General features: G+C 53.1%; 4 protein-coding genes and 1 long non-coding RNA gene across 13 annotated transcripts; 1 reads left to right on the top strand and 4 right to left on the bottom strand.

Annotated features, from left to right (window-relative positions):
* Positions 1–3,240: 3,240 nt before the first annotated feature.
* LOC121044411 (fumarylacetoacetate hydrolase domain-containing protein 2A) lies at positions 3,241–12,044 on the top strand. Of its 5 annotated transcripts, none has more exons than XM_040496663.1 (8): positions 3,241–3,440; positions 5,819–5,989; positions 7,777–7,993; positions 10,115–10,174; positions 10,367–10,529; positions 11,405–11,513; positions 11,624–11,711; positions 11,824–12,044. In XM_040496663.1, exons 2-8 carry the CDS (start codon positions 5,823–5,825, stop codon positions 11,884–11,886), a joined length of 867 nt encoding a protein of 288 aa, XP_040352597.1. In that variant the 5' UTR covers positions 3,241–3,440; positions 5,819–5,822; the 3' UTR covers positions 11,887–12,044. The 5 variants fall into 5 exon arrangements, with proteins under 5 accessions (XP_040352597.1, XP_040352596.1, XP_040352594.1 ...); XM_040496662.1 differs by having other exon boundaries at positions 5,765–5,989; XM_040496660.1 differs by having other exon boundaries at positions 5,742–5,989.
* Positions 12,045–12,217: 173 nt separating this feature from the next.
* LOC121044410 (glycerol-3-phosphate acyltransferase 2, mitochondrial) lies at positions 12,218–26,403 on the bottom strand. Of its 5 annotated transcripts, none has more exons than XM_040496656.1 (22): positions 26,280–26,403; positions 22,561–22,691; positions 22,312–22,425; positions 21,562–21,635; positions 21,028–21,132; positions 20,655–20,783; positions 18,289–18,388; positions 17,771–17,904; positions 17,364–17,463; positions 17,055–17,267; positions 16,364–16,483; positions 16,112–16,194; positions 15,672–15,790; positions 14,869–14,939; positions 14,519–14,777; positions 14,282–14,430; positions 14,026–14,103; positions 13,401–13,532; positions 13,199–13,319; positions 13,034–13,099; positions 12,742–12,797; positions 12,347–12,463 (listed from the first exon to the last, which is right to left on the bottom strand). In XM_040496656.1, the coding sequence occupies exons 1-22, from the start codon at positions 26,296–26,298 to the stop codon at positions 12,347–12,349; spliced, it is 2,490 nt and encodes an 829-aa protein (XP_040352590.1). In that variant the 5' UTR covers positions 26,299–26,403. The 5 variants fall into 5 exon arrangements, with proteins under 5 accessions (XP_040352587.1, XP_040352588.1, XP_040352590.1 ...); XM_040496657.1 differs by lacking the exon at positions 26,280–26,403 and adding an exon at positions 25,211–25,363; XM_040496658.1 differs by lacking the exon at positions 26,280–26,403 and adding an exon at positions 25,009–25,197.
* Positions 26,404–37,728: 11,325 nt separating this feature from the next.
* Positions 37,729–65,115, bottom strand: LOC121044412 (uncharacterized). Its single transcript, XR_005797292.1, has 5 exons — positions 64,286–65,115; positions 60,936–61,115; positions 42,949–43,073; positions 38,064–38,149; positions 37,729–37,893 (listed from the first exon to the last, which is right to left on the bottom strand). It is a non-coding gene; the product is annotated as an uncharacterized LOC121044412 (long non-coding RNA).
* A 17,969-nt stretch (positions 65,116–83,084) lies between these two features.
* Positions 83,085–94,403, bottom strand: ADRA2B (adrenoceptor alpha 2B). Its single transcript, XM_040496652.1, has 2 exons — positions 92,601–94,403; positions 83,085–84,796 (listed from the first exon to the last, which is right to left on the bottom strand). Coding segments are annotated over exons 1-2 (1,326 nt in total). The 5' UTR covers positions 93,926–94,403; the 3' UTR covers positions 83,085–84,795.
* Positions 94,404–100,193: 5,790 nt separating this feature from the next.
* ASTL (astacin like metalloendopeptidase) lies at positions 100,194–116,913 on the bottom strand. Its single transcript, XM_040496651.1, has 9 exons — positions 116,868–116,913; positions 116,097–116,222; positions 113,910–113,971; positions 112,436–112,526; positions 111,382–111,499; positions 110,432–110,613; positions 106,230–106,311; positions 105,977–106,131; positions 100,194–101,768 (listed from the first exon to the last, which is right to left on the bottom strand). Exons 1-9 carry the CDS (start codon positions 116,911–116,913, stop codon positions 101,368–101,370), a joined length of 1,263 nt encoding a protein of 420 aa, XP_040352585.1. The 3' UTR covers positions 100,194–101,367.
* Between the last annotated feature and the right edge of the window lie 4,983 nt (positions 116,914–121,896).

Here is a 121,896-nt window from a genome sequence, read left to right as displayed (position 1 = left end):
AAAAGTTAGCTATTTGTTTTAGCTATTCTAGTTCCTTTGCCTTTCAGTGTAAATTTTAGAATAGTCTTGTCTTTATGTAGAAAAAATTGTGATTGGATTTTGGTAGGAATTGTGTTACATTTGTATATCAGTTTGTGGAGAATTAACATCTTTACTGTGTTGGGTCTTCCAATCTGTGGACAGGATATATCTCATTACTTATGCTGATCTTTGATTTCTTTTGTCAGTGTTTTATAGTTTTCAGCATATAAGTCCTGTACGTGTTTAGTTAGATTTGCACCTAAGTATTTATTTTTATTTGAGCAAATAGTGTTATATTTTTAATTTCAGGATACACATTTTCATTGATAGTGTACCGAAATACAGTTGATTTTTGTATGTTGATCTTGTGCTCTGTAAACTTGCTGGATTCACTTATTATTTCCAGGAGGGTTTTTTTCCCCCACTGTGGATTTTCTATGAAGACAACAATACTATCTGCAAAAAGAGATCATTTTATTTCTTCCCTTCCAATCTATACGTTTTTTATTTCCTTTCAATCGCCTTATTGTACTAGCTAGAATTTGCGGTACTATGATTAATAAGAGGGGTAGGAACCGGCATTCTTTCCTTGTTCTCAGTCTTGAGGGGAAAGCATTCAATTTTTCACCATTAACCATATTAACTGTAGGCTTTTCGGTAAATGTTCTTTATCAAGTTGAAGAAGTTCCCTTCTCAGTTTTGAGAGTATGTTTCATGAATGGGTGTTGGATTTTGTTGGATTTTTCTACATTAATTGATATGACTTGGTGATTTTTTTTCTTTAGCTTATTAACCTGGTGAATTATATTTAGTGTTTGGATATTGAATGTGCCTTGTATTCCTGCAATAAACCATTTGGTCATGGTAGAAAATTATCTTCATATATTGCTGACTTAGATTTGCTAATATTTGGTTAAGGACTTTTACATCTGTATTCATGAGATATATTGCTTTGTGGTTTCCTTTTTTTTTTTTTTTAATTTTTTTTAACGTTTATTTATTTTTGAGACAGAGAGAGACAGAGCATGAACGGGGGAGGGTCAGAGAGAGAGGGAGACACAGAATCGGAAACAGGCTCCAGGCTCTGAGCTGTCAGCACAGAGCCCGACGCCGGGGCTCGAACTCACGGACCGTGAGATCATGACCTGAGCCGAAGTCGGCCGCTTAACCGACTGAGCCACCCAGGCGCCCCTGTGGTTTCCTTTTTTGTACTGTCTTTGTTTTCTGGTATCAGGGTAATACTACCTTCATAAAATGAATTGAGACATGTTCCTTCCTATTCAATTTTCTGAAATAGATTATGTGGAATTGCTGTTCACTCTTTAAACATTTGGTAGAATTCTCCAATGAAACCATCTGGGACTAGATCTTTCTTTTTTAGGAGTTTTGTTGTTGTTTATTTTGAGAGAGAGTGAGCATGCGTAGAGAAAGGGAAGGAGAGAGAGAATCCGAGAGAGGCTTTGTGCTCCCAGGATCCCAGAGCAGAACCCAATATGGGGCTTGAACTCAGGAACAGTGAGATCATGACCTGAGTCCAAATCAAGAGTCAGCCGCTTAACCAACTGAGCCACCCAGGTGCCCCTCAGGACTTTTTAAGTTACAAATTCAATTTCCTTAATAGATACAGTGCTATCCAAATTATCTATTTCATTTTGGGTGAATTGTGACAGGCTGTTTTAAGGAATTGCTCCATTTCATCAAGGTTGTAAAATTTATGTGTGTAGCTGTGTTCATAGTATTCTCTCATCTTTTTGATCATGCATGGTCTTTAATAACATCACCTATTTCATCTTGTCCAGAAGCAGAAGTCATCTCCTTGGCATTTCGAAGGTGCAGTCCCCAAATTTTGCCTAAGTTGTATGTTCCCGTCTCCCTGTTTCCCTTCAGTCTTTCTGGCTGATCCTTACCTGATGGGTCTTCTGACTGGGGGTTATATCAGACTCTCTTTACCACATTCCTCCTGATCACACTTACCCTCACAAGTCCCATTTCTCTCTGTATGCTGACCTCTACCTTCAAGCTAGACTAGAACCCCAAGTTCTAAGACCCGTGTCTCCATGTCCACCCTGCATTGCCTCCTTGAACGTGTCACAGGCACATTAAATACAACCCATCCAAACACTGAGCTCATCATCCTCTCCCTAGACCTGCTGCCCCTCCAGAATGGAGGACCCCTGTCGCCATAATGGCACTGCCACTTACCAGCCAGAAACCTAGGAGTTGGCCTGAGACCTTCTTCCGCCTTCACTTCCACTTCGTGTCATCATCAAGAGCTGTCTGTTCTACCTTCTAAACATGTCTGGATTCTCACGGTCTCTGCCACACACCAAGCCACCTGCCCCACTGCACTCATTTGCCTTGGAGGAGTGGCCAGAGCAAAAGTTCCCAAATGCAAGTCTAACCCTGTGTGTGACATGTCCTGTATGCTTAGATAAGGCTCAGACTCCTTCGTGGGACGAGTAAAGCCCTTGATGATCTGGTCCTTGATTAAGTCTTGGGCATCTTGCCCAGACCACTTAATATGTCTTCATATGCCAGAGGCCTACAGAGCCGGATTGTAACTGCCTGTGTAATTAAAACAGCTCTACACGAGAATGCCTGTTCTCTGATGCTGGAGGTTATGCCTCCCGCTATCCTGCCCTAGGCCGAGCACAATGCGTGTGAAGACAGGGCTGCTTGAGAATGGCAGTAAAGGACTGCACTTGGGGTCAAAAATGCTGGTTCCACTACTCACACTCCTGTGTCACCTTGAGCAAAACACTTCCGCCTCGGGTTTCCTATATGTAAAATGGGTGCAATCATCCCTCCTCTTCTCTGTGATATGTCAGAATCAGAAGACAAAAATATTCGTTGTTGTGAACCAGCACGCCATCACTTGGTCTCCTCCACCACACTTTGCGCAACAATCAGAACGGTGCCTGGCCTAGAAGCAGGGCCCGACGCAGGTGAGGCCAGCGAGGCGCCTAGGGCACAAAATTTCAGGAAACCCTCCGTTGTCGTTTTCGTGCAGTTGCAGGGCGCGCTGACGAGGAGTGTCCGCCCGGGGTGGGGGGAGGGGGAGCGGAACGGAGGCGGTCGGCCTCACCTGCGTCGTCGGGATCTGCCCAGACGCCTGAAGGAACCCGTGAAAGACAACCTGCCCTCTAGCGCTAGGCCTGCCCCCTCCGTGGCTTGGCTTCCGGGTCGGAATGAGGCGCCCTTCTATTGGCTGTTGTTCTCTGGCGTCACTAGGCAGCGCCCGCTTGTGCAAAAGTCTTACTTAGTGAAGCAGCCTGGCGTGTTGTCCCCGCGGTTCCCCGCCGGTCGCTGTTTCCGAAACGCGCTGCAGGTGTCTAGGCGCCCGCTGACCTCGGCCCCCAGCTCGGTGAGCCCTAGCCCGACAGCTCAGGGAGCCCGGCAAGACCCGCCGCCGCGGCCAGGTAGGTTGGGATGGGGGGCGGGCCGGTCTCAGCCTCCCTCCAGGTCTCCCGCTGGGGTCAGGACTGGACCGCCCCCCCCCCCCCCAATCCCTCTGACCACACGGGTGGGGTGGGCTGTCGTGAGTGCCCGCTGAGTACCAGGGACCAAGCTGGGGGACTGGTTCAGGGTGCCGAGCGAGTGGGTGGCGGGACGGGGCCCGCGTCTCTCAGGCTGTGATGCGTGTTTTTTTCTGCCTCGAATCTCTGCCTCTTTGCTTAAGGACACTTTTCCAGAGTTGAACTGAGCTCGTGCCCTGTTGCACCGTGATTACCGCAGAAGCACGGGGGCCACTTTCTAACTGGTACTTTGGCAGATGATTTCTTTACGCCTCAGTGTCCCCTTTTGTAAAATGGGACCTTGTGCCTGAGGGGATTGCTGTAGGGTGGAATGAGAGCCTGAATATGCCTGTCATGTGGGAAGGTCATAGTCAGTGGGGCCTGGGGTTGTCTTGGAGAGCAGATGACCAGCCTTATTCCTGAAGCAGCAGCCAGAATGTGACCCAAGTTTTCCCTGGCTGATAGCAGACAGGGTGTCCATGGGGCTCTAGGAGATCTGTTGGCGATCTAACCCCCACCCATCTCTAGGACACTTTAGCCCAAGCCAAGAATTTCAATGTCACCTGGACTTGGATTCAAGTCCCAGCTATTTTCTCTCCCTGGGAACTTGGGAAAACCCCTTCATCTTACTAAGCCTTCGTTTTTTTCATTTGTAAAATGGGGCTAACAGTACCTATCTTCCATAACTGTCAAGAGAATTAAATCAGATATTATAGGTAAAGCACTTAACACCTGGCATTCAGTGGGAGCGGTTACTGTTTTTTCAGTGTGTGGAGATCTGAGTGCATGCATTTTGGCTTGAACACATTTTTGACAGTAGCATGGTTGTATAAGACAGGAGGGCAGAAGTTTCAAAGCTCCTTGTTTTCTGGTCAAACTTATTGGCCATGACAGTAGTCAGATCAGTGACCTGGGTCTAATGAATCTTTAACTGAAGGTGGCAAATTGAGTCATCAGGGTGAGGACCAGGAGTCCGGGTCCACCTCCACATGACTGAGCATAAAGGGCTACTTTTTAAAGCAAGGGCCCATGCAGGGCAGAGACTGTTTGGAATGAAGGCCAGACTTAGATTAAAAATAAAACAGGAGAATGGGGTTTGCCTCTGAGTAAAGCCTGGACCTCAAAACAGGACCTGAGCCCTGTTGATACCTTCTAAGTGATTTGAGAAAGGAAGACATAGCCATATTGACAATCACCAAGCTTTCCCAAGTAGTGAAAAGTCAAGCCCCTGCTTCTGGCATTTGTTCATTCAACAAATTCAGTTGTTGATTCATTCAACTGTTCATTCAACAGAGAGCAGTGTAGAGCCTTCTGTGTGCCAGTCACAATGCTATGAAAAAGCAGTGAAAAGGACAGATGTAGTCTTAGAGCCCAGAGAGGAGACAGCCCAATGATGCCTGTCAGGCTTTGACCCTGCCCTTTGTCTGCAGTCTCTTCCCTCAGGTAGCCTGTACTTCAGCAGGAGAAACTAAATAATTACTGTCTGGAGAGGCTCATGGGAGTTGCTTCTAGAAGGCTGGGATAGCCTGGTAGGGGATTTAGCTTGGTAATGTGAGCAGTGGAAAGCATTTTCACTAGGAGGCTAATAGGATCAAACTGGCATTTAAAAATTTGCCTATGACAGCTGTGAAGCCAGTTTTACCAGTGGTCACTTGCCCATGCTGTGCCCCACTCTTAACTAATTTCTAGTCCTGCTTATTTTAAGGCGGGCCCAGCTCAGCTCAGTATCACTTCAAGAAACCAGACAAAGGCAGGACCCTTGGTCTTTACAACAGTGGTCCCAATTGCTGGATCTTACTTACAACGTCATTGTTAATATCCGTCTCCCCTGACAGCAGGACAGCAGGACTGAATGTGTCTGATCTATACTGTTTGTCCAGTGCCTCAGAGATGTGCCAGGTACAGTGTAAACCTCTAGAAAGCACTGGTTGAAGGAACACTGGAATCCCTCCTATCTAGATTAGTGCCTGGCATGAAGTAGGCACTCTTCTAGAAATGCTTCATTACATGCATTGAATTGAGAAAAAAAAAAAAAAACAAACAGTCACCTTATAAAATGTAACAGTGAAATAACTAATAAATGCAGACTACTTCTAGGAATGGCTGGTGGGCAAAAGGGCTTGGGCTGCAGCTCAGGGAACTTTGTGGATCTTGATGGTGGTTTTAGCTCCCTCTGTCCCCTAGGACCTAATTTTTTCTTCACAGGTTCTGATGCTGGTCTCTTGTAGAAGGTTGCTCACAGCTTTGCTGCAGGCTCAGAAGTGGCCCTTTCAGCCCTCCAGAAATATGAGACTGGTGCAGTTCCAGGCACCCCACCTGATGGGGCCTCACCTGGGCCTGGAATCAGGGAATGGCGGGGGGGTCATTAACCTCAACGCCTTTGACCCCACACTGCCCAAGACAATGATGGAGTTCCTGGAGCAGGGAGAGGCCACTCTCTCGGTGGCAAGAAGGTAAATCAACAGGCAGCATAGCCCTACAGTGGCTGTCCTGCTACCCTCTTTCTCGTTCCACCCATTCCTGCCCTGGGAAACAACCAGCTAGTAACTTTTTTGCAAGTGAGCAGGGTAACTCTACCTTTCCTTTCTCACCTGTTCTCTTAGTGAAGAGTCTTAGAAATCTTGTATGACAACATCCTCAGGCCCAGGGATGGTGATTAACTATCCCAAAGCCACACATTTGGTGGTGGAGCCAGAACTGCTTCATCACACTTGCCTTCCCCAGGGTATTAAGTTCCTGGCTGCCTGAGGAGTCTGGGACCTGGGAGTGGAGGAGGGAGGGGAGAGAAGGTCTGGACTCTTGGCTCCTTGAAGGAGAGAGGACTGCAAAGAGGTGTTCTTAAAGATAGTTCTTGGGTTTGGGCTAGATTAGGTAGGGACTTCCCCAAAGCCAGGATCCGTGTGGAATCTGATGAAATTAATTGAGAACCACTTTGAGTTATTATTTATTTTTACATATTAAACCGGCAAAAATACAGACGTTTGGCAGCACACAACGTTGGTGACGGTATGCTTCCTATACTGTCATAGTCTTGCAAGATTAGAAACTACAGGGGCGCCTGGGTGGCTCAGTCGGTTAAGCGTCCAACTTCGGCTGAGGTCGTGATCTCACAGTTTGTGAGTTGGAGCCCCACGTCGGGCTCTGTGCTGACAGCTCAGAGCCTGGAGCTTGCTTTGGATTCTGTGTCTCCCTCTCCGTCTGCCCCTCCCCTGCTTACACTCTGTCTCTCTTTCTCTCTCCCTCTCAAAAAATAGATAATAAAACATTTAAAAAAATTTAAAAAAGAAAGAAACTACTTCTGTATCCCTCATCAGGTAATTGGGTGTATCTGTATTGTGCAGGTATATACAGCCATATGAAAAAAGAGGGGAAAGTATATACTGTTATGGAGAGATCTCCAAAAATTTATTTATTTGTTTTTGAGTTTGAGAGAGAGTGCACAAGCATGCATGCATGCAAATAGTAGAGGGGCGGGGGGGGGGGGGGGAGAGGGAGAGAGAGAGAATGAGAATATCCCAAGCAGGCTCTTCACTCTCAGTACAGAGCCCAACGTGGGGCTTGAACTCATGAACCGTGAGATCATGACCTAAGCTGAAATCAAGAGTTGTACGCTTAACTGAGCGACCCAGGTGCCCCTAAAAAATATATGTATTTTTTAAAAATGTATTTGGTGTCATTTGCCTTAAAAAAGGACAGGAGGAGCAGAGTATACATAGAGCAGCCATGAAGAGCTACACAGGACACAGTAGCTGTGTCCAAGGTTGGAGCGGGGTGACTAGGAGGCCTTTCCATTCTTCCCATTTGCACCTTTTGAATTCCTTACATGACATGTATTACCTAATAGGGGAAAGGAAATCAACATAGATAAAAATAAAGTGTTCTGATACCAAGGGACAGTAGCTGGGTTTGATTTCTACATTGATTGTGATGGTTTATAGATCTAGAAGTATATATTGGTAAGGTTGTTTATTTGAGAGATTGTGCCCAAGAGCAGGGGAGGGGCAGAGAGAGAAACTCAAGCAGGCTCCAGTTGTGAGCATGGAGCCCATTGCAGGGCTCGAACTCGAGAACCATGAGGTCATGACCTGAGCTGAAAAAGAGTTGGACGCATGACCAACTGAGCCACCCAGGCGCCCCTTTAAAGAGCAAAACTTGTGGCTGCTGCAGTACCTGCCCAGCGTGCCCAAGGGTTGCTGGCCTGCTCCCAATCAGTCCCTCTCTCCTGCTCTTGTCTCTGCAGAGCTCTGGCTGCCCAGTTGCCAGTCCTACCACGGTCAGAGGTGACCTTTCTGGCCCCTGTCACACGGCCAGACAAGGTGGTGTGTGTGGGAATGAATTATGTGGACCACTGCAAAGAGCAGAACGTTCCTGTGCCCAAGGAGCCCATCATCTTCAGCAAGTTTGCCAGTTCCATCGTGGGGCCCTACGACGAGGTCATCCTCCCACCCTTGAGCCAGGTCAGTGCTTCCTTCCTCACTGTCCTCCCGAGTCACCGGGGCCCAGCGCATGGGTGCTCAGCACTCAGGATGCCTAAAGAAGCCGCCTGTTGCTTAGTGTATTAAGCAGATACTACTGGGGACTATACAGTGGAAGGCTGGTCTCAGGAGAAAAAGGAATTAACATATCTTTTACTGATTACAAAAATAGTGCACCTTAATTGTAGAAAAATAATAAAATTTAGCATGCATCTTCTAAGAGTAAGCAGTGTCCTGCATGACCATAATAGCCACTATCACCACTAAGAAAATTAACATAATACCCATTATATGGTCCAATTGGGAATATTCCCAATTGCCTCCAAAGAGGATTTCTAATTTGGGTACGGTTTTATTTTTTGTTGAACCAGGGTTAGTCAAGGCCACACACTGTACTTGGCTATGTCTCTTCAGGGCTTTTAATCTAAACAGGGATCCACAGACTTTCTCAGAGGGTCAGTTAGCAAATAATAGACTCTGAATGCTATAGAGTGTCTGTTGCAACAACTCAGCTTTGCCACTGTCATGGAAAAGCAGCCGTGGCTGATACATAAATGAGTGAATATGGCTGTGTTCCAGGAAAACTTTATAAAAGCAGGCAGGGAACTGGGTCCGGCCTGTGGGCCATAGTTTGGTGATTTCTGATAGCAAACAGTCCCCCTGCCATTTTCTAGCTTTCGTGACACTGATTTTTTGAAGAATCCTGACAAGTTCTCTTAGCATATCCCGCACTCTGGATTTGTCGGTTTCCTCATGATTAGATTTAAATGTTTTTGTCAAGGATTTTACATAGTTCATTTGGACTGCTGTAACAGAATATCACAGACTGGGTGGCTTATAAACAACGAATTTCTCACAGTTCTGGAGGCTGGGAAGTCCAGGATCAAGGTGCTGATACATTTGGTGCTTGGTTCATGGACTACTGTCTTTTTGCAGTTTCCTCACATGGTAGAAGGGCAAGAATCTCTTTTATAAGGGCACTAACCCTGTTCATGATATGAATGCAGTCTGTACCAACAGATGTACATCACACCCCATTGAGAGGCTGTTTGATCACTTGGGTTACTTGATGTTCACGATCTCTTCGTTGGAAAGGTGCATTTCACTGTGGTAATTAAGCAGTCTATAGGGTAGTAATTTGAGAACCTGTGACTATTCTTATTGCCACATAGCTTTTCATTCAGGGATCCTCACCTGAATCCATTATTGTATGTATTAGGGGTTAGAAAAAGGTGATTTTTCTGTCATGCCGCCTTCTACTCTTATTAGCTGGCATCCTGTGAAGAAAAGCTGCCTCCCTTTTTATACTCCTGTCCCTAGCAGGGTGTATTTCTGATTTTTATTTTTACCCAGTATGTTGTAATCTATCACTTACATTCTTTTTGATATTCAAATGCTCTCAATTTGGCCAGTGGGGGGCTCCAAGTTGGCCCCATCCCTGTCACTTTTTGAGTACTTCCCTTGCTTTCTGGCCAAGATATTCCAGGCTTATCTTGTATTCTGTCTCAGACCTGGAATTTGCCATTTCCCCTAAGAAACCTAGTTCTGTCTAGTGGGAAGCAATCCTAGAGACCAAGATCAGGTGTCGGGGTGCTCAGATCAACTGGTTGTTACCATTAGAACCAGCAACCAGTTTGAAAGGCTAAGTTGTATCTGTTTTATAGTTGTACTTTGCAGATTATGGGAAAGGCTGAGCATGTTTTCCTTTTCCTGTGGCCATGCCCATTTCTTTTCATTTAAATGAGTTAATACCTGAAAGCGTATAGAATGCTATTGGCGTGTAGGGCTAGCTGTTATTACTTGGTATTCACCCTTTTTTGAAGGCATCAAGTCACTTGTAAATTCAGTGCCCAGACTCCTCTTGCCTTCTGCAGTCACAGTGGAGAGCTGTGCCTGCATGGAGTGGTATTACCTGCCAGTGCTCGAGGATTATGGGTCTACAAGCCACACTTCCCCCTCCTTCACTACATTTGGCTCATGGTGAACACCTATGTGGGCCCACAGCCACTCCCCACTGTTAGAGACCCAGGGCCTGAGGCAGGGTGGTGCATACCCCTCAGCATGGGAATGGAGCCAGGCAGCCCACTGCTTCTTTCTTTACAGGAGGTGGACTGGGAGGTGGAGCTGGCTGTGATCATTGGAAGGAAAGGCAAGCACATCAAGGTACGGTGGAAGAGGAGTTGCCAGTGGTCTGTGGCATTGGGAAATGGTTGACAACGACCTGCTCCCAGCCTTATTCCTTGCCCATCTTTGGCTAGTTCTGGCTACTAACATGGGATAAAGGCTTGGTCATGGGGGTTGGTGTTACTGTGATGATCTAACTTCCAATCTGGCCAAATCCCCTGTCCCCTAAAGGCCACAGATGCCATGGCTCACGTAGCCGGCTTCACTGTGGCTCATGATGTAAGTGCTCGTGACTGGCAAATGAGACGCAATGGAAAGCAGTGGCTGCTGGGAAAAACCTTTGACACCTTCTGCCCCCTGGGCCCTGCCTTGGTGACCAAGGACAGTATAGCAGGTAGGTCTTGAGATAACCCATGTGGTGACTCTTCCTGCTCTTGCATGGATGCATCAGAGTAAATGAAAAGCAGTACTCAGGAAGTTGGGAGGATGGAGTTGCCTTTTGCTGACTCCTTAGAGAGCAAGTCAGCCTAGGCCACGAGTTTCACAGGCGTCCTTCATGTCCCTCACTGCAGAGGTATGACTTCCTCTAGCTGCCACTATCCAGGAGCATCTTTAAGTTGGAAAGAACCAAAAGTTAGGTATTGAGCATCAGAAAGTGGCTGTCAAAAGCCTGTACACCTTTTCCACAGTAAGGAAGATCAGGACCTCTGCAGCCAGTGTTAACAGGGCAGCACCGGTTATAAGCAGCAAGGGCAGAGTGAACAAGAGGAAAGCCCGTGATTAGGAGGGCAGACAGCCATCTAGGTGGGGGTGTGTCCATGCGGTCCAGCTTTACACCACCTGATGTAGCCAGCCATCAGTGAAGTGAAACTGTTCCAGCTGCTCTAAGGAGCATGAGTGTATATGGCAAAAAATAAAAGTGATTAGGGCACTAGTACAGGTAAGTTGTCCCCTGCCGTCAGATGCAGGAGACTTCAGTGCCCCTGCCTATACAGATACCAAGTCACTTCCGTATCTGCAGCTGTCAGCCTCTGCTGTGGACAGATGGCCGTTTAAGGCAAAAACAGCCATTTTTTCTCTCCCAACTGGGTCTGGGACAGGCCCTCCTAAACTCACCCAGGCAGATACTCTGCTAGGTGGTAGACGCAAGACCAGCAGACAGGCCTTTCATTTGGGAAGTCATAAAGCCTCCCTCTGTATTTGCTTTGAGTAAAGGAAGGGGTTTGAGAGAAAACAAGAACCCCAACATGGTGCTTTTGCATTTTTCAGATCCACACAACTTAAAGATCTGCTGCCGAGTGAACGGGGAAGTGGTCCAGAGCAGCAACACCAACCAGATGGTGTTTAAGACAGAAGAGCTGATAGCCTGGGTCTCCCAGTAAGTGGGATGGGGCCCTACCTCACACACCCACCTGAGGTTGAGCTGAGCCTTCCAGTCTTGGCAGTGGCCATCTCAGCCCCTGGTCTCACCTGTCCCATTTGCCCCAGGTTCGTGACTCTTTACCCAGGGGATGTCATCCTGACTGGGACGCCCCCAGGTGTTGGTGTATTCAGGAAACCTCCAGTCTTTCTCAAGGTAGGTTGACTGAAAGGAGGAAAGAGCACACACACCCAGAATCCCTGGCAGCCTTGAGAAATCCAGGCCTCGGAGACCAAAGGACTGATGTCCTCATGGCCTGCTGTTGCAGAAGGGTGATGAAGTTCAGTGTGAAATCGAAGAACTAGGCGTCATCATCAACAAGGTGGTGTGATGGGTCTTACCACAAGCCCTGGACTTAAGAGGTGGGAGCATCCACTGCCGTCCATCACAGGGAGCAGCCCAGTGCCAGCTGTTTCAAGCTACCTCTTCTGGGTGGAGGGAGAGGGATGGAGCCCTCCTCGTCAATAAAATTCTCAGCCCAAAGCAGCAGCTTGGCCTCTGCTACAGTTTATCGTTTTTTAGGGCTTCAGGGAACAAGATAGAGCATTCTTACAGGGAAGGAGAAGATACCCCAAAAAAGACACTCGCCTTGGGAAAAGTCCAGTCCCCTCACTTAACACACCACACCAAAGGATGGAGAATGCAAGAGAGTCGACAAGGGACAATGAAACAGGAAAAGGTTTTATATACAGTTCGGGTAAGGGTGTATAGCCTCCCTTCCAGTCTTCTGGCTCCAGCGCATGGCTATGATCTGGGGCTGAGAATCTCGGCAGGCACTCCATCCCACAGTTCTAGCTACAAATGAACTGCCGGATGAACTGTTCCAGCTTCTCCTGATTTTCCCAGCTGGTGAACGCAGGGGACAGGTAGAGCATGGGGCCTGCAGGGCTGGGCGTCTGCTGCAGCACCTGGACCATAGAGAAGGGCTGTGAGCGCCCACCCGGGAGGCTGTGCCCATCCCTCGGCAAACTGCCGTGAGACCTGGGGACCACTGGGCCTTAGTGTTTGAGTGCAAGTGCTGCCTCTTAAGCCCCCCAGGGGTAGGAGAGTGGTTTAGGAGACCAAGAAGGCCAGGAAAACTATCCTACCTTCTCCAACTACTGTCACCATACCTATTCTTCCCAGAGCAACTCTCTCAGGGTGTAGGGGTGGGAGGCAGAAGGATGGTAAAACTGGCCCCTCTTACCCCCAGGTCTCTGAAGGTCCAAATAGCACTGATGGCAAGATTTGGGTCTGCGCACTCTGGAAGGAAGAGAGAAGTGAAGGCTATAGGGAGTGGCAGGGAACCACTGGGAATAGGCTTGTGTTAAGAAGGAACTAACCAAAAAGATAGGGCTCAGACTAGATGTGAAGACCCTCTCTGTACCCTGCAGCCCTCCTTCCTGGAGTTGGGGTTGTCACTGACCAGCAGGGGGCAGCAGCCACCTGCAAACCCTCCCCTGCCTTCAGGGAGTCTGGGCTGGCCGCTGCAGACTCACCAAAGAACCCTTCCTCCTGGGCAGTGGCCTGCAAGAACTGGAACAGCTGCTCAGCGTAGCCCGACTCTGTGGGAGAGAAAAACCTAGGCCTGGGGCCCCTGCACAGCCTCTGCCCTGAGCTCTCCCCCCTCCCTCTGTGGAGAGCCAGGGAAGCGTGGGCCTCACCTGTATCAGGCAGCTGTCCCTGGTGGAGGAAGGTGGCAGCCTGTGCAAAGGCCTTGAGCAGCGGGCTAAGCAGGCGGCACAGGAAGAGGAAGAAGTCAGGGCAGCGTGACTGCTGACTGAGCTGGAAGGGGACAGACCAGAATGAGGGCAGCTCCCACTGCCTGCCTGCCCCCTCCTTCCACTGTGGTTTCTCCCAACTTACTCTGAAGAACCGGCCCTCAGCCTCCTCGAAGTCATCACTGTCACTATCAGTAAAGTCTCCACTTGGCTTCCACAGCAGCTTTGCGCTTAAACGCTGCCGCCCTGTGTCACAGGCTGGCCTGGAGCCTGGGGTCTGGGGGCCATGGGAGTTATTGGTCCCTAACAGGTTCAGCCTTGAGCCTCCCACTTCCCCAGACCAAGTACATAGTAGACCAGGCACATGGAGGTGAAACCAGAAAAGGAGACCCAAGGAGCCCAAGAGGACACCCAGGACCACACTAGACCGTGACACCTGCTGAGCCAACTTGCAGGGTGAAAGGAAGTGAGCACTGACTCAAGAACCATAGTTCTGTGGACAAGAAATGGGGGGGGGGGGGTGTGTGGCAAACAGGAGGTATGCACAGAACCTCAGAGGTACAGCTGTCCAGTCCTGTCATGATAGGGAAGATGTGGCAAATCCAGGGCAAAGAAGAGCAGAGGCGGGACCCAGGCTTCCCTGTCTGCCAGGCCAGGGACATGTCCACCCCCATAGCACACTAGGGCAGAGGAAGAGCCTGGGGCAGCTGTCACTCTGGGTGGGAGTAGGCAGCCAGGCCTCAGTCGGACTCTGTCTCCGCTCCGCCTACCTCCTCGGCAACCAGGAGCCCACACTGGATGAGACGGTCCAGCACTTCCTGACAGTAGCAGTAGGAAGACTGACAGGGCTGAGGAGAAAAAGCACCCGTATGGCCTCAAGAGAACCAGGAAATGGGCAGGAGCCCGGCCAAAGCAGGGCCAGAGACCTCCTGCCGTAGGAGGATTAAAGGGGTTGGACTGGGCAGGCATGGGCCCTGGACCTCTTCCGACAACCACGTGGGGGGAGGCTGACGGGACAGGGCTGACCTGTAACAGCAGCAGGTCCTGTGGTAGCAAGTGCAGCAGCAGCAGGATCTGGTGGTACAGCTCGTTCTGGCTCAGCAGCTCGATGCCCTGTAGCTCCCAGGGTCCCTCAGGCGGCACCCTGCCTGCCAACAGTCCCCGGACAGCACAGGCTTGGAGAGGAGAGGGCCGCGAATGAAGAAGGAAGCCACTCCCTCACCCCTACACCCGTCCCACCCAGCCCAGGCCCCGGGGACGCACCACCCACAGCCTCACTCAGGAAGGCAGGCAGCAGCTCAGCACTCAGATGTGCCAGGTGGGTGAGGCCGGGACCCAGCCGAGGAACTACGAGCAAGTCCCCCTGATGGACGCGGAGGAGGGTCACATGTGCCTGTAGCAGGCTCAGCGTGTGCTGCACAAGGCACCGCAACTGCCCTGAGAAGCCCACGTCAAAGCCACGCAGTAGCGTCTCCTCGGTCAGCCAGGAGAACTCCCCCAGGAGCTGTGACAGGAACACACCCTGCGGTGGGGTGGGGGGGGGGGGAAACGGTACAGGAGCTGAGCAGGAGGGCCACACCCCCTCCCCCAGCCCCTACTACTCTGTCCCCTACCTTCTGGTGCTTGAAGAGCAGCAGTGTCGCCATGATGGCCGTGCTCATCACTGCCGAGCTCATCACGCTGGCTGGGGCCGCGGTGGGAGAGGAGTGGGAATGCTGATCGGGGCGCCTGAGGCCCAGCAGCCCACTCCTTCCATCACCCAGCGAGTCTTCCTAGTCAAGAACCCTCCTCCCCCAACCCGTAGCAGCAGCCACACACCCCCCACACAACTCCACCACAGGCAAGGGGAGAGAAGGCCTGGTCCCTGAGTGCCACCCTTTCCTGTGGAGAACCAACATTTATCAAATACATGCTGAGAGCTCAGGGACCATCCCTGCCTCACAAGCCTACTCAACCCATAGTCTTCACCACAGAGAAGGCACTCAAGAAAGGTAGTAAAGAGAATTCGGTTAACCTAGTATCTGCTTTAGAGGGTGCTCTTAAGTCCCTTATATGTGTAACTCTGTGCAGCTGACATCACCCTCATTTACAGCTAATGTAAAGTGAGGAGCCCAAGGCAGGGCCAGGTATGGCCTTGGGAACGTGGCTCATCCAGGCATCTGCCCCCTGCACAGTGCATCCTCCATGGCTTAGCCGGCCTGTGTGCACTCCTTTAGTGGCTCCCTCCTGTTCTCCCTGGCTGCCCTGGCTCCCCAGAGCCAAGAAAGCTTCCACTCCTCTTCACACGTCCCAAGTGGGCCACACAGGAGTGGGCATCAGGTGCAGAAACCCGTTTGGAATGGAGGGTCCCAATGACTGGCTGAACCAGTAGACACACTACTCAGGAGCCTCCCCTGAAAGGCCCGGATCCCCTCACCATTCAGGACATGACAGCTCAGCCTCCTGACCAGGAGCTGGTCCTCTTCCTTGAGCGCCAGAAGGGGCCCAGTTGCTGGAGTCCACTCCTGCTCCTTCTCCGTGTCTGGGACAGTAGTGCTGGGATAGAGACACAGATCACAGGATAAAGGGACCAACCTTCCTCAAAGGTAAGGATATTTCCCCATCCCCACTCCCAAGGCAAGAGGTGGCCCATGTAACTCTAGCCCCTTCCAGGCCTATCTGCCATGTCCCGCAGTCAGGTTATAGGCAAGGAGGGAGGCCTGGGACTGTTCTAGATGACCCATGGATAAATGGCGAGGGAAGGCTGGAGGAAACGGTGATGTGTTTGTGGGTATGGGGGAAAGGGGTGCCAGCTTACAAGCTGGACTGACAGGGCTACCAGCCTTACCCGAGACCCACACATGCCCATGCCCCTACCATTGGCCCAGCACGATGGGCTGCAGCAGCTGCTCCAGGGTCTGCCTGCTGCCCCAGCAGCTTCTAGCGTTGATGGTGTATTCCTGCCCAGGACAAGGCTCTTAGGTGGCCTACCCTGGCCCACCAGGAAACCTGCACATAGCCCACCTGAGGCAGGCAAGGCTATCCCTGCAGAGGGCTTTGAGGGCCAGGCTGCCAGAAGCCACGGGACAGACCCCAGGTACTCCCAGCCTTACCCAACAGGCTGCATACCTGTAGGGAGAAGGGCTGGGCCAGGTGAACACGGACACAGACTGGGCGGCTGCGGCCCCAGCCTCGCAGGATCCGCAGGACAGCCAGAGCTCCTGTCCACAACCCCAGTGGGGCCGAGGCCTGCAGGGAGGGAGGGGTTGAGTGAACAAATTTCCTGGGGTCACTGTTTTCTGCTCTGCTTTATCTTGGGCCCAAACTGGTACATGACCATGACCTCTTCAAGCTTATTTTCTCAACCATGAAACAGGAGAAATCCCTCTAACTGGGTCTTGTGAGGATGCAATGACTCAGTAACTATAAGGGCCTTGGCAAGTGCCACAGGATGATGATTGAAGAAGTCCTTTGAATTCTCCCCTTAACCCTAGCCCTAAAGGGAACTGGCCACAGGACACAATAATGTGTATCTTCTCATGGGGTACCTGGGTGGCTTGGTCGGTTAAGTATTCGACTTCGGTTCAGGTCATGATCCCATAGCTCATGGGCTCGAGCCCTGCATCAGGCTCTGTGCTGACCGCTCAGAGTCTGGAGCCTGCTTTCAATTCCATTGTGTCCCTCTCTCTCTGACCCTCCCCTGCTGCTTGCACTATCTGTCTCTCGAAAATAAATTTTAAAAATTTTAAAAAACCAAAACAATGTGTATCTTCTCTAGAGATGGTACCCATCTGGGGTCCCCAGGGCAGGAGGGTCTCACGTGGTATGCATCACAGGGTGCATCTGGAACCAGATCATAGGTGATGGCCACTGGCACCAGCATAGCATCTGGGACAACCCCCACCTGGACAGCCTCCACCACCAGTCCCAGCCAGGTTTGGCCCAGGGCTGACAGCCGAGGCCCCAGGACCCCAGGAGGCTCTTCCAGGAATATAAGCAAGGGCTGCTTGCTGACCAACAGCTGCTCTATAGCCTGGAAGAGAATTAGGGGAGGCAGATATCAAGGCCAGAGCAGCAACAAGTCCCTGTACTCTGGGCTGGCCCCACTGGAACCACTGGGGGCACTTACGGCATGGACCACAGCCTTTGTAAGGACTCCCTCAGAGCTGTCCAAGGTGAGGTTGGCCTCTGGGGGCAGGAAAAGCCCCCCAAGCTTCTTTAGCAGAGCTCTGTGGGGCACAAGGCAAAACTTGATGAGAGAAGGGGCTCCGGAGATGGGACCAAGGCAGGATAAGCTAGTGAGAGCTTTGGCCCACCACGGCCAGCCTGGATCCTGCCTGAATATCCTGAATCCAGGCATGGCCTTAGGGCTAAACCCTCCATCTGAGCCCCACTGGCGGAGATGGCAGACTTGGGAACAGAGAGACAATGAAGAAGGCTTCTGGGCAGCTGCAACATCCCCATACACATCCCCACACACACCTGCCCTGGGCTGGGGACTTCTGCCTTGTATGTCTAGGGGCGCAAAGCTTTTACCTGAGGGTGGGAGAGCAGGTGCGGGGGTCCCAAGCCACACGGAGCACACCCAGGCCTTGGGAGAGCAGCACAAAGGGCAGCAGGATCCCATCCAGGAGGGACTTGTGGGTAGAGAGGAGGACAAGCGGCAAGCCCTGCTTGGGGACAGCCAGAGGGAAGTGCCAATCCGCCCCCACCCTGAAGATGCAGGAAGCTGAAACCCAGCACCTCCGGACCCAGGGCAGCCCCAGAGGGAGGGAGGGTTCAGCTGAGCAGTTCTTCCTCTGAGCACATTTCCCAAAAGTAGAGGAGCTCTGTCAACAACTTTTAAGGTAATGCACTGACATAATGGTTAAGACCATGATGAAAAGACGTTAGAGGAAGCCCCATGGGAGCAAGACCGTGAGACACGAAGAGAAGGTCATCAAAGAGCAGTGGATTTTTCCCACCAGCTGATGGGGCTGGTCCCAACTTGGGGCTTGGCTAGCCTCTGCTCCTCTGTTCCCGCCATCCCCATCCCAATGGAGGGCGGGCCTTACCGCCTGGGCGGCCTGGTGGACCATCTTCATCTGGCCCTTGTGGAGCTGCACGTTCAGGAAGACACATTTCAGGAACCGCAGCAGCGCCCAGCTGAATAGCCTGGAGAGGGACAGCCAGTCTGAGGTTGTGTCTGGGCCCCACAGGCCCTCAGAACGCTGCCCAGCACTCCTCTAAGGCAAGTACTATTACTGTCCCTACTTTATGGAAGAAGGAAGTGAGCCTTGAGGAGGTTACAGAAGCTGAACAGTAGAGAAAGCTAAGTGGTGGTGCAGAGGCTGGAAGGCAGGCCTGACACCAAACTCCACGCCTGTGAGGTGCTGTTACTTTCCCAAGACTTCATGGTGCAACTGCCTCAAATCAGCTTCAGGGCATCTCCTGCCTCCATTTACCCCAAAGGAAATTAGAGTACCAAGACCCTCTCTAGGCATAACCTAGCCTGGTCTTTGAAAACTGCTGGGAAAAGTGAAATATAAAGGAAGGAGTTAGTGATACAAAAAGGGGAGAACTGAAAGGGCCAAGTCCCTGAGGCAGCATCCCCCAGAGGCCCAGTGGGGGGACTGGTGGGGAACGAGGACAGAAGCGTAGACGCAAGCACCACAGAGACGTGGTGGACAGGCAGCATGCCCTCGTCCAGTGGCTTCTATTTCTCTATGAAGCAGAAGATGGGGGCATCAGCTGACAGTGGGTAAACCTGAGGAGCAGTCTGGATCAGTCTGGGCGAATGCTATGTGCCTCTTTGAGAATCTCATAAAGGAAACAGAAAAGGCAGGTACAGAAAAGGCAGGTAGCTGAGTCCAAACAGAACCAAGTGACTCCTTCACCAGGACATTATCATCATGAATTCCAATGCTCTGGAACTGAAGCAAGTCTAGGAGGGAAGAAAAGACAAGAGACGGGCTGATGACCGGTATAAAGATGGTCAGGTCAAGGGACTAGAAGTCTCAGCAAAGTCAAACAACTGTCACATGGAAGGCTGGTCAAAGTTACTGACAACCTCTACTTCCTGTCCTAACCAAGCAGTTGACCACTGAGCACTTTCAAGACAGCTAAGCACCACGCACAGCCCTGTGCCTTCTTTCCCTCAGTGACTCATTCATCTCTCAGCTTTAAACATCATCCGTATGCTAAAGCTTTGCAAAGCTATGCTCCTGGCCCCAATCTCTTCTGAGCTCCAGACTAAGCAACTACCTCTTCAGTGTCTCCAACAAGTCAGGTATCTGAAACTCTTTATGTCCAAAACATCCTTTGTGGGCCAAACTCACTCCTCCCCAAGCCTGCCTCCTCCATCCACAACACCAGGTGCTCTGCCAAAAACCTGGCTCTCCCGTGATTGAGATCTCTTCCCCTCATTGCCCCCACCCTCAATCCATCAGGGAGACCTGTTAATTTCACACTGGTCTCTCAATCCATTTTTCCAACCCCTATTGTCACCACCCCATGCCCCATGGATGGCACCTCACCTGGACTAACAAAGCTTACCAAATAGTCTTCTGTTCTCTACTCTTGATTCCAATTAGTCTTGTCAGTTCCTGCCTAAAACCTTTCCATTGGTTTTCACTGCACTTAAAAATCAAATTCAAACAACTTGAATGGCCCTGCATATCTTGTCCCTTCTCTCAATTTCGTCTCCAACAGCTCTCTCTCTCCCTCACTCACCAGCTTCCAACCCCATCAGCTTCTTGAGCAAACCTGGCCCTTTCCTATGGCCACAGCTCATGCTATTCCCTCCAGGACTGTTCCCTCCATCCTTGCCCCCTCGACGTTGACTCTTTTCCCCTTTGTGTCCCTGGCTTACAAGTCTCTTTCTCCCCTGCAGGTATTCTCAATCCTAGCCCTTGTTCTGTCCTTGCAGCCATGTGTTACTCTGTCCCAAGCGTCCCTCCACTCTCCAGGAACAGTGCCCTGCATCTCAGAAGAGCTCAGACCTGTGTTACAGGAGTGTGGGAGAGAGCATGGGAGCCTGTAAGATGGAGGAAACCAGCCACCTCACCTCCTCCACAGGAACCTGATCTGGGGAGAGAAAGAAGAACAGAAAAGGAGCTGAAGTCTGGACCACAACCAAGGCTTCCTGGGGTGACCCCCAACCCCCTATCCTCAGGACAGAGAGACAACGCCAGGCCAGCAATGGTAAGAACCTGGGCTGGAAGCTGACTCAGGTCAAAGCCTCATCCCATACCTGACTGGCCCCACCAAGGAGCCAGCTGTCCTCAAAAGGTCTCACAGCATCTTCAGGCATTCCCTCGGGCTCTCTGGTAAACACACCATCCAACTTCCCGGGAGGGGAGTCTAGTCTTTCACCAACACTCACTTTCCAGAAGGGCAGAGGCCCCAGCCCAGAAAAGAATGCCCCTCAGCACAGAGTTACCTGAGTAGGAAGGGGCAGGGTGGAGCCTGGATATGGCCCAGGATGCGCTGTACGTCTTTCTTCACAAGGCCTGACACCTGGCCTTCTCCAGCCCCTCCTGGGTCCCTCCCTGAGATGACATTCTGCACCCTGTGGTGTGAGGAGGAGTGGTGTTAGGCTGGGGCAGGACTAAGATCTCTCAGGTAACTTCCCTCAGCACCACAGCATCCCGACGAGCACAGATTCCAGTATTTATCCTACATCTTTAAGGAAGGGCACCAGGCAAAGCTAATGCTCTAGAAGCCAGCCCTCTCAACCACCCCTACCTAGAGCATTTGTCATCCCTTCAAGGGTCTGAGAAGTGCCATCCAGACCCCAGTCCATGCCTCCTCACCCAGTTCTTTCCATGATCTTCTCTGGGGCGTCCCGACAAGGTGGTATGTGCTGCTCCAGTGACCACAGAAAACAGCAGAGCCTCCGAACCAGCCAGCCCCGAAACCTGAGCACAGCCCCCAGAGCAGGGGGAAGATGTTTCAGAGGGCCCACGCTTCACTAGGGTCTACAGAGCATGCTCCATCAGAAAGGGATCACACCCGAGTCCCACGGCCTGAGAACACCTGAGCTTGGCTTATCATGGAGCAGAAAGAAGCAGCACCTGCCCCTCTGTGCCCCCATCCCTCCCCTCTCCCTGCTGAGTGGGGTACGGGTTTGGGGCCTGACACACTGTGGGCAATCCATAAATGCTCACAGAACAATCTGCAGGAGAGTTCCAAGCTGCCTCTCCCCACCTGCGGGTATGGAACAGAGGACGGGGGCCCTTCTTTTTCCACCAAAGGGAAAAATAATGACACCACAAAGCAGGGCCCCAGCAGCCCTGCACCCAAGGGCCCTGCCCACCACCCTCCACCCATCCCCCAGCTCTGACTACCTGGTGTTCTCCTCCTTCACCAGAATCACGTTGCAGAAGCCTAGATCCATTATGCTTCTGTGAAAGAGGGACTCCTGCACGAGAGGGGCCAGGGACAGCATGTCCTTGGGGGGGGGCCTTCACAAACCAACAAAGGAAAGCTCCTGCTCTATCTTCTGTAGTCTCTGCCTGATGAACTATTGAGTATACCAGGAGACAATTACACCACAGCATTTCATTTCTCATCTGGAGACTTCCTCAGGAAGAAGAGTTCCATGGTCAAAACAGAAGTGTTGCACTCTCTACAGAATCAGCCTCTTGGAGCGTAGCATATAAAGTCTCTGAGAAGTTCTCTTATCAACATCAGAGAACATGTAGCCTGGATCTCTGCCAGGACCCTGGGGCTCATCAGCACCAGCACATGGCATGGACACAAGGTCTTCAAGCATGTGTTGCATGTTATGTGACTTTAGTGTCCCCAGAACAGAACAGTAAGACTCACGCAGGCATGGCCAGACCCCAGCCCTCTGGCCACACCCTAGCTCCTCTCTCTGCACTTCTCCACCCAACTCTCCCAGGCCTGGAAGCCAGCCCCAGGCTAACAATACAACCAACACGGGTGCATCCATCCCCTGGAGAGAAGAGCAGAGGCATGGGCAGGAGAGGGCTGAACTCAGAAAGACATAAAGGAAGCTGCTTCCCAAAGCCATGGCTCTCATAGTCAAGTTTCCCCAAGCTTCCTGGATGGGGCCCAGCCCCAACATCACTCACCCAGCTCTTAGGAGTGCAGGTCTGGCAGCAGCGACCCACAAAGGGGCGATATTTCCCCAGGAATGGGGTAACAGCCTCCAGTTTCATCCCAAAGCCTGAGGACCACAAGCTGGTCTGGAAAAGGGCCACAGGAAGAAATGAGAGGTCTCAAAGTCCTTAGCAAGGGGAAGGAAGTTCCAGAAGTGAGGGGACATGGGAGGGGAGGGGAGAGGACAGAGGGTACTGGGGGAATGGGAAGGGCCACACTACCTCCCGGCTGTTCTGGGTGTTCCTCTGCTTGGTCTGGAGTCTGGCTTCCAACATGGTATCCATTGGGGGCCTATAAAATCTGGGAACTAGCCACTTCTGCGCCTCTCTCCCGCCCCCCACAGGAACCTTACCTGGGGAGAGGAAGAAGGATGGAGGGGAAACTGTAGTTTGGGCCACAACCAGAAGTTCCTGGAGTGACTCTTCCTCAGCCCCCACCTCCAGAACGGACGGACAATACCTGGGCCAGGAGGAGTGAGAAGCCAGGATGGAAGATGGAGGGAGACTGGCTGAGATCAAAGCCCCACCCTATACCTGACAAGTCCTACAAAGGAAGCCAGCTGGCCTCAAAAGATATCACAACGTCCAGATCAGGGGCTCCCTCAGGCTAACATGAAAGGGATCAGCTGTCTTGCCATCAACAGGCACGCTGCCATCTCATAGTACAGACGGGGGTGACAATGGAAACTGAGACCCCTTCTGTGCACAGGGAAAGAAGGCTGGATTGGCAGGAAGGAGGCATCCGACTGCTAAAGAGGAACAGGACCATCATCACAAGGCTACCAGGTCCTGCTCAGCTGCTCTTCCCTTTGCACCAGAAGACAGAAATGTATCCATCCAATCATGGGTACTAGGTGGGGGACAGTTGGGGGCCAGAACACAGACCTGTTCCCAAAGAATGCTCATCTGGTTGGGAGCAAGACAGACTTTTCCATAGTGGATCCCCTCGTAATAGTACTCTCCACAAACGCTCCCACCTGGTATCTCCTCAGCACCCTCTTTCCCACCATAATACTCCCCTGAACTAACAAACAGCTTTCCTCCCCAAAATGACTCTGAACTCCTCCGGGCCTAGAAACTGGACGCTAAAAACCCCTCTGACCAGATTTCTCACAATGTCGCTGATGGGTAGGCTGATCCAATTATTTATGTTACCCCACCACACAATGAACAAAATAACCATGTGGAAGCGCCTTCTCCCTTCCCCGTCATCCCACCAAATTCTGTCCATGGCTCTCCATCCTTGATGCCTCTGGATCACCCTCTAATTTTTGCCTCTGTTCATTGATTCCCCCAGCCCAAGCTTGCTGGGCAAGAAGCCTCCTGCAGGGCCAAGGTTTCATTTCCCCACATCATCTGAAAGTCTCCTGGGGGCAACAGCTGCACAGAGGAGGGACCCAGGAAGTGCTGGATGGCAGACTGGAACTTCCTCTCCCAGAATTCCCCTGGGTCTCTCCTCTTCCCAGTTAGCACAGTTTAGAACCATGAAGCCAAGATGCAGGAGGATGGAAATTCCTTCAGTGCACAAGCTCTGGTAGACTCATTCCAAATGTACTTCCTACTTTGAAAAACATTCTCACAGCCCCATTCACAGACACTTGGCACAGGGAGCTCCCAAGCCAAGGCTGCAATGTGAGGAGTTCTGCCTACTCTGCAAGGAGGATGTTTTCTCCCCAGCCTCAGACCACCCCCACTCTTAAAATCTAGCCCCATTAGAGCCGTGCCAACCCTAAAGGGGCAGCGTAAAACACGGGCAAGGGGTAACTCCCATTCACCCCGAGTCAACTACTCAGCTCATAAGATCCAGAGGTCAGTTCTGGGGTAGATCTTTCTAGTGCTCAAGTCCCCAAAATAGGGGCTTCTGTCACTCTGTAGCTCCTGCCTGGACATCTATAGCAGAGGTGGCAAACTGGCATCCCAAGGGCCAAATGTAGTTCATATACGTATTTTACTTGGCCACATAACGTTCTAAAACTTGATTAATTAACTTCGACATTTAAAGCTAGTGAGCTTGCTCTATTAAAAACAACAGGTTTCCGGGGCGCCTGGGTGGCGCAGTCGGTTAAGCGTCCGACTTCAGCCAGGTCACGATCTCGTGGTCCGTGAGTTCGAGCCCCGTGTCAGGCTCTGGGCTGATGGCTCAGAGCCTGGAGCCTGCTTCCGATTCTGTGTCTCCCTCTCTCTCTGCCCCTCCCCCGTTCATGCTCTGTCTCTCTCTGTCCCAAAAATAAATAAACGTTGAAAAAAAAAATTAAAAAAAAAAAAACAGGTTTCCAACTACTGCTGTTATACTAAAAAAAAAAAAAAAAAAAAAAAAAAAAAAAAAACACCCCCCAACCTGAGGGGGGGCGTGTCTGGCTTGGCCTGGGCTGGCTGAAGCCCGGAAGCACTGCCTTACCATTTGCCACATCAATCACACCTGATACCCAGCCCGTGTGCACAGCTGTGTTTGCAGCCCCTGGTCAAGGGGATAACATCCAAACCCGCTCTCCTGTGTGGAATGTCTGTTCCCCGCAAAGAACCGCAGCCTGAACATGGCGTGCCCAGGGAACGGAGGGAGGAGCGGGCTCGGAACTCGGGCCTCTCACCAGACCCCTCGCAAAGCGTTCCCCAAGCTGTCTCAAGATAAAGAAAAAGCCACTGCGCCAGTGGCGGGGTCGAACGTCTGACCTGGACGCGTCTAGGCTGCCGGGAAGCCACAGTAGGACTCATCTGGGCGGCAGGCCCTGCAAAGTCCGCACTCCGTCCAACCCTCGCCAACCCCCCACAAAAGTCGCCCGAGCCGAGCTGGCTCCCAAGATGGGAAGGCCCCGGAACTATCCTAGACCTGGTCTGACCTGCCCCAGCGCGGGAGCAAACCCACGGTTCTCACCTCACACCCGCCGCGAACTCCCGCCAAAACAGCAGCCCGTGAAGACGCCGGAAGGCAAGGGCTGGCGGCCTCTGCGTAGCCGGCTAAAAGGGAGCCCCGTTCACCAATTGGAACGCGCACCAGGCTCGGAGGCCCGCCCCCGCGGCGCCCCGCCCCGCCACGCCACGCCTACGTCACGCCGCGCCACGCCACGCCACGCCCCACGCCACGCCACGCCACGCCACGCGTGCGCTGCTCGGCCACGTGATCCTTCCTGGGGGCGGGGGCCGAGCTGACTGTAGGCGGGGCGGCTGCATTCTGATGGCATGGAAGTCGCGTGCAGGGCACAGGCTCCTGGGGGCATCCCTGTTTTTGTGCTGCGCCCGGTTCGCCCTTCCAGGCAGGTCCTGTGGGGACGTGGAGACCCCTGGAGACGTCCTTGAGACTCGAGGATACCCGAAGGTTGAACAAGGACTCCAGGGCAGCCAGTTTCTAATAAATGAGTTTCTCTCCCGGGGTATATATGGCCTCCCAAGCTGGAGTTCAGCATCTAGCAAAATTCCAAGTTGGGAACGTTTAGAAAAGAGAATCACCAGAAGCCAGTTATGGATCATGGAAAAACAAGTCAGTCCTCCCCAGTGTCATTTCCCTCCTTGGTTAGAACTCTAGACCATAGTCAGGGACGAGCTGCAGTCACCAGGTACCTGGGTTTCAGGTGGTCCTGTGACCCGTTTATTTATTCGTGTGGTTATTGGATTGATACCCAACTCATGTCTCGGCCCTAAGCTTCAGGTGAATGAAGACTGCATTAACCCATTCATCTTTTGACTGTTCCCAACACACATCAGGGGACCCGCAAGTAGCAGGCAAACCATATAGAATAAATGAGGGAAGGAACAATGACGGCTGTGTTCCCCCACTGCTCCCCTGTAATGAACGCACTTGATGCACAAGAGAAACCCAGTTTCAGAATATTGTTGTCACAGCATGAGCAAAGCCACATGGAGGCCTGGCTGTGAGAGAGAGAAAAGGTGGTTCACATCCCTTCCTCCTCGACTCACTGCCCTTGATGTGACTGCCCCCAACCTACCCCTCCAGGGTGTAGCCATCTCTCTGCCTCCTTTGTGCCACTTTGCGTAATATCTACCCAGGCTGTATGTTTGTGTCCGTTGACTTTAACCCGGGTTTGCGGTGCCCTTTTGGCACTTGCAAAATCCATGTTTTCCATGATACCTTTCTTTTCTGGGTGCACTGGCCACAACTAGATCCTGCGATCCTGAGGCTGAAACAAAACAAAAACAAAACCACCTTTATTTAGAAGTGGTGGGTTGACTCCTAAGAGAACAGATTTGAGTTTACCTGACACCCCCTTTGTTCTGGGAACACTATCTGTATAGGCCGTTGAATTTCACAGTTATCTGAGGTAGGTTCCCACCTCTCCTCCTGAGGGAGATTCAATGTTGAGACGTAGCCCCAAGCATTCCCAAGATGCCTCAGACTGGAGAGTTGCCCGGATTGTGACAGCAGAAACCAAGCCTGTCAGTGAGCAGAGTTATGTTCTCAGTCATGTTGCTACTTTGGAAAAAAAAAAAAAATGTGTTTTGTTTTTGTTGTTTGCTGTAATTTGGACATTTGAAAAGAAACCTCGCCTCTCAGACGTGGATCTGAGTTGGGGAATTGAAGATTCAAGAAGGTGCAGAAAATGTGGAGCTGCCATGCAGCCAGACCTGCAGGCCAGCTGCTGCGGAGAATGACTGTGACTGACCTGACCTTGGGAGAAACAGAGCAGCTCATTTGGGCTTGGACCCACCCAACCTGGACGGCAACTCAGGAGCCCCAGACAGAGAAAGACACTCACCAGGGGGTGTCAGAGAAAGAGTCCCTTTCTCAGATTACCACCTCCCTTTCCGGGTCTAGGGGCTCAGCCCAGTTACCTTTGGAGGTAACCATTGGGTTGTGCTCTGTGTTGCACTTCCCTTCCACTGTTCCAGAACCTTCCATAAAGTCTTGTTAAATTTTGCAGTAAACTGCACAGTTGAGAATGGAGGAGTGGCATCCGGGTGCTGGAGGCTGGAAAGTGGGAAAGCTGCAAAGAGATGCTCACCATCTCACTCCCTGGCCGAGGTTGGCAGATCTGTGGAAGAACACTTGAGCCAAGAAGCTGGGGTGGGGGATGGGGAATGAGGAGTGGGAATATGAAGTCCTTGTATAATAATTGGAATTCGGGGTTCTAGGAATGTCAGAAACAGTGTGAAAAGTTAAAGGCTGGATGGCCTGAGGAAGGAGGGTGTTTTGTGTTACAGGGCTCAGTCCTTCACCCCAACATCTTTATCCACAACTTGAATATTGACCCAGAAGGTGGGTTTAGCATTCTAGAAGATGCCATGAAACCATTAGGAATAAAAGGTATTTGCTGGCAGAATTAGGGTTCAAAGAGATTCTGTGAAATGGGAAATTAGAACCAAAACCAGCCTCGACCTAAAAGTGGTGATCCTGAGGAATGACAGTCGAGCGGAGTGGGCATAAAGCTGGACTTGTTGTTGTGGTCTCTGTCCAGGGGCACTCTTTTCTTCTCCACCGATCATAACTCAAATAAACCCAAGCCAAAAGATAATGGGTTGGCTCACATAACTAGAAAGTGTAGGTGTGCTAACTTCAGGCATAACTGGATCCAGGGATCAAACGATGTTGTCAGTCTCTGATTCTCTCTTGTGTGTCTACACTACTTGTCTCTAATTGGTTTTATTCTTCTTGACACTTCTCTCCTATACCAAGATGATTGCCAGCAACCTAAGACCCATCTGCTTTAGCAACCTTAGAAAGAAATGTCTGTCCCCCAACATCCATATGAAAACCCCGGGGAAGACTCTGATTGGTCCTGCTAGGATCGTCTGCCCACCCTCTGCCCAATCACTGTGTCTAGGGAGTATGGTGCCATATTGGTTCCGCCCAGACCACTGCCCTTTCTCCCTAACTATGCAAAATGAGAGGGGAACACCTTGATTGACCACCACAACAGGAATGGGATGTGGAGAGGTTGATTCCCTCACGGAAGCGGTGCTGGCTGAAAAAGCAACATGCCCGTCATGGTTTCTGCTGCTGACTTATTACCAACGCTAGGCTGGGACCATTTGTTTGGTCTCTGCTACGTCCCAGGGCCAGCACTGTGGACTCTTGATAAATATTTGTTGAGTGATGAGTGAACTTCCTTCTCTGTGGACCTTAGTTCTCTTCTTCTATTGAATAAAGATAATAATCTGTCTACTTACTTCGCATGGTTAGAATGTGGCTCAGGAAGACTGTGGAGGGGATGGGTTTGGAAAAGCATGATCAATCCTCCAAACAACCTTGATGATGGTGAACCAGCCAGTGCCACCATGTGATGCTGGCCAGGAGGGTTGGACAACCCTGGGGAAAGCCAGGAATCGTTCTGTTGTTCTGTGATCCCCTTGCCCCTTGCTCTCACTTCAAGGGAACCCAACCCTTCTGGGTGGGAAGCTCAACTTCCCACTATATGCTTTTTATCCATCATACTTGGATTTCGTCTACCCAGAAAACATAGGTTCTGTAACAGGATGTTTCCCTTCCTATTGCCCAACTTGCCTGGGATCGGAGGAAGTGGTGCTGAGTAACATTCTAGAGCCACTCTTTCTTCCTGTTTGGAGATCAACTCCTAGCATTGATTTAGCAAACTCCATCCATTGCCTGCTAATTGTTAGGTGGGAGCAAAGTGTGGGTGTAGACACTCCCCAAGTAGAGTCATCTCATGCTCTTGGGAGGGGTGGCCTAATATACGACGATGTTACCTCTCCCTAAATTAATCTGTAACATCGCTGTAATCCCAATAAAAATTCCAGCTATGAAAGCTTACTCCAAAATGTGTGAGGAGGAATAAATTTCTACGGATGCCTAAGTAAAAGGGGAATGGACAGGAATCTCTCTCTCCCAAATATTTAGGCATACTACAATGACGTTGTTTAAAAACAAACAAAAGAACAGTCTGATGTTAGTGAAAGAACAGACAACCCATGGGGACATGGTGGAGAGTTTAGAAATGGATCCCTAGGGGCGCCTGGGTGGCTCAGTCCGTTAAGCGTCCGACTTCAACTCAGGTCACAATCTCGCAGTCCGTGAGTTCGAGCCCCACGTCGGGCTCTGGGCTGACAGCTCAGAGCCTGGAGTCTGCTTCTGATTCTGTGTCTCCCTCTCTCTCTGCCCCTCCCCCGTTCATGCTCTGTCTCTCTCTCTCTGTCTCAAAGGTAAATAAACGTTAAAAAAAAAGAAATGGATCCCTAGTTCTAAGGAAGCTTAATATACGATAAAAGGTGCATCAAAGTCTGCTGGTCTTACTGGGAAAATTCTGACTCGCTTTATAGGGAAAAATGATGTTATCCCATTAAAAGGAGAGTGCTCAGATGGTCAAAGAGTCCATGTGAATGGCCGAATGATAAAATTGATAGGAAAAAAAAAAAAACACATGGAGGGGAATATCTATGAAACCCAGAGCGAGGAAAGGATTTAATAGACAAAATTTCAAAGCACAATCCATAAAGCAAAAAAAAAAAAAGGGGGGGGGAGGAGAGGGGTACTTTACTATATCATAATGAAAGATATCTGTCCCAAGTGACACATGACAAAACGAGAGAAGATATGTGCAAAGTCTAGAATTTACAAGATTAGTACAGCCTTAGTGTACAAGGAACTCCTGCAAATCAGCAAGAAAAATAAATGAACAAAGGATATGAGCAGGCACTTGTTGGAAGAGGAAACCCCCCCAAAATCTAAGAAACCTATGTGGATATGGTCAAAATCACTAGCAGTGAAATTCAGATGATAACAATAAGACATCCAAACAGACTTTTCCCTAAAGAAGACATACAAATGGCCAAGAAGCACATGAAAAGATGCTCAACATTGCTAATCATTAGGGAAATGCAAATCAAAACAATGAGATACCACCTTGCACCCATTAGGATGGCTACTAAGAAAACAGAAAACAACAGGTGTTGGTGAGGATATGAAGAAATTGGAACCCTTTGCAGCTGTTGGTAGGAGTATAAAATGGAAACATGGGTAAACAATGTAAAATAGGAAAAACGATGCGGTAGTTCCTCAAGAAATTAAGACTAGAACTTCCACGTGATCCAACAATCCTTTTTTTTTTTTTTTTAACGTTTGTTTATTTTGAGAGAGAGAGAGAGCAGAGGAGGGGCAGAGAGAGAGGGAGAGAGAGAATCCCAAGCAGGCACAATGCTCTCAATGCAGAGCCTGGCACGGGGCTCGATCCCACAAACTGGGAGATCACGACCTGAGCCAAAAACCGAGAGTTGGAAGCTTGACCATCTGAGCTACCTAGGAGCTCCAAGATATGGCAATTCTAATTCTGGGTACATACCCTAGAGAATTGAAAGCAGAATCTCCAAGAGATATTTGTGCACACATGTTCATAAGCAGCATTATTCACAGTAGCCAAACAAATGGAAGCAACCCAAGTGTCCATCAACAGATGAATAAACAAGCTGTGATACATACATACGATGGAATATTATTCAGCCTTAAGAAGGAAGGAATTTCTGACACGTGCTACAACACGGATGAACCTCGAGGCTGAGAGAAATAAGCCAGGCAGAAAGAGACTGGTGTAAGTGTATGATTCCACTTATATGAGGTACCTAGAGCATTCAAATGCATAGAGATAGAAAGCAGAATGGTGGTTGCCAGGAGCAGAGGCAAGAAGGAAATGGTAACTCAGTGTTTAATGGGTACGGAGTTTCTGTTTTACAAGATGAAAAGCATTCCTGAGATGGGCGGTGGTGACAGCTACACAGCGGTGTGAATGCAATTAACAACGCTGAGCTGTATACGTAAAGTGGTTAAGATGGAAAGATTAATGATGTGGATTCTTCACCATAATTTAAAAACCACCACCACCCAAAATATCATGCTACACCTACGTGGTAGGCAGAATTCTAAGATGAGCCCCACTGCCCAAGCGCTGTATAATTCTCTGCCCTTGACTACGGGCAGAACTTATAAGCTTGCCTCTAACCAGTGAAATATAACAAAGGGGATGGGATGTCAACCCCTGATTAGGTTATGCATTATGGAAAAGGTGAAGAGAATTTGCTGATGTAATGAAAGCCCCTGGTCAGTTGACTTTAATTTACTCAGAAGGGAGATTATCCTAGGAGAGTCAAACCTAATCATGCGAGTTGTTTTTTAAAAAGGACGTGGAGGGGTGCTGGGTGGCTCAGTTGGTTAAGCATCTGACTCTTTTTTTTTTTAACGTTTATTTCTTTTTGAGACAGAGAGAGACAGAGCATGAATGGGGGAAGGTCAGAGAGAGAGGGAGACACAGAATCTGAAACAGGCTCCAGGCTCTGAGCAGTCAGCACAGAGCCCAACGTGGGGCTTGAACCCACAGACCAGGAGATCATGACCTGAGCCAAAGTCGGACGCTTAACCGACTGAGCCACCCAGGCGCCCCAGCATCTGACTCTTGATATCAGCTCAGGTTGTGATCTCGAGGTCATAGGATCGAGCCCCCAGGTGGGCTTTGGTGTTGTGGAGCCTGCTTGGGATTCTCTCTCTCTCTCTCTCTCTCTCTCTCTCTGCCCTCCCCCCACTCTCCCTCATTCTCTTTCTCTTTCTCAAAATAAATAAACATTTTTTTTTAAAAAGGATATAGAGATCAGAGACTCTCCTGCTGACCCCGAAAAAAGCAAGCCACCTTGAGTTCTACAACCACAAGGAGATGAATTCTGCCAACAGCCTGAGGCAGCTTGGAGACAGTTCTCTGTCTCTTTGAGCCACCGATGAGAATGCAGCCTGCCCAATACCTTGATTGCGGGCCGAGCAGGACACCCGGCTGAGCCAGACCCAGACTCCTGGTCCACAGAAAATAGGAGGTAAAAAAATGCATATTATTCCAAGCCACGCCGTTTGTGGTAACTTGCTGCACAGCAGCAGAGAACTAAGGCAATCTTGCAGACAGGCCAGACTTAGCTGAATAAAGCCCAATGTCAGTGTCAGGTGGAAATGTGGGGATGTCGGCGAGGGTGTTGCGGTGGAGGACAGACCAGAGCAGCCGTGGTGGAGATATTGCTGTGAAGAGCACACAGCCCTACAACCCCGTGACTCCATTCCCAGGTAGAGATGCAAAAGAAGTGGGCGCAGGTCCGTAGGACGTGTATAGCATGATGTTCTGGGGACAAGGGTTGTCAGAGAGAACCTAGGTGTCCATCCCGGGGAGAGTGGGAAGAAGCATGGGAATGGCTCACGCCGTGAATTATGCAGCAGGCAGGAGAGATTAAATGCACACATAGCAACGTGGATGGGCCTTAATGCTGAGTGTAAAATGTGAGAAATGACACCAGAACCAAAACACTACCATTTGCAGAAAAAAGGAAAAAAAAAAAAAAACCCATAAAGACAATATCCATCTTGCAAAAGCACCTACAAGGGGGTGGAGGAACGAGTTCCATTAGCATGTTGCCTCTGCGGAGGAAGGGAATGGAAGTGGGGTAGAGATAAAAGAGAATAAGGAAAACAAGAGAGGCGTTTTATATTGACCAAAGATGATAATGCACCGGGGAACTTAACTCCCCTTGAGAGTACAATGAACTGTACCTGAGGCCCCGCAGCAGCTGAGGCGACAGTAAGGTCCACTCCCGCAGAAGGAGACAGCTGGGCAGGGAGCCAAAGGACAGGGGATGCTAATGAAGTGAGACATTAATTCTGCCCCAGAGGGAGTCCTGCCTTTATATACGTAACGACTTGTAATGGGAATGACAGAGAGCCTAAAATTGTTCAATTTTGTTTATTTATTTTTAATAAAGGGAATTTATCGGCTCAAATGACCTAGAGGTAGGTTTCAGGTATAGACGGATTCAGGAACTGAGATAATGTCATCAGGATGTCCCCGGGTGCTCTTCCAATCGGCTTGCCTCTGGGTTGTCTTCCTTCTTAGGCTGACCCCATTGGATGACAAAGATGGTCCCTAGCAATGCCAGCTGTACACTCTCCAGCCAACGAACCCAGAAGTGTGGGCGTCCCTCGTCCAGAGGTTCCCACAAAAGTCCCACAACTAACCCTGAGTCACGGAGTCACATGCCCACACCTGAACCAATCCCCAGGGCTCTGATGGCCACGCCGGGGTGGCATAATCACCTGGGACCGTTTGGGAATCCTGATAGAGAGAATGGCCCAAGCAAGAGCTTAGCAACATGAAGACAGAACAGCAGAATATGAGGTTGCTTGCTGCCTGGCTCAGGCCTGGCCGTCCCAGGGAGGCAGGCACCATTAGAGTCTCTGAGCAGAAGGATCAGATCTGCAATTTGCAGACCACTTGGCAGCTAGCGGTGGGTGGCCTGGGGGCCTCTCGCATTTCCTCTGACAAAGAAAATGCCTCCAGAAGGGCCCCCCTCTAAGCCATTCTCCCTGCCAGAGTCTCTTTCCCAGAAAGCAAAGAGGCTAGCAGGCTCAGAGTGTTTTCAACCTAAATGGTTGGGGGAGGGCCCTCTTGGGGTCCTGGGTCATTGCAAGAGAGCTCATAAGGAAGCAAATCTATATAATCAGTTGCCAGAAAAGTACTTAACTGGCCTGTATTCATCCTGCACCAGGAGAGCTGCAGAGACAGAATGGTCCCAATCCCTCAACAGCCCCAGGGTCTGGGGATTCTCCAGCACTTAACCACCAGCCTTTCTGCCCCACCCGGCCCACGAGCACCTGGTGGGTGGCTGCTGCATTGTCTCTTGAGGGCACTGGGGGCAATGCTGGGCCGCGCTGGGCAGGGCAATGGAGGGGGGAGGCATGGGGATCTGAAGACCTTTCTTTATGTGGCCCCCACGACACCTCCCCTCAAGCCACATCTCCCGCTGCCTGGGGTTTTGAACGCAGTTCTCAGGCTTTTTCATGGCCGTAGTGGGCAGCATGTCGCCTAATGAACAGCCAGCTACAAGAGGCTGAGCTCCAACTGTGGGCAAAGAACAGGTAGCGCTGCTTTCCCCCCAGAATGGGGAGGCTTGGTGCGGGTCTGCACCTGCCTCTGGAGCAGGAAATGCAGCAGAGAGAGATGTACGGATTGATTAGAGTGCTTTCAGCTGAAAGAAATAGAAGGCCCAACTCAAAGGGGCTTCAACAATAAAAGAGAGGTCGCCTGCACGAGGAAGCCCCGAGGGAGGACGGCTCAGGGCTGGTTAGTTCAGTGCTACAGTGACATCAGTAGAGACCCAGGGCTTTGGATGCGGAGCATCAGAAGCTCCAGGAGGAATGAGATCAGCTGGAAAAAAAAAAAAAATGGGTTTGATCTTATAGACAGCTTCCCGTGCTGTCCTCAATGGGCCAGCTCTGCTCTTGGGGCAGCTTCTCTCATGATCACAGCACGGCTGCCACAGCTCCAGGCATCGCATCCAGACATGACTGCACACAGCAGAGGAGACCACCTCTTCCTGGTTTACTCTTCTTCTTCTTCTTCTTCTTCTTCTTTTTTTTTTTTTTTTCTTCTCCTGGTTACATCTTGTTAAGAGTAAGGGAACTTTTCCCAGAATCCCCCTAGCAGCTTCTGTGTCTTATCTCACTGGCCAGAATTCCATCACACACTCATTCTTGGCCAGTCTCCAGCAGAGGGCACTGGCTTACAGGGTGTGGACTACCCCAACAGTACCGGATTCTGACCCTCCAGCAGCATCTGTGACACCGAGACGCAGAGGTTCTTCCCTTCACAAGTCAGTGGAGAGGGGTTTGGGGTTCTAGCCCTGTTTTCTTCACCAATCAATGTCTGATCCTGGACAAGTCGGATCCCCTTGTCAGTCACCCACGTGGCAGGCATTCACAACTTGCAAACACACCCCTGATTCGGCTTGGTGGCAATGCGCCCAGCCACAGGAGAGATCACGACTGTGTAAGCAGTTGTGACAGTACCTCTGCCCTTTGTTAAATACGTGCCTGGGCAGCCTCCACTGCAACGAGGTGTAACCATGTGACCCATTCCCAGGCGATGACACAGAAGGGGGACCCGGCTGCGGTATTTCTGGAAAAGATGGGGAAGGCCCTCACCTCTTTTCTTTCCCCTGCCTTTCTCCCTTCTTTCCAGTTTTGTTCACCGGTAAGCGAGGACGTGACTTTTGGAGCCGTGGCAGCCATTTTGCAATGAGGGAAATGCCAAGAAAATCTCAGACCTGCTAACCTCACATTGTCACGTTACTGGGCTGTGAGACGATCCTAAAACCACATGGATTTGTTACGTGGGTAAAATAAACTCCCATTCAACTAGGCCTCCATTGGTTGAGCCCTCTTTACCGGTAGCCAAAATACCTTAACTGACACGGAGCTCAGTTTCTTTACTAATAAAATGAAATGACTGACTCCCGTGGTGGCCATCTTCCTTTGGGTTCTCCTCTTTGATGAAGGAGTCCTCCTAGAATTTCCCCTATTAGACCACCAAGGAACGCCAAGTTCCTGCCGATCTTCCGTCTGTCGTTGCAAACCTGATAGTGCCAAATGATGACAATAGAGAGTCCCTGAAGCCCTTTCCTTTCCTGCCGGGAAACTCCATCCATGACCAAAAGGACACGGGTGAGAATCAGTCACAGGCTCATAAAACCACAGAAGCCTGACAATAGCATCTTAAGCAAATAAGCTTTGGGGTTTTTTTTTTTTACCTCAAGTAAGAAGAAGTCCAGAGGCCAGGAGGCCACTGGGGTTTGGGTGAGGTTATCAGGGACCGGGGTCCTTTCAGCTTCCTACCTTGTCATCCTCGGCAAGTGCCTTTGTCTTCATGGTCACAAGACGCCCGTTGCCTTTTCAGGCAGAGCTTCATGGTCCAGAGAGGAATAAGGGGAAAGGGAAAGGCCAAAGGGAAGAGTCACCGAGTCTCACAAGAAATCCCTACTCAGAGGCCACCTGTCATTGGTCATTTGGGTTGTGTAACCATCCCTGGCTTTGAGGGAGAAGAAGGGGAGAATGGCTGTTGGGTAGACAACTAACCACACGGGCCACCAGGTTTGGGGTCAGAAGAGCTGGGGTACAGTCCCACTACTTGCTGCTGCCTCTGTGACCCTGGCAGTTGGGTGAAAGTCTTGAGTCTCAGGAGCCTCATCTGTCTGGCATCCGCACGAGGGTCCCCAAAAGGCTGGGGTGCTAGTTTGGGGACCCGGGGTTGGTGTGGGAATGGGAAGGGTGGCTTACTCGGGCTCTTTTGATTTCAAGTGATAGAAACTCACTCAACTTCTCTACAGAGAAAAAAAGAGGTGGGTGGGGATTTATTCTGAGGATGAGTGGCACATCTCAGACCCGCTGGGCCAGGGGAGCGGTCAGACCTCAGGCGGGACTGGACCACAAGCTGGAGAGCCCTTAGAGACAGGAGCCGCCGCCCTCTCTGGCTCTCCTGGCCTCGGGCTTGCCTCCAAGCCCGCCTTGGCTTTTTCGCCCATGCTGTCTGCACCTTCTATCCCTCTGGACCAAGAGAGGCTTCCTCAGCCTACAGCTCCCACGTTCCCCTGGACAATGGACTGCCGGCGTGTCTGCATTCTTACTGCGGATTTGTGGGGAAGAGGGTCTGATGGTGCAGCTCATACTTGCGTCCACCTCTTATCCCATCGGTCCAGCCGTAGGATTAGCTGAGGCTGACTAGCACACCCGAGACAAAGCACTGCCCATCAGGGGAGGGGTGACGCAGAGGCAGGAGAGTCCTCCTTGGGGTTACGGGAGGCAGGGTCCCGTGGGAAGGATGGCTGGTTGAAGGCCGACTTTATGCATTTTTTTTTTTTTTTTTTTGAGAGCGTGCAGGGGAGAGGGGAAAAAAGAGAGAGAGACAGAGAGAGGATTCAAAGCAGGCTCCGCCCTGACAGCGGAGAGCCCAACGCGGGGCTCCGTCTCAGGAACTGGAGCACAAGATCGTGACCTGAGCTGAAGTCGCTTAACCACTTGAGCCACCCAGGTGCCCCCGGACTTCACGTGTTCTTCTATGTCCAAAGTTTCATTCACTTCAGTCAAGTCGGATGCTCCCTCGCCCCTCACCCCCTCTTCAAGATGGAATCCGTTTCCTTGGGACCATATGATCCCAAAACAGCTCCCAGGAGACCGTGGGGGAGGGAAACGGGGGAAATGAAACATGTCCCCACATCAGTCACCTCCAAGATCTTGCCAGTTTGAGCAGGACAAGAAAGCAGATGGGAGGCGGAAGAATGAACCTGGATGAATGCACGTCCTGATCCCTGGAAACAGTTATGCGACACAGGTTATACGGTAAGGCAGAATTCTGGCTGCAGAGGGAATGAAGAATACCGGGCAGCTGCCCTTAAAATAAGGAGATGATGGGGCGCCTGGGTGGCGCAGTCGGTTGAGCGTCCGACTTCAGCCAGGTCACGATCTCGCGGTCCGTGGGTTCGAGCCCCGCGTCGGGCTCTGGGCTGATGGCTCGGAGCCTGGAGCCTGTTTCCGATTCTGTGTCTCCCTCTCTCTCTCTGCCCCTCCCCCGTTCATGCTCTGTCTCTCTCTGTCCCAAAAATAAATAAACGTTGAAAAAAAAAAATTTAAAATAAGGAGATGATCCTGATTATCCAGGCGGGCCCAATGGCATCACAAGAGTCCTTTAAACATGGAGAGGGAGGCAGAAGAGACGTGATCTGAGACTCGAGCAGCAGTTGCTGGCTTTGGAGATGGAAAGGGGCCACATGCCAAAGAGTGCGGGCAGCTCACAGAAGCTGGAAGAGGCAGAAAATAAATTGTCCTATAGAGCCTGGAGAAAGGAACACAGCCCTGGAGCCATCCTGATTTTAACCCAGCGATGCCTGGGTCAGGGTTCTGACTTCCAGAATTATAAGATAGTAAATTTGTATTGTGTTAAGCCACTGAGTTGGTGGTAAGTGCTTACCCTGCAGCAATGGGAAGTTAATACACAGCATTTCAAGAGCAGCCTTCCACATGGTGGGAGTGATGGAGAGGCATCCGGGGCGGGCGCTGCAAAACAGAAATAAAATATTAAAAATGTCTGCATTTCTACATTTCTAGCAGCCACATATGACACATAAGAACAACAGGGGCACCTGGGTGGCTCAATGGGTTAAGCATCTGACTTCAGCTCAGGTCACGATCTCACAGTTCACCAGTTCGAGCCCCGTGTTGGGCTCTGTGCTGACAGCTCAGAGCCTGGAGCCTGCTTCATGGATTCTGCATCTCCCTCTCTCTCTGCCCCTCCCCTGCTCCTGCTCTCTCTCTCTCTCTCTCTCTCTCTCTCTCAAAAATAAATAAACATTAACAATTTTTTTTAAGGGGCACCTGGGTCACTCAGTCGGTTATGCATCCGACTTCGGCTCAGGTCATGATCTCGCAGTCCGTGAGTTCGAGCCCCGCGTCGGGCTCTATGCTGACAGCTCAGAGCCTGGAGCCTGCTTCAGAGTCTGTGTCTCCCTCTCTCTGCCCTTCCCCGCTTGTGCTCTGTCTCTCTCTGTCTCTCAAAAATAAATAAACGTTAAAAAAATTTTTTTTAATTTTTTTAAAGAACAGGCAAAATCAGTTTAATAATGTTTTAAAGCAACGTGTTCTGAATACTGTCATTTCAACATATAATCGATACAAATAAATGAGACATTTATGGTATTAATTAGATAATCTATGTGTTAGATATTATTAATGAGATGTTCCACATTCTGTTTTCATCCTGTCTTCAGAATCCCGTGTGCATTTTACACTCACAGGACATCTCAATTTTTCCGGCCACACTTCAAGTGCTCATGAGCCACACATGGCCAGTGGCTACTGTGGTGGACTGCATAGTGGCCATACCTCTGGTTGCTCGAGTGGCAACAGCTAGCAGTAGCCTGGACAGGGATTCATTTGTGAGAGACACAAGGGAAACTGCCAACCCCTGCTGATCTGCGGCTATGGGTAAGACATCTGAGAGTCAAGTTCTTTCCTAATCAGGATCCTCAGTGGCCGTGGGGGCACCCCGATTGTGTTTGTGCATCTGAGAGTCCAGAGGGGTCAGTGGGCTCAATCGTGGTGGACAGGAAGGCCCCAGAGAAGACAGGCGTGGCTACTGGCTTGGGGGAAATGACAGCTCCTTGGATCGAGGGTGGAGAGTCCCACGGGAACACGCACAGGCTAAGAAGGAAATTTTAAAAGCCTGTGCCTGGAACATTCTGCCTCTAAAGAATCAGGTGAGCTCGGAGCAGGGAGCCAACTACAGAGAGAGTGTGAGACGGCTTCATATTTGGAAAGTAGAGAGAAACCGTTGCTTGGGCTTTGGATGCGGAGCATCAGAAACTCCAGGAGGAATGAGATCAGCTGAAAAAAAAAAAAAAATGGGTTTGATCTTATAGACCAAACAGGAACAGTGGGGAACAGGCCAAAACCAGAGTGGAGGAGAACAGAAAGCCGCCTCCATGGCTGTAACTCTGTTCCTCGTCTTTGGGGGAAGGTGGGACCAGCTGGGAACAGGCTGAAGGTGATGTCGGTGGTAGCCTTAAGGGGTGGCCAGGAGAGGGAGGAAAGCTCAGCTGCAGGAGAAGAGCAGAAGCAGGGCCTGGGGCGGGGGGCCACCTGTAGACAGGTCACAGGAGTCACTTATAGCCCTGGGGCCTGAAAGAACCAAGGGAAGTCGGCCGGGCCAGCAGCTCTGGGCCGACTGGCCCAGCCAGCCCTCCCCAGGCGTGAATGATGGTAGCAGCCTTCAGCCCCTCTCCCCACACTGCAGACAGAAGAGAGCTGGAGAAGCCAGAAAGGGGGGGGAGCTGACCTGGCGTCCCCCCTCCCCAGGAGGGTGCAGCCCAGGCCTCCAGCATCCCATGGAGCTCAACCATTAAAATCTGCTCAGCACTTAAAGGTTCCAGCCACTAGTTGGGGCCAAAAAACGTCCTTGGTCTTTGACCTTGGCCTGTGGCAACATTGCCGTTTTCTACGGGGGTATGGGACCTAGGAGCTGAGAATAGCCTTCAGCCAACTTACACATCATCTCCCTTACTCTCACCATAGTCATTCGAGGTGGGGATCATTCTTGGCCATTTCATGTCTGAGAAAACAGAGCCTCGGGGAGGTGGGGGTGACTCCGTGGAATAGTCAGGACAGGGCTTGGTTTGCTGTTGTAACCAACATCTTTGAAATCTCATACCAACACAATAGTTCATTCTGGCTCCCACTATATGTCTCTAGGGGGCTGGCAGGAGCATCGTCTCCGCCCAGGTCACTCAGGGATTCAGGATGATTGAGGCTCTGCTCTCTGGAACGGTGGCCTTCCCAAACCCCCTGGCAGGGGAGGATACAGCTGGAGGCTTGCACACTGGCTCTTCTATGCTTTGGTGTGGCCCTGCCTAACTAGAAAGGAGCAGGGAAGTCTGAGAGAGCAGCGAGGATGTCCAATGAGGCACACGCAGTCAGGAAGTGAGAGCAAGTTTTTAACTCAGGAGTGTCTAATGTCACAGTCCTTGCTCTCAAGTCTATATTATACAGCTTTGCCCCCAATGACTTTGAATGCTTGTTGTGAGCTGTACGGCAATGCGCAAGTTCAAGGGATGTCAACACCATGACTCCCCGAGAGTTTCATAAATCTCCTCCTCAGCGCCTCCCCAGGGAGAGAGGGCTCTGCAAACCAAGGGCCCTCTCCGGCCAGGAGGCAATCGGGCACTACCCCTGCCCTCTGGGCCTCTCCCCTGCATTCCAGCCTGCACACTATGTCCCTGTTTAGTCCAGTGCCCTCAGGTTCCTAAGCTGGAAGATTCCTTTTCATTCTTGTGGAAGCTGGAGCCCCAGTTCTCCTCCACCGCTAGTGCCTGCCCCAATCCTTGCTACCGGCCCTGCTAATCTGTTAATTATCCGCTGCTAGCGGTGAAGCCTGTTAATTGAAAACTCAGCCCCCTCCTTTAATTGCCTGCCTGCCTTCTGGCTGTTTTGGTTTCCTCGCCATTCTCTGTAAGCTGTTGGGCCTTTGGTTCTCTGCCTTTGAGTTCTGGATTTCTTCCTGGCCATTTGTTACCGCCTTTTACAGAGCTGATCACTGGGGCTGCTGAGGCCCTGGTGTGAGAATGAGGGAGTCGCACCCACTCCTTCTTGATCTACTGTGGGGGGCAGGAAGGCAGATAAAGCAGTTTGCCCCAGGAACTAATGGAGAGGTCCTAGGCCGGTGGGAGGACTCACAGGGGAAGCAGATTTTAACTTAAACGAAATGCCAAACTCCCCATCCTTGCAGAGCTGGCCAGAGGAGCTGGCTGCCTGGGAGGGTTGTCAGGGGCCTCAAAGCGGGCTGTGCAGGTGCCTGGAAGGTTTCCACTCTGAGTCTGCCCCTCATCCCCACACCCACTGCCTAGAGGGTTTTCTGACCTTCAGTCCTTTGAATCTGGCCCCTGGCCTCATCCACCCCTTCTCTCCCTGGCACATCACCAGATTGGCCAGGCACAGATAGAATGTGCAAGTGTCAACAATCTGATGAGTGAAAAAAAGCGAAGTTCAGAAAAATGGGGATAATATGATCCCATTTTTCTAATAAAGCTGAGTGGGGTAAAATATATATATATGTTTGTAACACATTTTTTTAAAGTTCTAGTAAAATGCCCACCAAATTGATGAGCAGTAATTTTTGGAGGGTGGGTTGGGAGAAGGAGAAGTGAAGACTAACATTTTTTTTTTTAATTTTTTTTTTCAACATTTATTTATTTTTGGGACAGAGAGAGACAGAGCACGAACGGGGGAGGGGCAGAGAGAGAGGGAGACACAGAATCGGAAACAGGCTCCAGGCTCTGAGCCATCAGCCCAGAGCCTGACGCGGGGCTCGAACTCACGGACTGCGAGATCGTGACCTGGCTGAAGTCGGACGCCTAACCGACTGCGCCACCCAGGCACCCCAAGACTAACATTTTTATTGTTACCGTTTGAATTATTTCACCAAGAAAGGGAGCACGTGAACATTTGTCCTCAATGGCTATGACCTTGGACAAACCACTTGACCACCATGAGCCCCAGCGACCTCATCCGTAAAAGGGAGACCTGTCCTCAAATCCCCTTTCACTCTGTATTAGGGCTCTTGGTTGGAAGCAACCTAAACCAACCCAAGCTTGTATAATAAAAAGGGGAAGCCTTTCGGGGTGCCTGGATGGCTATAAGTTAAGCATCCAATGCTTGATTTCGGCTCAGGTCATGATCTCACAGTTTGTGAGTTCAAGCCCCGTGTCAGGGTCCACGCACAGGCTCCACAGCATGGAACCTGCTTGGGATTCTCTCCCTCTCTCTCTGTCCCTCCCTGGTTTGTGCTCTCTCTCTCTCTCTCTCTCCCAATAAATAAATAAGCTTTTAAAAAAGGTGTGGGGAGAAGCCTTTCATAAAAGGACACAGGGATTTTTATGCATCCAGATGTTAGGCAAGAAGAATAATGCTAGGGATATCTCTCCATCTCTCCTTACCTGTGTTCCTGTTTTCTTCTCTCTCTTTAAAGAATGATTTCTCTGCTTCCACATCCCCATGGAAAAAAAACAAAGCAATAAGGTTTACATATCATGGGTCTAGCCCACTAGAAAGGCCTAGGTCCTAATTCTAAAGTCTTAGGCAAGGTTCTTATTGGCCAACTTGGTGACTATCAGTCAGGACAGGTTCGGGTATGCTGTGGTAACAAACAGCCCCCAAATCTCAATGGCTTTAAAGCAGTAAAATGTCTTACACATGCAACATGTCCACCGTGGGTATCGTCACTCAGTGACCCAGTATGATGGAGGCTGCATCTCAACAGGTGCATCCAGGACCTCACAAACACGGAAAGAGATGGGGAGACTCACATGGGCTCTTAAAGCTTCCTCCTGGAAGTCACACGCACATCGCTTCCTGTGACGTTTGGTTGGTCAGAGCAATCAGATGCCACAGGCCTGAACTGCAGTGGACGGAGAAGTCAACCACGATGAGCCTGGAATCGAAGAAACAGCCCCACTGACTACCAGAATGACCACTCTCCTTTCACTGGCCCATCCCTACAGGAAGTCCCACTATGCTAATGAAATGCTGCCAGCAAAGGAGGAAGAGATTCTTGGGGAGGCTTCAGTTTCTGCCATTGTTAGCTTGCTCCTTTTCTGTGGTGCAAAAACAAAGACAAAAACACATCAAGGCTGGGAGCTAGAAGTCCGAAAGATTGCTGGAGACTCCCTGTGAATCCCAGGGTTGCCAAAGCCCCCACTCCCCACACTTCGGAACTTGGGGTCCCAGGAGGACAGCCTTCTCCTCAACCCAACCTTTTCCCCCTTCCAGCATGAAAGACAATACTTCTGAAGGTCGAGTCTGGGGAGAGGGTGGGGGATGGGAGGGAACCTCTGAAAAATTCTACCTAAGGATCCACAACATAAGCTCCTTGCTCTGGTGGTCCCTCACCGTCTTCATCTTCAGAAACCATGTGGACATTAAGGAGTGGGTGCCAGGCAGAGGTGAGCTTCAGGGTTCAGAGGCCTGGGTTCAAGCCCTGGCTCTATCACTAACTGGCTCTCTGACCTGGGCAAGTCAGTTAATACCCTGGAGCCTCAGTTTTCTCATCTGTAAGCTGGGTTAATTACAATGTCTGGCTGCCCGATGGTCCTTCTGGGTTCTGGTGAGGACCGGCTGCTATGATGGGTGTCACGGCTCCTTGCAAGGGGTGATGCCTGGGCAAATATAAAAGGTTGTCTTTGTCGTCATGGCCCACCGGGGATCCTCACGAGGGACTGGCCCTGCCCTGCCTCACGCCTGCCCCTGGGAATGGCCCACCTTCTCTCGTGCCTCCCCACCCAGCCATGAAACAGTCACTCTGCCAGCTCTGGAGAAGAACTCATCTCTGAGATTTTAGACAGAATAATTTCTTCTCCCTCTCACGCCTGCCTGTCCGGGAAAATCACACAACCCACATGCTCCCCCCCGTGTGCACCCACACGCTCCCAAAGCCATTGTTTCCCTCATCAGCCAGCAAAAAGCTTCCCATCTCTGCGAAGCCGAGTGAGGCATGGGAAGAGGAGGGGAGGCTGAGGAAAGAGGGCTGGCACCCCTACCTAGAGGGGCTCCTAGCACCTGGCCAAGGGCTGACCTCAGGAGGCAGGGACCGGGCTCCTTCCAGGCTCCCACCCGTCTGGTTCCGGCCACGAAGCTAGCTCTGGATCAGGTCAGTCACCCTGCGAGGCCCACCCTGCTGAGGCCTTGACCCAAGCCACTGCAGAAACCACACAGGGCAGGAGTGAGTGTCAGTGCCCTGGCGTCAACGGCTGTTGACCCACCCAGGGAGCGTGGGTCACACAGCCAGTTAGTGACAGGCAGGATGAGAAGTCCCATGCTCTTTCTGTACTCTTTCCCAGACCTTCTTGCCACCAGAGAGAGGCCTGGAAGCCAGAAGAGCCTGGAAGGAGTTTCAAGGAGAGCCAAGGGACACTGGGAGCCCCAACTCCTCCCTCCCCGTGCTGGGGGCACCCAGGTCTCTGCCACCCAGCACTGCTGGGGTTGGTTCCGCCAGCTCTTGGAAACAGCAGCCCCTTTTCCCAGCACACCATTCATCACGAGGACCAGGCTCCATCAGGCATCAAGCCTGCAAGGTCCCCATCAAGTGCAGGCATCCAAGGAGCAGGCCGGCTTCACCAACTGTGACTGAGTCTCTTCGGGACTGGACAGGTACGCCTGGAGAGGGGCACGCCCTGGCCACCCTCCCCTCCAGTAGAAGGCAGGTTCTAGATCAGGGTCCAGAAGGGTCTGACGTGGACCCTTCCCCCTCTACCATCCAGGACCCTGGGTCTGGGGACTGATGATGGATTAAGGGAGCTCAGGGAGCAAGGAAGTGCGAGGCAGACGGAGCATTTGGGGGGAGACTGGAGACAGCGGACCCTTTCTCTACAGTAATGCCGACCTTTGCTCAAAACCTGTTTCCACGCCTCCTGTTTCTCCCCAGACGTGGCCTTCTACCAAAGGCCCTTGAGGAGGGAAGCCAGAAATAGCTGAGGCACCAGAGTCTGGCCCTTCTTGCAGCTCCCAGGTGGATACTGCTCCCCTCTCAGAGACTGGGGTGGGTTCTCCAGGATGGGAGGGAGCTGATCCCAGAGAAGGAAGGCGGTCTGAGAGAGGCAGTGGCCTTCCCAGGCTCCCAGAGCAGGGTTCCTGGCCCCGGGAACTGGGGGACACGCCCCATCTCTGCTGTTCCCACAGCCACCTCCTTCTGACCCCTCCACAAACTCCCTTGTCACTGCACCTGGCCCCACAGCCCATCAGGAGCCAGGGAGAGCGCCTCTCCAGGCACCAAAGGGTTTTGTGGACGGCACTGAGAGACAAAGCTTAGGGCCATCCTGGGGACTGATCATCATCCAGTCCCACCATAACCAGGGCCATAAATAGGCCATGTTCCTTGACCCAGTAATCCCACTGTTTGGAATTCCTCCCAAAGACATAATTGCAAGGGGAAAGTAGCTATATGTGCCTGGCTGTTTATAGGAACATTATTTATAATAGTACAAAACCGGAATCAGCCAAAAGGCTCTGCAAGTTGTGGAGCGGATGGATGATGTGTCAATAAGGCAGAATATTTGTGACGCGGCCAGGAAAAACGGCAACCTTGGAAAATTCTTCGTGAAATAATGTTAAGGGAAAAGAGAACAAAAACGCATACCCGTTTATTCAGTCGGCAAATGGTAACTGAGTACTGGGTCTAGGCCAGACTAGTACTGCTCTAGGCACTGGAGAGACTGCCATGCATGGGACCAAGCCCTTACCCTCCTGGAAGGAACATTCCAGAAGTGATGCATATGGTAAACAAGGAATCATAACATCATCAGTTAAGTGCCTCCCTAAGACAGGCAGTGAACAGAGAGACTCTCCCAACCCCCACTCCCCTGCCCTAGCTGCTCTCTGCCGCTCACTGTGGGGTCCATCTTGTCTGGGCAAGTGGGTCACCAGAATGTAGCCCAGCAGAGGACCACGGACTCCCAAGGGAAAAGCCTTTCATCAGGCAAGGGCTACACCCCGGAGTGAGGAAGACAGGGCCGCCGTGCGACAATAACTTACCAGGCCAAGGGCAATGGAGACAGCCAGCCTGAAGGGTCTTCAGGAGGGAAATTTGGCAAGGCACTTTTGGAAAGCCCATGAACGCTTGGGTTTGCGGACGAGCCAGGGAGAGAAGCAGGCCCCCAGAGTGTGAGCTAGGTGGTCTACTAACCTGGCAAGTAGGGGCTCAGGATTGACTGTGCCTTGGGGACTAGGGGTCCAACCTGTCCTAGCAGGACCAGATCTGTATGTAGGATGTGTCCCATGGTGGCCCGTGGAGGTAAGCAGGTAGGAAGGAGGGGTCCAAGTGTAATCTAGAGGTGGGCCGGCCCCAGTCCTGCCCACTCTGTGAAGCCCACTCCATTCAGATGCAGAATCTTCCCTCACTAGGTCCTCCTGCGTGGGGGCAAGAGATTCACAGAGCAGTGGGGCTTGGAGGGATAGAGAAGCCGGGTTTCCAAGAACAGGAGGCCTTTTCCATTTTCCCAGAGCCTGGAGGGATCTTCCTAGGGTGGGGCAGAGCCCAGGAATGGAATTGCGGGGCACCCCCACCAAGTCCAGGGTCCAAGTAGACTGCTGGCTGTGGTCAGGGCTGGGGAACACTCTCTGTCATCACTCTCCTGGCCCAAGCAGAAGCTAAGAGACTCCCAGCTCGGGGCCCGTGGGAGGCACCAGGCAAACAGAGGAGTCGCGAGCTAAACATGCTATTAGCAGCGACGGAGAAGTGACAATTATCTGCACAGCTGTCAGCAGCATCTCTCTGCCCCCTCGAACCCGCACTCGGGGAGGGGCCACCTCTCATCTGCCTTCCCAGAGATCCCAACCCAGGAGAGAAAGGTGAGGAGGCGGGCATTCTGGGCCACCATTCCCTCGTGCTATGCCCGGGCCTTTCCCTGGGGATCCGGCCTTTCATCTGGTGACAGGGGACAGAATGGCAAGGCCCATCTCTCCACCTGTTCCCCTATAGCTAGCTGGGCCTTTGTTTCTCCAACTGCGAGCCGGCGGTGAAAGTAACACTGCCTCACGGGGTTGTTGGGAGGGTCCAATGAGATATTTTGGGCAAAAGCACCTTGCAAATGCTAGAGGGCCACGGGGTCACTGTTGTTACAATTCTTCCATCCCAAAGATCTAATCTCCAGGGGTTCTCATTGTCTATTTCACTCACATGGAATCAAATTGAGGCCTAGGAAGCGCAAGCAATGTGACCAAAGTCACACAGCTACAAACGGAAATAGGTGTCAGTTTCAACGTTGGAACCCGGAGGAAGCTCAAAGAACATCTACCCCCATTCTGTTAAAGGGGACCTGAGGTCCAGAAAAGTGACCACAGAGCAGGATGGAGGGCGGACAGCACTGAAGGCCAGCCCTGCCAGTTCCCGCCCGGTGCCTTCTCTGGCTTTGTCCCCAGCCGGGGGCGGCTGGCCAGAGCAGCTGAGGAATGAACCAACCGCGGAGAATTGAAGCTCAACCCCAGCGGCCCTACTGGAGCTTGTGCCTCTCAGAGGGGCCCTCTTGGAGACACAGTGCCATCACCTAGAGGAGTACACGCCTAGTGTTGGGCGTGTGGGCTCCACGGCCAGCTAATGAGAGTTGGGCCTTGACTGGAGGGGTAAGGAGCCTGTCCAGGTACCACAGCCGGTCACACTTTCTGAAAGCTCACTCTGTCAGCTCTTGGGAACTGAACACCTTCCCCCAACACTGCCCCTCCAACGGGGTCAGTCTCCACATCTGACCGAAGAGCTCCCTGCAGGGGGTAGGCTGGGAGGTGAGAGGCAGGGTGAGAGGCAGGGTGTGCTTGGGGCCCTGCCCACCTGCCCGCCCCCACCTCCAGTCAGCCTCAGGAAAGCGTTCAGGGGAAGAGCGGACTGGGGAGGCGGGGATGATGTGTCCCACTTGTGTGGGAGAGATGGTGAGGGGGGATGGGGGTGACTCACAGGACAGTGAGGGACATGACGTGTATCAAGGAACCAAGTGGCAGAGAAGGGAGGTGGAGGCTCAGGGATGGTCGAGGAGGGGGTGCGTGGCGAAGGAACTCATTCCCAGAAGCCACTTGGCCACCTCTCAGGACTTTAAAAGGCGACGGGCTCGTGCCCCTTGGGATTCATTTCGGCTCTGAGTAACAGCGTGTGAACAAGAGGGAAGTTTATTTCTCTCTCACACCTGCCTGTGGGGAGCCTGGAGCCAACCTAATGGCACTGCCCTGTGAGGGAGGGGGGACCTCTAGCCCACCCACAGCCCTCTCACCCCCAGGCAGCGCGTACAGAAGCCTTGCCTTTCTTCCCTCTGCTTACGCTCAGCTGTGTGCCAGGGCTCTCTGGGCCTCAGCTGCCTGGTCTGGAAAGAAGGCAGAATGCTAGTGCCTCTGCCATCAGGGAGCACTCAGGGAAGACTCTGCCCCCGGCCGCACTGTCCCCCCGACTGACCCACCCTCAGCCCGGGCCTCTGCGGCCACAACCATGACAGGCGTCATTGGCAGAGTGAGGGCTCTAAGAGGAAGTACTGGGAGCATCCAGGGACATCAGCGGAGATCATCTTGGGTGGCCCCTTCTTCTCTCTTAGAGCCTCCTCCCCAATAAGACGCCCTGGGCCCTTGGCCTTTCTGGACAGGCCTCCCACTGTGGCCTGAGTGTCTCTGCCTTGCTACTGGTGTTCACATTGTGAAACAGAGGAGGGTGATGCTTAATCCAAAGGCGCAAAGCTCTAATGGAGAGATTTCAGCCTTGAGGGGGAAGAGTTTGGCACGGTGTCCCCCACTCCGCCATGTGTCCTGAGCCTGTCCTGAGCTCCAGGTTCCCTGACTTTTCCACTGCCATCTGCACATTCCCCACAGAGACAGCCAGCCTTCAGGGAACCGTTGAGCAAGTTAGATATCTGCTCTTCGGGGTGACCCCGTGCCAATTACCCTTCCTTCCTCCCTCTAGGGGATAATGTGAGAACTGGGGTGTGTGTGTGTGTGTGTGTGTGTGTGTGTGTGTGTGTGAAGGGACCTGGGGGGGGAGTCTGCTGAGACTTCTGGGGAAACTCCCCATTTGCTGTCTTTGGATGTGTGAGGACATGGTGTCTAAGCAGTGGCAGCCATCTTGTGACCATGAGGAAACAAGCCCAAAGCGGGGAAAAATGGTCCTTGACTACATCATTGAGCGGCTAAATTAGCCAGCCCTGGCAGCGCCCTGCCTCTATTTGTTATGTGACATAATAAAAGCATCACGTGCATTTACACATTTTAGATGGGCAAACTCCTTCAGTTGCAGCCAAAAGTACTCTAACACAAAGGCCAAACACTATCTGGTGCCCACCTGCCTTTTCAGCCTCATCTTCCACCACAACCCTTCTAATGCATCTCTAGGTGAAACATGTTTTGCTTTCTTTGTTTTGCCTGCTGCCGATGGGCCTCCTCCGGTCTCTTCTAATTGGTGAACTCTTAGCCATCCCTCAAAGCCCAGATCAAAAACTCCCTCTTCTGCAAACTTCTAAGCTCCCCCAGGCAGAACTCAAGGCCCTGTTTTGTTACTTCAAACGCCTTCACGGTAGAATTCCCAGATAGTTCTCTGTCCACTCATCAGCTGCTCACCCCAATGCACTGTGAGCTCCTCGATGTTAAAGACCCCTTCTTCTTTATCAGAGTCTCCCTAGCACTGCATCTGGCATGCTACAGGTTCTTAGTAAATGCTGAATGCTGAATAAATAAAAACCCTCCCTCCTCCAGCCCTCAACTCTCCTGATGTTCTTGTCCAGCTGGGCAGGAAGGTGGTATACCTCTCACTACCCAGGGAAAAGAATGCCAAGGTCGCCAGACTAGTTGACACAAAGTGAGGACTCCAGGCTGGGTTTCCTGGCTCCTGTCCAGGGCTCTTTCCAGAACTGAGTGGGGGAAACTGGGTGTGTTTCAGAGCTGGCATGACAGCTGTCCAAATTGACGTGACAGTGAGGAAGGCAGGAGCTGGGGGAGCAGAGGGAGCTGTCAGGTGCTGAACAATGCCGCCTGCCAGCCACCAAAGAGCAGAGGGGGGTGGGGAGGGGGAAGGGAGTTTGGTGCCCGGAAGGGGCTTGGGACCTCTTCTCCCAAGCACACCCACTCCCCCAGCCCATGCTGAGTCAAGCCTCTCACCAGGCAAAGGTGTGGACCCTGCAGCCGGTGGGCTCAGGGTCAGCCAGGGCCCCTTTGGGAACTCAACGAGAGTGGCCTAGAGGGGCTTTGGAGACTGGAATGCTGCTTTGCCCATGTGGGGAGGGAGCAGGGTTCAGTGGCAAGAGCACCAGCCATTTCTGGGGATGTGGACCGGGTTCCTGGGGCCAGCCCTGCTCCCCTGAAGCTAATGGCAGGATTGGATATATGCTGTGACTTCTGAGCCCCCATCCTAGAGGCCCATGGAGCTGGGTTCCTGAGCGCCGAGCTGCCCTGGCCACAGCACACAGACACTCTGGGCCTGGCTCCTGCCTGAGTCCAGCCAGTGTGGCCTCTGCAGGCCTTCCTTCAGCTGCAGACCAAATCTGCCTTCCTGAGACCTGAGCCTCCCAGGCGGGGTGGCAGTAGGGGAGGGAGGGGGGGGGGCCCCCCCCCAGTGCTCAGGAGCTGCAGCCAAGAGTTTTATTTTTTATTTATTTACTAGGTTTTCAAGATTTTTTTAAGTTGCCCAAGAACATCTTTTTGTAAGAAAAAAAACCAAAACCCCACACACTTGAATATTCTAGGCAATGCTAATGTGTCTTTTAACTACTTCCTGCTCCCCCAAACAAGTTTCTGTCCCTAGAGATAGTAACTTCAGCTGGTATTATTTTTTCACAAAAATACTCCATGCAAAAATATATACTTGTTCATGGTAAACAGGTACCAAATGTCTACGATGAAATGTTTCCTTCTCCCCAGTAATCAATATTAACAATTTTGGGGGGTCTTCCTCTGAACCTTCTAAAATCCAAATACGGGAGTAAGATATTCATTGTTTTCTCACAAAATACATAGTCCTTGTTTTCTACCCAAATGGGGTCATGTTCTGTTGGCGGTCCTGCTTCTCAGAGGCTTCTCCTTGCACACCCAGAAAGACTGCGAAGGTGGCTGCTGGGGCGTCCCTTCTCCCAACTGCTGAGCTATGACTAACCCGGCCCAGTCCCTGCAGTGGACCCCTCCCTGGGGTCTGCAGAGCTGGAGGAGGAGTCCGGGTGCGCATAGTGGGATGGCGAGCATCCACGAGGGGCACTCAGAGGGTCCCGGACTAGCTGCTGGTGACCTCAAGCCCGCCACCAACCTTGAGTTTCTCCACGGGAGGTCGGAGTGAGAGTGATGGAGTCAGTCCAGTCCCTTCCTGCCTCCCCAAGAATGAGCAGGGGGTCACATCTTCCCCGTGCCCCAGTTCAGCAGCATGAGCTTGCTGACGGTGTTTGATCTGCACCAGCAACCCCCGGCCGGGATCCCAGGCTGGGCACCACTGTGCCTGCTCCCTGAGCTCTACTTGTCCGTTTCTTCTTTTTTCTTAATTTTTTTTTTAAGTTTATTTATCTTGAGAGGAGAGAGAGAGAGAGAGAGCGAGCGAGCAGGGGAGCGGCAGAGAGAGAGGGAGAGAGAGAGAGAATCCCGGGGCTCCATCCCAGGACCATGAGATCGCGACCTGAGCCGGAACCAAGAGTCAGACGCTCAACCGACCGAGCCACCTGACGTCCTATTTGTCCATTCGTTCTAATACCGGGAGTCCTGAAACAATGCCACAGACTGGGAGGCTGTGTGGCCAGTGAGGCCCGGCAAAAGGCCCCACGCCTCACCCCCCCCCCCCCCCGCCCCCAGCCAAGGCAAAAGGAGGCCTCAGCCTAGCTTAGCTGTTACCCCATGTCTACCTCGACTGCTGCTGTACTCATTCAAAAAATAAACGCCCTCTCTGCCAAAACAAAGAAAAAAAGGGGGGAGGAACCCCAATAAAAAACTCAATATTCCTGAGATGTAGGTCTTCTCAAACAGGAGGCAGCTACTGCTAGAGCAGAGTTTGGGAGAGGCAGGGGTGGGCTCTCTCTCTCTCTCTTTTTTTTTTCTTATTAATGCTTTCCATTTTTGCCCAGGAGGTGCGTCTTGTCAAAATACTTTCTGGAATGTGATCTCCACGTGCCTGGCTGGGAATTAAAGTTGCTGCCGGTTAGTGTTTTCCTTGCCTATTTGCTGTGTTTGTTTGTAATGATCGCCAGGAGGGGGTGGAGGGGGGCGGTGAGGGCGGTTAGTGACAGGATGTTACAATGGAGGTCGAGAGAGGGACATGTGCACAAGGTCAGGGGGAGCTGCCCCAGCAGCAGCTGGGGGCCAAAAGGGTCAACCAGCCAGGGGGTCAAATCCTCCCTGGAGCCAGCCATCTGCTACAAGAACCTGGATGAATACATTGGCCCAACTACGCATCAAGCGTGACGATACGCTGAAGACATTTGCAGACATAGCTGCCTCGTCGGCCCCTTTTCTCGGGGAATTTTGGGAAGAGATGTTCCATCAAAACCAGGCAGGAGCTCCAAGCAGCACTGACAAGGACTTATGTGGGCTTTTGGAGGCCTGAGGGCTCAACGCAACCTCCTCGCCTGAGCAAGAGGAAACAGGGCTCTGAACGATGATGTTAAGGAACTGTCCAGGTCCCTCGGCCAGGCCCAAGTCACTGCTTCCCCCTGTGGACAACGGAGCTGAGAAAATGGATCCAGTCATGCAAGGGCTCGGGGCCACTCCGGATCTGGCTGCGGCTCTTCAGTTGTCCACTCGCCGGGCCTGGCAGTCTGGAGCGCGGATTTAGGAGAAACCCCAAGGCTCCTGCAGGTTCAGCAGCAACAGGTGCGTGATGGGCCCAGGAGTGGTTACACGTGGCCCAGGATCCGCCAAGCCTAGTGCGAATGTGCTCCAAGGTCCAGTCCTGGCACGGGTTCATTGCTTCTCTGACCAGACAGCAAGTCCTGCCAACAGGCCTCAGGCTCCCCGAGACCACTGTAGGAGGCCAGATGAAGATCCGGTGGCCCCAGGGGTCTACTCTTGAGCCTTTTGCCTGGAATCCCATTTCCTGGAGTAGAATCTGCAGCCCAAGGGGAGGGGCCAGGAACGCATGTCCTCTGGGCTCTCCCCCACCCTCCCATCCCCTCCCCCTGATCCCTTGGGGAGTGGCATCGATGATTCTTTGTCAGTCTGCACTGGTGGCTCTCAGTGTTATGCCTCATTCCCTTAGTCTTAGTCCCATGAAGTCTCCTTTTATTATTACATAACTACTGCCATTTGACGGGCTTTGCTCTCTTTATTTTGGAAACAAACAGTTTTGAATCCTGAAAGCAAGGAAACAGGATGCTGAGTGGCCTGGCCGGGGTCTGCCAGATGGTAATAGGAGTATAAACGGTAAGGATGAGAACTGTCATTAACCGAGCACTTTGCTCCATATACACTGTCTCGCTTACTTTCACTGAGCGTGGTCTGCAAAGGCCCCCCGCTAGTCACCCATTTTATGGTGAGGCTCAGAGGCATAAGGCCAAGTGTCCCAGTTCACCTGCTCCTATGTTACGAGCTGGGATTTGAAACCAGAATCTTCTGCCTCTGTGGCTTCTCAGCCTGTCCCTTCCTCAGTCTCGCAAGGGGACTCAGCGACACTGTGCTGGGCCATCCCACTGAGGTGATCAGAACGCATGACCTGGACCCTGACTGGAAGCAGACACTGTGCATTGGGGAGTGGGTGGACAAGAGGGACGAGACATGGTCCTCCCCACAGGGGGGGTTTGCCGGGAGCAAGGGAACCCCCCAGTGAAGCTGGAAATGGCCGTCCATCCTCGATGGTGAACCGCACCCTGCCATGGGGAGCCACGGGGAGCCACTTCAGTGATAGAAGGAGCGTGAGCCGAGGTGGAGGGGGCTCCTGGGCAAAGGCCCAGAGGTGCAGGTGAGGGGAATTTGGGAATTGGTGAAGACGTTGGAGGTGGCTGTGAGGCCCCATGTTGGGGAGAAGCTGAGAGAGAACAGCCCCTCTGGCGGTGGCCCCCTACTTCCCTCTGGGGCCCCTGAGTGGGGCTGTCTCCCCACCCCCACTCCCATCCAGGGAGAGCACTGCTGCCCTGGGCAGGCCAGGGAAACAGTCGGGGTTCTGGTGTGCAAAGAAGGCCCCTCCAGCCCCTTTAGGCAGCCTGGGGGAAGGGGGAAACTCAGAGTCCATCCCACTGAGTGACCTTCCTTCTGGAGACCCCCCACACCCAAGGCTCTAGTCTCCTTCCAAAGTGATAAGAGCCAAAGATAGTAGCAAAACCACTCTTGTAAAGTGAGTGCTAGAAGGATGTAAGTGAAAACGGCTAGGATGTCAGAGGTGAAGGACTTCTGAGCTGTTCTCGCATCCAGCCTTCATTTTACAGAGGAAGAAACAGGCCCAGGGAGGTCATATAATGTGCCCGAGATGAGCCAGTGACTTGGAGACAGACCTTGCCGTCTCTCCTACACCATGCTGCCCGCAGACTGACAACTCTTTTCTCACCTCCTTTACCTGCTCCTGACCCCAAATATTTCTCCTCAACCTGCCATACTGGATGGGATCACATCATTAAGACAGTTTCTTGGAGGTGGTTAATCTGCATGCCCTTTTTAGGAAGGCTTTAAATGGGTATCAGTCACTCACACCTTAGTATGAACTAGTTTTATCAGCTGCTTTCCCCAGAGCTAACAAAGCATGGGCATTGGTGGAAGGGGAATTTTTTTTTTCTTTTTAAAGGGCAGAGAAAGGGATAACTGGATTCTCTGGCTTTGTTCAGGGAAGACAAGCTTAAATGGGCCCCAGGCAGCTGTTCTAGTGCAAAGAGGAGGTCTGCTTTCAAGTCCAATTTCTCAGATTTATTCTCTCTAAGCCCCACGTCCTATCTCTGCAAAACAGCGGCAGTGAATTGACTGAATCAGAAGTCCCCTCCAGGCTGACATTCTAGTTTTCCCCACCACAAGGAGAGGGTCCCAGAAAGGGTGTGAGCAGTCTTCCAGCTCCCCAGCTTCCCCACCCCCACCCCACAACCCCACCCCAGGTCCCAGAACAGGAACGCAGACTTCAGGACCTTTCATCTCATGGGCCAAGTCCTGTTGGGGCTCCCATGAAGGCAGGAAGATGGGCTCCAGCAGGAGTCAATCACAGAGGGAAATTCCTGCGTTGTCAGCACAGCAGGAAGCAGACTGAACCTCTCAGCCCGTCTCTACCTTCAGCCTGTAACAGCCTCTTCCAGGGAGCAGGACCTGACTCCCTCCCTGACAAACATAAACATCTGTTGTATTTGTGGGTTTTCCACAGCTTACAGAGCTCCATATCTTCATTACTTCTCTCTTTTCATGCTAACAGTACTTTATTGCGGTACAGTATAATTAACATGCAATGTAGTGTGCAAATCTTAAGTATACAGCTCAATGAATCTCTGAAATGGGTACACTCCTGCAGCCATCACTTACATCAGGATAATAAATGAGTCTTGCAATGGTGTAATTTATTTACCCCTCTCAGTCCTTTGTGCTTGTGTTACTGTATATTTTACTTCTGCATTCTTATTATTTTTGCTTTAAATGGCCAAAAGCCTTTTTAAAAACGGGGCGGGGGGGGAACTGATCTGTTATATTTGTCCAAATGTTTACAATTTCTAGAGTCTCCATTTCTTTCTGGTAGTCTGGGCTTCTTTCCCTTGGCCCGAAGAACTTCCTTTAATATTTCTTGTAGTATAAGTCTCCTAGCAATGATTCTCCAAGCTTTTATTTGCATCTATGTTCGTGAAAGATATTGGTCCATAGTTTTCTTTTTCTGATTTTGGTGTTAGGGTGATGTTGGCTTCACAAAATGAGTCAGGAAGTATTCCCTCTGCTTCTATCCTCCGCAAGCAATTGTAGAAAATTAGTATAAATTCTTCCTTAAATGCTGGGTAGAATTCACCAGTGAACCCATCTGGGCCTGGTGCTTTCTGTTTTAGAAGGTTATTAGTTATTGACTCGATTTCTTTAATAGATATAGGCCTATTCAGATTGTCTATTTCACCGTGCATGAGTTGGCAGATTGTATCTTTCAAGGAATTGGTCCGTTTTGCATAGATTATCAAGTTTGTGGGCATAGGTCAGCTCATAATATTCCCTTATTATCATTTTAATAAAGGAGCTGGAGGGGCGCCTGGGTGGCGCAGTCGGTTAAGCGTCCGACTTCAGCCAGGTCACGATCTCGCGGTCCGGGAGTTCAAGCCCCGCGTCGGGCTCTGGGCTGATGGCTCAGAGCCTGGAGCCTGTTTCCGATTCTGTGTCTCCCTCTCTCTCTGCCCCTCCCCCATTCATGCTCTGTCTCTCTCTGTCCCAAAAATAAATAAAAAACGTTGAAAAAAAATTTTAATAAAGGAGCTGGAGTGATGAACCCTCCTTCATTTCTGATATTAGTAATTTATGTCCTCTTTCTTTTTTTCTTAGTTTGATTGGCTAAAGGTTTATCAATTTTATTGATCTTTTCAAAGAACCCACTCTTGTTTTCATTGATGTTCTCTTTGGATTTCCTGACAGATTACTAGCCTGAGGGGTTTATCTCATTGGTCTTTGTCAAGAGTAGAGCAAGATGGCAGCTGGGTTAGTTTCAGTTCACTGAGGTTTTAATATTTCAAGGGTGAGTTCAGGTCCCATCCCCCTCCATCAGGGCTTTGGATCTAAGCACCGTGAGATATCTGTGTGTGTGTGTGTGTGTGTGTGTGTGTGTACCTATGTTTCTTTTTTTTTTTTTTAATGTTTATTTATTTATTTTGAGAGAGAGAGCATGAGCAGGGGTGGGACAGAGAGAGAGAGAGAGAGAGAGAGAGAGAACAACAAGCAGGCTCCATGCTCTCAGCACAGAGCCCAACATGGGGCTCAAACTCACGAACCAAGAGATCACAACCTGAGCTGAAATCAAGAGTCGACTGCTTAACCGACTGGGCCACCAAGGTGCCCCTCTATCTATGTTTCTATCTGCTTATCTATCTATCTAATCTATCATGTATCTCATACTTTCCAGACCTGGCCCCGGCTGATGCTTATTCAGCCAAAGCTCCCTGGAGAAAAACTGGCAGGCCAGCTCGCAGAGGATAGCTCTATCTTTGGGGGCTCCTCTAGACTCTAATATACCAGACAAGTTCACCTGGTTGTTGAAAGTTTGGACATTGTCTCCTTTCCCAGGAAAGTCCCTCCACCTGTCAGGCCTGCTCCTCCATTACCCAGTTTAGGCAACCACCGCCCCCCCCCCCCCCCAGGCAGTATGAAAGCAACTGCCAATCTCTTCTCTCCTGAAAGGCTTTGCCCTCTCTGTAATTTAGTTCACTTGGACTGTGTGTGTGTGTGTGTGTGTGTGTGTGTGTCCACAGCTTTCCTATGGCTTTAAAGGAAACATTTAAAAATTTTTGTCTGCTGTGCTCTTCAGTTTGGATAATTTATTTCAATCTGCCTTTGAGTTCCCTGATCCTTGTTGCTATGGCAGGAACAATGGTCTTTCACAACCTTCCATATCCTACCAGAGCTGTGCCTATTATCTCCTTCTAGCCTCCCATCAGCTCTGTGAATTGGTCAGGTCAGGGATTGGCATCATCGTCCCTGTTTCACAGCTGAGGGCACAAAGGACTAGAAGGGTCTGTGAACGCTCAGAAGACATAATGAAGCCCTAACTGGAACCCCATCTCCCCAGCCCAGTGCCCTTCCCCGCAGGACTCTGCCATGGGGCTCCTGCTCACGTGATCAGGCTCCTTGTCAACCCCGCTTCACGTGGGCCATGAGGCACCGCACAGAGCTGGACCCTAGGGTTCAGGTCTCCCTGGCCCTGTTCAGTCCCTGTGTCCACTCCTTCTCTCAGAGTGGAGGGAAGCTCGAGCAACCCCAGCAAGGCTTGGGGGCCCTCCAGACTGAAGGAGCCTATAGGATACCCCACTCCACCCCCAAAGCCCTAGGGACGGGCTGCCTGTACCCTCTGTACTTTTGCCCTACTCATGCTCCAAGACACATGCACAACTTGTCCTCTGGTTCCATCCAGACTCCAAACAGCCCTGCGTTTTCATCCCTAGCCACTTGAATGAAACCCTCTAAACCCAGTTTCCCAGGGCCAGTAGCTCAGCTAACAGCTAATATCACAAAGGCATCATTGTTGGACCAGGGAACCCTCTGGGTCCCTCTGCTATACCTTTCCTTCCAAGAAATATTAACAGCCCACAGAAAATGGCTCTGTTTACGACGTGTACAATTTTGACCTTAAGTGTCTTATTTAGTGCCTGCTGCATGCCAGGCTTTGGGCAATAATGCCATAGTCCTTCATCTTCATAGGCAATCTGGCCAAACCCTGCAAACATCTGAAATGCCTGCAAACATTCTTTCTCCCTGTCCCAGTCCCCTGGCCCTGCTACCTTCAAGGGCTGCTTGCCCTCTGGGGCACTTGAGAGGCTGTCTTTCTGGATGCGCAGTCGCTTTCCCAAAATTAATTATTGTCACGTTTCAGGCCTGCCCTCCCAAATCCCACCTCCCTCTCACAAATTTAGAAGTAAATGGTGCCTCGAGATGCTCCCTGATTTGCAGGGTGGTGGTGACTGACAACCTTGAAATCCGGTGAATAATCTCATCTCCCAGGACTAGGTCATCATCCCCACCCCTTCCCTGGAGCATGCTGAAATAGATCCTTTGGGCAAGCCCGTTGGGCTCACAGCGGACCCCCCAATATCAGACACCTGGGCCTGCCATAACTCTAATGGGCTCACATCGTGGCAGAAGGCATGAGCAGGGTGAGTTCACCCTCCACTCTTTGGAGTAGAGAGGCCTGGATTTAGATCCTGGTCGCCCACTTATTGACTGAACTTGGCCATTTGCTTTCCACCTATCTGGCCTCCAGTGAGGACAGGCCAGGGCACTGCATCAGGTGTACCAGGAACGAAGAGAATGCTCACTTCCAAGGCCCGTGTCCTCTGCTGACCTCCATCAAGTGTGGGCTGGCCCAAACACTGCTCTCAGTGGTGGGAAAGCTTTCCTACGACTCCATTGGAACAGCCTCCCCCCAAAATAACACAGGTCTGAGGTTCACAAGCAATGCTCAAGGACACCAAAGGGCTCTTCTGAGTCTGTAGGAGGAAGCTCGGAACCCATGCAAATCTTGTTCAGATGCCAGCTCTGCCGTTTATCCCCCCTGTGGCCTCGGGCAGTTATTTAGCCTCCGTGGGACCCAGTTTCCTCATCTGAAAGGAGAATGATGACACCTGAGAGGAGATGGCTCGTGTACGACATACACCTAGCTCACAAACAGGTATTCAGTAACGTCCATTGTCTGCCTCCTTCCTTCCCCTCCCCTCCCCAGCTAGGAACTACAGAAACCTGCAGACACGACCAAGCACTCACTGTCTTGACTACGTGACCTTCGAAAAATCAGGGAGGCACGAGGGGTGCCAACAGATTAAGTCACGGGGGGATTCTGTACCCATTTTCAAAGAAGACATTTAAAGACCCGCATACGGTTAAGCTTGAATTTTTTATCTCCAGCAAGATTCGCAAACTATTCAGTGGCTTGATTCACAAGCACCGGGAAATGGCGTCTGCAGGCTCTTCTGGAAGGAAGCAATAGTGGCTGATATGCGGGGCCCCGCCGCTGGCCATGCCAACCCAAACCCCTTCCCCTCTTTGGTACCTGACGGGCATTAGGAAGAAGATGTTAGAAGCATAGCATTTCTCGATTTGACAAACTGTCTCACGGTCCCCTCGGTGGCGATGGGCACAGGTTATAGCTCGGTGCATTTACACAGATGAAGGAGCAACTAATTATTCACAGACTGGGCCTCTGACACAGCCATGGGACTCTATCCTAGCCCAAGAGCTTGACAATGAGTTGGATGGACCACAGTATATCTATTAACCAACACCGAGGTCACACCGGCTAGAAAGGATGGCGAGCTCGTTGAATGAGGACCTAGATTCAGAATTAACCCAGGACTGTGGAGCAGTGGGTGTACTCTTAGACGTTGCTGGTGGGAGTGAAGAGAATACAGGCACTTTGGGGGAAAAAAATCTGTCAGTGTCTTATAAAATTAAATATACATCTACACATGAGCCAGCGATTCCAGTATTAAATATTTACCCAAGAGAAATGAAGACATATGTCCACACAAAGGCTCAAACACAAACGTTCTTAGCAGGTTTGTTCGTAACAGCCAACGATTGTAAATGGCCTAGCTGTCCATCAGTAGGATGGAACCTAAACACAGTGTGGTATAGTCATACAACAGAACACTACCCTGCAACAAAAAGGAACAAGCCACAGACATACACAGCAAGGTCAGTGACTCTCAAGAACGTGTTGCTGATAAAAAAAAAAAGTCTGACACTGTAAGAGTCCACTTATCTGAGTTTCTAGAATAGGCAAAACCCATCAAAACAGTGCTTGCCTCTAGAGGGTTGAGATGGACATTACCAGGGAAAGGCTTGAAAGAGCTTTCTGGGGTGACGGTAATGTTCTCTATCTTGAGAGCGATTGGGGCTACACAGGTGTTCGCGTCGGTCAAAACCTGGGACTCGTACATTTCGTTGTATATATCAAAAACACGTAAATCGATATTGATCTCTAGTCAACGTATGCCCGCTGGAATATTGGGGGGAGCGGCAGGAGAAGAGTACTGATGTCTGCAACTTACTTTGGAAGTTACCAAAAGGTACGATGGATATCCAGGTGGGTAGATATGTGGTAAAGGATACTAAAATATAAATTACAGAATCAAGGTGGTGAGTACACAGGTGTTTACCATCTGATTCATTCAACGTTTTTACAGGTTTGAAAATTTCATAGTAAGATGTTCAAAAAAAATTAACCCACCAGGATAGGGAGATGGCTGAGAATCAGTAGGGTGAATCGAATGCCAGTGAAGGACAATGGTCTCTTCAGCTAGAGGTGCTTCTTTGCTTGAGCAAGGAGTGAGCACGTCTCGGTTCGCCAGCTGTTTACATTCATATTCACGTTCAGCTCATAAGTTTGTTACGAGCACATGTGCTGCTCCTGTAAAAGACGCTGAATTAATAGATGCTTCCACAATACCTGCTCATAGAAAGCATCCATACTGCTCACATCCCCTTGATGCCGGAGATCCTGTTGGGAGAGACATTAGCAGATGACTGTGTATCAATCAGGATATGCTGCATTTCACTGCAGTAACAAAAGATCCCCAAATCTCAATGGCTTCTCGCTCATGGTCCACGTTTGTGGTGGCTCTGACCCATGTCATCTTAGCTCTGGAACCCAAGCTAATAAAGTAGCCTTTATCTGGGAAATTCTTTTTTTTAATTTTTTTTTTAATTTTTTTTTAATGTTTATTTATTTTTGAGACAGAGAGAGACAGAGCATGATTGGGGGAGGGGCAGAGAGAGAGGGAGACACAGAATCGGAAGCAGGCTCCAGGCTCTGAGCCATCAGCCCAGAGCCCGACGCGGGGCTCGAACTCACAAACCGTGAGATCGTGACCTGAGCTAAAGTTGGATGCTCAACCGACTGAGCCACCCAGGCGCCCCTCTGGGAAATTCTATCTGGTGACAGAGGGAAAAGAGACAGAGCAAACCACAGACTGGCTCTTACAGCTTTGGCCTGAAAGGGACATGTGACATTTCTGCTCACAGATCATCGGCCTAAACAAGGAACATGGCTCCTCCTTGGTTCAGCTGGACGCGGATGCCCCGTTCTCCTGTGGGGAGAGGTACAGTAGACCATGGCCAATAGTGATTTGCTTTACTCTGAGGATTCCATCAGGATGTGTGAAGTCTGGGAAGGGTGAGAGGACTAGGAGAGAAGAGGTTGGGGGATGACATGATGCTTTTCTTTACACACTTTGAAGGACACAGGACGAGACTTGCTCTGCACCACTCCAGTGGCAGCCTAAGGACGTTTCCAATGGCTGGGAGTGACTGGTCACCACAGGAAGCACTTTCTTTTTCTTTTTTTCAAAGCGTATCCATTTATCTTGAGAGAGAGAGAATGCATGCACATGAGCGGGGGAGGGGCAGAGAGAGAGAGCAGGAGAAAGAGAGAGGATCCCGAGCAGGCTCCATGCTGTCAGTGCTGACACAGGGCTCGAACCCATGCACCATGAGATCATGACCTGAGCTGAAACCAAGAGCCCAGCATTCAACCAACAGAGCCCCTCAGGTGCCCCAGGAAGGACTTGCTAACAAAGACCACCCAACAGTTGGGAGCAAGGAGGGTACAAATTACCTGGGCACCTCCGTGGGCCCTGCATGGTGCCCAGCACTTAAAGATATTGTATTCCATCCTCCCTATCTGCCTGAAAATACTCAGCCCAGCTGCCCACAAAGCAGTGAGCTCCTTGTCCTCAGAAGGATGTAAGCAGAGCCCAGATGGCCATGTGACAGTGCCGTGGATGCAACCCCTGCATGGGAAAGGTGAGGTCAGAGCAGAGTGTACCCACCCCCCACCAAAGTACCCTTGGGAGGGGGCACCTGGGAGGGCCTCTATTCTCTCTCTTGGCATCACCTGCCCCTCACAGGACTGCCAACTGGGCTGCTTCATAACCAGGGTTCCAAACAAGCATGCTTTCTGGGAGGGGACCACAAGGGCAGAAACCTCCAGCCTTGGGCAGCTGCCCAGGGCTCTGAGACCTGGAATGCTGGCCAGGACTATTACTGAGCACCTATGACCTTGGCAAGGGTATAGCTGCAGGGGAGGGGGCACTGACCTAGCGCACTTGCAAGTAACTCAAGCAGATGGGCCTGGCCTGCGTCTCCGGGTCTCTGAGTGCATCCGCCAGAGCCACATGGAAAGAGCGTTGGCCAGCTGTCCAGTGTGGCTCCCACGACATACTCAGGGCTACAAGCAGGCAGTTCCGGTGAGCCGCACTCCCCCGGGGTGCCCGCTGTATGTAGAGAGACCGCCTGTTCTCTCGCAGATGATTTGCTTCTCAAAAATATCAGGCCCATCTTGCCATTGTGATAACCCTTTTCATAGTACTTTCCAGCTGAAGCCTCTGCGGGCTCCACCCCTGCGTCCTGGCCAGGGCAGGGATCCGGTCCCAGGCTCGCACATGCCCCAGCACAGGTGCTAGTTTGGGAGGGCAGGCAAAAGAGAAGGACCCAGCCTGCAGCCCAGATGCTTGCCTGCCCCCCGGGAACACTCCGTTTGCCCCGCTGAAGTCGCTGAATTGGGCTGCAAGGCCAGCCCTTCACTCCACCTCCCACTCGAGCAGCACCTGACAGCTACAAAGTTCCTCCACCTCCAGGAGTGTACCTGACCTCACAACACCCCTGGAGAGGAGGGAAGCAGCCTGCCCAAGGTCACACCACTGGTAAAGGACAGGCAGAGGCAGGGACCCACGTCTCCAGCTTCTCAGAGCCTACCCACCCGTGGGCCAGCTCCTGGGCTGTGTCTACGTGAGTAGGAAGCCCGCCCCTCCTGCCTCTTCCCCCCACCCCTGGCAGGGCCTCCACATCCTGGAGTCAACGTACAGTGAACTTCTGCCCTAGGGGTCCCTCCCACTCAAGCCTGGTGCGGAGCCATTGGCCTCCAGGGTGGTGGATACCAGAGAGGCAGAATACAGGCCTGGCTCAGGGCTGGCCAGCCACAGGCCAGGAACTGCAGAGCTGCTCACGTCCGCACATTTCTGAGCATCTACATCCCTTGGCTCGCTTCCAGGGCCCAAGACTCCCACCCCTCCACTGGAGACAGCCGCCTTCTGCACTCAGCCAGAGGTGGCCCAAGAATTCTGGCTGGCTCAGCCTCCTACTCCGACCTCGGCAGAGAGGCACGCGGAAGGCCATGCCTCCCTAGCCCTCCCGCCCCTGCTCTCTCCCAGGGCTGCACGATCAAATGCTGACCCTCAGGGCTGTCGCCCTGCCTGGGTCCCCACACACAAGCCCCACCCCCCGCAACTGCTTCACACCCCCTGGGGCGGCTCACCCTCTCCCTCCAGCCACGATGCCCTTCCCCACTCTTGCCTCTTTCTTCCCAGGCGCGTGAGCCAAGGCACAGGCCTCCACTCAGGCCCTGTGAGGTGCCCGGGCAGACTTATTTCAGTGTCCTTCCTCCCCCCCTGCGCCCTCTAGCCTCCCAGGGATGTCCTTCAATACCCAGGTATCCTTAGAACTATCTAGTATGATTCATGGATGCCGGTGCTCTCAGTTCACAGAAGTGTTTTCACGGTATAGCCCCTGCCCATCACATACCTCTTTACTCAGCACCATATTCTTAGGATCTCCCGGGGATGATGTGTCACCTTGCTCGTGGCTCCTGACGGCCACGTGGCTCACACCTATCTGTCCTCCTGACGCTGGACCGCTGATTTAATCCTACACTACCCTGCCATAAACAACACTTCGAGAACCATCCTCGTGAAGGCTCCTGTAGACCTGCGTGGGAGCTGCCTGTGGGACGCCACAGAGTTACACATACTTCGTATCCTAGGTGCTGTCGGATTGTTCCCGAGCCACAGGACTGTCCCCGCTCCACTAGCTGGCATGATGAGACGAGAGAGGACGTGCTCGTTTGGAAAAGTCTTTGCTTCCTGACAAGGCAGGAGCTGATGTTTGAAAGAAGGCAAGCTTAGGGTGCAGGGGACACGTGTCTCCAAAGAGAAGGTGAGGAAGGAGGGAGGAGGAAGGAAGGAGCTGCCGTGGCGGGGGCGGTGGGGAGGGGGGAGGCCAAGTGAGGAGTCCCATGGGCAGATTCGGAGCTGTCTAAAACGTCACCTTAGAGCTACTCGCTCTGCGGGATATGGTGAGACCCCCCCCCCTCCTCAGAACTACCAGCTGCTCCGAGGCATCTGCTCTCTTCCCACAATGCTTCATATGAGGGGGCTTCTGAGGGGCCCCAGGAGGGGAGCAGTGGTATGGAGCAGGCACCAGTGTGGGGGTCAAACGGGGAAGAATAGAGCCCCGGTGGTAACAGACCTCCTCCTAGAGGGCTTCAGCCCCCCCGCCCCCCGCCCCGGAGCACGGAGTTTGGGGTTCTTGGCCATCTCGTCTAGACCCCAAGGGCGGGGAGGTGCTCCTGACACCCGGAGGATGCCGCCTGGCAGGTGTGGACGTTGTTGAGGAAGTCACTTCCCACATCGCAGAGCGCGGCGCTGAGGACCCTGGGGAGAAACGACCTCTGCACAGTTATCTGTGCTGCGTCTGAGCCTGGCTGTGGGCGGAGCTAATGAACTGTGTACACGCGGTCTCTAATCAGGTTTCCCACTGAGGCCGCCGTTATCACGGGGGGACGGGCGCCTGGGTGGCCACCTCTCCCTGGGTTCTCGGGTCATCTTTTCACTTTCCTGATGGTGTTCTTGGAAGCATGGGGTTTTTTTGTTTTGTTTTGTTTTTTCGAAGAAGTCCAGTTTATCCGTTTTTTTTTTCCTTCGGTTGCTTGTACTCTTGGTGTCACATTTAAGAAGCCACTGCCCAGTCCAATGCCGTGAGATTATGTCTTTTTTCTTGTAAGAGTTTTGTCGTTGAGCTCTTCCATTTAAATCTTTGCTCCATTTTGAATTAATTTTTGTATGTGCTGTGACACAGGGATCAAAATTCTTTCTTTGCCTGCGGCCATCCAGTGTCCCAACACCATTTGGTGGAAAACCTATTCTTGCCCCTACTGGGTTCTCTTGGCACCGTGGTCAAAAATCAATTGGATGTAGGAACGCCTGTGTGACTCAGTCAGTTGAGCATCTGACACTTGGTTTTGGCTCAGGTCACGATCTCACAGTTCGTGGGATCAAGCCCTGCATCAGGCAGTGTGGAGCCTGCTTGGGATTCTCTCTCTCTCAGCCTCTCTCTCTCTTTCACACACACACACACACACACACACACACACACAAAATAAATAAATAAATTGAAAAAAAATAATTTGGATGTAAATGCGAGGGTTTATTTCTAGATTCTGAGTTCTGCTCCATTGATGGGAATGTAACCTTGTGCCAGTTCCACACAGTCTTTAGCTAAAGTAACTTGGTAGTAAGTTTTGAAGTCAGAAATTCTCTACCTTTGTTCTCTTCCAATATTGTGTTGGCTATTCTGGGTTCTTTACATTTCCGTTTGAATAGCAGGGTCAACTTTTCCATTCTTTTGAGAAGCCAGCTGGAATTTTGATAGAGATTACATTGAGTCTGTAGTTCAGTTGGGGGAATATCGCCATATTAACCGTATCAAGTCTTCTGATCTATGGACATCTATTTTCATTTCTTTAGATCTGCTTTGCTTTCTTTCAACAGTGTTCTGTGGTTTCCAGAGTATGTTTTTCACTTCTTTTGTTACATTTGTTCGTCAGCGTTCTGTTCTTTGATACCATTGTAAATGCGATTGTTTCTTTTTAATCTTACAATGAAGTCAGATTATTCATTGCGACTATATAAATACCCAAGGAGAGACCAATATCCTCTTTCCCTCCTGTGGTTTGGTCTCCCTCCTGTCTGGGCCATGGCCCTGAGCCACCCTGGGTTCCAGCGGCATCACCCAGTGTCACCCGGGTTTGGCACTGGCCTCTGTCCCCACCGGACCATGGCTCTTGGAGGGCCTCATTCCGGCACAGGGCCCCGTATCAGGGCATGTTCATCCTGGGAAATGAATGAATGAGTGGGTGAGTGAATGAGTGAACGGATGGACAAATTAATCCATACTGGGTGCTGGATCCTGCATATTACGGGGCAGCTGCCCCCAGATCACTGGCCTGAGGTCCTCCAGGTGAGTCCCGGACTGGTCCTGTACCTTTCCCGGGGGCACTTCCGCCCCCTGCCCTCCACCCACACTCCAGGGAAATGGACCCAGGAGGGCGGCTGGCTTCCTAGCACTTCCCTGCAGGCTGCGAGGGAAAGGTTCATTGGAGGTGGAGCTTCGTGAGCGGAGAGGGAAGTGGGCCAGCACTGGGGAGTGGAAGCCCTCCCCCAAGGGCCAGGCAGGCTCCAGGCCGCCAAACGGTTGCAACAACCCAAATGTTCATCCACTGATGGGCCGATAAACAAATTGTATATTTATGCCAGCAAGGATCATTTGGCCTTAAAGAGAAATGAACCACGGATACATCCGACAACAGGAGGAACCCTGAAAACGCTACGCTAAGTGAAAGACGCCGGTCATAAAAGGCCACGTATTGTACGATTCCATCTACATGAAATCCCTAGAATGGGAACATCCATAGAGACAGAAAAGCGACCGGTGGTTGCCAGGAACTGGGGGTAGGAAGCAGAGCCAAAGGTTGAGAGGTGATGGATAAAGGGTACAGGGTTTCTTTTGGGGGGTGACGGAAATGTTCTAATGTTGATGGTGGTGATGGCTGCATAGCCCATGCATATACTGAAAGCCACTGAAGTGTGTACTTTAAACGAGTGGATTATATGGTACATTATAAAGTCTATCTCAACAAAGAGGGAGAATTGTGTATGAACTATATCTCAGTAAAGATTCGTTTTAGATCTCCTTGGAGGGGCACCCGCAGTAGCTCAGTCCCCTTTTCCAGGAGAGGAAGGGGCAGAAGGTTCTGGGTCTAGTCCCCAGCAGCACCACAGATGTGCCAGTCACCTTAACCAGGCCATCTCCCCTCTCTGGAGCTTGTCTCCTCATCTCCAGAATGGGGGGACCAGGTGACATCTGAGCGCCTTTTCACCCCTGATGTGTAATGACTCAAAATGTGGCAGCCCTTTGAGCCAGCAGCCCCAGTTCTGGAAATCTCGCCTGGAGAGCCATCCTCGGGCAGGAGAAAGCACTATTGCTCAAAAATGTTCCGTGCAGCATTCTCTGTAGAGCTGAAAAACCAGAAGCCACCTAAGCTCCCAACCACAATAGAACAGTTACATAAACAGCAGTTGTGCCATTTAAAACGGGGCCTAAAAATCGCAATAAACATGGGAAAGGCTGCTGCTGTGACATTTGGTGCAAAGCGGGAACAGGGCTGAGTGAGGACAGGAGGCCAGGACCACGTAAACGTTCCCACAGTGCAACAGGGACAGACTGGAGCTGGCGCATCAGGGAGAAGCCGTGAGACAGAGCACGTGTCCCACTTCTACTGAGAAACCCACCAAACGTCACCACCACGGTGCCTGCGTGACCTACGAGGTGGAAATCAGTTTCTCCGTGTGTAGTGTGTGTTGCACAGGTGACCCGTAGGCTGCAGTTGCCTCATGGGGCAGGCGGACTCAGTGACAAGGAAGCCATGCAGCTACTCCCCAGGCTGCCTCGAAGTCGGGGTCCCTGATGGGCAGGGGTCCCCCGGGGGGCAGCTGCCAGGGACCATGGGGAGGTCCAGGAGGAGCATCCTCACTCGGCTGGATTAGCCCCCCAGGAAAAACTGGGGCTCCCTCTGGGGGGAATCATTGCCTCGTGCCAAATTGGAAACGTCTCCTGGACAAAGACTTTGGTGGCTCATTCCACATCTTGCCCCTCTGCTCTGGCACTATTTAGGGCCAAAACATCAGTGGAGGAGTGAGGAGGAAATCTGGGAGGGAGATGTCCCCTCATGGTCCAGCCCATGCCCCACTGCCCGAGGCAGGGCTCTTCTTCTCTGAAAGCTGGGGCAGTGGTGGCAGGGGCTGGCTGGGCCTCTCCTCTGGCTGCACCAGGTCTGGCCCAGCGAGCTCAGCACAGCTCCCCTCCCGTCCTTCCGTGGGCCCAGTGGGCCCAGGCTTTCCTCACCTCAGTGCCTTCCCACCCCCTCCTCCCCTGCCCCATGCTTCCTGTGGGTGGCTCCCTGCAGGCCTTCGGGGCCCTTACCCCCGCATCCATGTCACAGGGACAAAGGAGGCTGGCCACACCACCTTACCTGAGCCAAAGAAAAACCCACACTCCTGACCCCCTGCACCTGGGAGGAAGGAAAGAGGAGATGAGGAAGTCAGGGAGGATCCAGCAGCTGGCATGGTTGACCGGGCTCTGGTCAAACCCAGCTGTCCTCAACCACCTCTGGCCAGCGGCCGTCAGGGTCTGGGGCATGGCTCTTGTCCCAGGTACAGGTCTCACCTGAGCTCTGGTTGGGGCCAGCCACCTGGGCAACTGCTGTCCTCAGGTCTCAGAGACAGAGCGAGCCAAGGCAAACAGAGGAACGTCAGGGGATAGGGCTCCTGGGAGTGGGGCCAAGGCAAGAGACAGGGGGTGCTCTGGGCCCAGGAACCAACCCCCAAAAGTCCTGGACGGGCTTTTCTGTTTTCCGCAGCAGTTTGCCACTCGGGGCCTCGTTCACCTTCCAGACTCAGCCCCTGGCCTGAGAGACGGGCAGGACAAGCCCCGTCTTACAAACAAAAAAGCCATTTGTGGGCCTGCTTTGTGACAGGCTCTGCACAGGCTGCTGGCATGCCCAGTCTGGAGACAGACAGACAGAGAGAAAACCAAGAATCGTGCGGTGGGGAAGGAGGCCAGCAGAATGTGTCCTCGGGCTGGCTGCCAAGCCCAGGCATGAGAGCCATCACGACGGGGGCTCAGAAAGCCTCCCAGAGCAGCGAGGCCCGGAGTGGCGAAGGCTGGGGAGAAAAGGCCAACAGGAATGGCACGTGCAAAGGCTTAGTGATGATGTCAAGTGGCTTCAATTCCTGAGACCTTACTAAGTGCCCGCCGCTATCTCAGTGCCTAATTTTGCAGGGTAGGTATTCTTGTGTCATTTCACAGATGAGAAAACCGAGTGGTATGCTAATGGCCCGCCCACAGTTACTCCTCTAAGATTTTTGTACGTTAGGGTAGGTGAACTGCCATAACAAAGAACCCCCAAATCTCTGTGGCTTAGCACAAATTGATTCCTTGCTCACCTCATAGTCCTGTGTGAGTCAGGCACCCGCCTCCAAGCTGTGACTCAGAGACCCAGGCTCCGTTCATCCTCTGGGACCACTAGGTTTAGGCCATTGGCCTTTGAGGTTGCTGCGGGGTGGAAACTGAGCTGGCGACTGCACAGGGGAGACTTTTCTGGGCCAAGTAGAAGCGGCACGTGTCACTTCTGCCCCCTTCCCATTGGCCCTATCCATGCCTGGGTGAAAGGGGGTAGGAAATGTGGTTTTATTGGGTGCTCAGGAAGAAGAGAAACCCAAGGACATCAGGGATACTGAACGACTGATCCCTGAGCAATTGACCCTGAACCTGTGTCCTTAGCCATAGTCTGCTGCCTCCCACACATTCTGGAAGAACCGGGCACCTTGGCTCCAAGGTAAGGAACTGGCATGGCTCAAAGGCAAGGGTGGGGAAGGACCAGCCCTCAGAGGGCTGCAGGCCAAATGTGAAGGTCTATAGCACCAGCCACGGTGTCTGGACTTCATCCCCAGGCAGCGAGGAGCCACTGACAGGCTTTAGGCAGGAAAGTGCCATGGGTAAGTCTGGGTTCTAAAGAGATAAGACTGCCTGGGTAGGAGGGGAGGGGCAGGGGTGGGAGGTAAAGGAAACAAGTCCAAGAAGTCATGTGAACGGCCCAGGATCCATGGTGACCCACAGTTGAGTCTCTGGACCCCCACTCCAGTGTTCATCCTCCTCTTTCCCAGCCCATTCTGGAAGCCCGGCCACAGGATCTCTGCAGGAGCCCTTAGCAGGACACCCTAGCCCCACCCCAAAGGACAGCTAAGGGAAGGCTGCCCTTGCTCTGGGAGGGCGGACATGTGGCTGTAATTCTATTGTGAGTGTCTGGGAGCTGGCAAGGACAGAGGGACCGATAACCACGTTTTGTTCATTGCAGGCGCCCGCACATCACTCAGGCCCAGGGAGGAGCCATTAACCTAGATCGAGTGTGCCCTGCAGGGAAACCATCTCCCAGAAGCCTCATTAGGACAGGGCCTTGCAGCGAGACCCAAGGGGGTGGGTACGGCGGGGCCGCTGGGGAGGCTGGGGGTGTCCCTCCCCAGGAGGAAGCGTTGGTGGGGCAGGTAAATCATCGGGCCCGGGATCTTGGCTCTTCATTGCCTGAGGAGGACAGGTGTTTCCAGCCCCTGTAAACCTCCTCAGACCCCTTCTTGTCCCTACGCAGCCTGGTGACAACACCTTGCCTTTTTTGTCCCCTCTAGACCCTCTCCTCTCCACAGCCCCCACCCCAGGGTTCTCACAGAGTGGTGGAAGGCCCCCTGCCCCTGACCACAGCTACTGGCTCCTCCCCTCCCTTGTCCTCAACCTCCCTCACGGCCTCCCAGCTAACCACAGTGGCGGCCATAACCACCATCCCGGTTCCCCAGTGCTGGCCACGGGCAGGCCTGTTCTCACACTCCACTCGAGTCACCTCACCTCACCATGAATCGGCTTGTGAGCACTGTCCTTCCCGGATCCACAGACGACGGGCTGCTGCCCACAGAGGGCAGGGAGCTTGCCGGAGGTCACACAGCAGCAGGGGCCAAGCCAGAAGTGCTACGTTTACCCCCCTCCTGGCCCTGTCCCATCCCATCCTCAGTCTGCTGTCCTCTCCCTCTGCGTTCCCCCTCCAGCCATACTTTCCACCCTGGGGAGAAGAGCTCAGGCTCCTTATGTCCTGTGGACACAAGCTGCCCCTCAGATCTGGGAGGGTGACATCAGCTGATGGGTGGCCTTAGGGCTCCATCCCAGTGGACAGAAGCAAAGGGAAGGCAGGAATAACTTCAAGGAAAACAGCCCCTAAAGGAGCTGCACGCAGTGGGCAGTTCCCCGTGGAGCCAAGGATGTTATTACCTCCACGCCCACATGCCTCCTTGGTGGCCCAGGAACACCGGGAAACCAGATGTGTGCCTTCCACTGGCAGAAGCAGCCAGCGAGGACCTCGGATGGGAAGCAGGGGAAACTGGCAGCGAGAGGCTCGCCTATAGATGGGCCCTGAGTGCCCTCTGTCCCTGGAAGGGTGGAAGGGTTAGCTGGGTGGGACTTCAGAAGAGGACACGAAAGAAGTATGAAAAGGCCAAAGGGAGGCCCAGTGCTGTCTTACGATCTCTACTCACCTCAGCCGCTTGGTATAAGGAGGTCTCGTCTTCAGGCCTGAGCCCAAATGAAAATTCCTCATATTCGAATTCCTTCACCGACAGCTGCAGTTGCCTGAAGTTATGGCTCACCGCCTCCTCCGTATCTGACCCTCGTCCCACCTTGTCTCTGCCTTTAACTGAGGCACCCGGGGAACAGAGGTCCAGGGCAATTCTCTGGAAGATGTAACCCCATAGCACTTGCCTTGCGGGGACAGGCAGCATTTGGAATCAGAGACCTGGGTGTCATTCTGGCTCCCTTATTGGATGCGGCGTGCCCCTGGGCAGGTGGCTTCACCTCTCTGAACGTTAGCTTCCTGTAATGTAAATGGACCAACGTAGCCTATCTTGCACGGTTGTGGGGATCCCATGCCTCCAGTACAGACCACACCAGGGCTCATGGTCCTCGAGGGCCAGCTCTGTCACCTCCCACTTCGATTGACCGCGACCCTGGCAACCTCCAGGAACGGTCTGTCCGCTTTGCCTCCAAGTCAACTTCTGGAAAGCTGAACTCATTGTTGGTTTCCACACCAGGTCCCCCACTTAAGTTCCACATTTCTGACCTGAGAATGGTGATCATCCTAGACACTGGGGCCAAAAGCTCTGAAATCATCTTTGACTCTGCCTTTTGGCTTAAATCCTTCTACGCATGGTCACCAAGCTTGGGTAAGAGCCCCTCACCCAAATTTGCCTTCACTCCAGTCCTCTATACTCAGACAGGGTCGAGACTAAGAGCCTGTCCGCAGCAAGGGTCCTCTATATGAGCTATGGGGTATGGGTGGGGAGGCAGAGGTGAGGCCCTACCCTCAGGGAGCATCCCATCAATGCAGGAGACTGGTTTGCCCAACCTTCCCCATGACAAAGAGGCACCAACAGCACCATCAACAAAGGCAGTCTGGGAAAGCTACAAGTGGCACTTGGATGGGATATTAAAAGATACGGAGCACTGAAATCAGGGCAGAGGTGGGGAAGGGCGTTCCAGGCTAGGGAACATAAACTGTCCATTCAATAATATTTTAAGTGCCTGTTGTGTGCAGGCACCTTATGTCCCATACCTAGGAGAGAAGACTCTGTTCTCATGGAGTTTACAAATTCAAACACAATTAAGTACTATGAGGAAAATAAAACACAGCATGTGGTGAAGAGTGACAAAGGGAAGCCTCTCTGAGGAAACATTTCCAGAAGATCTTCACGATAAAAAGGAGGCACATAACACTGAAGGGAAGAACATTCTAGGCAAAGGGAACAGCAAGCGCAAAGAAGACAAGCCTGTCTTCTTCAGGGAACAAAAGTACCTTTTGTTTTTAATGTTTATTTATTTTTGAGACAGAGAGAGACAGAGCATGAGCGAGGAAGGGACAGAGAGAGAGGGAGATACAGAATCCGAAGCAGGCTCCAGGCTCTGAGCCGTCAGTACAGAGCCCGACACGGGGCTCGAACTCTTCAAACGCGAGATCATGACCTGAGCTGAAGTTGGACACTCAACCGACTGAGCCACCCAGGTGCCCCCCCTTTTATATATATATATATATATTTTTTTTTAATGTTTATTTATTTTTGAGACAGAGACAGAGCATGAGTGAGGAAGGAACAGAGAGGAAGGGAGACGGAACAAAAGTACTTTTACAGGGACCCCTGGGTGGCTCAGCCAATTAAGCATCTGGCTCTCAATTTCAGCTCGAGTCATGATCTCACAGTTGGTAGGTTTGAGCCCCGCATCGGGCTCTGCACTGGCAGTGCGGAGCCTGCTTGGGATTCCCTCTCTCTCCCCCTCTTTGCTTATGTGCATGCACTTTCTCTCTCAAAATAAATAAATAAACTTAAAAAAAATACTTTTTCTAATCCAGACAGTGTGGTACTGACATAAGGATAGACACATAGACTAATGGGGTAGAACTGAGAGTCCAGAAATAAATCCATATGTCTGCAGCTAATTGATCTGCAACAAGGGTGCCAAGATTGTTCCATGAGAAAAGAATAATCTTTTTGACAAATGGTCCTGGGGATAACTAGGTATCCACCTGCCAAAGAACGAAGGTGGTCCCCTACCTCACAGCATACACAAAAATGAACTCGAAATATGTAAATGTAAGGGCTAACCTTATAAAACTCTTGGAAGAAAATATTCATGACCTTGGGTTTGGCAATGAATTCTTAGACACGACACCGAAGGCACAAGCAACAAAAGGAACACGTAGAGACAAACGGGGCTCCATCAAAAAATTTTAAAAACTTTTGTGCATCAAGAAAAGGAAAAGAAATGGTATCTGTAAATCAGATCTTTACAGATTTCAAAAGAATCTAGTTTCCAGAATATATAAAGAGACCTTACAAATCAATAATAAAAAGATAAATAGTCCAACTAAAAAAACGGGCAAGAGATCTGAATAGACATGTCTCCAAAAAAGATATATAGATGACCAACGAGCACACGTAAAGATGTTCAGCGTCCCTAATCATCAGGGAAATGCAAATCAAAACCACAACGAGATACCACTTTACACCCATTACAGTGGTCAGAATTTTTAAAACAAACAGTAAATGTCTTGTTGAGGATACGGAGGAACCGGAACTCTCATACACTGCCGGTAGGAATGTAGCATGGGAAAGCTGCTTTAGAGAACAGTTGGGCAGTCCCTCAAAAACAGAAACATAGAATTACCATATGAATCAGCAATTCCACTCCTAGATATATACCCAGGAGAACTGAAAACAGGTACACAAGTGTTCATAAGAGTACTATTCACAACAGTCTAAAGGTGGAAACAACCCAAAAGTCTCTCGCCTGCCGAGTGATTAAAAAATGTGATATGCTCCACACCATTCTTTGTCAGGGAAATACAAGTCAAAATCATGATGAGATACCACCTCACACCTGTCAGAGTGGCAAAAACTAACAACGCAAGAAACAAAAGATGTGGGCGAGGATGTGGAGAAAGGGGAACCCTCTTGCACGGCTGGTGGGAACGCAAACTGGTACAGTCGCTCTGGAGAAGAGTATGGAGGTTCCTCAAGAAACTAAAAATAGAACTACCCTACGATCCAGCAGTTGCATTATGAGCTATTTACCCAAAAGATACAAAAATACAGGTTCAAAGGGGTACATGCACCCCAATGTTTATAGCAGCATTGTCAACAATAGTCAAACTATGGAGAGAGCCCAAAGGTCCATCGACTGGTGACTGAATAAAGAAGATGTGGTGTGTGGGTGGGTGTGTACGCGATGGAATATTACTCAGCCATCAGAAAGAATGAAATCTTGCCATTTGCAATGAGGGTAGTGGAGCTGGAATGCATTATGCTAAGCGAATTAAGTCAATCAGAGAAAGACAAATGCCATATGACTTCGCTCATATGTGGAATTTAAGAAACAAAGCAGATGAACCCATGGGAAGGAAGGAGGCAAGAGAAGAGAGGGAAAAAAAAAAAAACCCGAGAGACTCTTAATGATAGAGAACAAACTGTGGGTTGACAGAGGGACGTGGGTGGGAGATGGGCTAGATGGGTGATGGGTACTAAGGAGGGCACTTGTGATGAGCACTGGGGGTTGTAGGTAAGTGATGAATCACTGCATCCTGCTCCTGAAACCAATATTGCACCGTGTGGTAACTAAAATTTAAATTTTAAAATAAAGGAAAAAATGGAGTATATCCATTCAACGGGATAACAATCAGCCATGAAAAGGAATGAGTTCTGATACCTGTTACAGTTAAGGATGAACCTGGAAAAAACATGCTAAGCGAAAGATGCCAGATGCAAAGGGTCACATAGTACAATTCCCTATACAAGAAATATCCAGAATAGGTAAATCCATGGAGACAGAAAGTAGACTCATGGTTGCTAGGGGTGGCAGGAGGCATGGTCACACAACACTGCGAATGTATTTAACACCACTAAATCATACACTTTCAGATGGTTAATCTTATGTGAGTTTTATCTCAATAAAAAAATACATTTTCTGACAAAATCCTTACAGAGTACATAAAGAACCCTTATCAATCGATAAGAAAAAGACAACCCAGTTTTTTTAAATGAGCAAAAAGACTTGAACACACTCTTCACCAAAGAAGATATCCAGGGGCGCCTGGGTGGCTCAGTCGGTTGAGCGTCCGACTTCAGCTCAGGTCATGGTCTTGCAGTTTGGGAGTTCGAGCCCCGCATTGGGCTCAGTGCTGACAGCTCAGAGACTGCAGCCTGCTTCGGAGTCTGTATCTCTCTCTCTCTCTCTCTCTCTCTCTCTCTCTCTCTTTCTCCCCCTCCCCTGCTCATCCTCTGTCTCTCAAAAATAAATAAATGTCAAAAAAATTCTTTTTTAAACAAAAGAAGATATCCAAGTAGCCAACAAGCACCTGAAAAGATGCTCAACATCATTAATCAATAGGAAAATGCAAATTAAAACCACAAGGAGATACTACTACACACCCAACAGACCGGCCAAACGCGCTGGCGAGGACTCGGAGCAGCAGGAACTCTCTTCCGAGGCTGAGAGAAGTGGAATTGGTATACCCACTAACGCTAAATCCTCGCCTATCTTATGACCCAGCAGTTCTACTCTTAGGTAGTCACCCAAAAGAAATGGGTCTTTTGTGTCCACCAGAAACATGTCCGTGAGCATCTATATTGACTTTGTTCATAGTCGCCAAAAACTGGGAACCATCCACATGTCCAGCGGCAGGGAATGAGTCAATAAACTGTAGTATTAGACCAACATTGAGACAGCCTGGACAGCCCGCCCAGATGTTATACTGATCAAGAGAAGCCGGACACAAAAGAACACGTGTTTTGGTTACATGTCTATGAAAGTTCCGGGAGGCAAAACTCATCTCTGGTGATGTAAAGCAGAATGATGTTCTCTCCTGGGGACCGCTGACTGGGAAGGGGGGGACAAGAGACTTTCTGGGGTAAAGGGAATGCTCTGTACCTTGCTCTGGGTGGTATGTACATACACAGAAAGGGCCCTTGAGCTGTACCCATGGTCCTTCTGAGTGCAGAGTGGAGAGGGGTTTGCAGGGGGCTAGGTCGGCAGTGGGGGTCGCGTTGTGACTGTCACAGTCGCCCAGCAAGCATCTCCTTGACCTGGCTGGTCGGGCCTGAACTCAGGGTGGACTCAGTCTGGGTGTCAGGTAAGGAGGGTCTTGAGGAGGTTTTCTCCCACGCCACCCTGGCCTAAGTGACAAGACTCAGGCCGAGACAGGAGGAGGAACTCATTCCGCCCGACAGGAGTGGTGGCAGAGCGGGGCAGAAACCAAGTCCTGGTCCCCTGGCCTGGTGCTCACTCACTCCAGGCAGCAAGCTGCCTCATATGATGCTCTGTGAGAAGTAATGGCATGTCCTTTGAAAGTCCTAAAAGGACACCTCGAAGTAGGGACACAGGAGGGTGGGAGAGGGTCATTCTAAGAACTGAAAAGTTCAGCAGCCAGATGGGAGTGAGTAAGGCATTTCCACCCATCCTCAGCCGGATGAATGATTCGCAGAGGAGAAGGAACCCAGGTCAGGTGTTCAACACACGCCTGGCTCAGTGTAGGACCCAATGAACAGGGTGTCAGGACCGGTAGGAGTGAGCTCTGAGATGTCTGAAGAAGTCGGGGACGCCGTGGGGCCCACACTCCATCATAGAGGGGTTCCAGCTCAAGCTGAGGAAAGCTGGGGGACTCTGAGAATGAGCTAAGTCCCTTGGGGGCACAGAAAGACAGGGGGTCCGGGACTGCTGGGATGAGGCAGGCCTGGCCTCCGGGTAGTGCCGGCTTAGCACCAGTTCTGACCAGCTCCCAGACCTGTGGTTTCCAGCGGGGGGGGGGGGGGGGGACCTCTGAGGCCCCACCGCCACCAGGCCCTCCCTCATGGTTGGCAGCCAGAGACTCGCAGGCTGGGGAGTGAGAGGAAAGAGAAGGGAGGGCCGGGAGAAGGCAGAAGCACCTGGCGTTTTGGTCCCCACCCTCCCTCGAGGTCTCATCCCCCCCATGAGGAAGAGGCTCTGTCCGGGAGTGAGTCTCCGCTGTTAAAAATAACCTGCCTTTCCATCATCTCGACAGCCGCACTCTGGGACAGCATGTTCCAAGGCCCAAGACGCTCTCTAGGGACCGGAACAACAGGGCAAGAAGGGCTGTGCCCAGGCCAGGAGAGCGTGCAGACGCCGGCGCCTCACAGGCCTGATTCAGGCTCCCGGCCACATCAGTCTTCCTGCGCCTCAAGGTCCTGGGGTATTGGGTCCAGTGGGGAGAGCCCCGGGGGTGCCTGTGGGGTGCTGTGGTCACCTGGGAGGCCCACGGGACCTATAGGATTTGTGGGCCTCTCCTGGTCATCTAGAACTCCCTCCTGCCCTTGCATGGAACCCAGCAAAAAAGAGGGTGCTGCCTCTTCCTACACGGCTTCCTCCTCTGCTTCCCCAAAGCATCCCTGGCTGGGCCTGGAGGGAACTTTACAGGGGCTCAGGGGGAGGGGGAGAGGAGGGACTTGTATGCATGTGAAGCCCATGTCCTTGTCCTGCTCCTCTGCGGCCCCCTCCCCCTAGGAGAGGAAGGGGGTAGCAACAGCACTCGGGGTTAAGAGCCCAGGCTCGGCACAAAGACCTGGGTTCAAGTGCCGGCACACCTCTGACTATAGAGTGACCTTGAGAAAGTTACTTAGCCTCTCTGTGCCCTGATTCCCTCATTGGTAAAATAGACATTCACGGTCCCAACTTACAGGGTTGCCGTGAGGGCTAAATGTGTTCCACATGTTACTAAATGCACAGCACCTGACATGTAGTGAACATAAATAGTGTTACTGGAGCACCATGGTGAAGAGCACTGCTATGGAAAGGAATTTCAAGTCTAGCCTCCTCCATTGGCCGGCTGTGCGGCCTTGAGCAACTTCCTTGACTCCTCTGATCTTTCACTTCCCGGCCTGTACAACACAATAGTACCACTTACCTCCTGGAGCTGTTGCAAGGTTTCTTATACAGACATTCTTCCAATGGTGCTGAGCGTGTAGGGGGCACTCAGTAAGTGTGCAAGTCCCCAGTCAGGAGAGCATTTGAACTGGGGTTCCAGAGAGGGACAGTCCAAAGGCAGGGGTTGGTGGAGGTCAGGGAGGAGTAAGGGCAGCCCCTTTGGCCCACACTTTTCCAGAAGTAGCTGGAAGCCTTCTGGCCACACACCTTATAGGCTGGGGGGGTTCTTGGGGCATGCCTAACCTGGGCTCACCTATGCCCAGGCCACACAGCCCCATAGGCTTCCCAAGGCCCCTGCAGACCCATCCAGCAGGCCCCCTGTCCCCCCCCCTTCATGCTATCCCTGCTGCACTCAAGGGTGGGGAGGAGAAGGAGGGAGAGAGACACACAGACAAGCAGAGAGAGGGAGACAGACAGAAACCAAGAAAGAATCTCAGGATCCGGGAAAAGGAAAGACAAGGGGAGGAGGAAGGAGAGATGAGACCCACAGTCACAAAGTGAGACCAAAAACAAAAGTAACAGGAAAATTCTGGAAATTTTGAAAACAGGAGTGACCTCTCTGAAAGGACAAAATGGGAGGGAGGGAGAGAGGGGGACAGCTGGGGAACCCTGAGGTGGGTGGGTTGCGGGGGGGGGGGGGGGGGGGGGGGGGGGGGGGCTGCAGGGACGATGATGGAGCCCAGGGAGCTGGAGAGAGCCTGACTCCCCTGCAAATAGGGCTTTTACCTAAGGATGGGTAATATGTTGTCATGACAACAGATGTAGCATTTAGGGTAATTACTGGTGAATAACAGAGAAGAGGTAGCAGTCCTAGCTGGTGCAGCAGCCCAGAGAGGGAGGGGGTGGTCTTGGAGGCAGCCTGGGCCCCCATCTGCCCCTGCCCCAGCCCACACCCTTACCTCTCGGCCTAGCCGGGAACTTTCCAGTCCAAAAGTCTGCCCCGGAGCTGACCTTCTGAACGACACCCACGTCCCCAGGTTACCTAGTCCTCCCGGCAAACACAGGCACCGTCTCTGTGACAAGCATTTCAACGTAACTTTCCCCACGACCCTCTGGGTGAGGTACAGCAGGGACGCTATATTGCAGATGACAATACAAGACTCGGACAAGTTGAGAAACTTTTATGAGGTCACATAGCAAATAAGCCAGGATCGGAATGCAGCGTTGCTCCTCCGCGCAGCCGCTCCCCAGATGATTCCTGGGACCAAGGCCGGTCCTAGGTCGGCCTAGAGACAGGCTATTCCAGAGCATCTCACCCTCCGGCATCTGCCGGAAAGGGTCAGAGACAGCGTTTGTGGGCGAGACGGGGAGGGGGCATTTCAGAAAATGTTCAGAAAATGCTCTCTACAGACATTCCGTTTTGTCTTGAGATCCTTCTGTCTTGTAGCTGAGAACACAGGCTCACAGAGAAGGGACTTGCCCAAGAACCCCTTTTGGTCGGGAACAGATGCCCTGTTAACGAGCAGCTATTCGCTCTGGGGCTGCTCCAGGCCTGATCAAGCTGGATACCCCAGGATTGCGAGAATTTCGGGAGCGAGCTTGCGCCGTGAGTGCAGGGCCTGGGCTCTGTGTGTCGTGCTCCTGAGCCTGGGGGCTTGGGGAAGCTCAGAGGCCAAGGCTCCCAGGAGGCTCCCTGCGGCCCACAGCAGCCCCCACCAGGAAGCCGTGATGTCCACAGCTGCACTTTCTGTTCGCGTCCTCTGGGCCATTAGCCTCACGTCCAGAGAGCCTCCAGACAGATGTCTACCTCAGGGCTACCAGGCTGAGGGGGGGGTGGGACATCCCAGCTCCCAGAGCAGGGGAGGGAGTGGCCTGGCCCTAGCCAGGCAATCGTAGGGCAGCAGGAAGCGCATGCTTGGCCTCGGCAGGAGGGCATGTTTGTTAGTGATCCCAGTCTCTGGGAGGATGAGGCTCTGGCCTTTCACATGCCTTCAGGGCTCCATGCGGTGGGCCCAGAGCCCTCCCTGGCTGGCGGCAGGGTGACAGCAGGGGCCCTCTTAACACCCCCAGGCCCATCCCAAGGGAGCCTCCTCAAGGATGAGACCCAGATCAGGGCTTCCCTAAAATAACCCCCAGAATCTAGAAAGGCTAGCCAGGACTGGAGCATGACCCAGCTGGGAGGGGAGAGGGCCAAGGGGCTCCGGGCTTCCAGAGGCTCTGGGCTGCCTGCCACCAGGGAGTGGGGCTGTTGAGGGGGAAGGAGGGCGTGCTTGCACGTGCATGTGAGTGAGAGAGGGGAAGGGGGGCGCTCACGGGATGGAGCTGTGGTCGGTGAGGCAAGACTGAGGATTCTGAGCCCTTCTAGAGAATGTATGAACAGACCTGGAGAAACAAAGGAAGAAGAGGAGGAGGAGAAATGAAGGCGAGGGAATAAAGGGGGCTGACAGCCTTGCACAGGGGTCCCTCCTGCAAGCTGCTTGGCAACCCTGGGCCCTTTCCCACAGCCCTGGGATGCAGGCCTGTCCCTGCAGCCTCAGGTGGCACAGGACCTGAGCCTAGCCCCCTCCTGAGGACCTCGCTGCCCTCTCACGCTGCCCAGCCCGACCGTGACCACAGGGGCACAAGTGAAGCAACAGGCATTCGGCAGAGCAAGAGTGGCCCGGCACGGAGGCTCAAGGACAGCCAAGGGGACCATGACCTCCGGGTGGTCAGGGTTCGCCGCAACAGGGGCTCTTTGGCGTGAGGAGAGGAAGGAGGGGAGAGGGCCCTCCACATTTACCCTGGCATCTGAAAAGCCCTCCCAGCCCCCGGAGCGCAGGGTGGAGGGGAAGACACGCCATGCCCCCAAGGTGTCAGCAAGCCTGGCAGGGGGGCTAAGGTGGGGGCCGTGTAAACCCTAAAGAATTGTGGGGCGGCTGGTGTCATACCCACAGGCCTGTTACCACACCTGCAGAGCGGCCTTTTTCATCGCAGACCCTCACATCACCCCTCATTCTAAGAGCCGTGTGGGTGTTGGTGCCCTATCTGGGCTGAAGCCCCCTGCAGAAGCCCTCCCCCCACCCCACCCCGCCGCAAGGAGACCTGGGCTCGGCTGTGGCTCCAGGCAAAGCCACCCAAGTGACTGAGACAAGAGCCTAAGCTACCTGGGCCTGGTTTCTGCATCTGCAGAATGAAAGGGTAGAAATGAAATTGGATGCACAGGGTTTGATGCACTCAAAGGAATGCATGGGAAACGGGGTCCTCCGCATGTAGCCAGGAGTCTGGGGAGGCCCGCAGGTCCATGGAGGCCAGTGCCCCTCACCCAAACCCAGGGAGCAGCCAGCTGAGAGACTTCAGGCCAGAGAGAAGAAAATAAACAAACAAGTTTGTTGGCCGCCTTCAGCTGTGACTGTCTCCTCCCCTTTGCCTCCTCCTCCTCCTGACACTCATCATTCTTCCCCACTTCCTGGAGCCAGGAGACCCTGACATCCCGACTTATTTTTAGTCAGCTGCCTCTGGAGCAGGGCTGCTGGCCCTGGGCCTCACCCCGCCCTGTCCCCTGCCCCTGGGGTGCATCCTAGGGCCAGAAGGCACCTCAGATCGTGAGCAAACCCACACCCAAGCCATAGCGGGGACAGTATTCTGCCCCCCTGTTCCCCCTTCCGTCCCCCTCCTGCCTGAGACGCCAGCCATCAGTCCTCAGCAGAGCGCAGCCCTCCCGCAGGCCTCCTTCCTGGCTTCCTGCCCTCACCAAGGTCCCCCGCCCCGCCTTCCCTCCTAGAATACTGAGTGTCCTATTCTGTACTGCCTCCCTCTGTGCTCTGTAACCTTGGTGCCGGGGGCCTCTTCCTTGCCCACTGGGTCCCCCCAGGAGCCCCCCACCTCACCCCTAGGGTGCAGTGTGGTGTTGTCTCTCTCTTAGACACAGGTCCTCGAAATTACTCATCCTGGACCAGCTGTCCAGCCTGTGACTACAGCCAAGATGGGCATAGGGCAGAGGATGGGGGGTGGAGGGCATCACTGGGGGCAGCCTCTACCCACCTCCACAGGCCCCAGAAGTTCCCCCCGGGCCCCAGACTTGTTCAGTCCACCCAGCCAAACCAAAGCTATGCTGTGGGGGGACTCACGGCCCCCCCCCCCGGCCCCCAAAAGTGGCTCAGCCAACAACCAACACCCGTTACTGTTTGAGGCCATCCCTTGAGGCTCTCACCTCCCACCCTCCTGCCCACTCTTCCTCCCTCCCTGGAAGGAATTCTCATAAATATGGTTTTCTTCCCCTCACCACATTTCCAAGGATATTTTAATAACCCTGCAGACTGCGTTAAGGGCAACTGGCCAACCAGGCCAGTCCTTACATTTTCACTGTTTGTCGGGCACAGTCAGGCCTAGGATCCACGGCAGACAGGAGAGTTAACCATCGCAGCCCACAGGGAGCTTACATTCCAGTAGGGGACAATGACAAGGAGCAGACAGGTAAGTGAAATATCCAGGATGCTAGCTGGTCATAAGTGCTGAGGAAACTTCCAGCGGGAAAACGGGATACATGTTAGGAGGGGCCGGGGAAGGCTCAGCACACGGCCACACGGATGCACACTGGGGGATGGGGGCTGCAGGGTGACCTCGTGCTCTGCAGGTGGAGGAAATCGGGCCCAAAGTCTGGAACACAGGGAGCAACACCATCCGCTCCAACCAGGTGATTGAACTCACAAGCAGCAGAATAGGCCATTCAACTGCGTGGGCTGGGTGACTCTTGAACCATCCTTGCCTTCCTTTACACACTCTCGAGAGAATAAGACCTCCTAGTGCCCCTGCACCCCTTTCCCACTCTTCCTGACCATCTCTGGCCTAGGCCAAGGTGTGCTGGCCCAAGAAGCCCCCACTTTCACCCAACCTCTGCCATGTTGCCTGGCCCCATTCCCTCTGCTGGCAACTGTGCAATCTTCTCAGTCTCTGGGGTTCTCCAGGGCCCGGACGTTCAACCCCTGGGTCCTGCTGCTGTGGCGGCTGCAGAAATCCTAGAGGTCTCCAGAAACGGCCCTCCTTCCCGCCCTCAATGGCTCCCCTGCCATCAGGCCGGGCAGCCCTTTCCCCCACGCCTGCCCAGAACAAGGGTTCTCCCCACCCTGAGGGGCAAATGGGTTTCATCTTGCACAGCAGCTGCTGCTGTTGGAGGATGCCGGGCTGGCACTGCCTGTGGGCTTGTCTCAGTGCATAGGGAGTTCTGGGTTCCAAAGCTGACGTCTGCCATGCACACAGCAGTAGAGGGGTAGGTATACACATGCTACATTTAACACATTCACCTGAGAACCTTCCCTTCCCAGCTATACCCTGGAAAGAGCTTGGCAGAAGCTCTTGGTGGGAGAGGCTTTTGGAGCCCAGGGAAGGAAGGGGTGAGGGAAGGTGGAAAGAGCAGACTCCCTATGCCAGAGGGGGCCATCTTCCAGGGCACAGAGCCCACCCTCCTTCCATCAGGCTGCTGAGCGGTGACTCAGGGGGCACCGGGGACCAGGGGTTCTACTAGCTTACCTTGAAAAGGACCTGGACTTTGAGAGGAATAATCAGACTGGCCCTGCCACTCCCCGGCACTCTTTCAGGACCTTTTCTACACATGTCTACCTCTCAGCACACCTCTCCAATCCTAATGTAGTTAACCTACCACTTGAAATGGGGGGAAACTGAGGCTCAGAGAGGTTTGGCGGTTTGCCTGAGGCCACGTGGCCCACAGGCAACAAAGCCAGGTTTGACGACAAAGTCAGTACCCTTTTCACGCTGCCAGTGGGATGATCCAACCGGTGTGCTCTCTCTACCTGTCCTCTCTCTGACCGGCCGCGTCTAGGCTCCCACACTCCTGGACAGGTCCCTGCCACCACCTCCTGGGATGTCCTGGTGCTTCGCCCGCACCACAGGACAGTTCTCCCGCGCCTAGCTCAGCCAAGACCAGCATCGAACCTTCCAACAGAATTTCTCTAGGAAACTCTGGAAAACAAAACAAAACAGAACGATTAAGCCCCCACATCAGAGATTCATTCCCAGAGCACAGGGGCCCCAGCCTTAGGTGACTAAGGCCAACGCTGCCCCAGTTTCCTGGGAAAACGCACGCAAGCAGCAATGTTGCCTGGTGCGCTCTGTGCCGGGCTGTGAGGGGAGCACAGGCACCCCCTCTGCCCTCAGCTTCCGTCGTCCGAAGGCGGAAGGCACACGCACCGCAGCTGGGGTTAACGTGGGCTTCCTCTCTCTGTGTCATTCTGGTCCTGACCCTATGGCAGCATGGTTTCTCCAGGAGCCCTTCTCCCAGGGGACCTCACCCACGTCCCTTCCCCTTCCCCACCTTTTTTTTAATGTTTATTTATTTTGGAGAGAAAGGGAGAACTGGGGGAGGGGCAGAGACAGAGACACAGAGAGAGAGAGAGAGAGAGAGAGAGAGGGAGAGAGAGAGAGAATCCCAAGCAGCCTCCACGCTGTCGGCACAGAGCCCAACCCGGGGCTCAATCCCATGAACTGAATGGTGAGACCATGACCTGAGCCGAAGTCAGACACTCAACCGACTGAGCCACCCAGGTGCCCCTCCCTGCCTTTCTTTAGACCCAACATAAAACAAGGGCTGGCCTCTGCCACACCACAGGCACGTGTCCACCCCCATGCCACCAGCCCCCAGCCTGCCATGGAGGAATGTCTTCCGAGGCGGCCCTTCTGAAGTTCACGCCGGTGAGATTTTGCTGGGACCTCCCTGCAAAGGAGGTGGCTGACGTGTGTTACGTGAGCCTGGGGTAGGAAGGGGATGGAGGTCATAGGGGCCCCCAGAGGAGGAAGCCTGGTGGGCGGGAAGGGGGAGTTGCTTCCTAAAAATGGATAGGTAGAAAAAAGCAGGGGTGAAGTGGGGACAGGAAGCCACTGACTGGGCCCCTTTCTCTCCCTGCCCCTGCTCCACGGTTCTTAGGGCAGAACCCAGGACATGACTTGAACATGCTCCAATCCGACCGACTCCTTTACCTGACAACGAGGAATTTGAAGCCCAGAGAAGGGAAGGGATTTGCCCAAGGTCACCGAGCAATTTGATGGCCCTACTGGGACCATGACCCAAGCCGCTGGACCCTGGCCAGTGCTCCGGAAACAGCTGAGGGAATCCTTCCGGCAGTCACCAGTCTTGCACCCACCATAACTCCAGCTGCCAGGCCAGCATGGGATGGAGAGGCCATAGCCTGTCCAAATTTGTAGCCAGGACAGTAGTGTCACAGCGGCACCTGACCAAGAGCACCGGGGACCTAGTGGAGCCTGGGAGGGAGGGCTGGATTTAACCCTTGCCCCCCCCCCCACTTCAGTGTCCAGGGACCCCAGCAGCAGGCTCAGACAGCCTCCCACGCTCCCTGTCTCCCAGCTGCAGCCAGCCTGCGGTGGGAATGGGGATGACAGGGACACCGGGACTCCACACTGCCACCCACACTACCATGGTCCAGCCCTCTTCCCTCCTAAAGCAGCCCAGGCCCCCACGGGAGCAGAGGTAGTGGCATTCCATCTGATCCTTGGCTGCCCTCAGGTTGGAGGGCCCACCCCCAGCTCCAGAAGGGGCCTGCCCCCTCCCCAGGGAAATCAAAGATTAAGACCATTGCATCCTGGGGCTGGGGCCCAGCACCTCCCCCCCCAGCCACCAGAGCGCCAGGGACCCCAGAGGGCTACAGCGGGGCCAGAAATAGCCCCAAACTGCCAGGGAGGGAGGCTCTTTTTTAGTCTCTAGTATGTTCTGGTCCCCTTGCAACCACAATGGTCCATGGAGCCTGCAGGTCCCATGAAGAGCCAGGACCGTCCCCAAGGGGGAGGCAGAAGTCAGAGGTTCAGCAGGAGGCAGAGGGGACACTCAGGGAAGGGGGAGAAGCCTCTGAGGACCCGGAAGTGGGAAGGGCCAGGAGAGGAGGGGAGAGAGGAAGGAAGGGGGGGTAAAATCCCAGGGGGAGGGAGTGGGTATTAAGGGGGGAGGGCACTCTTCCTTTTAAATCACTGCTAATCGATAGATGGCCACAAGGCCACGCCAAGGGCAGGAGCCTTTGGCCAAAGGCCAGGCGAGGGTGTGAGAAGATCAGAGCCGGCAAGCCCTGGGGAGGGTGCAAGCTGACATCCAGGCTCCTTCCAGCCCTGGCGTGCTGACAACAGCCGTCCCCACGCCGGATGGAAGGACGGACGGATGCAGGAGCACGAAGAATCCCAGAATCTAATTTTAGCTGAGTGCTCCCGCCTCTCCTGCTAACAACCGTGAGCAGAGCTTCCCACCCCTGCCCAGCTCCGGCTCTCACGGAGGTACCCGCAGGCAGGGAGATCACCCCCCACAAAGCCGTGAGGTCTCTGCTGGGGGGAGATCCTCCAGCCAGCACAGGGCAGGCAGGGGCTCTGCCCTGGGAAGGCCCGAGGCCTGCTTCCCCACCCTCGGGATGTGGGTTTTCCAGAAAGCTGGGGGCAGGGCAGAGATGGAGCCTCAAGCTAGGTCAACCCATGGTTGACCATGGAGTCAACCCCTCGTGGGCAGGCAGGGACACTGAAGCCCCAAGAAGAACCAAGCCCTGCTTGGGCAGCCCTACAAATGCAGACGAAGGCAGACAAAGGCAGAGCATGACCCCGGCCTCCCCAGCACCCCCCCACCCAGTGCAATTTTCACGGGCACGAAGTCCCACACCAGCCCTGCCGCGCACAGCGACCAGGCCCTCCAGGCAGAACGCCTGGCCAGCAGCGGGGAAGCAGAAGATCGCCGAGTACCAGCTTCACCTGGACAGAGGGCTCTTCGGGCCCAGCCAGCAGCAACCCCGTCTGCAGGCGGTAGCTGAAGTCTCACATCCCGTTCTCGGCACCGCCCCCCACACACAGAAAAGGGAGGTCACGCGGAGGATGGGAGTTGCAGGGGCCTAATGACCTCACAAACTCCCTCTCCCTTGAGCTCCACCTTGAGCCTTGGAGGCAGGTCAGTCGGCCCTAGGGGCACAGGTGCCTTTTGAGCAGGCGGATTGGGGGTGTCCCTCCCGCAGCAATGTTCCAAAGAGGAATTTCCAGCGGCCCTGAATTTCTCAGCAGCTGGCCCAAGGCAGAGGCTGAGATTGAACTCCCTTTCAAGGGTATCCCCTGCGATCCAGGGACCCAGATTCTTACACGCTGAGTGAAACTGGAGGGGAGATGTCTTCCGCCGCTTCTTTAACGGCCTTCTCGGTTGGTCCCTCCCTTTGTCAAGGTCGTCCTAAGACAGAAGCTAGAAAGGTCCGCAGAAGGTAGACGCGCCCTGGCGAGACAGCTCACATCCACCTGGTGAACTGCCAAGCCTCCCTGCTGCCTTCTGTCCCCCCACCCTCACCTCCAAGGTGTTTGGGGGATTATTCCTGGGCGGAGGCATGCTATACCGCCCCCCCCCCATCTCTGCTGCTCTGAGCCCACCTCCTCAACAAACTAACCCTCAGATGGGCTCAGGGTGAAATCAAACGTAAGTGCTGTTCACACAGAACAGCAGGAATGGGGGGGGGGCGGCGGTAAGAGGAGGAGAAGGCAGCCTGGGAGCCGGGGGTCCTGGGATTGAGCTCCAGCTGCACCACCTGTTAACTGTGCGACCCAGGACTCTGATCCTCAGACTCTGAGGATCTGAGAACTGCATAAAGTAGCACAACGGGGATGAGCCTAGCCCTGGCCCTGGCACGCAGCCGGCTGTCAGGGGACGTTTCCTGAACCCGTGCTGTCATTCCTTGAGTCTAGATGCTATCCCTTCAGTATGAAGGCTTGGAACGGCAGGCACGGTGACAGGGCAGCCACGTCTGCCGCCACGTGGCTGTGGGGGTGGGGGTCCAAGGCAAGCCATCGCTCCCTGGGCCTCAGTCATTTCTTTACTAAAATTCGGGGTTTAGACTGAGCTGTCAGGAATGGAAAACCTGTGAAACACATACCATCACTCACATAGTCCGCAGCAGTGACAGGCACGAGCGGCCCATCGCAGCACGGCCGCCTGCCGATTCCAGCCAGGTGCAGTTGCGGAATCCCCGAACGGCAGCGCCACCGAGAGAGAGCTGGAACCACAACTCTTCCGCACCTGCATTTTAACGCTTTGTGGTTCGGGGGGCCCAGCCGGGTGACCTGGGGCCTCAGTTTCCTCCTTGGTAAAAACGGCCACACCCAGCAAGGTTGGGAGAATTAAGATAACGTGTTCAAACTGGACTGCCAAAAGTCCAGCTCCAGAAGGGCTCATTTTCTGCCACCAGCGCCAGAGACTGGGCAGGGAGCTCTTCCCCCAGCCACAGGGGCCTGCCTCCCACAGACCCTCAGGTAAAACAGTGTGGCCCAGTGGAAAGAGCTTGCAACTGGTGACCTCTGTCAAGCCGTCACAGCTTTCTGAGCCTCTGTTTCCCCTGAGTAAAATGGGCAGATCCTTCTTTTACGCAGTGGGCATAAGGATTAAACAAGGTAATCGGACGAAGTGCCAGAAGACTAATTGGCTCGGTCAATGGAAACAAATGAACTTCTTGAATCTAACCCCATCAAGCCTCCCGGCTTTGGCGCTGGAAACGCAGACGGGTAGGAATTGCTGGGAGCTCCTCCCGGGCGAGTGTGGCTTGTTTGTTTGTTTATTTATTTATTTATTTTTTTTTTATTTTTAATGTTTATTTATTATTGAGAGACAGAGCATGAGCAGGGGAGGGGCAGAGAGAGAGGGAGACACAGAATCGGAAGCAGGCTCCAGGCTCTGAGCTGTCCGCACAGAGCCCGACGCGGGGCTCAAACCCACAAACCGCGAGATCATGACCTGAGCCGAAGTCGACGCTTAACCGACTGAGCCACCCAGGCGCCCCACCGAGTGTGGCTTTCTTACCAAGTCCTCGATGAAGCCCACTGTCCCTCCCCCACGTTCACCAGTGATGGTAGATACGTAGGAGTCTCCATCCGTTGCCCATGGCGGAAGCCATGGCCCCAGGAAAGTGTGAATCCTTGTTTATGGGAGATGGCCACCCACCACCAGACCCTGGGGCCTCACTGCTCCTCCCTCTGCCCTTCCCTCCCAGCCCTCGCGCCTCCCTGGGTCCTGCCCCTGCCCCCAGCCTGCTGGCCTCCCTGGCCCTCAGAACCGGGCCAACCTGATACGGGCCCCAGAGGCTGCCCTCACAGAGGTGGGATGGGATCCCCGACTCAACTCCTTACCCAACTCACATGGTGGCTCTGGGGCCTCAGAGGCCTCCTCTGGGAAATGAGATTGATAGGAGTGACGTCCACAGGTCCTCCAGCTCTGATATTCGTAACTGAATCTTAGCGTCAAAGAGCCTGGAGCAGAGCGGTTCTATTCCACTCTTGCCCTCGCCGAAGACAGCAGCTGAAAACATTCTGCAGAGTGACCGTCCTGCCTTCCTCCCCGTGTTCCTCCCGCCCCCCGTGGGTGCTGTCCAACTACCTCCTCTGGCCCCCAGCTGCTGCACCTGACCGCGAGGCGGGGCTGGCTTTAGACTGACTCTCAAACTGTCACAAATCCCCCAAACGCACCCTTGGTGCGTGCTGTCCTCTGCCCGAAACACCTTTCCTGTTTTGTTTCTTGGTGTACCCTTGCTCTTCCCCCAAGACCCAGCCCCAAGGCCCCCTCCTCCGGGAAGCCCTCCTTTTCTTCCCTTGCCAGGCAGCCAGTCTCAGGCTTCTCTGGCCACTCTCGTCCCACTGACTGGCAATGATAAGGGACGCGGGATGGACAAAGCAGACAGGCAGGTGGATAGGTACCAGGTACCTAGGGGAGGAAAAGGCAACTGGCCCTGGGAGGGAGCCCGTGCTTACAGATGCTATTCAAGTAGCTGAGAAATAATTACTCCTGGCAGCCCTTGGGCAACAAGGACACAGCTTGCTTATTACAAAATATCCTTTATTGATAAAATAGCTCAGACTTAAAAAAAAAATACCTGCATATCACAACAAGGGGGCCACAGGCAATAATTGCAGGAGTCTCCCGGGACACACGCAAGACCAGTCAGCAGATGTCACAAGTCAGCCACTCCCCTGGGCCCAGCCTCCCCAGCCTCACCCCAAGGCAATGCCCTGGCCTCACAATGAGACTGTAAGAAGGAGCTAGACAGCCCCTCTCCCCAGAAAGGACTCTCTTTGGTCTCCTCCATTCTCTCCACCCCAGAAAGCTCTCCAAATCCAGCCGGGCCCCTCAGAGTGCCAACAGTGCCTTGGCTGCTCAGCCCTACCCCCCATGCTAGATGCCCGCTGGCTTAATGCTGAAGCCAGGAGCTCCTTGGAGAAGACTGGAAAACATCCTTCCAACGCTCCCAAGTCTTCTGGGTGCTAGGTCCTGGGGTTGGGGAGAGAACCAGGAGAGGAGAGGCCCCTGGAGCCTCATCAGTGGGGTGAAGCAACATGGCTGGGTCAGAGATGGCCAGCCGGCCCCCACCCAAGGTAGGATCAGTTACACATCACAGGGACCCACGTGGGGCTTGGAGAACCGCCTGGGCGCTCTGGTGGAAGGCTCCTGAAGGAGTCCACAGGGCCCTCACTCACCCGTTCCAGCCCCAGCGCCTGCCTGGGGGCCCTGTCACCCACCACAGACTCTCATCTCAGATTGTTCTGATGGGGTGGGTATTTTTGGCCATCTTGGGGAAACAATTTGCCTGCTTGATGACAAAAGACTTGTCCCCCGTTGGGGGGGGGGGGGGGCCAGGCCACCAAAAACCCTCTCGGTGTCGCGGGTGAAATGTCGAGGAGCTGTCATGCAGCATAACAACTAAACCCTTGCAGGCACAAGAACGTGTTCTGGAAGAAATCCTTTAAGTGAAGTAGTTGGTTCTCTCTACCATTCCCCACTTCCAGTTTGGGGTAAGAATTCCCGCACCCCAGGCGCAGAACAAAAAGTCTACAGGAAGACAGGTGGTGGTAAAGACAGAGAAAGGGGATTTTTAGATCTCCAAATAATCATATTTTCTGGTTCTCTAGTGCGTTCCCCCACGGAGCTCAAAGCTTTCCGCAAAGCCTTTCATCTCCCTGCAGCAAGTAGGCGGCAAGCCATTGTCGCCAGGTTTTTGCAGGGGGTGAATGCTAGTGATCAGGGATCTCCCGTCGAGGCAGAGGCCGGACCTCCAGACCACCCCACCAAGGCGAGGCCTCTGCTGGCACACACCCGCCTGCCAGAGGGGTGCCAGGTAAGGAAAACAATTCCAGAGAAGGTTCTGGCCTTTACAGGAGCTACAAATCTAAAGGTAGGGGGAGAGGGAAGAAGGACCAGAAACAGGGCCAGGCCGTTAACTCCCCACCCAGTGCCTGATGGGGACCATGGGCGCCCAACGTGGATCCCTCGTTTCTGCCTCTTCCTCCTCAGCAGCGGGTCCTCCTGGGAAAAGGGGAAGGCTGGCTTCCTGCTCTTTACCCGGGGAAGATGAGAAACAAAAACGCCACAAGCAAGTGACCAGCCAGGGAACAAAGGGTCCTTAAGGAAGGAAAGCCCACCCATGGGCTTGCAGGGGTCTGGGGCATTGGGAGAGAAGTGCTCTATCTGGCCCAGCCTTGGCTATGTTCAGGAAGGTCCAAGCCTCATCCGTGGGCCTGTGTTCACGGGGGTAGAGAAGATGTCCCCCCACAGCCAAGCCAGCAATCGGAGGCCTCAGCTGGACCCCTGTGAACAGCACCCCGGCCCCAGCCCCTCCCAGGGGGCTCCCAAGATGAAGCCTGCAGGACCCAGGCAGGGACCAGAAAGCCCCAGGGAGGTGGCCACATAAAATAGGGCAAGAATCAGAGTGGCCCTGGTGCCGCCTGGCACCAACCCCACACGGGTGGCGGGCAGGTGGCTCACCATGCCGTCTGGGTCCACTGGCGGCAAAGGATCCTTCGGAAGGCACGGCGAAAGTCCTGGTTAAAGATGGTGTAGATGACGGGGTTCAGCGAGCTGTTGCAGTAGCCGATCCAGAAGAAGAACTGGAAGAGGCCATGGGGCACCTTGCAGTGCTGTGGGCAGATGGCACCCAGGCTGTAGCTGAAGAAGAAGGGGAACCAGCAGAGCACAAAAACGCCGATGACCACGGCCAGCACAAAGGTGAACCGCTTCTCCCGAGTCAGCTGCGCCCGCCGCCGCCACCACTGCCCGCTCGAGGTGCCCACGCCCCTGCCCAGGAGCACCTGGCCACGTAGTGTTGCCAGCACCCGGGACCCCTGTGGCTGCTGCAGGGGTGGGCTACAGACGGAGGCAGGAGATGCTGGCAAGGCCTGAGGCTCACACTCTTCCTCCTCCTCCTCAGCTTCTTCCTCTGGAGATGCCCCACAAACACCTTCCTTCCGACCCTGGCCTGAGTTGGGAAGGGCCGACCAGCTGGGTGGCAAGGCAGGGGTCGCAGGATCTTCAGGGGTCTCCCCCTCCTCCTTCTCCCCAGTGGGCTTGGAGTGACCATTGGCCTCTCCAGAAGCAGCCAGAGAGGCCAGGGTTGGCATTTTGGTTGAAGTTCCAGTAGGGACGGGGCGGGACTGCTTAGACTCACCCTCCCTAGGGCGGCCCTTGGCCCTGGGACCTCTGCGGTGGCTGCGCTTGGCGATCAGGTAGATGCGCAGGTAGACCAGGATCATGATGAGGCAGGGTGCAAAGAAAGATCCGATGCTAGAGGCCAGGATGTACCAGGCCTCTTGGTTAAGTTTGCACTGCGGGCGCCCACGAGGCTGGGGCCCCTGGTCGCCCTTGTAGATAAGCGGCGGCAGGGAGATGACAGCTGCGATGAGCCACACGGTGAGGATGATGCACTTGATGCGGCGTGGGGTGCGCTTGGAGTTGTACTCCAGCGCCCGACTCACGGCCCAGTACCTGTCCAGGCTGATGGCGCACAGGTGCACGATGGACGAGGTACAGAAGAGCACGTCGAGCGCCAAGTACACCTCACACCACGTGCGCCGGAAGTACCAGTAGCCCAGCAGCTCGTTGGCCAGCGAGAAAGGGATGATGAGCGTGGCCACCAGGATGTCGGCGGCGGCCAGCGACACTAGGAACAGGTTCTGCGGGGCGCGCAGCGAGCGACTCGTCAACACAGCCAAGATGACCAGCGCGTTGCCAAAGATGGTGAAAAGGATGAGGAACGTGATGACCGCCGCGATGGCCGCGGTGGCCTGCACCGAGTAGGGCTCCTGGTGGTCCATGACGGGGCGGGACGCGGCCAGAGGGGTCGCTGCTCGCCCAGAGCGTGCTCAGCCGGAGACGGTACTGTCCTACGCAGCTAGTCTAGAAGGGGGGATCAACCCCCTGGCGGCGCACAAGGCGCTGGAGCCCCATGGCCAGGCCGAACCCGGCCAAGGAGACGGAGGGATGCCTGGGGCCAGCCACCGCCCTCCTACATCCTCTTCCACCGACACCCGGCGTCCCTGCCGTCCTCTCCGGAGAAGTTTTCCAAGTTGTCCCGCTGCCGTCCCCGCCCCGCCCGGGACCGGGGGAAAGTTGCGCCCTCCCGCTACGAAGCTGCTGGACGCACGCTGGGACCCGGGACCCGGCAGGCCCGGCGTCGGGGGGAAGGGGGGCGCGCCACCGGTTCTCGGAGGAGGCGCAGCAGCCGAGGCGCCCGTTCCGCTCGCTGGCTCTGGCCGGGAGCCGCGCCTGCAAGCAGTCCGCCGCGGCAGGGGAATGGGAGGAGAGCGAGCGCGCCGGAGGAGGGAGGAGACGGGAGGCGGGAGTAGGAGGAGGGGAGGGAGGCGGGGCGGGCGGCGGACCACGGATGGGTGGAAGGTGCGCCTAGTGGGAGGACCGGCCGGCAGCAGCCCGCCCTCCTCGAGGGCCTCCGCCCTGGCGCTCCTACCCCTTTTCCTCCTGGCCTCCGCGCCACGGAAGGCCAGAGATCCGCGTCTGGGGTCTTCGGGACTCCGGGAAGGACGTTTGCAGAAGTGGAAGGATGGGTGCGCACGGGGCGCTGGGACCCGGGAGGGACCTCTCTTCCTGCAGACCGGGTCCGAGCACCAGGATCTAGGACGGTGGGCGCCAGCTGATCTCTCCCCGCGCCGCCCAGGAGCCCCAAGGAGAGGGTGGGTGGGTGGGTGGGTGGATTGGGGCCACCGGAACATAATGAACCACCCCCTCCTACCCGGTGCCCGCGAAGGAAGCCGAGTAGGAGTTGGGGGAGCGGGAAGACTGCCTCGGAACCCCTTCCCCAAATGCTCTCTCTCCCGGAGCGGATTCCGTCGGGCTTGCGGAGCCCAGGGAGGCGCGCGTGGCAGGTTGCGAGCGCCCCCTGCCGCCGCCCGCGTGTGGCGATAGTCCGCGGCCAGCCGGGAGACCCGCGTCCTCGCCGCGTTCTGGGGGGCGTACGGAAAAGGCTCCCAAGGTCGGTGGGGCAAGCCAGTGCTCCAAGATTTAGGACTTCAGTGTTTCTGTTTCCCCGCAGCTGCCTCGGTTTCCTCCACTAAGGGCAAAGAGGTAAGAGGAAAACTGGCTTGGACTCCACTCTCAGCAGCAGCAATGGAGACTCAGGCAAGGGTGGGGTCTTCTTAACACAGCTCAGAGAAAAAGTGGGTGTCAGGGGAAGCTATGAAGGGAGAAGCATCCCTTTGTGTTTTGACACCTCCCCCCTCCATTCCTGCACCCCCCACATATCTGCTGCACACCCTCTTGGAGTGGCTGTGGAAGGAGCCCCGTCTGGCACCCTCACCCTACTCACTCTCCCTGTGGCTGCTGCCACCAGCGTCAGGCTGGGCAGCCTCAAGGGCACATTTTTTCACCGCTTCTGGAGCCCCTGACGCTATAACCCCAGGCTAGAGCCAGGCCCCATATTTATAGCCCACAGCTCTGCATGACATCCTCTGTATAAATAAGCATCGAGCCACTGCTGAAAGTGGGCCTCCTCCAGAGGACCAGGCCTCGAGACAGCACGCATACTGCACCTCCCTTCCTGACTGTTCCATCTTCACGGGACCAGGGAATGACCGCTCAGTGCCCACAGACAATATCTCACCCCTACCCAGGCTCACACGGCAGGGGGTGGAGGGGTTCCTCCGTACAAGTCCGCCCCTGCCTCCTGCCATTCTACTCAGCTGTTCTCTTAGGTGGATCGCCCGACAGCCTGATGGTGGGAGAGGGCAGCCAGCCTGTCTCACCTCCTCCAGAGACAGGTTTTTATGGACACATCCCTCCCACCGGCTGGGCTAGGCTGATAGGCCTGGGCCCTGAGGTTGCCAGGGATGGAGAAGCCTCGGTAGCCCCTTCCCTGAGGGAGGACTGAGGGGTGGGCACCGGAACTTGGAAAGCAGCCACTTAGGTAGTTTCCTGCCTTGTCTCCGAGACTCCCTGTCCCAGGGGCGGAGGGGGCCGAGGAGTCTGAGCGTTCTGGTGGCCCATAGGGACATTAAGAGGGACCACTTTTTCATTCTCTCCAACCATACTCAGACTGGGGGGGGGGGGCACTGGGTATCTCCCAACACTGCAATCAGCATCAGCCTTTTGTCTCCTGGCCCAAGTTTTCCTTGAAAGGTGAGGCTGCCAGGACCCTGAAGGATCTGAAGCCAGGGCTGCTCAGACTCTCTCCCCTGCTCCTTCCTCCCCCACTGGGTCTTCACTGAAGGGGCAGCTCTGGATCTACCAAGTATCACGCCCTAATGGGCACAAGCCTGGGGCGGGGAGCAGGGGAAGGGGGAGGGAGCCAGGGAGAGTCTACAGGCATCTGTGAGACACAGCCCCAGGGTGTCACCTGCTGCCACCTCCCAGATGTGCAGCTGGCTCTTGGGGCAGTGGAGACCATCCTATGACTTGATTCCCCCTCTTCTCTGCAGCTTCCACATCCCCCGCATGCACCTTCCAGTACTGCCTGCTCTGCCCAGCCCCGCATGAATCAGAGCCTCGGGGCCTTAGCAGGGCTTTCCTTCAGCTCTTCCCCAACTGGATCTGACCACTTCCACCAGGGCTGGCAGGACTCAATCCCGGACCCAGCCAGGAGCACCCAGCCACCTGTGGTGGGAGAGGAAGGCCGTGATGGGCACTGGCCTGCCCTCCCGGCCCCACCAGGCTACCTGTTGGTCCCTGGGCAAGCCCTGAGCTCCCACATCTCCAGTCCTTCCCAGGGGCTGGCACCACCCCCCCCTCCCCGACTCTCCAAGGTCCACTCACCTTTTACCCACTGCCCTCGCAGAGAGAAAGAGACACCCTGCTTTTCAAGTTCTTTGATGCTACACAGTACCGCTTTCACGCTCAGAGAGGTACTGAGGTGGGGGTGGATGGGTTTGCTGCATCATACACCCCTCCCCCACTGTCCGCTGGAGCACACATCCCTTCTGTGTCCCCAGTACCCGGCCAAGATTGCTGAATGATGAGGGGGAGTGGCAGCCTGGCATCCACGGATGACCTCCACAGGAGCCTTTCTGAAGGTAGGGCCAAATGAAGGCGTCCCCGAAGGGTGCCCTTGGGAAGAGGGGCCAGGGGTGGGGGGGGAAGTTGACCTCGCACCATCTTTTCCAAAGAAGAGGGACAGCTGTCCCATCCCTAACTGTGAGAGCACAGCAAGAGACGTGCCACCTTAGCTGATTGCGCTGGAGCCACTTCTCCGGGTCCGAGAGAGGACACCGGCCCCAGATTCTCCTGTGCCAGGGTTCCGCAGGGACGACGCCCAACTGGGCTTCGCACCCCAGCTTTCCCCAGTAGCCGCAACCTTTCAAATCCCCCGAACCCCCACCCTGTGTGACCCAACCCCTTGACCTTCCCACGCCCTCTATAATGTAAGGCCACCACCCTCTCCTCCATCACACCTCACCCGACAAAACCCCAACCCTGGTCAGACCTAAATCACCCCCCCCCCCGGCTTTTACCCGAACAGCTGCTCTTTCCGGTGCAAAACATTCATTGCATCCACTGGCCTCGCTTTAAAGTCAGGACCACAGATCTCCAGACTTCTCTAGTGTGCTCACCTTTCCCACTCTTCAGAATCCGCATCCCTCTCCTCCTCCTCGCCCCGCACACCCTCCCCCCCTCCAAGCTGTGACTTTGCCTCCGACTTAGAAGATGAAAGCCATTAGGCAGGAAGTCACCCCCACAAGCGCCTGCATCCGAGCTCCATCTACTCTGAGGGCAAGTCCTGCGTGTGTGTCCCGAACCCTCTCCTATCCCCCAGGACTCTGCTCCTGCAATTATCACCCTCCACGGTCACTCCTCCCCTGCTACAGTGCCAGGCCCTGCCCTGGAAAGCCCTCTATGTCCTCTGTAGCTGCTGGCTTCTCAAACTCTTTGCTGCACGGTCTCTAACCCCTCACATTCTCTCCTTGACCCTCCATGGGGCACCTGTACCCTGTCCTCGGCTGAATCTACTGCTGGTGGGTCATTCGGGACTCATGCCCGAGTGTGTCCTCTGAATTTTCTCAGCAACATTTTAGACGACAGACTCTTGCCCACCCTGGGAACACTGCAGGCCTGACTCCCTCCTCACGGGTCACCCCTTCCTTCTCAGCCCCCTCTTCTCCCCCAAAACTCCCAATCACCGATCCTCACGGAGAGTGGTTTTTGCCCCTTCTCCTCCAGGGACATTTGGCAATCTGGCACTTGAAGAGATTTCCCGATTGTCACAAGAGGAAGGGGATGCTACTGGCATCTCATGGGTAGTGGCCAAGGGCCCTGCTAAACATCTTACAATGTACAGGACGGCCCCCACGACAACTATGACACAAAACACTAGTAACACGGAGACGGAGAGACCCTGGCCTAAATGTCGCAGCACCACCGTTCAGTCCTGGGGTCCCTTTTCTTCTGGCCCCAAACTCCTCTTGGTAGTTTCCTCTAGCTCCACAGCTCCCACCTAGAGGCTGAGGACTCCCCAAACTACATCTCCAGCCCTGAACTCCAGGCTCATTCAGCCCACACACTCTCTCCTCTCCTGAGGTCTTGGTGCTGTATGTGGGGCCCTCACGCCTGCGTCAGTCACAAGTGTGGTTGCCTCAACCTCCAAAACATACTCCAGAGGCATCCACTTCTGCCCATTTCCACAGTCCCCATCACTCTGGTTTGTACAACCGTAGTTAGTGGCTTCCAACTGTTCTTCCTGCTTCCGGTCTATTTTCCACGGAGCATCCAGAGTGATTTTTTAATTTTTTTTTAAATCTTGGATCTTGCCCCTCCCCTACTTAGAACCCTCCAGTGGCTGCTCCCTGTTGCTCCTGGAATAAAACCATCCCTCACTCACCTTGCTCTGCCAACATCTCCCATCCCACCTCATTTCACCCCTCCCATCACACCTTCCTTCTTCGTGCCTTAGGGCCTTTGCACTGGCTATTTCTTTGGATTTTTTTTATAAGATAGTCCCTCCTATCATTTGGGTCCCAGTTGAAATACGAACCTAAAGGAATGCCCCCCCCAATCATTTACCAATCTTACTTAATCACTGTCCTTATTTATCTAATCACGGCCCATCCCTCTCCCACCCCCCAAATAACCTCCACAAGAATAGAAACCCTGCCTTGCCCACCGTGTTACTCCTGGTGCCTATAGCCGAGCCAGCCTGGCACGTAATACAATCGATTCTGTCCAATGAGTGAACAAATTGATGAGTGAGCGCACATAGTTATGTGCCTGGGGATTGGGGAATAGGCCACAGACCAGGGTGACAGCCCAGGGCCCCAGCCACAGCACACCCCTCATGCCAGGGCTCCAGGGGCTGGACCCCAGGGGCAGGGTGGCACCTGTGGAACAGGCCTGGAAAAGGGGACCTGTAGTGATAGGTGGCTCCATGGGGGAACAAGGGCAGCCTCATCCCTGATCACCCCCAAAGAAGAAGGCAAAACACTCTTCCCCTTGAACCGCCGGGCTCAGCCAGCCCCACCCTCTGGAGAGCCCAAATTCTGAGACCGAAAACCATATCCTAATGGAGGCTCATCACGGGCAGCCTCTAAGAACGGGGAGGGCCTCCTCGTGGTCACCAAGCACTTCACCTGCTCTGACGTAGGGTGACCACCAAGAACCCCCAGCCCAGAACCAGAGGCCTGGCTCCACTACTTAGACCCAGAGATGCTAAGGCGGCCACACTCATTTCTCTGATAGGCTGGGGCACTACATTACATTCTCGATCTTTGCTTGGGAATCTCCCAGGGGAGCTGTCACCCTGCGAGGAGCACGTCACCCACTTTAAACTCAGACAGTCCTCCCCTCGTGTCCGGGGGGCAAGCAGAGAGACAGCGTTTCCCCCACCCGACGGTCCTTCCCTAAGGCTAATCCCTGAGACCAGGCCCCTGTTCAGTCTAAGAAAATCCCTTGAACTCAAGACTGAAACCCAAGAGAGACTGAGGGCAGAGGCTCCAGGCTCCTGCAAGGATGCCCCCCTACCCCGGCTCGGCCCAGGAGGCTGACAAAGGCCACGCTCTCCCCCAAACTCAAGCACAGCAAGCCTCAGCCCTGCGCTGCTGACCCTCTGCTTCCCCGCTGTCCACCCCAAGAAAGTGGGTATAACCACCTGAGGGCCCCTCCCAGGTCAGTCGGCAAGGTTAAAATGCACTCAGGCACAGCCCAGTACCTAGCTCCTGGAGCAAGTACCCAATTTTATTTTTGCCTTCCCCCAAAACATGTGAGGAACTTGGCCCCACGGGGCCAGGGCACAGGCCCCTACTTCCCTCCAGGCAGGGCTTCCTGGGGCTTCTGACAGTTCATAAGTATGGTGCCACTCCAGCTCTGGGGGTGGGGGGGGTGCTCCTGGCCTGTCAGCCCATGTGGAGACCTTATTCATTCCTGGAACAGCCCTCACACAGGAAGCAGGAGCCAGGAATAGGGCTTTGCTGAAGGAAGATAAGCAGGGTGACCAGCCCCCTCCCCTACAGCCCCTTCACACCTTCCAGGACCTCCTCTGGCCAAGTCCCTGTGTGGAAGGGAAGGGTTCTTGGAAAGCAGAGCAGGCTGGGAAGGAGCTTTGAGTCCTATGTTCAGGGGCCTCACATTCTTGCTGAGTTTCCCCATTGTGCAGTGTTAGAGGGTGCCTCCAACCCTTCCTCGTCGCCCCATGGAGTGGCATCCCTGCCTCTAGAACCTTCCTGCACTGCAGGGGAGCAAGCTGAAAGCCTCCTGGGGAATAGGGCTGCAGGTTACAGCCGCAGGACAACACTCCTAGCACCCAGACATCAGGGATGGGAGACTTCTCCCACGAGCCATGGGCTCCCCTGCAAGTCCTGGCCCAAGGGAGAGACAGAGGCAGTACCTTAGCATGCTGGGAAGGCTGTGACTCACCTACAGAATGATTCCCAGGGGACTTCAGGGCTGGAGCCTGCCTCTGCCCCCCTTTCCAGACCCCTGGCCCTGGAGCCCTAGAGAATGTCACCTCCCCTTCCCAGCAGCCTCCGGGACTAGGGCAGAAGTTGAAAGCAGGCAGAACCAGGCAGCTCTTGACTGGCCTACCTTCCCCGGATAAACCTAGAAGTCCCTTAGAAGCCCCTAGTCCCTAGAAGCCCTTAGGAGAACACATGGAGAAGAAAGGGGCAGAGGGAGAGTCCCAGGCCTCACACAGGGTAGCCAGATTGGGGCTGGAAGACAGGGTACTGCCCGGAGGGGGCTAGGGGCTACTCTAGACGGAGATGGCCTTCGCACTTGGGGACATAAGCCACAGGCTCAACTTCTGCACATCCCCCTGAAAGGACTTTCAGGTACATGTACTCCTGGGAGAGCTGCTCCCCAAAGCCTCCTGGATGGGTCCTGGCTGGTCTTCTGCTTCTGGAGAAGCAGTGAGTGGTACAGAGGGCACTTGGGCCAGCCAGGACCTCTCTAGAGCCAAACCAGGAACGTCTGCTCCAGGCCTGGAGTTTAGGGAGGAAGCTGGGGTCTGAAGCAGCCTTGCAGAGGCCCCCACACCCAACTTTCTCAGCGCAGGGAGCTTCCAGCTACGTGGGCTCTCTCCAGGCCCTGCAACAATGCGCTGGGCTCTAGCCTTGGAGCCACTGGGGTCGGGGCGCCCAGATTCTGCTGACAATGCCTTCAGAAGCTGCTGCAGGTATGGTCTAGAAGCAGGAGTAGGGCTCCTACCATCGCTGTGGGGCTGGAACCCTGAAGCAGGAAAGACAGGAGGTTATGGCCGGGAAACACAGCAGGAAAACGTGTGGCCCAGCTGTAGAGAGCCAGAGTGACCTTCAGTTTCGTTCATACGGATAGCTCAGCTCATCGGAGATAACGTGCCTCGCCCCTGCTTAACGCTTTCAAGACCCAAATTCTCAACCCACACTTAAAGACAAGGACCACAGAACTCCTCAGTCACCACCACAAAGGCCCTCGGGCTCTCTTCCATGGTCTCCCACTCATACCCCCGAGCTGCTGATGGTCAAGCCACCAGATAGCTGAGGGCGGAAAACACCGCAGCCCTCGCCATTCCGACACCTCCTGGGGTCCTCTGTACTGAGGGACACCCTGCTCTCACCACCCCATGTCTGAAGCCTCCTACAGAACTTTTCCTGCATTTGCAACCACCTGCCAAACCCAGAGCATCAGGAGGACATTACTGAGCCCTGTCGGGCCCATGTCCTTAGTGAGACAGGCTCTCCTTGCTCTTCCCTGCCTCTCCTGGACCACTGCTGCCACCCACTGCTTTGTAAACCTCTTCATCTTAAGCCCAAGTTATCTGGCCAGGCCCCTCCACCCTCTCAGTGCTGCCTCTCACCCATCACCCCTGCCCAGGCGCTGAAGGCTTCATGATGAGCCCACCCTTCCATCAACAGACCCTGACCGGGGTGGGGCGGGGGGGGGGGGGGGGGGGGCGGCGCCTGGGTGGCTCAGTCGGTTGAGCATCCGACCTCGGCCCAGGTCATGATCTCACAGTCTGTGGGTTCGAGCCCCGCATCAGGCTCTGTGCTGACAGCTTGCTCAGAGCCTGCAGCCTGCTTCAGATTCTGTGTCTCCTTCTCTCTCTCTCTCTGCCCCTCCCCTGCTCATGCTCGGTCTCTCAAAAATAAATAAATGTTAAAAAATAAATAAAAAAAAAAACAAACCAGATACTGACCAAATCCGAGCTGATCGGCTTCAAACGGCGACTTTTCTCCCCCCTGGTCCCACTGATCTCACAGTTCATTCCCTGCTCCCCATCAGACCTGGTCAGTACCAGAAACCACCACTGCAGAAGTCTCGGTTCCTGGCAGCCCACGCCTATATTTCCAGCTCGCTTGTTTAAATATCACAACGATCTAGCCCCTCGAGCGCAGGGACGCCGAGGTCTCTTCCTGCTTACAAGCTCCTCACTTCCCGACCGTTCTCCTCATCTGACTTGGGCTCCACACACTTTCACTGCAATTACGCCTCAAGCACCGTCCCCTCTGTCACACCTGCCCACAAAACCCCAGTCCTGGAGAACCAAGTCACCAACCTATGCCATGCCTCCACCTGGCTGCCCCAGCACCACCCACAGCCCTGCAGGGTATCTCTAGCTGGTTTCTTCTCCCACAGCCCAGTCGGCATCATCACACCCTTTCCCTTCACATCCATCCCCTTCTCCCCAGCCTCAAGGCTGGTGACTCCATGTCATTCTCTGTGACCAAAGCCCTCAGAAGTGCATGAATCTGCACCTCAAGACCCACATGCAAATTTAGGTCTGCACCTGTCTTCCTTCTCATTAGGACCAACAAAGCTCAGACATATCCTTGGAGACCTATCCACCAAGGGCATCTCCTACCCAAATGTTCTAGATATGCATCCTTCTGCCCTCTGAATCCAACCTTTCTCTTTCTCCATTGGGTTATTTCAGCATCCAAGCATGCTTGAATGTCTACCATCATGGTAAACCTTCCCTAGACCTACAGCCCCTTCCAGCCACTTCCCAATTTCATTTCTCCTAATAGTCCAACCTCAACAATAGTTACCCACAAAGCTCTTGCCACATTATCTTATACTTATTAACTTCAAAAAGTATGCAATATTTGATATTATGTATGGGAAAGAATAGTCTAAGAAATGGTGCTAGAGGGGCACCTGGGTGGCTCAGTTGGTTAAGCATCCAACTTCAGCTCAGGTCATGATTTGTGAGTTTGAGTCCCACATTGGACTCTCCATTCTCAGCACAGAGCCTACTTCTGTCTCCCTCTTCCCCCACCCCCACCGACTTCTGCATGCTCTCTAAAAAATAAACAACAACAACAAAAAATAGTGCTAGAACTGGGTAGCAAAAGTCACATGCAAAAGATTTAGGATTAAATCTTCATGAACTTGGCTTAGGCAAAGGCTACTCAGATAGGACACCAAAACCACAGTAAAAGAACAGGTAAATCGGACCCCATCAAAATTAAAAATGTTTGCATTCAAAGGACACCATCAACCTAGAGAATGTGAGAAAATATTTGCAAATGATAGGTCTGATAAGGGACATGTATCTAGAATGCACAAAGAACACTTTCAACTCAGCAATAGAAAGATAACTCAAATGAAAAACAGATAAAAGGATCAAAACCCACTTCTTTGAAGATATACAGATGGCCAATCATCTGTATGCAGTGCAAATCAAAACGCCAATGAGCTGCCATTTCATACCGAGGACAGAAATAAAAGGATAGATAATAGCTAGTGTTGGCAAGGGCATGGAGAAGTTGGAACCTTCGTACGCTGCTTGTGAGAGTGAAAAATGATACAACCAATTCGGAAAACAATTTAGCAATTCAATCTGGAGTTACCCTAGGACCCAGCAATCTACTCGTAAGCATATATCCAAAGGAAAAGACATAGGTTCACATAAGTTCCTGTAAACAAACATTCGTGGTAACGTGAATCATAATAGCCAGAAAGTTGAAGTAACCCAAACGTCCTTCAACTGATGAACGGACAAAACGTAGCTCATCCATCCAAGTTGGAGTATCATTTAACAATAATGAAGTGCTTCTATAGGTTGCAATATGGATGAGCTTTGAAAACATGAAGTAAAAGAAGCCAGTCACAAAAGATCACGTATCCTATAATTCCATTTGCGTAAAATTTCCAGACTAGGCAACCCTAGAGAGAGCATAGAGCCATGGTTACCTCGGGGGGTGCTCACGTGCCACTTACTGGTTATGGGACATTGGCCAAGTCAATTAAACCCTCTAAAAAGTAAAAAAATAATAAAAAAAAAAAGTCAAACTGTTCACCAAAGTGGCTGTAGCAACTTATACTCCTGTCCACAGGGTATGGACAGGACATTACTCCATTTTCTTATTAGTATCGGGTATTATCAAGTTTTTAGATTTCTGCCAATTTAAGGGGTAAAAAAGTGGTAACATTGTGGTCTTCGCTTGCCATTTCCTCAATTATGAATAAGGTTGATGGCCTTGTGTTTATTTCCCATTTGGTTTTTTTCCCCCATTAGGTCTCTTGCCCTTTTTCCTGCTTTGTATTTGGCTCAGCATGTGTTTATCTATATTATTATATATTAATATGTAATATATATCATGTATTTTAGATACAATTAGTTATGGGTTGCAAGAGTTCTGATTTGTAACTTGTATTTTCACTTTGTCTTGATAAGTAGTTATGTCATTACAGAAGTAGTAGTAGTTATCATATAGTATATTAGAGTAGTTACTAATGTAGTTGGATTTATGAATCTTTGCAGTTTTATGGTTTGCTTTGTGTCTCATTTAAGAGCCTGGGGGGCTCAGTCAGGTAAGCGTCCAACTTCGACTCAGGTCATGATCTCACGGTTCGTGAGTTCAAGCCCCACGTCAGGCTCTGGGCTGACAGCTCAGAGCCTGGAGCCTGCTTCGGATTCTGTGTCTCCCTCTCTCTCTGTCCCTCCCCCACTTGCACTCGCTGTCTCAAAAATAAACATTTAAAAAAAATTGTTTCTATACATCTACCTTTTAACATCCTTTTGCTTCCAATAATTTAGTAGGTTTGGTTGCTTTCAATGTAGAGAATCATCGTCTGTGAATAGGGACAGTTTTGCCTCCTTCCCAATACTCAGATTTTTAATTTTTTTTCTTGCCATACTGCAATGGCTAAGACCTTCACTACAGTATGGAATAGATGGGACAACAGTGGGAAAAAACCTGTTTTGGTCTAAGTTTAGTGCTTTAACATTAAAAATGATTTTTGCTCTGGGTTTTTGGAAGATACTCATGTTAGGGTTAAGAAAGGGACCTCTATTCCTAAGGGTTCTTAATCCTACGTGATCATTTTCACATATTTTGTTTTACATGTCTTATGGTAACCCCAGTGATTTTGTCCTGCAGCCTCAGTCCCCCACTTCACCCTCACTGACACTACCTCAATATAGGATCCTTCCAATTTCTCAAGTCACTCACCTCTCCCACGGGGACTTTGGCCACTTGGGCTGCAGTCATAAAGCCTGAGGACCCGTATGATGTCCGAGGTGCTCAGGTTCCATCGCTGGCCAATGTGGACACTGGGAGCCCAGAGCGGTGTGATGGTGGGCAGCCCACGCCGGCTGAAGGCAAGCCTGAAACCCAGTAGGTGGGGACCTGAATCCAGATCACAGTGGGGGCTGGCTGGGCAGTGTAGAAGGAAGGAACGTAGAAAAGGAAAGGGGGTCCTCACCTCCCATAGTGCATCACTGATGAGTAGTCATAGGGCACCAGCATGTTGCTGCTCCGAGATTTGATGAAGTTGATTTCAAAGCCTGGGAAAAACAGAAGCCAAAACCAACAAAACTTGGTGATAAGGGAAGAAGGCAGGGAAGGGAGGGGTGGGGTGATAGGGGCCTTCGAGGTACTTGTACCCTACCTGAGCTGACAGATCTAAAACTACAGCCAGATGTGCCCCCCTCCCAGTACCAACCAGTCCCTGGTCCCCATCTCCTTGGTGCTTTCACTGCCAACTCCTGTCCTCCCCGCGATGGGTCCAGACCAGCACTAGCTGATGTGGAAGCACAGGGACCTCACAGCTTCCTAGAGCTCACTCTGCTTCTTTCCCCTGTCAAGGTCACCAGTATGCATCTACCTTCACAGAACAGCTTCCGCTAAGTCAAATGCTACGCAGGGTCTCTGACGCCCCCTACCCGCGAGATAGAGTACCTACCCTTCAACCCAGCTTTAGAGACCCGCTCGCCCATCACCTGCTGTTGGGCTCCCACTCCCCAGCAGATCACCTTGTTCTTCCTGCCTCAGGCTAGCAGCACCCATCCCCCAGGTTCAAGTGAAACACTCCCCCACTGGCTAGAGCACCATTTCCCCCATCAGTTGGGTCCCCCAGGCCTGAGAGGGACAAGATTCCCTCCCCCAGCCGCTGTCCTGCCCTTCACAGTGAGCCTCTGAAAAAACAGCCATACCCTGGGTATTTGCTCTCCCAACACCCCCCAGGCCCCGCCAGCCTCTTCCACAACCTGCCATACCAGCCTCTAGGGTACACTCACCTCTTCCTTTTAAAAACCCTTAAGATATTAAACAGTTTTGAACTGGCAATATATTCATCTGGTGTAAAAGTCAAAAAAAACAAAAGTGACACAAAAACAGATAGTCAGATCAATGGAACAGAAGAGAGAACCCAGAAATGCACCCACAAACATATGGCCAACTCATCTTTGACAAAGCAGGAAAGAATATCTAATGGAATGAAGACAGTCTCTTCAGCAAGTGGTGCTGGAAAAACTGGACAACGACATGCAGAAGAACGAACCTGAACAACTTTCTTACACCATACACAAAAATAAACTGAAAATGGATGAAAGACCTCAATATAAGACAGGAGGCCATCAAAATCCTCGAGGAGAAAGCAGGCAAAAACCCCTTTGACCTTGGCCGCAGCAACTTCTTACTCAACACGTCTCCGGAGGCAAGGGAAACAAACAAAAATGAACTATTGGGACCTTGTCAAAATAAAAAGCTTCTGCACAGCAAAGGAAACAATCATCAAAACTAAAAGGTAACTAATGGAATGGTAGAACATATTTGCAAACGACATATCAGATAAAGGGTTAGTATCCAAAATCTACAGAGAACTTATCAAACACCCCAAAAAACAGATAATCCAGTGAAGAAATGGGCAAAAGATACGAATAGACACTTCTCCAAAGAAGACATCCAGATGTTCGACACATGAAAAAATGCTCAACATTACTCATCATCAGGGAAATACAAATCAAAACCCCAATGAGATACCACTTCACACCTGTGAGAATGGCTAACATTAACAACTCAGGTGACAACAGATGTTGGCGAGGATGCAGAGAAAGAGGATCTCTTTTGCATTGTTGGTGGAAATGCAAGCTGATGAAGCCACTTTGGAAAACACTATGGTGATTCCTCAAAAAATTAAAAAGAGCTACCCTACGACCCAGCAATTGCACTACTAGGTATTTATCCAAGGGATACAGGTGTGCTGTTTCGAAGGGACATATGCACCCCAATGTCTATAGCAGCACTATCAACAATAGCCAAAGTATGGAAAGAACCCAAATGTCCATCGATGGATGAATGGATAAAGATGTGGTGTATATATACAATGGAGTATTACTCAGCAATCACAAAGAAGGAAATCTTGACATTTGCAGCTACATGAATGGAACTGGAGGGTATTATGCTAAGCGAAATTAGTCAGAGAAAGACAAATATCATAATACTTCACTCATATGAGGACTCTAAGATACAAAACAGACGGACATAAGGGAAGGGAAGCAAAAATATAAAAAGAGGGAGGGGGACAAAACAGAAGAGACTCATAAATATGGAGAACAAACTGAGGGTTGCTGGAGGGGTTTTGGGAGGGGGGATGGGCTAAATGGGTAAGGGGCACTAAGGAATCTACTCCTGAAATCATTTTTGCACCATGTGCTAACTTGGATGTAAATTATAAAAAAATAAAATGGATTACAAAAATAAAAGTCAAAAAAAAAAATGTTGAGCTATGTGATAAACCTCCCCCTCTATCTTCCAAGTTCCCAGCTCCCCACCCCCAATTACAGTTATTAGTTTATGTATCTTAGTTTGTTCTACACATATCAACTAATACAAATGTATTCTATTTTTCTTCATCCTTTAGAATTTTTTTTTATTAATGGGGGGGGGGGGGTTGGCGAGAGGGGAATCTTAACCAGGCTCCACGCTCAGCACGGAGTCCTATATGGGGCACAATCTTACAACCCTGGGATCATGACCTGAGCTGAAATCAAGAGTCGAATGCTCAACTGACTGAGCTACCCAGGCACCCCTCATTTCTCTTCATTCTTAAACAATTTTTCCCCACTAGAGTACCTAGTGTCTTAACCTGTTTTATGGTTAAGAAAACCACTGCTGAGTTTATGAGTGTCGTTGGTTTTCTAATTCATTAACTTCTGTCTTTAATTTCATTCCCTCCTGCTTTCCTTTATTTTTTAAATTGGATTTAAATGCTTAATTTTTTCTATTTTTTTAATTTTTTCTATTTGTATTGATAAGAATTTCAGTCTACACAATTTCCCTGAACGTTGCCTTAGCTGTGAATGATTAGTTCTAATGTGTTACGATTTTTTTTTTTAAAGAACTCCTGCAATTTAACCTTGGAACTAAAAGAGAGGATTATTGTTGTTTTTTTAGACTTGAACTTCCAAGTATAAGAAGTTTTCAGTTTTGATTTGTTATTTTCTACTTTGCATTTTACATCACCAACAAAACACTTGAATTAACTTTTTCAAATTTGATATTTTTCTATCATATGGTAAGTTTTCGCAAGTATTCCATGAGCCCTTGGAAGGATTATAGTCTCTGTTTTCAGGGTACAGTCACTATCATCACCCCCTTCCTTAGACTAAGCTCTGATCTCAAGCTTCATCCCTCCTCTCATTATCAGGTGCTACCCAAGTCTCCCCCAGAACACCCTTTCTCTGGGGCTCCATGAATGCGGATCTCTTGAGCAGCAGCCCCCTGCCTACTTCACCTGGTTCCCTCCACAACACCGGAAGTGCTCATGCCACAAGTTCTCCACTTACAGGAAGCCTTTGAACCCTTCCCCTTTTATACCCATTCCTCTAGACCAAACCCCTTATCATGTATCTCCTCTGCTTCCCTCTTTCATGAAGGGATTGTCTCTACTCTTCCCGTTCCCTGAATCAGGCTGTCCCCCCAACAAGGGTGGGATCCCACCATCACAGGGGTCAGATGCCCAGCACTCAGCACCACGGCCAGCACACAGCTCCTGCTCACCAGCATCCGACACAGTCAGTGGCCCACTCCCAGACCAGCCTCGGCTTTGCCCCTGCCACCTGTCAGGACATGGCCCCCCTGTGCTTCCTCTATCACGCAGGCCCATTGGTGCCCATCTCACAAGGGCGGAGCCTCCTGCGTCTGGGACTTGGCACACACAGTCCACTTCTTCCAGGCCTTCGGTCTCGGCTCAGCCCCTGCAGCGGGCACACAAGCCCTGCCCCCGCCCCGCACAGCAGCATCTGGCACATGAAGGACTGCTAGTTGAGTGCACCATGAACAAGGGTCAAAGGATACCACCAACTCCATCCCCAGGTACCAGGTTGTGTTCATGAGAAAAAAAAGAAAAAAAATGAGACACAAACATAGTGATTCCCTAACTCAGGCGTGACTCTGGGCGGGCGGATGGAAGGCTCAGGGCCCGGAGCAGCAGTAGCTGGACCACCTCCAGGTCTCAAAGAGAAGCAGGAGCCCCACCTTCCCAATGGTGGACAAGCAGGTGGTAGGAAAGATGGATAACCTCTTCTAAAGTGGCAGGCAACTCTTCAGGCCCTGGCCAGTGCCTGCTGCCCTCTCGCCCCAAGACCCCCAGGTCCAGCGTGGGTTCTGCACGATTTGGCTTACCTGGAAGGATCTCATTCCAGTTGACACGGATATAGTGGTCCCGGTCAGCCCGTGAGTGCTCATGCCAGAAGCCTAGTACGTGCATGAGCTCATGCAGGACAATGCCTGGGCCCTTCTGGAGACACGTAGGTGCCAGGGATACCACCTGCATCCCTCCGCTGCGTCCCACGCTGGAGAAACACCTGCAGGGCCAGGAGAGGACACCGGGTAGACACCAGCCCAGAGATCCAGAGCAGACCCAGGCCCCTTCCCCCTCCTCCCATGTCCTGGGATGAATGACCGTCAACGGGTAGTCTCCATCCCGGATTCTAGTCCCAGGTTTGCAATTCCCAAGTCCCTTCACCACTTGGGCATCCGTGAAATGGGTACACTGGAACCCATTACCAACCCGAGGTACAAGGAAGATGTAGACATGAATAGGAGCACAGATACCGGAAGCGGCTCATTGAACGAGCATCCCCATCCAGGGTCCCCAAGTCAAAGTTTTCACACGTGATCTTAGGTCTCTAACAAGCTAGGAAATGGGTATTGCTGTTATTCCTGCTTCCACAGAGAAGGCAGGAGAGCCTCGCAAGATAAGGCACTTGCCTGGTGTTGGGTGGTTCCTACACTCTGAAACCCAGATCCAAGGCCAGGTGTGTCCCATGAAAGCTGTCCCCATTCACCAGACCGTGAGGTCTCCCCAGAGGAGGGTTTTGCAAGGGACATCAAGCACCTGATTCCCCTCCTTCTCCACCTTCTGCCTTGGGTATTTGTAGGTCTAACTCCCATAGGGCAAACCACTCAAGGGGGGGGGGGGGGGGGGGGGTTTTGGTCAGGGGAAATAGGGCCCCAAAAAGGTTTTTGACAATGGCCTAGTTATAGCCAGCTGAAGGCAGAAGAAAGCCGAGGAACTTCCCCTGCACATGCGCGCTTATGCGTGGATACGCACGCCCCCCAGGAGTACTTACCCAGACATGGGGACGATGGAAATGAAGTCTCTTTGGCCCTGGTAGGCAACAAACCTGACGCATGTGAAGCGTTCAAACTCAGCAAATGCCTTTAGGAAGATGTCGCGGCTGGCTTTATCTGGGGAGGCAACACCCCGGCTGAACCTCCCACCAAGACCCCAGAGCCCCTGTGACCCGTTGGGAGTCTGCCTGCAGGGTGAGCACAGAGCTTCAAATCCCTCTTCCAAAATGGAAGGTCAGGAAAGGGTAGGGGTGCCTGGGTGGCTCAGTCGGTTAAGCGTCCGACTTCGGCTCAGGTCATGATCTCTCAGTTTGCAAGTTCGAGCCCTGCGTCGGGCTCTGTGCCGACAGCTCAGAGCCTGGAGCCTGCTTCGGATTCTGTCTCCCCCCTCTCGCTCTCTCTCTGCCCCTCCCCCGCATAAATTTATGTTTTCTCAAAACATAAATTTATGTTTTCTCAAAAATAAAAATTAAGAAAAAAAAGGGGGTAGCCTGGGGCTCAGGGAGGAGGTAGAGAAAGCTGGGTCCCAGACAGGCCCCAGCTCTGTGACCTTAGGTAGGTCCCCGTCCTCTGGACTGGTCTTTAAATTTTTTTTTTTTCAACGTTTATTTATTTTTGGGACAGAGAGAGACAGAGCATGAACGGGCGAGGGGCAGAGAGAGAGGGAGACACAGAATCGGAAACAGGCTCCAGGCTCTGAGCCATCAGCCCAGAGCCTGACGTGGGGCTCGAACTCCCGGACCGCGAGATCGTGACCTGGCTGAAGTCGGACGCTTAACCGACTGCGCCAACCAGGCGCCCCATGGACTGGTCTTGAAATGGGTCAGATAGTCCTTGGCTGTCCCCCCATCAGCTCTTCTGAGGTTTTGGCCCTCCCAGCTCAGGAGGCTCTCTGGAATAAAAGGGCTTCTTGTGGAAAGGCTCTTTGGTGGTATCGGTGAGGAGAGGCAGAGGGAAGAAACCCAGAGAGGAGCCCAGGCTGCACGGGGAGGAAGGGGCCGGGGCCAGAGGGAGGCCCACGGCTCCCAGGACCCAGAGCACGTGCTTACTCACCGTATCTGCTGGAGATCAGGAAGGGGACCTCCACGACCTCCCCATTCTTGGGCCACTTGTTGCTGGTAGTTGAGAACAGCCGCAAGGGACTCTGAAGAGAGAGGGCACTTCAGGGACCCCTGGGGAGTCCTGGGGTAGGACTAGACCCCTGGGATAGGACTAGACCCCTGGGATAGGACTAGACGCCTGGGATAGGACTAGCCTGGCGTCTTGCCCCCAATGGTGCCAAATCTCAGGCCATAAGAACCCTAAAGATGTGAGAAGCAGGACACAGGTCCAGGAGGGTGAGGAGGACATCAGAAACAGGACAGAGCGGTGGGAGATGTGGGGGCCTGCTGGGTGAGCCGTGGTGACCACCACCACCCTTTGTTCCACACAACAGAACTTGTTACCGATTGTATCCAACAGAAAAACAAAACCACTTGTTCCCAACGAGGCTGACGAGGCGTCCCAGCTCCCCAGGGGGGGCCTAGTTCCAAAGAGCTCAAGGGCCCACCAGCAGCCCCATGCTTCCAGAAACACAGCGGTCAGCCGAACGTCCCTGAATGTTAGGGCTCAGGCTAAGGCAACACCCCTGGCCTCAGCAGCTCCTCTTTCCACTCTTCCAGCAACCAAAACCGTTGGGAGGCGCGGGCTTCACGGAAGCCCAGCAGGTCCTGCCCCACTGGCTACCACAGGCTTCGCTGGATTCCGCTCTTACCCCAGCCTCACTGAATAACCGGAAACAGGGGCCTCACCCCACCCCCAGGGCTCCCGCCCAGCCCCAGCCTTTGACTCTGCAGCCCAGCCTCACGCTGTGCCCTCAGTGGGCGGTCACCAAACCCCAGAAGGGTCTTGCTGTCACCAGGTCGCGGTTCTGGTCTGGGCACCTCTGCCTCCCAGTCTCCTAAAACATGGCTCTGTTCCCCTGAACACCGTGCATTCTCGGCTCCCTGTTCCCACCCCACCTGCTCCCTGTTCCCACCTGTTCCCAGTCTTCTGGCAAAGTCACCCCAGTTCCCACCCAGCCTTCTGACTCCACCCCTCACCTCCCACGGGGATGGGGTCCCTGCCTTACCTCCCCAAACCGTGGCCACCACCCCGGTGTGCACGACCACCACCGCCCTACAGCCCCACCAGCCCCTCTGCCGATCTGTGCTCATCTCTTCCTTCATTCCAGTACTTTCTGAGCACCTCCCCTGGGCACAGTACCAAGCTGGATCTTGAGGACTCAAATGCCCTCCTTCAGGAAGCCCTCCAAGGCTGATTGCTGTTACCACCGTAGAAGTTACCCTCCCTCCTTTTCCCTTCAGTCTGGCTAATTGTGGAACATTCACTGTGACTTTAGCAAGAAGGGGGGCGGGGGGGGGTCTATCAAGCTACGAGCGACAGAGACAGGTCCTTCACACGTCACACCCCATGACACCAGAGGCTGGGCTCAAAGGCCTCCGACAGCATCGTGAAGTTATTTACACAGATGTGTATGCTTGCTCACCGGCCGGAGGATGTCCCCCTCGAGGAGGAAGCTGCTCTCTGGGGTTTCCTCTGGGATGAGCCCTGGGAAGGAAGGGAAGGAGTGTGTGAGCCCATGCCCCCCCCCAGAATCCAGACTCTAAGGACAGGCCCCAGAAGCAACCCCAAAGTCTGTCCTTCCTGACTCTGAAGCTGGAGGTTCCCTGGGCCCCTGAGGCTGTGTGGCCTCAGGCTAGTCACACAGCCCCTCTGAGTCTCCCCTCTACATAATATATATGGCCCCTCAGCCCAGTCACATCTCTCCCTTGCTCAAACACGGCCCAGAGCGCCTGCCACCCACACGCTTCCCTCTGCGTTTGAACCTCTCTGCTAATCAGAAGCAGACTTTTTCTCCAGCTGTCTCCTTCACCCCCCTCTCCAGCACAGGCCATACTCTAGGAACATGCCCTGGGCCCCCCTGTCCTACCTCGTCCCCCCTCTAATGCCCGCCGATTGGTAGGATATTCAGGACCCTTGCGGGGACAAGTGAAATTCCAGCTCACGTCACCACAGAAGGGAGGGAAGTCTGGATCCGGTTGAGTCTGGCTCCCCCCGCCCCCCCCCATCTCAGCTAGTCTCTGCTTCTGTCTCCAGCCTCCGTTTCTGCCACCGCCCCGTGAGGAGTCTTAGAGGAGAGTCTGGCACCCTGGCGGTACCTTACGTCGGGTTCCCTAGAAGCAGAGCCTGGGCTGGGGAGGCACCTGCAAGCGATTTACTGAGGGGTGCTGGGGAACACCCCGACTCCGCCGGGGTGCAGCCCCAGTCTGATCCCACAGGAGCTCTGGACCCCAAATGGCACCACAGACTTGTTCCACTTTGAGGCAGGGGACTGACCCGTGGCCCACAGGAGTCACGGCGGGCCACCTTGGGCAGGGGAGGGAGTGGCTTCCCAAGCATCCCTGGCAGAGGGCCTTCAGCTGCGAGGCCTTAGCGGCCCACATTCCCGGCAGCTGGGGCTGGGGTGTGCTTCCCGGTAAAGGGCCTCTCGGATAGCAGTTGGGCTCCAGCAGCCCGAGCTGAGAGCATCCATGGCAGCTCAAAATCAATGCCAGGGAAGCCTCAGATGGGTTCTGGCTACCTCCAGACCAGTCACAGTTACCAAAAGGTCACGCACTGCCCTGAGGCTCCGTAGCTCCGGGGCTCCAAGTCGGTTCAGACCACAGGGTAGCGGCCACATTCGGGAGATCCCCATCCCTCCAAAGTCCCCCCCCCCGTCCCCCCGACACTTCGGCTCCAACACCCGAATTCCAGTATTCCCCCCACCCCCGCAGCTTCATTCCAGGTTATCTATACATTCTCTTTAATTTTTTTAATTTTTTTTTCAACGTTTATTTATTTTTGGGACAGAGAGAGACAGAGCATGAACGGGGGAGGGGCAGAGAGAGAGGGAGACACAGAATCGGAAACAGGCTCCAGGCTCCGAGCCATCAGCCCAGAGCCTGACGCGGGGCTCGAACTCACGGACCGTGAGATCGTGACCTGGCTGAAGTCGGACGCTTAACCAGCTGCGCCACCCAAGCGCCCCTTTAATTTTTTTTTTTTAAATGTTCATTTGTTTTTGAGAGAGACACACACACATACAGAGTGCAAGTGGGGGACAGTCAGAGAAAGAGGGAGACACAGAACCTAAGGCAGGCTCCGTGCTGACACGGGGCTCGAACTCACGAACCACGAGATCATGACCTGAGCTGAAGTCGGATGCTTAACCAACTGAGCCACCCAGGCGCCCCTAGATGTTCCCTTTCTTCAGCAGGGATTCCCCAGACAAGAAGGCCATGGGCCTCATGCCTCTTTGTGTCTATAGCCCAGCTCATACCCTCACACCTGCAGCCTATCCTGCACCAGGTGGCTGACATCTTTTCGAACATCCGCTGATGACTTAGTTTAACACCAGCCGGAGCATCTGAAGACCCACGTTTTAATCAGGCCATTTTTAAAAACGTAGGCTTTCCTCCCTTCTTATGAAAGCAACAATCTCATGGAAAAGATACAGAAATATAGACTTTTCAAGAGTTGCCCATAGACCGAGGAACTGCTATTCACCCAGAGCCCAGTAAGCTGGCACAGTTCCAGCTCCTTCTGCTCATCCGCGTGTTCTGCGTGGTTTTCACCACACTACGTGGACAATTTCGTAGCCCCTCCACCCCACAAGAAGACACAGCGCCCTCACCTTGGTTAATCGCAGGGATGTCCTTGTCCCAGGATGTCTGGGTCCCCTCGGGGTTGAGGCCCTCCGAGAAGCTGGTTCCACAGGCTTCTGAGCAGCTGGAGGCTGAGGGTGCTCCTAGGATCAAACCTGGCCCAGACGGGCACGTACCCATGATGCCCGAAGTGCCCTCATTGGCGAGAGAGGACAACAGGGCCTGGGGGGTGGGGGCTGGGTAGTATCAGACCACAACAGCCAGGCCCTTCGCGAAGGCAGACCCCCAGAAAGTAGTCCTGGGAGACTGCCTGGCCTCCCCTCAGTGCAAGCTGATGGCAAGGCCTAGACAACTTGGAGGAAGGAGCTTCTTTAAGGGGACCAACACTGGGTTCCAAAAAGCAGCCCCAGGCTCTGAATAGCTGTGTATATGAGATAGGGGAGGAAGCAAAAGAGAGGCGGGACCAGACCTCAGGCTCTAACAGTGAGGGTGAGCCCGGGCTAGCTGCCCCGGCCCCATGCCTCCCTTCTCAGCCCAGGCCTCTGGAAATCAGACTCAGATCGAGCAAGCCTGGCATGACCAGCAAAACAAGGATGCCTGAGGGCTACACCTGCTACCTCCTGCCAGGCAGGCCCTCTGCTTTCAGGATCTTCAGGATGCCTCCCCTTGGTGCCCCCTAGGAACTGATTTCTGGGAACATCCCTGGAGAGCCCATTTTCTGCGCCGTTCAGATCCCTGCAGGCTCCAGCCACACCCTTCTTGCCTCTACTCAGCACTCTGCAGGCTAGCAGCCCACTTACCTGGCAAAGAGACCAGACCCAGCACCCAAGGCCAGAGGCCTCCCATATTCATGCTCTGGTGCCCCCCCCCCCCCCCCACCGCGAGCCCTGCAGCAAGTGGGAGCACGACTCCCAGGCAGGGACAAGCCAGCCACTCCCACCCCCACTCCCACGCTTAAATAGCAGCGTCTCCAGCCCCCACCTGCAGCCTTGCCCCAACCAACTCCACCTGCTGCCCTACCCACACCTGTGTTCCCCACCCCCAGCCCTACCCACCCCTATGTGTGTTCCCCACCCCCAGCCCAGGCCGAGCCTTCTGGACCCTAGTCAACCCTTCCCAGCCTGGCTGAAGTGGGCAAGAAGGCAAGAATCCAGGCACAAAGCGCCCTGCAGGGAGGGAGGGTCCCACTTGGGAGTGTGCCTCTTCTGAGGTCCCCTCCCACCACCAGGGGGCAGAGGAACACCACAGAAGGGTGCTGAGGTGGGCGCCCTGGCGTGGACCTCATCCTCCAATATGTGGAGACCCGGTCCTGCCCCCGCCCTGTGCGCAGACATGGGGAAAGCTGCCTGAGACCCTGAGGCACCACAGTCTATCTGTGGGAGGAGGGAAAGGGCACTAATTTTTATAAGCGGACAATCACAAGCGTAGGGATCAGGAAAAGTTTACACGCTGAACGCCCGGTGTAACCAGCACCCCAGAGAAGCCTGCCATGTGGAAAGGGGGATCTTTGCATACCTGGACCCTCGCAGGGACACTACCCCTGTCATCCCCCACAACAGCCTTGCAAGACTGGCATTTATCCCCATTTCACAGATCCAGAAACCAAGGCTCCTTACCCATCTCCCTCCTCCTCTCTGCTCCTTGGCCTCTGAAGAAGCCCATTCTCAGAGCTTGGTCGCCAAGGGTCCCACCTGGATTTAAATCCTGGAGGTGAGGGATTTGGGGACCTCCCCAGCCAGTGCCCAGTGAAAAGAAGCAACAGAGACGAGGCAAGGTCACCAGCCACCGTCCACAAGTGCCTCTCCGCATCCTGCCATGCCTAGAATCCAGCATTTCTCAAAAGACAGGAGTCAGAATCACAGGGAGAACAGACAGTTGCCCCTGGTGCCCGGACACAGTATTAATGTGTGTAAAAATGCAATGAGCTGGCCGCTTCGGATGAGTGCTTTGTAAAATAATCGTAATAATAATCGCCCTGCTTGGGTAGAGCAACAGATTCTCAGTTGAGAGATACAGTTTGACTTGAGGACATTACGCTAAGCAAAATAAGCCATTCAGCGCAGGGAAAATATGGTATGATTCCGCTTATGAAGTATACAGTCAGGTTCAGAGACAGAAAGAATGGTGGCTGCCAGGGCCTGGGGGAAGAGAAAATGGGGAGTGGTTGTTTAATGGGTACAGACTTTCAGCCTTGCAAGATGGGAAAGTTCTGGAGACCTTGAATATGCTCAACATTACCGTACACTTAAAAATAGTAAAGATAAGGGGCGCCTGGGTGGCGCAGTCGGTTAAGCGTCCGACTTCAGCCAGGTCACGATCTCGCGGTCCGGGAGTTCGAGCCCCGCGTCGGGCTCTGGGCTGATGGCTCAGAGCCTGGAGCCTGTTTCCGATTCTGTGTCTCCTTCTCTCTCTGCCCCTCCCCCGTTCATGCTCTGTCTCCCTCTGTCTCAAAAATAAATAAACGTTAAAAAAAATTTAAGAAAAAAATAGTAAAGATGAGGGGCGCCTGGGTGGCTCAGTCAGTTAAGTGGCCGACTTCGGCTCAGGTCATGATCTCGCGGTCCATGAGTTCGAGCCCTGCGTCGGGCTCTGTGCTGACAGCTCAGAGCCTGGAGCCTGTTTCAGATTCTGTGTCTCCCTCTTTCTGACCCTCCCTCGTTCATGCTCTGTCTCTCTCTGTCTCAAAAATAAATAAACGTTAAAAAAAATTTTTTTTAAATAGTAAAGATGATACATTTTATGTTACACATGAATGTATAATGTCTCTGCAGGGGATACATTCCAAGACCCCCAGTGGGTGCCTGAAATTGTGGATAATACAAACCCCTATATATAGTATTTTTTCCTATACAAACATACCTATGATAAACACTTAAATTACAAATTAGGCATAGTAGGAGCGCCTGGGTGGCTCAGTTGGTTAAGCGTCCGACTCTTGACCTCAGCTCGGGTCTTGATCTCAGGGTCGTTTCAGGCCCTGTGTTGGGCACCATGCTGGATATAGTGCCTAGGAAGGAAGGAAGGAAGGAAGGAAGGAAGGAAGGAAGGATGGAAGGAAGGAAGAAAACAAGTTAGGCACAGTAAGAGATTAACAACAACTAATAAACACTGTAATTATTTTTTAAGTCTATTTATTTATTTTAGAGAGAGAGAGAGAGAGAGTGAATCCCAAGCAGGCTCCACACCGTGATCGCAAAGCCCGACGTGGGGCTCGAACTCATGAACTGTGAGATCACAACAAAATCAAGAGTCGCACGCCTAACTGACTGAGCCGCCCAGGCGCCCCAACAACTAATTGAGGCTGTAATTAAAGCTATGTGAATTTGGTCTCTCTCAAAATGTCACGCTGCGCCGCATTTGCCCTTCCTTGTGCCGATGGGAGATAAAATGCCTGCGTGGTGAGATGAGGTGAGGCGCACGGTGTCGGCGCTGTGACACAGTGTTAGGTAGTATTGACCTTCCAATGAGAGGTCAGGGAGAGGATCGCCTGCTTCCAGATTGCGGTTGACCAGAGGCAACTAAAACCACAGAAAGCAAAACCTCGGATGAGGAGGGACGACTGTATATTTGCAGTGTTCTGTTTTGTTTTGTTTTTACACTTATCTTTGAGAGGTGGTCGAGGGGAGGGGAGGAGACACAAAATCTGAAGCAGGCTCCTGGATCTGAGCCATCAGCACGGAGTCCGATGCGGGGCTTGAACCCACAGGCCGTGAGATCATGACCTGAGCTGAAGTTGGGTGCTTAACCAACTGAGGCAAGGTGCCCCCTCCCCCCCCCCGTATATTTTTAACCACAATTTAAAAGTTTGAAAGAAAGAAAGAAGGAAGGAAGGAAGGAAGGAAGGAAGGAAGGAAGGAAGGAAGGAAGGGGTGCCTGGGTGGTTCTGTCGATTAAGCATCCGACTCTTGATTTCAGCTCAGGTCATGTTCCAGGTTGGTGGGACTGAGCCCCCCCCCCCCCCCCATCAGGCTATGCGCTGAGCATGAAACCTGCTTAAGATTCTTTCTCTCTCTCTCTCCCCCCTCCCCGCCTCCCTCCCTCTGCCTGTCTCCCCTGCTCATGTTCTCTCTCAAATAAAAAAAATATATATTTAAAAAATAAATAAGAAGGAAGGAGGGGGAGAGACAGAAATGCCGTTTGTTTAGAAAACAAACTGAAAAACACAGGCAGGGGAGGCTGGATGGGGAGGGTAGATGGAAGGGATGGGGTAGCGGTGAGGGTGGGGTGGGCAGCCACCAGTCCTGCTGTTTGTGAGATGTGACCGTGTGGTGGGAAGTCTCCCGGGACTCAGGGCCCCCCATGCTCTCCCCACCCCCCAACCCCAAGCTGAGCGGCTGGTGGCAGATCCAAACGGAAGCCCCACTCAGGACCTAAGGAAGCCCGGATAGTAAGCCCGGCTCTGCCCAGCTCTCACCCACCCCTAGACGGCCGAGAGAGCTAGGCACTGGGGGCGGGCTGTTCGTCCTTCACCCGGCCTTGTGGAACGAGTGCCCATGTGTGCCAGACCCCGGGCACAGAGGGCAGAGCAGACCACGGGCCCTGCCCTCATGAGCATCCAGCCCAGTGGAGACGCATACCTACACACCCGCACGCCTGAAAACCTTCACCGACCACCCGCTAACATGTCCTGAGCACCTACTATGTGCAGGTGCTGGGCTAAGCCCCTTAAACGGATTGACTTGTGTCATTCTCAAGACCACCCTAACTGCCAGGGGCTCATAATAAAACCCCACTTTACAGATAAGGGAACTGAAATACAGCGAGCAAAGCTGGCTCCCTAACCGTCAAACTACACCCCTCAGGTGCACCCTGCCAGGCGCTCAGAATTTCCTAAGGAAGAGCCAGCCCTCCGCGGGGATGACCCTTGAGCTGAGTTTGGAAAGACAGAGTTAGATGACACTCCAAGCGGCCAGGAGCATCAGAGCGGAGGCTGAATGACACAGGGTGAGCTGTCCCAGAGCTGTCCTCAAGGGCCTCAGCACCCCTGCCCTCTGGCAAATCACAGTACCCGTTTCCGGCCGCCCCAGCATGCACCCCTCCACTTCTGGCTTGGCCTGGGCCCACGACTCATGCCTCCCCAGACAGCGTAGTCTCAAACCAGGCAAGTAACCAATATTCGGTCAAGGCATGCTACTTGAGTGGGTGGAAAGAACAACCAAGCCCATGCCTGGTGACGTGTTCTCCACACCAGACCCCGGGCCACATGACTCCTGGGGACAAGAAGGAACTCTGGAACGGGGCTTCCGGGAGCCCTGGCGCAAATGGGCATTCCGAGGCTTGGGGGCCCGGCCCGGGTGTGTGCGAGAAGAGGTCAGAGAGGCTGTGCTGCCCTCCTGTAGGGAAAAGGGGGCCCGGCCTAGCACACACACGTGCATACGGCCACGGGAAGAGCCACACACATGGGCACACACACAGATACGTTCAAGTACACACGGCATGCAGGTGTGTGCGAGCCGAGCACAGACACCCACACCCGTGGCAGCAGCCACATACATAGACCCGCACACGTACATATGCACCCACGTTCCAAAAAGGAAGTGGGGCCCGAGCCATGGACACATGGCCTTTTCCCCACAGGGTCCAAAGCCAGTAACAGGAATAAGGTTGGAGACAGCCTCCCTGAAACTGCCTCCTTCAGCTCTGGAGACAGACAGAGCTGGGCCAGGACACCCACACGGTGGGGCGGAGGTGGGGGGCAGGGCCGAGGGGCTCCTCCTGCAGGTGAGGCCCCCCACCAGCACCTTCTTCCTTCCACTTCTTGGATACTGCCAGCACGAGGAAAGGCGAGGTCTGATGAAACAGCGTTCGAGCATTTTCCCAGGCACTGAC

The sequence above is a fragment of the Herpailurus yagouaroundi genome, unplaced genomic scaffold (genome assembly GCF_014898765.1).
Source record: "Herpailurus yagouaroundi ecotype Mexico unplaced genomic scaffold, PumYag 188, whole genome shotgun sequence".
Classification (NCBI taxonomy): Eukaryota; Metazoa; Chordata; class Mammalia; order Carnivora; family Felidae; genus Herpailurus; species Herpailurus yagouaroundi.
Note: the sequence above shows the minus strand (reverse complement) of the source record. Positions and strands in the feature narration are given on the sequence as shown.

What these genes read in the sequence shown, in the direction of transcription:
- LOC121044411 (XM_040496659.1), top strand. Translation starts at nt 5,389, where the DNA reads ATGTGTCTGATCTATACTGTTTGTCCAGTGCCTCAGAGATGTGCCAG. An exon ending in GTGCCTCAGAGATGTGCCAG is followed by an intron (nt 5,436 to 5,764) that starts GTACAGTGTAAA and finishes GGTCTCTTGTAG; the next exon opens with AAGGTTGCTCACAGCTTTGC. An exon ending in GGAAAGGCAAGCACATCAAG is followed by an intron (nt 10,175 to 10,366) that starts GTACGGTGGAAG and finishes TGTCCCCTAAAG; the next exon opens with GCCACAGATGCCATGGCTCA.
- LOC121044410 (XM_040496656.1), bottom strand. An exon ending in CCTGCACTCCTAAGAGCTGG is followed by an intron (nt 21,636 to 22,311) that starts GTGAGTGATGTT and finishes CCTCTCGTGCAG; the next exon opens with GAGTCCCTCTTTCACAGAAG. An exon ending in CCCATCGTGCTGGGCCAATG is followed by an intron (nt 15,791 to 16,111) that starts GTAGGGGCATGG and finishes TCTCTATCCCAG; the next exon opens with CACTACTGTCCCAGACACGG.
- ADRA2B (XM_040496652.1), bottom strand. Translation starts at nt 93,925, where the DNA reads ATGGACCACCAGGAGCCCTACTCGGTGCAGGCCACCGCGGCCATCGCG.
- ASTL (XM_040496651.1), bottom strand. Translation starts at nt 116,913, where the DNA reads ATGGGAGGCCTCTGGCCTTGGGTGCTGGGTCTGGTCTCTTTGCCAG. An exon ending in CATCCCTGCGATTAACCAAG is followed by an intron (nt 113,972 to 116,096) that starts GTGAGGGCGCTG and finishes CTTCCTTCCCAG; the next exon opens with GGCTCATCCCAGAGGAAACC. An exon ending in CCTGATCTCCAGCAGATACG is followed by an intron (nt 111,500 to 112,435) that starts GTGAGTAAGCAC and finishes TTGCCTCCCCAG; the next exon opens with ATAAAGCCAGCCGCGACATC.